Source organism: Schistocerca serialis, chromosome 6, assembly GCF_023864345.2.
Source record: "Schistocerca serialis cubense isolate TAMUIC-IGC-003099 chromosome 6, iqSchSeri2.2, whole genome shotgun sequence".
NCBI classification, from domain to species: domain Eukaryota; kingdom Metazoa; phylum Arthropoda; class Insecta; order Orthoptera; family Acrididae; genus Schistocerca; species Schistocerca serialis.
The window spans coordinates 212,143,579-212,287,757 of NC_064643.1; the positions used below are offsets into that span (position 1 = coordinate 212,143,579).

General features: G+C 40.9%; 1 protein-coding gene across 1 annotated transcript; it reads right to left on the reverse strand.

Annotated features, from left to right (window-relative positions):
• Positions 1-19,183: 19,183 nt before the first annotated feature.
• Positions 19,184-72,800, reverse strand: LOC126485151 (G2/mitotic-specific cyclin-B-like). Its single transcript, XM_050108819.1, has 8 exons — positions 72,646-72,800; positions 72,152-72,324; positions 55,125-55,347; positions 48,658-48,813; positions 47,425-47,664; positions 33,948-34,066; positions 20,358-20,496; positions 19,184-19,570 (listed from the first exon to the last, which is right to left on the reverse strand). The coding sequence occupies exons 1-8, from the start codon at positions 72,664-72,666 to the stop codon at positions 19,472-19,474; spliced, it is 1,170 nt and encodes a 389-aa protein (XP_049964776.1). The 5' UTR covers positions 72,667-72,800; the 3' UTR covers positions 19,184-19,471.
• Positions 72,801-144,179: the final 71,379 nt, after the last annotated feature.

The window sequence follows — 144,179 nt, forward strand, 5'->3', positions numbered from 1 at the left end:
ATAAAGGCTAAAATTTGGAAATAACTGGATATAGTTAGAATATACGGAATCCCAAATCAGTATTGCTATGGCTGGGGAAATGCCGACTAAGTATACAATAGCTTATAGCTGTTACAATAAATCTTGCCATGTAATAGTTGGAAGCAGGGATCAGTGGAAGAACGAACCACAACACCGTGCAGGAGACATAATATAGTGGTTTACTGACAGGTCGAAAACAGATGAAAGTACCAGGTCTGGTGTACTGCCTAGAATCTCTTTAGGGATGATGGCCACAGTACTACACGGTATTTTATATCAGCATGTGCACGGAGGAGAATTAGAGTAGACCCTACAAAAATCGTAACATCTACTTTTATTCAGGCAGCCAAGAAGCTCTGAAATATCTATCAGCCCCTGCAACTAGCTCGAAGATCGTTGCAAAATGCCATGAAGCATTTTCTTTCGGACATGTCCGAAAGAACAGACACCACACATATATATATCCATATACAGGGTGTTTCAGGAGGAACAGTAGATATTTTACCAGGTGGTAGTGCAGACGAATTGCATAAAAAATTCCATATAAATGCGTCCACTTTTTATTGAGTAAGCTGGCCGCGGTGGTCTCGCGGTTCTAGGCGTGCAGTCCGGAACCGTGCGACTGCTACGGTCGCAGATTCGAATCCTGCCTCGGGCATGGATGTGTGTGCTGTCCTTAGCTTGTTGTTGTGTTTTTGGCGCGCAATTCAATTGCGTTGGAGCAACACGCTACCTAGTATTACTAGGAGCGTGTTGCTGGAAAACTCACTTCCGGTGCGATTGCGTAAGCTGATAAGAGTCCACATCCGCTGCGTGCGCCAGGACTGATGCTATAAATAGCACACTGTTCTGTTCTGTCTAGCGCATTCACTTGGTTTGAGTGAATAGCCACTGAGGCACTGCTTCTTACAATGACGCGTAAACGTTTAAGTAGTTCTAAGTTCAACAGTTGAGTCCTATAGTGCTCAGAGCCATTTGAACCATTTCTTTATTGAGTACAGAGATACAGTTGTTAGTACGTAGCCATAACAAACTCAAAGCAAAGGCAAATGAGGACGTTCAAAGATGATTTTCAAAAACTCCCACACCAACTTCAATGCACATTTGAGTTCTCTTGATAACACCACGCGTAGCTCTTCTGAGGTCGTCTTTGCGTTCTTTTATGAGAGCTGCACTATTCATCATCCGAACGATGAAATCGGCTCTTGGGTTTACTTTTTCTTTGTAGACTTCGCCTTTAACCATCCCCGCAAGCAAAAAGCCAAAGAGATAAGGTCCGGAGACCTTGAAGGCCAAGAAAAGTGCCCATATCTACTGATCCATCTTCCGGGAAATGTTAGGTTTGGATACTGTGTCACCTGACGACTAGAATGTGCAGGAGCCCCGTCATGCTGGAGGAACATACGCATCCTTGTAGCCAAATGAAACCCTTCCAATAACGCTGGAAGCTCATTTTCTAGGAAGTGTAGACAACAGGGTGCCGTAAGGACCAACATACGAAACGAAAATGCAGTGAACCCAGCTACATGTACGCAATAAAAATTGGACACGTGTTATATGGTATTTTTTCTGCAATTTGTCTATACTACCTTCTCCTACAAGATTATCTATTCCTCCTGAAACATCCTGTATAATTACTCAGGTCTCGACGGGTCATCAAAAGTTTTCAGTGCTAACCACCCGTCATCGTCCGAAACCTCGTGGGAATACAGTGTGGCCTCGAGAGAGTGGAACAATGGACCGGGGGAATTTGCGTCTGACGAGGAGCGCGTGTAAATAGGTGCTGCAGTGAGGTTGCCTGCTGTGTCCCGGCAGTGTCCACCGTCGGGGGTTCGAGTCCTCCCTCTGGCATGGGTGTGTGTGTTGTTCATAGAGTAAGATAGTTTAAGTTAGATTAAGTAGTGAGTAGCAGCTTGGTCTCATAAGTTCTTACCACAAATTTGCAAAACTGTAAATCCAAAATACTGCATCTCGGTTCTTACAATATTGCATTAGGTGCACCCTGGTTAGATGTAACTGAAGAGAGACTCCAACTCGGATTGTGGTTAAAGGCGATTCCCAAGCGCATGGCCACGAACAATTGGGAGCGCAAACTTAATGTCATCGGAACCTTGTTGAAGGACAACGACATGCGATCGTTAGACCGACTGCAGAAAGTTCAGTTTAAAAATACATACATACTTAGCAAAATATATCATGTCGCAGCAGTCTTACCGATACCGCAGGTCACTGCACATAAATTATTAGCTGCAGCCTCTTGGTATGTGTGGAAACAAAATATCTTCAAAGTATCCTTCCACACGGCGACATTGCGGAGGCAATGACTTGCAGAGGCAGAGGACTTGGAATTGAAGAGGTGCTTTTAAACTAATACATGCTACTAAGACAGGCGTTACGAAACTTCTGTTCCTCTCGTTAGATCCTGGGGATAGGAACGCTCCTGTTAATGTAGCATGCCAGCCTAGATTACGTCCGAAAGTACTATGGCGACTGGAGCTGTATAAGACTTCCGCCAGCACAAACCAACACTAGAACCGTCTATGATTATTATATTACCAGACATCGTCTTCACAAACTAATTACGGTAAATTAACCTACAAAAGACTGGAGGAACGTCAGGAAAAATATCAACAATAAAATTCTACCAACTAGAGTCAATGCCGTATGGTGCGACGTTGTAAACGAAACCATACCCACAGCGGAACGATTATGGAAAATCAAATTGAGACCATCTCCATACTGCCACAAATGTCGGCTGGTAGAAACTGTAGCGCTCATGTTCTTATGTGCAAATAGAATCAGAATTTGGAACTGGACTGAGAAGAAATTAGCACAGAACAGCAAGAAGTCAGATACCGATAACTGAAGCTTTACAATCCGACTGGAAATGTTGCCCGTCCGCAAAGAATAACAGTTATTCGTGACATCTGGGATCGTTTGGGTTTTATGTCGTAACAACCAAAACTTAGAACTAAGAAGAGTACATGCTTTATATTGCAGAAGAACATTTTAAGCTGAAGAAGAATAATAAATATAAGGAATGCTATCAATTTTTTTATCTATTGCTTTATGTGAGCTACAAATAGGGGGACAGTTTTTTTATTAGAAGCAGAAAACTATTCTTTCACTTTTTTATTCCCGGAATATTCTTTTACGTTGGTCCTAAAATTAGAACTGCTCTAATTTGGCAAAACCCCTCCAGCTCCGAAACGTTGTTGATTTGTTGATAAATGTATGTCTTCATTACAGACCTCATATGCATCCAGTGCATAATAACCTAAATTGTGAATATATTTCAGAATGAATGTTTGTCATGTATTTTTCCGTCACCTTTTTCACTGTTATAAGTTATTTTCTACAAGGAATGCACGCCATTGGAGGCGGCAACTGTAATTTATTTTACCTTAATTACTACTTCAATTTTGTTCTACAATTTAAAGGAATATATGGGCGCAAACATGGAATACATGGGATTAACGCAGGTGCTCAGTGACAGGTGCGGGGGAAGCATTGCGGCGAGGCCTCGGATCTGCGACACCTGCCTTCTTTGCCTCCGCCTACCTGGTGCTGAAAGTCTTCTCAAACTATAAAAAAAAATTAATAATAGTGCAGTGATCAGCACGTCTGTCTAGTTACTAGGAGGTCCAGGTTCGAAGCCCAGTCGGTCACAAATTTTCATCTGCCATCGTTGCTGTATTTCAACGCGCTGTGACAGTGTGGACGTCGGCCCTTCGATACTTCAGATGCAATTGCTTTTTGTGGCAGCACAGGAGATTTGCGAACATTTGTCTTGCCATCAATGTAACGGGACTTCAACGGCATCCAACCCTTAGTCATTACTTTGTGCCGGCGGTAACCCATGTCATATATATGCGAATCAGATTGTAGTTCATATTTAGTCAAATAACGGATGGTCAGCATACAAGTATGCCGGCCGGGGTGGCCGAGTGTTTCTAGGCGCTACAGTCTGGAACCGCGTGACCGCTACGGTCGCAGGTTCGAATCCTGTCTCGGGCATGGGTGTGTCTGATGTCCTTATTTTAGTTAGGTTTAAGTAGTTCTAAGTTCTAGCGGACTGATAACCTCAGAAGTTAAGTCCCATAGTGCTCAGAGCCATTTGAACCATTTTTTAAGTATATAGTAGTATTTACGAACAGTAGAAGCAGGATTGCAGGGAACTGGTCACTTAACCAAATGCAACATAGAGTACCTGTGTAATGAGTCATTCCAGCTGCATAGCTGAGGGTAATATTTGCTAAGCAATTCATTGCAGAATTAATGTAATACCCGCACGATGACCTCTGTAGTCATACTGTATCATTAGCAGCTCGCGAATGGTGTAGTATGTTCGTGAAATTGTATTACTCAAGCTGAGGATAAATAAAGAGAAGCGACGACGCTACAATACTATCTTTACTTAAGTAGGTAGTTAGCGCTAAATTATGTGCGCCAACATTAACGTTACTGTAAGCAGTTTGACAGCATAACACCACCACAACTACTGACAACCTGAACCATTATCATCACGCAGTTGTAACTCGCAGTGATTACAAGTTGCTGATGTTTGTCAAGAATAGCGGAAAGCGCCTCTGAAGTTCCATTTGCATTACGGCTAGGACACAGAGAATCTTAAATAACAGTAATAGGTCACCCAGCGAAGAAAAGAGTCGACGTATTGCCTCAAGTTCTTGCAGTTTGCTATTAATGCAGTTCCCGATGGTTTCACACTAACGGGTTCTTTTGGCTGTCGGGATACTCATATTGGAATTATGAAAGTGTAATTGGTAGAACGCTCAACTACCTTAATAACACCTCATTCTGGATTGAGTACGACTCGGAAAGCGACGTTAATTTGACGTTTCCATCCATCTCCTGACGGCTTACTGAATGAAGTCTGAAGCGCACGCACAGTTGTGTTGCCTGCCGCATGGTTTCTGTGAAGTGTTGTGGCAGCTGGCAGTCATTGCTGAATACAGACATGTGCAAATACCCTCACTGCTTCAGGGGAACTCGTCTTTGTTGCATTTTTTTCCGTACCGTAATTAGCACAATAAGATAAGGCTTATTCTGCTGAAGAACTTGATGCCCACAAGTCCTTAAATAAGAATCTCCTAGCGAGAGTAAGGCATGAAAGGAAACAGCCTGTTGGACAAAAGGATGGACAGCTCCCTGTTTTTGCGTTTCCGATAGCGCCTACGATAAGAATCTGGTGTCATACTATGCTTCAGAACCCTAAACTATTTATTTTTTTACTTCATACTAAAACAAACGTGATATGAGAAGAGATAATGACTTAAATACTTCTCAGGAACTTTAGTTTTTCGTGTTTATTTTCTCACTTCATACTAAAACAAGGGCGTTAATATGAGAAGAGGAAATGAAATACACGCTTCCAAGACATAATATTTCCTTGTGTGCTGCTACTGCATACTTGAAAACCCTGCAGTTAATTTTTGTATGTTGGATAAATTTTAATACCACCTCACATTCCTTTCTGATAAGGTTCCTGTTTTCGTGGGATTCTAATAGAGTGGACATTTGATCACTGGTTAATATTCTGATGACTAATGACATGATACCCGTTGCAATTGCTCCATGGCACCTGTGAGTAGAGTCTCACGTTGGTTACTATAAGAACACGCAGGCAGTGATATCCGCTCACTGCTGTCAGAGCCCAGGTGATTTCCTTGTGTTTATGGCTAAGCGTCTGCTGCAGTGTCCACGCTCAGCCAGCATAAACAAAGCGCGGCGGCATTGGGCACTGCTAATCGCTGCACTTGTCGCGAGCCTCGACAACAAGAGCGCACTGTCTCTGCTAACGATACTATGGAGTTAATACATCTTACTTAACGTAATACGCAGGACGTGGGTTGGGTAAGAATTCAGTTTCATCGCATTAAAATACTTCACAGTCATATTTGATGCAATATTTATTGTTGGTTGTCTCTCTAAAGTTAGTAGTATTGATTCAGATTGTGCGTGAACACGAAAACACACACACACGCACAAACAGTCATTGATTCCAGTGAGGGTGACAACTACTGTGTGTTGAACAACATATGCACCAGTCAATTCCTCAGTTGGCGTCGAGTGGATGAGATTTTTCAATTACCTTGCATTGCAAGGATTGTAAGGAGGAGACTGAAAGTAAATGGACTTTTATGCTAAAGAGCTGCGACAAAGCAAAGCTTGACCGATTATCAGAAAATTGTCCACATGGGTTTTGTGGACTATACTTTTAGTAACCAACCGACCAACGGCCATTACGTAAGATTTCTCGCAGGCGTAGGGGCATTGATTTCATTAAGTTGTCGACAGTGTAGCGTGATGGATTACTTCCCACCATACGATTTCTATATTCGTCCAAAGGTCGCTTGCATTTGTAGGTCCACATGGCAATGACCTTGTTACTTCTACCCACATATTCTCTATCTGGCTGATGTTCGGCGATCGTGCAACAAACGGCAACAGCTTTATCCTCTCTTGGCCCTGAAACCAATCTCGCACTGCTCTGCTATGATGGATGGGGCTCTGCTCCTGTAAATAAACTGTTATCTCGTTAGTTCATATATTTATATTTAAATAACGTGTTTGTTATAAGCACATTGGATTATTATTTTCCACAGTGTTTAAGAATTCAGACCCTGTCATAGATAAGTGATCTAGATTCAACAGTCCGATTAAGAATGTGGTTTACCCAGCCTATCATATGATGAGGGTCGTAGTCGAATATCCACATTAAGACTGACTGACTGAATCCGATTAGAACGATCTGGTATCGAAATGAAACTACAGAAATCGTATAATTTGAACGACTGTATTGCAACAATGCTGCGCACATAAATTCCTATGATGGAGTAACAGGTAGCAACTGTCTAAGATAAAGTGAGAAATATGTCTACTAGCAGCAATGTAACGTAATTATAACCCGTATTTATGTGATGGAAATACTGAATCGAACAATACACATCTATTTCAGTGGTTCGAAGATACACCATATCGGATTTGCTGATTACATAATGACAATAATAATAATAATAATAATAATTCAGTGCGGCGGATAGGGGAAACCCTCCCCCATATAGGTGGTACCGAGGAAATCAAATACTTGGGGTGAACCAAATACTAACACAATCCTGAACGGCTACTCAATCCGTTGAACCCAAAATCCAGACACGTCTGAGTGAAAATCACCGCTACTCTGGTCACCGTCTGTCAGCTCAATGAGTTCAGCTGAAAATATTTGGTTGCAAAGGCTTCAACACCCTATGGTCCTGTCCGGTCCTGGAATCACCCAGGCCAAACCAATGAGACACAAAGAAACATGAACTATGCAAGCAAAGTCAACATTACCCCAGGTGGTACACAACCCGCCTGTCGACAGGCGGCAGTCGGATTTTCGGATTCTGGGGAGTCCAGGTTAGCACGGCAGAGAATATCGAAGATCTCTGGTAAATTTCCCTACTAGCAGAAAACATGCACTTGAAAACTAAACATCGACACATTGATCAAAACACGAAAACTAAATAATCTCACATAAGAAATCGACCGACAAAAAATTCTCACCCTTGCTCTTCATGAACCACGACTAACTGACAATGAATCCTTGCATTACGGAAACCATTGAATCTTCAAGAGCAAAATACAACAAAAGGTAGCGAAAGGCGTACCAATCTTTGGCATTGAATCTCTCGAACACAGATCTATCATCAACTCTGTCAAAGAAATCACACCCATCAACAATGAAATGGTTCAAATGGCTCTGAGCACTATGGGACTTAACAGTGGAGGTCATCAGTCCCCTAGAACTTAAACCTAACTAACCTAAGGACATCACACACATCCATGCCCGAAGCAGGATTCGAACCTGCGACCGTAGCAGTCGCGCGGTTCCGGACTGAAGCGCCTAGAACCGCTCGTCCACCGCGGCCTGCCCATCAACAACCGACTTATGACTATGCCCATTAAGAGCCCCAGTAAAAAATATAAACTCATCAATGCACATGTCCCCACCAACATCGAAAATAAGAAAAACACCGAAAATGTCGAAAAATTCTGGAACACACTCAAAATACTATGAGCAAAATTCACCAAGATGACGTGAAAATACTAATGGGAGACTTCAACTCTCTATTTGGGACAGAAAAAACCTGTAGAAAAATCATTGGTACAAATTCAACACACCGAAACGTTTAGACCAACGGCACATGTCTGACTGACATTTGCCAACAATTGAACCTCAAAAGGATGTCTTCCCACTTCAGGAAAAAACCAGTTCTGAGGTAACATGCTTGGCTACCAGGTGCAAGCTGCTTTCGTTCGCCTTTAGAGACTCGCTGAAAGCCAGATTTTTAATTCTTTTGTAGCGGAGCTACAAGCAGGCAGATACAAACTCAATAAGGGAATCGTAAGACAACGCTCGAGCAAAATTGGTCTTGCTACTTTCAGGAACCCTTACGTTAGTGTCAGAACGAAAACCTTACGGTACTGCCAAATTCATAATGCCACTTTTGTTTTCTACCTACATATTTTTTGTTGTTGTGAATACATAATTTTATCTATGAAATGACATTTTCATAATACTTGCGAATGATACACGAAATGAAGTAAATACAGATCTTTTCGATGTCAAAAGTCGGTAATATCCTACTAATTCGCGTTAAAATAGGATCAATCGTCTTATAGACACTTAATGTTTTATTAAGATAGACTGCCGTCGTGTTGTTACTGTAGTAAGCTGAATTTAATTTGTATAAGTACAGTGAATATTTTAATTAAATTTTCCATTAGTTTACTAAACGCATCAGTAACCGCCAAAGGGAAATTAATCAGGAACACAATTTTCTTTCACGATATCTAAAACAATCTGACAATGCTAATGTTGTTTACAAATTCTACGCCCGTAAAAACCCACTAGTTCTAACGATGTCATTAAACCAGTGTAGTTTTAAGAGTATTTTCGTCTAGAAAAGAATTGCCTTGACGGTTGATCGATCAAGAGCGGGAAAGGTAAATTTTTACGAATATATGACGAGAGGGACATGAGCTTGAGAGAGGACTTCCCTATCAATATAAACGCCTGAGAGACGACTTTACTATCAATCTCCTGGACAGTTTTGTTTCTCAAATCAACAGAGTGCGTCATCATGCAGTAGCACAGGTGATGTAGTTTTGTTGCTCGATTTCCTTACACTGCCACCAAAAGGTGTCTTAGTTGTTGGCAACAAATTCCAGCTGTGTTGCACACACCCCGTGGGGCAGAATTCGTAGCCCAAAACACACTTTTGGAGCTATCAGATGTAAAATATTATGTTCACACTACTCTTTGCTCGAGTTTACGTCTTTTGGTGGGGCTCAGCCTTTCATTTCTTCTCAGGAAGTTAACGATAAAGGCATCATAACACGTCACCAACAACAGTACTGCATACGAATGCTCAATGAGCGACCAGATGACGTTCAATAATAGTCACTCCATGATTTTTGTTGTTTCGAATTAGAGCATGCAGTACTCCTACGCCAGACTTCTGAACTTTGCCTGTTGATTGCAAATGTCGCATGATGGTGAAATGGTAATCTATCACATGTATCAGTAGTCGAGACTTCCTTAATGTGGAAAATCATTCATGCCAGAACGATCTTTGTTGAAACAAGAATATCTTTTTCTGGCGTATTTTTCCCAAAAGCACTCGCTCCACACACAGTTCAAATCTTTCTAGTTGCCTCCTCTGCATTCACCCCTCTGTTATACCAAAAGTAAACGTTGTGTTGCAGATGTTACACCTTCTTCCACTTGCGACTCAATTTTACAATGCATAACCGTAGTTCATGATTTTCAAGTATGCAAAATGCAATGCTTCACTGCAAGATGATAACTAGAACTTCAAATTCGAAAATGACAGTTAAAACATATACTGACAGCGTCGCGCCGCGTTCACATGGGCGGCGCCGGATTTCAGGCGGCGGGTGGCGTCTGGCCGGTGGCCGGTAGCCGGCTAGCCGCTGCAGCGCGAGGAAACGCTCGAGCGTAAGCTGTTATGATCGCGACGTAGCCACGAGCTGTCCTGCGGAATTGTTTCTGGAATACTTGTTATTGCTGGTGGGTAGAATGTCAAGCGAATTATCTTCGATGTCCAATCAGACTCATAACTTTATACGAGGGCCGAAATGTAGTAAAAAGAAAAAAATTCATATAGGTGGACGCGAACAGGCGACTATCAGTTTAGAATGCGCGACTGTTACCGCTAGACCACGGGCTCACACAGTGCGAGCACACATCGGAAGTAGACAACACTTCCTCCTAACACTTCCGCATCTTACGGTGTTGCCAGATTGTGCAGATGGCCGGACTTAGAGAGTTATCAGGGGCGGCCAGTTTTATTGGCCACCTTAAGTGAACGACTCGGACTTAGTCTCTGTGGCGGCCGGCCGGCGGCTAGTTTTTATGTCTAAGACTGTACATCTCATATTGGCAGTGAAGTATTTCATCAAAAAAAGGGTCAAAGGTTGGGTAGCCTGGCACGGAAGAAAGCCAACGCGCATACCTACTGAGTAGGATGTCGCGATGATATGACAGTTGTAATTCACTGCCTTGTGTGTACGGACTCTCAACTGGGCTAGTACGGAAGGCACCAGTGATGAGACAAATCCCAAAATGGTGGACTGTATTTAGATGGCATAAGACAGACAGACGGCAGTGCAGAGGAGAAGACAATGCATCCATAATCCAACTTGAGGCAGACAAGAGATCGGTAGAGATGGGGGAGAACAGTCCAGTCAGCTTCCCAAGAGGTACAACTCAATACACGAAGGACATTGAGGGACTGAGTGCAGTGTAGGACACGTGGGGAGACCAACTGAGTTTCCTATCGAACGTAAGCCCTAAGAACTTCGTTGCATTCATGAACAGGGGAGCATTTTGGTCCAGTCTTAAGGACAATGGAAGAAACATCTTTTACCACCAGAAGTTGACGCAAACTGATTTGGTAGCAGAAAAGCAGAAACCACTTACGACACTCCACGAATAGAGACGGTCCAGACGACGGTGAAGACTGTTGCAGGAAACACATCCGCTGGTAGTTGCAATAAATAGCAAAGTCATCAACGGAAAGAGAGGCGGAAATATTTGCTGGAAGGCAGTCCATAATTGGGTGGGTTGATGGCTATGGCAAAGTGCACGACACTCAATACGGAGTCCTGAGGCACCCTGTTCTCCTGCAAAAACGTGTGGGATAAGACATACCCAGAAAACTCTGTCTGTTAAAAATTCACGGATGAAAGTAGGAAGACGGCTGCGAAGGCCCCATGTGTGCACAGTACGTAGAATGCCTGTCTGCCAACAGGTATCATAGGCTTTCTCCAAACCAAAGGACACGGCCACCGTTTGACGCTTCTGCAGAAAATTATTCATGACGAACACCGACAGGGTGATGAGATGATCAACTGCTGAGCACCACTTTCGGAACCCACAATGAGCATTAGTGAGAAGGTGGTGTGACTCCAGCCACCATACTAATCGACCATTGATCATGCATTCCATCACCTTACAAACGCAGATGGTAAGGGAAATTGGATGATAGCTGGAAGGAAGATATTTATCTTTACCAGGTGTACTTCATGCACATAGTTGCTTGTAGTGGATGCAGTTCATTAAAGTAGAGTGACTGTGAAAGACACAAAGCACATGTCGTCGGGCATGACTCGCATTGCTGTACTCCACAGTCCACCAAGGGACCAGGACCCGATGTGGAGGAGTAGGAGTAGAAGTAGGAGGGACAGAGGATTCGACAGCCGAGAGAATAACGTCCACGAGGTGCTTGACCTGATCATCACAGCTGGGAAATGGCCATTCGTCAAAGACTACCAAGGAGGAATAGAGCCTCCGGTCAGCAAGAGAGAATTTCCAATGAGTGGGCTGCTGTGGCAGAGTACGACTGAACAGGCGAGTCACAGAAAGGAAGTGGTCATTCGAGTAAGTATCGGAAAGAGCACAAACGCCAAAAAGAGAATCTCTCGGGCAGGCAACAGGCGAGCCCCAAAGAGGATGATGGGCTTTGGCGTCACTGAGGAGCAGAAAGGGTGGAGAAAGATGAGCAACAAGCTGCATCAGGTCCACCCTAGTGACAGCAGAAGACGAAGGGATATAAAGGGTGCAGACAGAAAAGATAAATTCGGGAAGGAAAACACAGGCAGCAACTGCTTGCAGGCGGGTGTGCAAGGAGATAGGACGATGATAAACATCATCTCGTATAAGCAGCATGACCCCACCATGAGCAGGAATCCCCGCTGTAAGGGGAAGGTTCACCTGTAGCGAAGTAAAATGGAAAAGAGCAACATGGTCTTGAGGACATAGCTTGGTTTCTTGGGGACAGACTACAAGTGGGCATTGCGATCGCAGGAGCAGCTGGAGGTCCACCCTGTTAGACCAAAGGCAACAGATATTCCATTGTAAGAAGGCCATAAAAATTTAGGAACACTGGAGAAGGAATAAGAAACACTCACCTTGACGGTCACTTAAGGCGAGCAATCAAGGGAGGACGGCCACTGGAAACCACAGGTGGAGGATGTTCGTCCATTAACTCAGAGGGGTCAATGGAGCTTCCCCGGTGTCGGTCAGTTGAAATGGACCGATGGGTCTATGAGGGCCGCCGAGGCCAGAGGGCCGACGAGGCCAGAGGGCCGACGAGGCCAGAGGGCCGACGAGGCCACAGGGCCGACGAGGCCACAGGGCCGACGAGGCCACAGGGCCGACGAGGCCACAGGGCCGACGAGGCCACAGGGCCGACGAGGCCACAGGGCCGACGAGGCCAGAGGGCCGACGAGGCCAGAGGGCCGACGAGGCCAGAGGGCCGACGAGGCCAGAGGGCCGACGAGCCGAGAGGGGGAAGACTGTTTGCCTTTGGATGATTGTTTTGACTTTGCAGAAGAGCCAGACAGCTGTGAACTCGTGGTATGCAAGAAATCGTCTTGGGAATAATCCTTTTTGAACTGACGGTTTGCTGGCTGCATTTCAACAGTCTTCACTAGTGAGGGCGAAGAGCAGGTAGCAGAATCTACAGCCCAGGAAGCAGAAGGGAGTGTCAGCTTTAAGGCGAGGCGACTGTCACCATCACACTGAACTGTAAGTCACAAGTTAGCGTAGCCATGTTTTTTGTGGGACAGGAGAGGCTAACATGGTGCTGTAGCTTCCTGATGAAGGGACATTCGGTTTACAGTTCACCAACAGTTTCCAGGCTACAGAAAAAGGTACTTTTTCCTTCACCCTTATCTCCTGAACAGCCCGCTTGTCCTGACTGACGGGACAAGAATGAGAAGAAGCAGCAGCAGCAGTATGTTCTCCATTACAATTGATGCAGCAGGGGGAAGGAGGTGTGTTTTTACATGACGTACTGTTATGATTAAACTAGTGGCAGTTATAACACTGCAATGGATTGCAAATGTAAGAGATGACTTCATAGCCTGCCTTTATCATGGTAGGAAGTGTTAACTGATCAAAAGTTAGGAACAACGTATGAGTGGGCACCAAATTGGCAGCTCCCTTCTTCATAACTCAAACAGCAGAAATGCCCTGATCCAATAGATAATTAGTTACTTCGTCCTCCATTAAACCATCCAACAGCCGCGTGTAGACAACCCCGCAGGACGAGTTAATTGTCCTGTAAGCCTCTACTTTTATAGGATATTCGTGGAGGATTTAGGCCTTAAGTAGTTTCTGGGCCTGGAGAGCACTATCAATTTCCAAAAGCAGAGTTCCACTGCAGAGACAAGAGCATGACTTCACAGGGCCGGCGATGTAATCCACACCTTTCTGTATAACAAAGGGGTTAACAGTAGCAAAAGTCTGGTTTTCGTTTAAACGTGAGATGACTAGATATTGAGGCGCAACAGGAAGAGACATTGAGGCAGGAGCCTCATTCAACTTTCATTTATGTGAAACACTGAGAAAGAGAAGGAAAAATCAGTCATTGGGAAGAAGTCCTCCACAATTGCCAGTGTCTCCAACGGCACGCTCCTTCCAGCCGGGGGACCTCCAAAGGGGAGCCCCCTGCCTTAGGTGATTGTCCTCACCTTAGGTCACACCTCCCAAACGACAGACAGAGGGACCAATGGGCAGAGGAGAAAGGTAACAGCGCAGGCAATCACCCCTCCCTGTGCCTGGCCAGTACCAGGAGGTACGTGCGGGCCCTACATGCCATTCTGGGGCTGGGAATTACCCATTACTCAGTCTCCTGCTACGCATAAAACGCATGGGTGGCAGTCAGGTGCACACAGGGAGGTGAAGGAAAGGAAGAGACAGGGAGAGAGCGGCACAGGGAGAGAGCAGCAGAAACCAATGCAAATGAGCTTCAGGAGCCCATGGAGGCACGAGACATATCCTCAAGAGAGGGTCAAAGAATAGTAGAAGAGGAGACAAGCAGCACAGAAAGAGAAGCGGTGCTGCAAGGGCTGGGGCCCCGTGGTCGCTGAGCACATTCTCACTGAAGAGCGGTGAGCCCCATGGAGGAGGGGAGGGGAGGGGTGGTGGTGGAAATGGTGAGCTGAAAGATGACCACATGTTTAAAATGTTTGTCCAGTTTTTGAACAAAATACAACAGGAATTCTGCAATACATAGATTTGCCTGGATGACTGTATGCACTGCAATCTTAAGTGGGTGTCATTGAGTCTACATGGGAATACACAGGGGTCAGCTGCTGCATAGCCCCATGTTCAACGACATGCACTGACCAGTTTACTCAGGATCACTGGTGCCTGGACCAACAGTCTACTCTCATCATACCTGCCATAGATCACCAGCTATTCCATTTTGAGGAGCAGGCAAGCTTCTGAACCCCACATACTGTGATGAGAATTGGAAACCCATCATCATCTTGGCTTATTCTCACCATCCTTCAATCATTTACAGAAATATCACATAGATGATAACAACAGAACATCAACAACCAATCAGCTTCACAGTTCCCAAGATACTTGCTCCAGACACCAGCCTATAACAATCTGCCGTTCGTCAAAGTTGTTTATATTAGTGAATTTCCCCTTTTGATGCCCATACTGTCACTAGAATGATTCCCATTCATCTATGCTCCACCTATATAATTTCCTTACCATGCCACATGCCTACTACTACTATTGTTATTATTATTATTATTGTCTTTCCTTTCTCAGACCTTAGGTCTGGTTCGGAATGAAAGTGACGCGGACCTTGATCAAGCGTCACTTCCTTTTAACTCTACAGTATATGTTACATTGCGTTTAGGAACTTTCGGGTAATTGAACATGTATCAATAATTACGGATTTCTGTAGTTGTACGTACGCATTTGGATGTAGTTGTATTGCCTTGATGTACTGGTGGATACTGTGTGGTATGACTCCTGTAGTTGATAGTATAATTGGTATAATGTCAACTTTATCCTGATGCCACATGTCCTTGACTTCCTCAGCCATTTGGATGTATTTTTCAATTTTTTCTCCTGTTTTCTTCTGTATATTTGTTGTATTGGGTATGGATATTTCGATTAGTTGTGTTGATTTCTTCATTTTATTGGTGAGTATGATGTCAGTTTTGTTATGTGGTGGTGTTTTACCTGTTATAATGGTTCTGTTCCAGTATAATTTGTATTCATCATTCTCCAGTACATTTTTTGGTGCATACTTGTATGTGGGAAGGAGTTGTTTTATTAGTTTATGTTGTAAGGCAAGTTGTTGATGTATTATTTTTGCTACATTGTCATGTCTTCTGGGGTATTCTGTATTTGCTAGTATTGTACATCCGCTTGTGATGTGATCTACTGTTTCTATTTGTTGTTTGCAAAGTCTGCATTTACCTGTTGTGGTATTGGGATCTTTAACAATATGCTTGCTGTAATACCTGGTGTTTATTGTTTGATCCTGCATTGCAATCATGAATCCTTCCATCTCACTGTATATATTGCCTTTTCTTAGCCATGTGTTGGATGCGTCTTGATCGATGTGTGGCTGTGTTAGATGATACGGGTGCTTGCCATGTAGTGTTTTCTTTTTCCAATTTACTTTCTTCGTATCTGTTGATGTTGTGTGATCTAAAGGGTTGTAGAAGTGGTTATGAAATTGCAGTGGTGTAGCCGATGTATTTATATGAGTGATTGCTTTGTGTATTTTGCTAGTTTCTGCTCGTTCTAGAAAGAATTTTCTTAAATTGTCTACCTGTCCATAATGTAAGTTTTTTATGTCGATAAATCCCCTTCCTCCTTCCTTTCTGCTTAATGTGAATCTTTCTGTTGCTGAATGTATGTGATGTATTCTACATTTGTGGCATTGTGATCGTGTAAGTGTATTGAGTGCTTCTAGGTCTGTGTTACTCCATTTCACTACTCCAAATGAGTAGGTCAATATTGGTATAGCTTAAGTATTTACAGCTTTTGTCTTGCTTCTTGCTGTCAATTCTGTTTTCAGTATTTTTGTTAGTCTTTGTCTATATTTTTCTTTTAGTTCTTCTTTAATATTTGTATTATCTATTCCTATTTTATGTCTGTATCCTAGATATTTATAGGCATCTGTTTTTTCCATCGCTTCTATGCAGTCGCTGTGGTTATCCAATATGTAATCTTCTTGTTTAGTGTGTTTTCCCTTGCCTATGCTATTTTTCTTATATTTGTCTGTTCCAAAAGCCATATTTATATCATTGCTGAATAATTCTGTTATCTTTAGTAATTGGTTGAGTTGTTGCTGCCAGTTTTAGATCATGTATAGCAAATGTGTGATTTTGTGTGGGTATGTTCCAGTAATATTGTATCCATAATTTGTATTTAGCATGTTGGATAGTGTGTTCAGAGCAAGGCAGAACCAGAAAGGACTTAACGAGTCCCTTGGTATATTCCACGCTTAATCTGTATTGGCTGTGATGTGCTATTATTTGAATTTGTTTGGATATTAAGTGTGGTTTTCCAATTTTTCATTACTATGTTTAGGAACTATCAATTTAGGATCTACTTTTTATATTTCCAATATTTGTAGTAACCATGAGTGGGGTACACTATCAAAAGCTTTTTGGTAATCAATGTATGCACACTGTAGCGACCTTTGTTTAGTTTTAGCTTGATATGTCACCTCTGCATCTATTATCAGTTGCTCTTTACATCCTCTTGCTCCTTTGCAACAGCCTTTTTGTTCTTCATTTATAATTTTGTTCTGTGTTGTATGTGTCATTAATTTCTGTGTAATGACTGAAGTTAATATTTTGTATATTGTTGGTAGGCATGTTATGGGGCAATATTTAGCTGGGTTTGCTGTGTCTGCTTGATCTTTAGGTTTCAGATACGTTATTCCATGTGTAAGTATCAGGGAATGTGTATGGGTCTGCAATATAACTGTTAAATAATTTAGTTAGATGTGAATGTGTTGAGGAGAACTTCTTTAGCCAGAAATTTGCTATTTTATTTTTTCCAGGGGCTTTCCAATTGTGAGTAGAATTAATTGCTTGGGTGACTTCATGTTGCAAAATTATCACTTCAGGCATTTGTCGTATCATCTTTTATGTATCCACCGTGCATGCCTGTTATGTTGTACCGGGTTTGACCATATGTTGCTCCAGAAGTGTTTCATGTCTTATGTTTGGTGGGTTGTCTATTTTAATGTGTGCGTTATCTATTGTCTGGTAAAATTTCTTTTGGTTTGTGTTGAATGTTTGGTTTTGTTTCCTTCTATTTTCATTTTTTTGTATCTTCTAAGTCGTTTGGCCAATGCTTGTAATTTCTGCTTCTTTTCGTCTAATTGCTCTATCACTTCTTGTTGTGAGATTTTACCTAACCTTTTTCGTTTTTTGTCTGACATTTCATTTCTTATAAATTGTGTTAGCTGTCCGATGTCTTCTCAGTTTTTCTATTCTGATCTGTAGCCTGTGTTGCCATGCTGGTTTTGTGGGTTTCTTCTGTGTTGGTTGGTTCTGATCTCTGCCTAGTGTGTATATTTAGTGTAGTGAGTGCTCCTATATAAACCAGTAGGTGTAACTCTTTCATAGTTTTTTCATTTATTTTGTTGTGTATGATTGTGTTGATACTTTTTATTGTTGTTTCGACTTGTGGGTTATTTGGCGGTCTATGTGAGAATGGTTTAATATCTGTATTTGTGTCTTTGTATTCTATACATGTCAGCTGAAATTTTTCTTCTATATCTAACATGTGTGTCACCTCGTGTTCTATTTGTGCTTGTTCTGGTGGCTGTCTTAAGATTTCGTTTTCCTCTGATTGTTTAATTGATGCGTGTTCTTTGTTTGTTTGCTCTGGGATGTTTGAGCCCATTACTGTATTTTCTTCTTCTTCTGATTGCACATTATTTTGTTCCCGTATTTGTTGTACTTGTTTGATGTTTTCTAATTCTGACTGGGGTATCCTGTTATTTTTGGTTATTACACGGATCTGATCAGCTAGTCGTTCTGTTAAAAATTTTAATTCTGGGTATCTGGTAATAAATGTTGTGTATACTTGTGATCTGTATCCAGTTGTGTTGGTTCCTAGGTTTGTTGCTTGGTAATAACAGAACATGAGGTGTCAATTAACTTCATCTGACCATCTCATCCTCTGTCTGTTTTCCTTCTACGGTGGTTGCAGGAAGCATATCCTGCAAAACACCTCTATTTGGATTTGAATCATTTTCCAGTTGGCTAGCAGTGTCGTTACCATTGTGGGCGGGCATAGGGTTCAAGCGTCGTCCCCGACCATGACGGCGCTTGTCAGAGGCTTCTTTAGTTCTGTCCTGAACCAACTAATCACACTAAAAGGGGGGTTAGCCCTATTAGTGGTTTGTTCTTTTCGTCGCCATTTACGACTGGCAGAACATACCGGAGGCCTATTCTTTTCCCGGGCCTCCACGGGAATTATTATTAAATTTTAAGGAAGAGGTCTTCTGGCTACTAGGAATAATACTTAGATTTTAGATAATAGTATTTTTCAGTCTATGATCAAATAGCAAAAATAAATTACTTTTAATATCAAAGCTATATTTCCTCCGTTACTGACCAAAACACTGTCAATGAGCAGTGTTGGTGGGAGAAAAGTTTACAGTTAATAATGATCTATGAATATTTTCTGGAACTCCCACTGGTTTCATTGAACTTTCTCACTGGCCTTTGTTCAAATTTAAGATTTTTCTGTTCCTTTTGTCAGAGCTGGGATGAAAGTATTTAATACCAATTCTCTAGTTCCTACTTTATTTATTACAGACTGTACAGTAAAATAAGGTCACAAATACACTGGGATGAGAAAGTAGTTTTCTAAAATTATAAAACTACACCGTTAGAAAGGTCACATTACCACACACACGCTATTCCAAATATTACATTTACACATTTACACACAGTACAAAGTTGACAGAAATTTGTTTCATCATTTCAGAGTCGATCATATAAAATGTTCATTATGTTACTTCATACAAAATTACAAAAACTATGGATTAAAGCAGAGTAGTGCCTTAAAACTAAATCACAGAAGTTTAGTCATCCTCTTCAGGTTAACAGGTGATACTTCAGGAAGGGTGCTCACTTTCAGGTACTTGCTTCTGGAGTACTTTTGGTACAATGCCTGAAAATTAAGAGAAATATAGCAGTATTAATGGCAAACAGAAAGCATGATGCAGTAACTGAAGAGTACACAGAATTCTTCTAAAAGCTCCCAAGCTTTTATGCATCAGTGTGTCCTGTGTTCTGGTTCATTACAGAGTTGCTAGTTGCCCGTGCATGGTCACTTTGAGGCCACTAACTCCCTGAATTGTTCTAATGTTACTGCAGAGTGATTCAGTATGTTCTGCAAACACTAGCACCAGCAACACTATCACTTATTCCTAAGCATTTTAATTACAACAAAACCAAAACGTTGCTCAAAATTTTTTCAATACTTCCTACCAGTTCATGTATATCAAGTTCTGCAGGTATTGCTCAACTATTATTACTAACATTTTATTGAGCCCATCAATTTATAATGCCTTTTTTTCAACAGTCCTGACATTTAAGTGAAATTATATTCTCAGGAGACAAAGCTGTCAACCTCCCTTGAAAATGCTGCACACAGTTTTTTCTAATAACTACCACACTTAATCCTGGCACAATACGTCAACTTTATATTGTACTACACCGAATCACTATAGTTACAACTCCTTCCGGCCTTTGCATCTATTATTCTTGCAATGTGCTGATCCCCCTCTCTTTCCTTTTTCCAAAAAATGCTTTAAATTTAGCAATTGCTGTGTGGTTAAGTAACTTAATATACTACAATAAATTATAAAATATAACAACAACATTCTTTACCAGGGCTCAGATGACTACCAATGCTATGGGAACACTACATACCAAAATATGAAACAGTAACATACCTGATATTTAGAACTTTCAATGTTCATGACTGCAAATGCAATTTTTTTCGCAATATCTGCAATGTCTTTTAGTTTGTATTGTGAGTAGTAGATTAGCGTTTCTGACCACACACTGGAAGTATCAGTCTTGCTTCTCAACCTGGAAGAAAGGAGGGCAATGACTAACATTTTATTCATTCTATATACACTCATCTGAGCAACTGACAATAAATCATACATCTGCTTTACATGAACACTTAAATATTTATAAATGAAGTAATATATGAAATACACCAGCACTATATGTTCACAAAATGTTGTGCATTATTTTAATTAAGAGAGAAAAATGGCAATTTAATTGGGTTTATAAAATAATGAATGCATCAGTTCCACATTTCACAATGTAATTGACCAGTAATCAAGAATTTGAGTACAATTCTAACAGCAAAAGATCTCTTACAGTTTCACAAATACTGCACCTCCACAAAATTGGAAACCAGCCATTTACTGACAAAAAGCTTGTCCAAGTATGTGCTTGACAATGAGCACAGCACTATGTTGCATTGCATCACAGAGGGAATAGAACAATTACTAAAAGTTCTGGTCGCTAGTACCATATTAAGGAACTGTCAATACTCTGTATTAAATGCCTTAAAGGTAACTGGACTAGACTTTCCTTCCCCATTCCACTTCTACAGTAGAACATGTTATGGAATTAGTAGAGTCAGTATAAATTTGACTATGTAATTGGACAAGTTAAATATCGCCTAATACTGATTTTTGAAAGAGACTTTACATCCACTGAAATAAATATCGAGTACCTGAGACTATCCGAGTTTGAAAGACGTGTAGAATAAGAAATGAAAGAATCTTTATGCTATGGAACGGAATATGTGAACAAGATACTAATGAAATTCTTAGAGGACAAAGGAGTATAATATAAGATGACCATTCCCCATATTCCATAACAAAATGTGTAGTCTAGAGAATTTGGGACAACAATGACACGACATCGCAAAATTATGAAAAATTTGTCGGGACGTGGAGAAAGGGCTTCGAAAGACACCATACAGACACGGAGGTCCAAAACTAAAACTTAAATGGCCTTCACCATACTGCTTTGATGGATAAAAATTAGAAAACAGTCGCAGCCTGCACATCATTTGCTAAAACAACTGGGAACGTAAATGTTTAAAAAAAAAAAAAAAAAAAAAAATGGGCATTCCATCAAGAAGTGACGGACACTTAAAACTCAGCTTAATGTGTACAAAGTGGTGAGGAGTGCCACTTATCAAATTACAATGGCTAAAAAGGCAGTGCCCAATACGCAACCTAGTTAAAATGCCATCCCGGAGGGAGGGCTGAGAGCAGGCCATCCACGCTACTGGGAGAGGCTTAACAATCCTGAGTTTATTCCCATGAATGGAGGACCAATGGCGATGCCAAAGGGACACCACCACCTGACAGATGGCAACACAGATCATTGGAGCAAATACAGAAACTAGTGGGCTGAGGTACGAGGACTGCAGCCTTGGCAGCAGCCTCGTTTCCTGGCAGAGCAACATGACAAGGCACCCAAGAACATTACAGTGGCTCCATCAAGAGTGAGCACGTGACAGTTTTCCTGGGCTTGTTGCACTTTAAGAGTACTGAGAGTGTGAGCAGAGGGCAGAATTGAAAAATCTGTGTCGCTGGATGTACTAAGTGGCATGATACAGGGCAAAGAGCTCAGCTGTAAAAACTGAGCAGTGTGCTGGAAGCCAATTTCGGAAGACGTGGGCGCTAATGACGAAGGCACACCCAACACCATGGCCAGCCCGAGAACCATCAGTGTACCCAAACATGCTACTGTGAAGTACTATACAAACACTGTGAAACTTAAGGCGATAGAGCAAGGCTGGAGCAGTGTCCTTAGGAAGAAAATGAAAGCCAAGGTTAACAAGGTCTGTTTCGTGGAGCCAAGGTGGTGAAAGGTTCACACCCACCAGGAAAGTTGCAGGTAGTGTGAAGTTAAGCTCCTGGAGCAAGTGCCGAAAGTGGACTCCAGGGGGTAACAGAAGAGGGATGCGCCCCATACTGGTGAGCAAAGGAATCATCAAAGGAGGCATAGGATTGGTGGCCATGCATGGCAGACTAATGGCATGCATACCTGTTGAGGAGAAAGTCACAGCAGTAGGACAGTGATAGTTCAGTAGCTTCAGCATATAGACACTCAACCAGGCTAGTGTAAAATGCGCCAATGGCCAAAGGGATGCCATGATGGTGGATAAAATTGAGACGGCATAAGAGGGACAGATGTGCAGAGACAAACGAAGCACCCAAAGTCTAGTTTCGAACAGACAAGGGACCGGTACAAAGGGAGAAGAGTAGTTCGATCTGCACCCCAGGAAGTACCACTGAGGGCACACAGGACATCGATGGGTCGCATACAGTTGGTTGCCAGGTAAGACACTTGGGAGGACAAAGAGTGTTTCCTATCAAGCATGAGCCCCAGGAATTTTGTAATTTCAATGAACGGAAGAGCAACAGACCTAGGATATAAAATGGTGGGAGAAACCAACTGTGTCACCAGGAATTCATACAGACTGTTTTGTCAGTGGAAAAACTAAAGCCATTGTCAATGCTCCAGGAGTAAAGACAATCAAGACATGACTGAAGACATCGCTCAGTGAGACAGGTCCATGAAGAATTGCAATAGATTGCAAAATCGTCAACAAAAATGAAGCCGGAGATGCCAGGCAGAAGACAGGCCATTATAGGGTCAATGGTGATAGCAAAGAGAATAATGCTCAGGACGGAACCCTGAGGTACACCAGTTTCCTGGATGAAAGTGGTCGACAAGGCAGCACCCCAGCCAATAACTTGCAAGCAAATGAGTAAGGCACTTTTTCTTTTACCTGGATCTCCTGGACAGCCCACTCATGATACAAGGGACAATCTCGAGATGAGGTGGCATGGCTGCCATTGCAGTTGATACAATAGGGAGGCGGCGGCACACAATCGCCCTCATGTGCATCCCTACCACAGGTTACACATTTGGCTGGGTGTTGACAAGACATTCTAGTGTGCTTGAAACTATGACACTGGTAGCAGCGCATCGGATTCAGAATGTACAGTCTGACTGTGATAATTTCATAGCCTGCTTTGATCTTTGACAGCAGCACCACTATCAAAGGTGAGGAAAAGAGTGCGGGTGGGTACTAAGGAAGAATCTACCTTTTTCATTACACAATGGACGGCAACGACACCCTGATCGGAGAGGTAATATTGTATTTCAGCCTCTGTTGGACTGTCCAGCAAGCTGGTGTGAATTACACCACGGGACAAATTCAAAGTGCGATGGGCTTCCACACAAACAGGGTAGCCATGGAGACGTGAGGCAGCAAACAATTGTCGCATTATGAATCATAAGCCGTCTCCAAAAGCAAAGTCCCATTCTATAAATGAAAGCAGTATTTCACAGGGCCAGCAACTGAATCAACACCTTTCTGAATAATACGTGGATTTACTGCAGCGAAGGACTGAATCTTTAGTACATGAAACCATGACGAACCGTGGTGCAGTGAGAAGGGTCTTTGAATACTTAGCTTCATTCAGTTTATGTTTCGGACACTATGATGTGAAGGTGATTGGCTCATTGCAAGGAAGTCCCCCACAATTTCCAGCATCCCCAATGGCATGCTCCTTCCAACTGTGGGCCCCCTTCACAAGTGGCGCACCCACCTTAGGTGATTGTTCACACTTCAGGTCACACCTCCTTAACACCTGACAGAGGGACCAATCGGCAATTTGGTAAGGTGGCAGCTCAGGCAATCACTCCTCCCTGGGCCTGGCCTGTACCAGGGGTATGTGCGAACCATACCTGTCAATCCCGGGCTGGGGATTACGTGTTACCCAGTCACCTTTTACACATCAGACACGTGGGCCAGATGTCGAAGTGCACAGGGATTTGAGGGGGGAGGGGGGGGAGGAACCTTAAATGCCGAAGTGGAGGAATGAGAGGAAGGAAACAAAGAAAGGAAAGGGAAGGGAAGGGAAGGGAAGGGAACAAAAACAACTGGTGAGACTGTTCTGATGTCAGCGCCAGACAATACAGAACATTCCCATTAACACCCTAGACATGTTCTCCACGGAAAGGGAAAAGAATAGAGGATAGACATGCAGCACAGAAGGGGAAAGATGCTGCAAAGGCTGGGGCCCGTGGTAGCCAAGCACAAATTTGCCTAAGTGTTGCGAGCCTGCTGGGGGAGGTTGTGTATGCGACGCCAAACAAAAATTGCCCTACTTCCATTGAACTGCAGTTCAGTAGCAATTTTAACTGTTAACACCACACTTCCTGAACTCTTGTGCAATGAATCTTACCAAAAGTGACAGATTTGAGATATCTTTATTGCAGTGCAAAAATTAAACTATTTTTGTAACATGCAAGTGAAAGTATGGTAGTCTTTGCGAACACAAATTAACACTGGGGCTATTCAGTTTGCTTCTATCAGCCAATCCCTGCATAGGATGTGTATAGTGCACAAATATCATTCATGATAAAATTAATTTAAATTGTGCTGCAAGAGGTAGTTTGAAAGTTTCTTAAAAATACTGGAGTTCATTACTTTACAATCTATCTTTAACTGCAGGCTATGGACCACACTGTCACCACAAAATTCATTAAGGAAATGGTAAATAATAATAAAATAATAATAATAATAATAATAATAATAATAATAATAATAATAACAACAACAACTTGATATTGAAATAAACATTCTCAGTGTTATGTGTGATGGAAACAAACCAAGCATGCACAAGTTTATGTGCGTGTGAAGCTGTGGGGGCTATATTTGGTGGTTTTCATGTCGAAACCTGTGCACTACAAAAATGTGCACTGTAATTGATGCAGTGCATTAAATATGTCCTTGTTGGTAATACCAAGAAATGTGATTTAGCAGGATGAAACTGTTACTTATGTTCCAAGTTAAGATTTCCTCACTATTGTGGCAAAAAGGAATTTCCAATGAAACAGCTTTCGAGAAGGAGGGACAAATACTTCAGCGGACGTCAAGTAAACACAAACATTAGGTTGCACCTTAAAATTAGGCCAACAACTCTTATGGCCAGAGATCCATACAAGTCTGCGTTTAGCACGGACTTGTTTCAGCCATAGGGTGATATATAAGGTATGTTAATGCTGACATGGCAAAGAGCCCGTTTTGCTATGGCAGGATTCAACTGGGTAAATATTTTAAAGAGATAGTAATCCCTTTAGTATTTAATGGGAAACTTCCAAGGCAGAGGAAATTTGGCCATTGTTTTATTATACCACAGCAACAGACTTACCATCACAGAAGAGGCAAGATTTTTGTTATTTGATGAGAAACAGCCTACAAAATATTCAAGGGAAGGAATCTCCAGCATAACTTATGTTATTAAGAAATCACAGACAGTAAATTTGAACAACGAACAGCCAAAGCATGTTTTTACAAAAGAAATCAGGTCTCTCATATCAGATATTCTGTATTGTGTTCATATACCAAAACCCAGCCGGCATAAATGGAACTTTTTTTTTGCAAAGTGCATACTTACAAGGCAAAAAACAGCAAAGATTATCAGTTCTACTCCTTTCAACAAAAATTTATACAAGCCTGGAACATAATCAAATAATTCCATTCATAGACCAAAAGGAAAATAATAAAACAGAAGAAATTTAGTAAGAACTGGACCATTGGGGCATATGAAGGACAAACAGTAGGTCTGATAAGAGCACCTCAGAAGAATCACATTCAGTCAAAATCAAAGAAGACTAAAACCATGTCAATTTTTCATAATCAGATGTTTTCTTAAAATGAAGATCATAGAAATTGGGACATTGGGTGTCCTGTCATACTAAAGATTCATATGAATCAAAATCAACTCTGCAAAAAACGGCTTCCGCATATACATACATACTCTACAAACCACCATACGGTGTGCAGTGGAGGATACCCTGTGCCATTACTGGACATTACATGCTCCAGTCGCAAATAGATCAAGGGAAAAACAACTGTCTATATGCCTAAGTTCTAATTTCTCATATCTTATATAAGTGATCCTTATGCAAAATGTGTGTTGGTAGCAGTAGAATCTTTCTGCAGTCCACTTCAAATGCCAGTTCTTCAAATTTTCTGAACAGTGTTTACTTAAAAAGAATGTTGCCTACCCTCCAGGGACCCCCCCCCCCTCCCCATTTGAGTTCCTTGACCATCTCTGTAATACCTATATGTTGTTTGAACCTACCGGTGTCGAATTTAGCAATCCACCTATGAACTGCTGCCACGTTTGCCTTTAATCTGCTCTGGTGTGAATCCCAAACATTAGCAGTATCAAAGAATAGGTGGTAGTAGCATCATATATGCTGTCTTCTTTACAGATGAACCACACTTTCCCAATAAACTGAATTTGACTATTCACCTTATCTACCACAATCCTCACATGCTCATTGCAGTTCTTATAGCTTTGATGTGCTAATGTTTTTCCTATTCATCCACATTCATGTTTTTTCTATATTTAGGGCTACCTGTCATTCATCACACCAACTAGAAATTCTGTTTCAGTCATCTTGTATCCTCCTACAGTCACTCAGCTTCCTATACACCACAGCATCATCAGCAAACAACTGCTGACTGCTGTCTACCCTGTCCACCAGATCATTTATGCATACAGGACACAATATCAAGGAAAGTTCTGGTCAAGAATAGCAAATTATTTAGGAATATAAAGTAGGATCAACCTTTAGTTGAGTAGTCTTCTTTATTCCTAAATACTTCGATAATAATAGCATTCTTATCACAAATCCCTTGAGCACTCCTCGCAATACCCTTCTGCGATTACAGGACACGACCTAATATCATGTCTAATCTCTTTTTGCCCTGAATAGTGCAGCAACTCGACATGGCTATTCCTTGAAGAAATAATGAGTCATGTTGTCCATGCTGCCTCTATAGCTAACCATAATTCCGAAAGTTCTGCTGGTGTAAGATTTTGTGCACAAACTGACCTCTCTGTCATGTCCCATAAATGTTCGATGGGATACATGTTGGACAACTCGTGTGGCCAAATCATTCACTGCAACTGTTCAGAATATCCTTCAAATCAATCATGAACAATTGTCACCTGGTGACACTGTGCACTATCATCCATAAAAATTCCACTGTTGTTTGGGAACAATAGTCCATGAATGGTTGTAAATGGTCTCCAAGAAGCTGAACTTTTTCCACTCAACAATCACTTCAGTTGGATCTGAGGATCCTGTCCATTCCGTGTAAACATAGCTCACACCATTTGAAGTAACCACCAGCTTGCACACTGGTTTGTTGACGACTTGAGTTACGGTTTCATGGGCTCTGCACCATGCTCGAACCCTGCTATCAGTTCTTACCTGATGAAATCCAAACTCATCTAACCAGTATCTTCTGGTAAACCTTGCGGGATGTAAGGTCGTGATCCATGAAACTCTTCAGCTCCTAACGTTTCGTCCAGTGCTTCGCTGGACATCTTCAGAGGGGTGTTTCTCCTCCGGTGAGTCTTGCCGGCAAGACTCACCGGAGGAGAAACACCCCTCTGAAGATGTCCAGCGAAGCACTGGACGAAACGTTAGGAGCTGAAGAGTTTCATGGATCACGACCTTACATCCCGCAAGGTTTACCAGAAGATACGTCATCCGGTCGTGAAAGCCTTCATACTATGATCATCTAACCAGGCCACAATTTTCCAGCCATCTAGGATCCAATCAATGTTATCATGAGTGCAAGAGTGGCACTGCAGCTGATTTCGTGTTTTTGGCTGCCATAGCCCACTTACACCAAATTTTGCCATTTTGCCACATTGTGCAAATGTGGTACATTTGTCATACGTCCATCATTGATTTCTGTAGTTTGTTAGAATTCAGAACTCTATGCAAATGCTGCTGCTCTTTTTCATTAAGTGAAGACTGTCAGCCACTGTCTGAGGTGATAGGTAATGCCTGAAATTTGGTATTCTCAGCTTATTCTTCACACTGTGCACCTCCAAGGACTGAATTCCTGGAATGGAATGTTTCCTGCGCCTAGTTCCGACTACCATTCCATGTCCCAATCTGAACTCCTTGTGTGTGGCCACAATCATGCTGGAAATCTTTTCACATGAGTCAACCAGAGTACAAATGACTGCTCCACCAATACACTGCCTTTTTATACCTTGTGTATGCGATATTACCACCACCTGCAAATGTGTATGTAACTATCCAACAACCTGTTATCTCAGTGTATATCACGGGAGAAAGGCAAGCATAGTTTCACACAAATGAAGTTTTCTAAAACAGTATTTACTTATGGAAGTAAGCTTTTCCATCTCTAGGAAACTTATTTTAATAACTCTTGCAATTTAATAACTGAATAACATGCAGAAAATCAGATGTGGGTAATGGAAATCCTGCTTTCGCACAGGAAAGTTATTGATACCGAACAGTTTCTTTAAGATGAATAAGGACAAATACACTGCTCAAAAGAATTAGGGGAACATCACTTGGGCATCTGCCACTCGCCAATGAGCAATAATTGAGAACTGTGTATATCTACATTATACCATTATCGTTCACAGATTAACTACAGAACAAATCATCACATTCTCAATTGTTCATATAAAAAAAATTATAACATTTGACAGGCGTCAAAAACGAAGCGAAAATCATTCCTCCCGTCATCCTAGGCGCTTTTCATTGGTCAGAGCGTCAATAATGTGTATGCCTCCACGAGCATTTATTACTGCCCGACACCTATGAGGCATGCTCCACGTACATCTACAGGGGTCACCCTGTGGTATCCATTCCCATTATTCAATGACAACCCGGAGAGTTCTCAAAGAGTGTGATGGAACAGGACTGCCATGACAATATACATAATGGAGTTTAGGTTGTGATTCACCACTGGCAGTTCCTTTACTTCAATGTCTAGCCTAAGACATTCCTGCTGATGCTTGTCACATGGGCCCTGGCATCAGAAGGAACTTGGGGCCACCATTGTACACAGCAGCTACCACATAGTCCAACACAATCTGATGTTCTGCCTGGCAGTAAGGTAACCACAGAAAATGACAAGATCCATATGGTTGGAAACACTCAAGCCACTCTCAGCATCACGCAACCTTGGAAATCTGGCAGACATTTGGCAGGTATCTCTCACCATGGGTCGCTGCACACAATCACAGCCACCACCTTGTATCTGAGGAGATCTGGAGTCATCTGTGACTAACATGTTTTGCTGGTCACTAAGTTGTCAGAGTCATATGGTCCTTTCTATTAAAATGTTCATCATAGTTATCAGACAAGAGGCTCCACTGGCCCTTCTGAGATCTTGCAGGACTGGCAGTATTTGTACGACACCAAAATAAACATATGGCCAGATATCTGTCTTCACTTGGGGTTGTAATGCTTCAGCAACCTGGTCCAACTCTGTTTTTTCTGACCTGTCTCTCTCTAATTTGTGTACAACGTATGGAAGACACAATGAGAGGTATTGGCATCTGCAGCAACACAATTGGTAGTTCATCCTGGTAGATCAAATAGACCGAACTTGCAACTTGCACTGCATTAAGATATCACATTGCATGTGTTTAGCCGAATACAGGCTGTGATTCAAAAGTTTGAAAACTTAGAACTAGAAATTTATTGGACATTTAAGTACAACGGACTGAAATGCTTCAAAATATGATCCTTCAGCATCAACACAGCGCTGCCTTCCACCGTTTGTAGCCCTGCTGGAAGGCCTCGGGTGTCATGCTGTCAATGGCTCTCGTCACAGCCTCTTGGATGGCGGTTGATGGAGTCTAATTGCTTCCCTTTTAGGCCTGCCTTGAGTCAGGGGAAGAGGAAAAGGTCACTTGGAGCCAAGTCGGGGCTGTAGGGTGGCTGTGGTAGTGTTGTCACATTTAACTTTACCAAAACGTTGGCGGCGGCACGTGACTTGTGAGCGGGCGCATTGTTGTTGTAAAGAATCAAATCGCCCTTGATTGCCAGGCAGATGTGGCGAACTCCATCCCTTCCATCCCTCAACTGGCAAAGCACTCCAGCATAAAAGGCACCTGTGACTGTCCATGGGGGGAGCGGAGGGGGAGGGGGGGGGGGGGGGGGAAGAAGATGTGTGTTCATGCGATCTTTCTTGGGATTCAGCAAGGAAGCATTGCGCCATTACGAACTTTGACGCTTCGACTTAGGATCGGACTTTTAGACCCAGGTCTCATCACTAGTAACCACTTTCTCCAGAAAGTTCGAATCAACATTCAACTGTTGGAGCATTTCCTGGCAAACAGTCGTGTGCTGTTTCTTCTGATCCACCAACAACTTTTGGCACACACTTTTCGCATCATCAAATTCTCCATCACAATCCTCCACACCGTACTCTGCCGATGAGCTGGGACTCAGTCAATTAATCTAGTACTAAGACGGCGGTACTTGTTTGAAAGATCCCACACTCTCCCCACATTTTGATCTGGTTGGCTTGATTATGGCCTCCCAGAGTGGTCACTGTCTTCAATATTCCCGCAGCCATCTTTGAAACATTTGTGCCACATGAAATCCATTGCACTGGACATGGCTTCTTCCTTAAAGACCCCTTGAATCACACCGTGAATCTCCGTGGCGGTTTTGTTCAGTCGCACGCAAAACTTAATCGCATAACGCTGCTCCCAGTGCTCCTCCATTTTCGCCTCTCCCACTTTTCGACCGAGGTCAATGACTGACACACACACACACACACACACACACACACACACACACACTGCAAGTGATGCACACTCTCCAGGGTTCCGGAGGCAACTGCCGCAGCATCAGTTCATTCCCTGAGACACCACCCCCCCCCCCCCCCCTACTTCCCCCAACAGGCTGAACTGGTCCATGCTCGCTCCCCTACTCAGAAATGAATCATCCTTGAAACATCTGAATCACACTTTGTAGAATGTCACCAATAATTATTGCCAGCAGTGTAATTCACTAGAAACAGACTCTAGTACTCTTGTCCTGAGGGGTCACCTGACACTAATGCATAACACAACCAATAGATGGCTAATTATTTTAGTTCTTGCCTATACTGAAAGTGACTATCAATCCATGTGAAGACCACAGATACCACCTGCATCTAAACAGATTTAACATACTGGACATTGGTAGACTTTCTCCTAATTCTTTTGAGCTGTGTATTTTTCCATGAAGCCTACCTGGCAGTTAAGGTATCAGCACAATTTAAATGTGCACACCGAAGAAACGTATGCTCTCACCGTGTAACAATTCACTTAGATACTTGTTTTGTCTAGACACTAAATACAATTGGGATTTATCATTCGGTGTAGTTCTAGGTCTTTTCTAGGGTGATTAAGGAAGACATCTATGATAAAATCCCATGGTTAACCAAGAGACACCAGAAAAGACAAGAAAATATCAGGGAAAAAACAGTCTACAGTCTTATAAAAAGAAGTCTTGTTGGAACATCATATGGATAACAATCTAGAATGTTTAAGGTTCAGCATGTGAATGGGTAGTCCTCTAGTAAATTCAAGGAAGAGATATACTTAGCCTACCAGTTGATGTAGATATCATGCTGACTAAGTAAAATCTGCCTTTAAGGGGAGGTTTACTATCTTTGGCCCGAAAGAAGCATGTTCTTTGAGAATTTTTTTCTCGGGATCTGTTATGGGTATCTATGTCAAATTTAGTCAAAATGTTTACCGACATTTCCTCTACAAACTGGAATTTTTTCGACCAGAAATGTTGAAGAGCAAAGGTGGAAGTGCTGTCTGAACAAAACAAAATTTTGATGTAGACCTCCACGCGTGGTATGTCACAGGTCGGCCGGCTCGTCTCAAATCAAAATTGAGTTGACATTAGCGAAGTATATAAGATTATTTAGGAGTTGTACCTCGCTTGAGTTATCTGGACTATAGGAAACAAAATGGCGGCCATCTGAAAAAACTAGCGTTTTTTCATCTATTTCAAGAGGGGAAAAAAGGGTGTTTCAAGAAAAAAGGTGTTTGAAGTTTAGACTACATATAAATGTAATATTATGCAACTTATGTTCGATCTACTATTCCAGGTCCATAAACTAGGCCTTCCTCTTCCTCATATAGGGCGTTGTGCTCGATCTAGGCCATCTTGCACTGCTCCACAGCCACCCGTACAACCGGTGACAAGCGGTTTTGGCTGCTTGAATCCGGTGGTCATCCGAATGCTTGGTGAACTGTGTCGAATAGAGCCCCAGGGTGATTTCTATTGTTATGGTCTTCAGAATTGCTGAGTACCCTTCATTGAAGCTGCTCACTGCCAGGAAAGTCACACTCTCCACAGTCTTCACACCAGAACGCAAATGCTTGCGGGTTAACTTCCGAACACACGCGTTCAAACTTTCATTTGAATTTTATGCTTTTCCTTCAAAGCAACAGTACACTAACTCTTCCTCCGAAAGGGCTTTGTAGATAGGATGAATCACTTTTTGAACTTCTTTGGAGAGCGGCTGGTCGTGCTGATATTCTTCCAGAGGTCCAGTAGCCTCTGCAATGCGCCACTTGCACCAACTAGTTTCCCCATCACTTGTGGAAGTACGTTGCCCAAATTGCCGCCTCTGTTACACCGAATTGGAATGCCGTCTGATTGTCAAGCCATAGTACGTCATAAGCTTCTTGATCATTTTATCAGTTTTAGCCATGGGCAAGCACATTGAATAAGTTTTCAGGGCTACAAAGTCGAAATTCCCAGAAAAAACTGGTGCGTGAAAAAGGCCGATTTCAGGCAGGTATATTTTTTGTTCAAGTGCGAACAACAAACATTTCCGTTCCATATTCGGAAAAATGGATTCAGGGGTGGATTGTAAACACTTATGGATCCAGAACTGCAGTTAAAGGAAAAAAAAAAATTGATTTTTTGAAACAAAATATAGTAACTTTGAGAAGTATATAGTTGGTTGGTTGGTTTGTTTGGGGAAGGAGACCAGACAGCGTAGTCATCAGTCTCATCGGATTAGGGAAGGAAGTCGGCCGTGCCCTTTCACAGGAACCATCCCGGCATTTGCCGGGAGTAATTTAGGGAAATCACGGAAAACCTAAATCAGGATGGCCGGACGCGGGATTGAACCGTCGTCCTCCCGAATGCGAGTCCAGTGTCTAACCACTGCGCCACCTCGCTCGGTAAGTATATAGTTGCATACAGATTTGAGTAGAAAAGTTCATGATCAGATACTACGAAATCTAATGATCACTAGACATTTTGAACTAGTATCTCCTAAAGGTGATGAACTTCACAGCATACGGTTATGCTGAGTGGGCCGAGGGCATCAATAACGAAAACCAGTCATGTTTCTTTATGTCACAATGTGCAGCAAATTCATGAAACAGCTAAATACAGCCCACAGGAACATTCTGTAACACAATCAGGGTATATTTCATTAACTTCTGCCTGTCACAAAGCTCTCTTGATGCAATGACTAAGAAGGCTTGATTCAGCTATTTTAGGAGTACAAAGACAAACACATTTTGCACCCCAATAAGCAGATTTCATCTGGAAGAGGGAAACCATTATTAAAAGAATTCAAACTGACATTTCTGGACTATTTTATATCTTACCTCAGTGCGAGATACAGAGCTGCTGCTGCCAGGCGTGATGGAGCTAGGTAACACAGCTCATATTCCATTAAGCACATTTCTTGGAAATACTTTGCTAGAGTGTACGTTACTTCATCTGGCTGAAAGTTACAAAACCAAGTGAATACACAAAAAACAGCAGGAAGAAGGAAGGAAGCACAGAAGAACTAATTACTATAGTATCTCTAGGAACACGGAAAATTTGTGTAATCGTAAATTCCAGCAGTTCCTATTTTGTTTGAGAAGAAAGACACCAACAAGCTCTTTATAAGTAAGTTACTTAAATTTGTTATGGACAAGAAAACAACTGAATTAAAAATCTGAAGGAAAACTGAATGGACACAGATTTCAGAAGCATTTCTGAATGTAAAAGATTACCAGGTGTAGATGGAATTGAAAACTTATTGTCTTAGCAAGCACATTTCTTTAAAAATGCTGCAAAATTAAACAGCATTTCATTGTTAGTCTCCATTTGCACCCTCCCCCCTCCCCCTCCCCACTCCAGCACATTCTACATCTAAATACAACAGGATATTAACCAAGTCAATAGACAGATAAGCTACATAGGACTTCAAGTTTCTTCCTAGAGGTTGAACTCCCAACACAAGACAGAAATTAAAAATTATGTGTGTGTTAGACAATTATACAGCATAAGCATTAAAGGACGATTTGAGGACAATGACAAGTATCCTATTAAAAACAGATCTGAAACCCAACACATTCATCAATACAACATATGCAGAAGTGTGGTTGTGCCAATGTTACAAATACTTTAATGTCTGTGGCTACATTTATTTCATAACACTGCACGTGAAGCATAAATTATGAAGTGATAAATGAAATTCCAGATATTTAAGTACTGATAAATAGCATTTCAACAAGTGTATCAGTCACAGCTAACCAGTACCATGCCCTCCTACATTCCCCAACTTGAACCCATTTGACGCTTTGCGTGGGGACTTAAGAGATTTGGTGTAATGCAGTGCTGTTGCTAGTTTAACTCTGAAAACGCATTGTCGATACTTCTTAATAATTCAGAACACGCGTGACATTTTTGAACATGTCCAGACACCATTGAGAAGCCCTGTTTAAATCTGCCTTCAGATAAGTGGTGGTTATATTGATGTTGAACATTAGCAATCTTTATGTCCTCAAGTATACAATTGCAATTTGGATCCTTTGGGACTATTTTACAGTGTTTTTTGTACTCAGCCTTATGTTGTGTTTGTGAAACCACTGGTTTCCAGACTCAGGGCCATTTTCTCATTTCATTGTTCTCTACATCCATTTCATTTGTACTTACAGTAAACAACCTGTACAGGAAACATGACTAACTACAGGTTTTGTATCTGGCAGAGAACAGAGAAACAGTTTGGTGGTGGAGAGAGAGAGAGAGAGAGAGAGAGAGAGAGAGATGGTTAGAACAACATGGAAACTAAAAGGAAAGCAATGTCGAAAACTGTGTGTACCACATGGAAGCATGAAACATAATGCCCATTTTAATACAATGAAACTGGAGGATCAAGGGATCAAGGAGTTAGAACAATGTATCAGATGGACATGGCTGGCTGACCACAAGAATAAAGAAAGGACGACCCAGCCACTCGTGAACAAACTAGAACTGCCAGCCTAAAAGCTTAGACCAGAGTCCAGACATCATAAAACTTTAGTCACACTCATCATCAGCTCCACCCGAGGACAAATCCCCACCGTTATTTGCCTCCGCCCTTGCATCACGGTATAAAGTGCACCCTGTCAAAATACAGCATACTGTAATTTATATGCCACAAGCACCACAAAATGGGGGATCCTTTCACTATAGTAAGAAGCCACGTATAAGAGTATAGTGCTCGATGTTAAGACATGTAAGGGTCACTTCATCCTGCCTGAGCAACTGGCAGGAGAAATGCCACGGATGGAGTGTTAATTTCACAAACCACAGCTTATCGCCATTCACCGCCAGCCATTCTTCACCCCATACCTGCATGAGCTTCCTACATAATGCAGAAATGACAGCCTGCAAGGGAATAGGACAATTTGCTACATCTTGTCCTCTGCACGCCTCCTTGGCAGCCCAATTGGCCTGTTCATTTCCCAGTATCCCTAAATTCCCTGGCACCCAGCAGAATGACACCCGTTTTCCCTGCCAGAGCAACTATAGTTGATTATATATCAGCTGGGTCAACAACTCAACTGGTTACAGAATCTGGAAAGGTAAGGCACTGAGGGAATCTGAACAGATGAGAAACTGTTCGCCTTTAATATGATGCATCTGCTCCAGTGCCTTCAGGATCGTGGGGAGCTCCACTGTGAAAAACGGTATACATCAGGAAAGGGAATTCCCTTGTTTGGAGCCATCAGTGTACACGACTTTCAAACTGTGATGCATGTCTAAAATGCCAGGAAACAGATTGAAATGTAAAATCTGACTTCCTATCTTTCTTAAAATTGGTCAGGTCTAAAATAAGCCTAGGACTCTACAGAACTTGAGGTGCAAAACTGCTCCAACCATGATGTAAAACATCAAGACTGGTCACACCCTTCTCTAGAAGGCAATCCTATGCACAAATCTCAGAAGTTCTGTTGCCAGTTACATAAAAGCCTTTCCAGTGGAGGCTGAGCAATGGTATGGTAGGTGGGTGTGTATGGTGTGGACAGTGTTTTTATACGCCTGGCACACCATAAGCAGCCATCACCTGATGTGAAGGGGAGGTTCACCAGCCGCTGCACAGAGGCTTGGTATGGGGCTTGTTCCGAATGCCACAGTGGCCAACTGAATCCCTTCACAGTGCACCACATCCAACATCTTTAAATAAGAGGGTCTTGCAGACCCATACACCATGCACCCGTTATCTAGCTGAGATCGCACAAATTCCTGTAAAAATCACAGCAAAAGAAAGTCCTGTCTGCTTCCTATGTATTGTGGCTAAGACATTTTAAAATACATAGAGCCTTAGGAGGCCATTTTTCAGGTCTTTAAGATGTGGCAACCATGTAAGTTTAAAATACAATATAAGGTCCAGAAACCTCACTGTGTCTTTAAAAGTAAGAACAGTGTCCCTTGTCCTCAACTTAGGAAAGTTTAAAATGGAACAAGAATGGTTAAAAAGAACACATACTTCTCAGTTGAAAATTTAAACCACTCTTCTACGCTCATTCTTCTAAATGTTGAAGAGTTAGTTGCACCTGATGTGTTGCCATTGCAAGGCTTGAAGAAGAGCAAAACACACACAAATCACCCACAAAGAACACTGGAGAGGACTTATGGATATAATACTATTCACAGCTATGGCAAAGAGGCACACTTAAAACACTAACTTGAGGGGACACTGTTCTGCTCAGAGCAATCAGACAGAGCGTCACTGACTCTGCATTGAAAATGCCACGGCGAGAGAAAGGACCAGATTAAAACGGGAAGATATCTATGGAAACCCCATTCGTGAAGCTGCTAGAGGATAAGATGCCTTCAAGTACTATCTTATACCTTCTCAATGTCAAAAAATATATCTAAAAGGTGATGCTGGCATAGAAACACCTGTTGTATAGCTGCCTCCAGCAGGGCCAGGTCATCAAAGAGAGCAATACCTCCGGAGCCCACACTGACAGCGACTATGGAGTTGTCTGGATTCCAAGATCCAGACGAAGTGACAGTTCACCTCCACTCCGAGGTCTTCCCCATGCAGCTAGTGAGGGCACGTACGGTCTTTCCCAGGATTTAAAAGAAGAATTAAAATTGTCTCGCGCCACAAGTTGGGAAAGTGACCTTACGCCCAAATGGCATTAAACAGTCTGAGGAGGATATTTTTATTATGCCTTGTGAGCTGCCACAGCAAACTATAATGGATTCTGTCATAACCAGGGTACTTATAACAAGCTGCAGACACATTAGAAAATGAGGAGTTGTAATCTTCAGCGGTGGACCGGTAGTGCAAACTACACCTCTCAGCAACTGCTCTATGGCACTGGAAACTTTGACCCTGACTGGCTGTTGCAGTAACTGTGGCAAAATAGGGCGCCATAGTCTGGGCAATGTCTTGCCAAGTGGTTTGAAGAGTGTCATTCCCATTACAGCAGCCATGGAGCACCTCACTCCTCTTCCAGAAATCTTCCTCATGGTCTCCCATACAACTGAACTCTTGGTGGAACAATTAACGGTGTTCAGAAACTGTCGCTATCTCTTCTTGCTCTCTCAAACAATTCTACTACACTTTGCCCTCGCCACCTGAAAGACTTCCGAGATTCTCTGCAGTTGGCCGACACTTGAACCTGTGCAGAGCTGCATGCCTAGTCCCGATTGCAGACTGGCATTTGTCACTCCACCAAGGAACAGGTTGCCTCTTCTCATGTCCCATGGACTGTTGAATGGATGCTGCAGTGGTGAGGTGGATCATTCTGGTAATCGACACATGCCTCGACATTGGCACAATGATCGAACTGGGCCAACTGGCTATAAAGTTTCCAGTCGCCTCTACCGAGCACCCATCGGGGTGGTTTCCTTTCGGGTTCCACTCCATCTGCCAGGAGAATCCAGATTGGGAAGTGATCACTTCCATGGAAATCACCGAGCACTTCCCATTGACCAGTGTGAGCAAGAGCTGGAGGGCAAAGTGAGAGATCAATGGCAGATAACCCAGTTGCTGTGCAGAAATGTGTGCTCTGTCCTCTATTTAGCAAGCACGTGCGTGATGACATGAGAAGCCTCTCAACTGCTCTACCCCAGGGGTAGGTAGTTTCTGAGCCCCAAAGCACATTGTGTGCATTAAAATAATCAGAGGATGAAGGGGTGTGGGAGGGGGGAGCTGTGTAATAAGGCCAGTTAGGGCCTCTTCATTGAGCACATCATGTGGGGGCAAGTAAATGGAATGTACAGTCAATGGATGACGCACATACACAGATATGGCAACTGCTTATAAAATCTTAGTAAGGGGGAGAGGTTGTTTTTTTTTTTTTTTGTGGTTTTAGGGCGCACAACTTCAATGGTCATTAGCGCCCTGACTACTCTAAGAATGCACCGCGAGGCACAAGTTGACCACAACAACTAAAAGGGAAAACACGATAAAAGACAGACGGACAGGCATAGGATTAAAAAACAGCATCATCAAATGTCCTTAGCGAGGTGTGTCAAATTGATAAAACGAAGAACACGAGCAGCTGCTCGTGGGTCATCCGCTAAAATGGCATCGAAAGTATTTGGCAGGTTAAGATCGAGGCGCAGTGTGTTAAGATCTGGACAGGACATTAAAATGTGTCTAACCGTCAGCAAGTGCCCACATGGGCAGAACGGCGCCGGCGCAGCCGTCAGCAGATGGCGATGGCTGAACCGGCAGTGTCCAATTCTTAACCGGGCTAAAACGACCTCCTCCCGCCGAGAAGGGCGTGAGGAGGACGTCCAAGCCACGGGAAGAGGTTTTAAGGCCCGAAGCTTGTTGTCGGTAAGTGCAGCCCAATCGGCATGCCACAGAGATAAGATGCGCCGACAAATCACCCTGCTAAAATCGGACGAAGGGACGCAACAAGAAGCTGTTCGAGGCTGGAGGACCGCAGCCTTGGCCGCGGCATCTGCAGCTTCGTTCCCAGGGATACCGACATGGCCCGGAACCCACATAAAGCTAACTGGAGAACCGACGTCCACCAGCTGCTGAAGAGAGCGTTGGATCCGGTGTACGAAAGGGTGAACCGGGTACGGATCACTGAGGCTCTGGATGGCGCTCAGGGAATCTGAGCAGATGACATAAGCAGAATGTCGGTGGCGGCAGATGTAAAGAACAGCCTGGTAGAGGGCAAAGAGCTCAGCTGTGAAGACCGAACAATGGCCGTGGAGCCGGTATTTGAAACTTTGTGCCTCGACAATAAAGGAACACCCGACCCCGTCATTGGTCTTAGAGCCATCTGTATAAATGAAAGTCATGTCGATGAACTTCGAACGAAGTTCCAAAAAACGGGAGTGGTAGACCGAACCGGGGGTGACCTCTTTTGGGAGCGAGCTGAGGTCAAGGTGAATGCGGACCTGAGCCTGGAGCCAAGGTGGCGTGCGGCTCTCGCCCACTCGAAAGGTTGCAGGGAGGGAAAAAGTAAGGTGTTGAAGGAGGCGACGAAAGCGAATGCCAGGGGGTAGCAGGGCAGAGACATACAACCCGTATTGACGGTCAAGAGAGTCGTCAAAAAAGGAACGATAAGACGGATGGTCGGGCATTGACAGTAGCCGACAGGCATACCGACAAAGCAGTATATCGCGCCGGTAGGTGAGTGGCAATTCGCCAGCGTCAGCATGAAGACTCTCTACGGGACTGGTATAAAATGCTCCGATCGCAAGTCGTAAACCCCGATGTTGTATGGAGTTGAGGCGGCGTAAGATGGATGGCCGTGCAGAGGAGTATACGAAGCTCCCATAATCCAGCTTGGAGCGGACGATCGACCGATATAGACGAAGTATGACGGTTCGATCCGCTCCCCACGACAGACCACTGAGAACACGGAGGACATTTAAAGAACGGGTACAACGGGCGGCCAAATATGACACATGTGGAGACCAGCTAAGTTTCCTGTCAAATGTAAGGCCTAAAAATTTGGTTGTCTCCACGATTGGGAGAGCAACGGGACCGAGTCTTAAGGACGGTGGGAGAAACTCTTTGTATCGCCAGAAGTTAATACAGACCGTCTTCTCGGCAGAAAAACGGAAGCCATTGGCGACACTCCAGGAGTAAAGACGGTCAAGAGAACGCTGAAGACAGCGCTCCAGGACACGTGTACGCTGCGCGCTGCAATAGATGGTAAAATCGTCCACGAAAAGGGAGCCTGATACATCAGCTGGGAGGCAATCCATTATTGGATTGATCGCGATGGCGAAGAGAGCGAAGCTCAAAACTGAGCCCTGTGGCACCCCATTCTCCTGGCGAAAGGTGTCGGACAGGACAGAACCCACACGTACCCTGAACTGTCGATCCATTAAAAAGGAACGAATAAAAAGAGGGAGGCGACCGCGAAGGCCCCATGTATGCATGGTGCGGAGGATGCCCGCCTTCCAACAAGTGTCGTAAGCCTTCTCCAAATCAAAGAACACAGCCGCGGTCAGGCGCTTCCGCAAGAAGTTATTCATAATGAAGGTCGACAAGGTAACCAGATGGTCAACAGCAGAGCGGCGTCTACGAAATCCACATTGTACATTGGTAAGTAGGCGTCGAGACTCGAGCAGCCAAACCAATCGAGAGTTAACCATTCGCTCCATCACTTTACAGACACAGCTGGTAAGCGAGATAGGTCGATAACTGGAAGGCAAGTGCTTGTCCTTCCCCGGCTTAGGAATCGGGACAACAATAGACTCGCGCCAGCATGTGGGAACATGTCCCTCAATCCAGATGCGATTGTATGTACGAAGAAGAAAACCTTTACCCGCAGGAGAAAGGTTCTTCAGCATCTGAATATGAATAGAATCTGGCCCTGGAGCAGAGGACCGTGATCGGCCAAGTGCGTTTTCGAGTTCCCGCATGGTGAATGGGGCATTATAACTTTCACAATTCGAGGAGCGGAAGTTAAGTGGCCTAGCCTCCTCTGCCTGTTTGCGGGGGAGGAAGGCAGGGTGGTAATGAGCGGAGCTCGAAACCTCTGCGAAAAAGCGGCCGAAGGCATTGGAGACAGCCTCAGGGGCCACAAGGACGTCATTCGCGACCTTCAAGCCAGAAACTGGCGAGTGGACCTTAGTGCCAGATAGCCGGCGCAGGCTACCCCAGACAACAGAAGAAGGAGTAAAACTGTTGAAGGTGCTTGTGAAAGCAGCCCAGCTGGCTTTCTTGCTTTCTTTGATAATACGACGACACTGAGCACGTAATCGTTTATAATTGATACAATTCGCCACTGTAGGGTGGCGTTTAAAAGTGCGTAAAGCACGTCGACGAGCACGTAAAGCGTCTCTACATGCTGCGGTCCACCAGGGGACCGGTACGCGACGTGGAGAAGGAGGGTGAGGGATGGAATATTCAGCAGCAGCGAGAATGACTTCCGTGAGGTGTGCGACCTGACGATCGCAGCTTGTAAAGGTTTGATCCTGAAAGGTCGCCCTGGAAGAGAAGAGCCCCCAGTCTGCCTTGGAGATGGTCCAATTAGAGAAGCACGGAGAGGGGGTATGCTGCAGGAGATGGATAACACACGGGAAGTGGTCGCTCGAATATGTATCAGAAAGTGCATACCACTCAAACCGGCGTGCAAGTTGGGGAGTACATATAGAGAGGTCTAAATGGGAATAGGTGTGAGATGTGTCCGAAAGAAAAGTAGGGGGCGCCAGTATTGAGGCAGACAAGATCGAGCTGGTTGAAAAGGTCTGCTAACAAGGAGCCCCTCGGGCAGGATGCTGGAGAGCCCCAAAGGGGATGGTGGGCATTGAAGTCTCCAGTTAACAAAAATGGTGCAGGTAGCTGAGCAATAAGTTGCATCACGTCTGCCCTGGTAACGGCAGATGACGATGGAGTGTAAACGGTACAAAAGGAAAACGTAAAAGTGGGGAGAGTAATGCGGATGGCAACTGCCTGCAGGCCGGTGTGCAACGTGATGGGATCGTAGTAAATATCATCCCGGACCAGCAACATAACCCCTCCATGAGCTGGGATACCTACCACAGGGGGTAGGTCAAAACGCACAGAGGTGTAGTGTGCCAAGGCAATTTGATCGCATGGGCGTAGCTTCGTTTCCTGGAGGGCTACGACAAGCGGACGGTGCAAACGGAGAAGCAACTTCAAGTCCTCTCGGTTGGAGCGAATGCTGCGAATATTCCAGTGAATAAGTGCCATCGTAAGAAAAGAAAGGTGAGAGAAGTGGTCACCTCGAAGGCCGCTTAGGGCCTGGCTTCGAGCGAGCACTGCCGCCGCTATCAGTAGGCGGACAGTCATCGTCCATTGGGTCTATAGGGTCATCGGCCATCTCGGGAGGATGGCCGGGAGGGGGAGCTTCCTCCGCCAGTGAACGGCCAGATGTACGGCGACCAGCGGTGCGGCCAGGCGAAACGGATGACGGCCTGGGGCGGCAGCCGCTGGGTGGCGCAAGAGAAGAAATGCGCCGTGGCGGGGAAGGAGAACTGTGCTTCCTATGCGCCTTTTTGGAAGGACGTGTAGTGGAAGTACCGGTCGAAGGCTGTGAGGTCGAGGTACGGAGGAAGTCTGCACGGGATGGTTCCTTCTTGAAGGCCCGTGCATCTGACTTCGGTGTCTTCGTCTTAGCAGAAGCTGAAGAAGGTGCTCGTGTCTGTGGGGTGATGGGAGGAAGAGGAGACGTCGACCGCGCGATCTTAGCACTGGCCGAACGGACGACCGTGGTGCTGAAGGTCAGATCGCATGTCTGGGTTGCTACCTCCCGGGTAGTCCGAGGAGAGGGCGAGGACAGTACTGTATTTCCCCGCTGGGAGCAGCGCGGGCTTCCTACTAGCCAATAGCTTGCGAGCAGCCGAGGTGGACACTTTCTCTTTGACCCGAATTTCCTGGATACAGCGTTCTTCCTTATAGACAGGACAGTCGCGGGAGGATGCGGCATGGTCACCCTGACAGTTCACACAACGAGGAGACGGAGGTGGACAGTCACCCTCATGGGCATCCCTGCCACAGGTGACACATTTAGCCGCATTGGAACAAGACTGTCGAGTGTGATTGAAACGCTGACACTGGTAGCAGCGCGTAGGTGTCGGGATATAGGGGCGAACAGAAATAACCTCGTAGCCCGCCTTGATGCGCGATGGCAGCTTAACACTATCGAAGGTCAAGAAAATTGTCCGGGTCGGTACAAGGTCATTGTTGACCTTTTTCATGACCCTATGGACAGCCGTCACGCCCTGCTCAGCGAGGAATGATTGAAGCTCCTCGTCAGTCAATCCGTCGAGGGAGCCAGTATAGACCACACCACGAGACGAATTCAAAGTTCGGTGGGCCTCCACCCGGACAGGGAACGTGTACAGGAGGGTGGCCCGAAGCAGTTTTTGTGCCTGAAAGGCATTCTCAGTTTCTAGTAATAAGGTGCCATTACGCAACCTGGTACAGGATTTGACAGATCCGGCTATGGCATCTACGCCCTTCTGAATAACGAAAGGGTTGACAGAGGAAAAATCCTTTCCGTCCTCAGTTCGAGAAACTACGAGGAACTGTGGGGCAGGCGGTAGTACTTTTGTCACTGTTGGCTGGTCACGTTTCCGTTTTTGGGTCGAAGTCGAAAGAGATGGAGTAGAATCCATTGCGGAGGAATCCCCCATGATTGCCAGCGTCTCCGATGGCGCGCTCCTTCCTTGTGGGGACCCTCTCAGAGGGCACTCCCGCCTTAGGTGAATGTTTACACCTCAGGTCACACCTCCCGAGAAACAGACGGAGGGACCAATTGGCATGGTCAGAAGGTATCAGCTCAGGCAATCACCCCTCCCCGGGCCTGGCCTTTACCAGGGGGTACGCGCGTGCCTTACATGTCTACCCAGGGCGGGGACTTACGCGTTACCCCGTCACTGGCTACGCGTGCGAACGCGTGGGTCGGCCTTCAGGCACGCACAGGGAGGAAGGAAGAAGAGGACAGACTGTCTCAAACGCCGAGGCGGAGACCAGAGAAGGCAAGGAGAAGAAGGCAATGAGAAGGCAAGGAGAAAAAGGCAATGAGAAGGCAAGGAGAAAAAGGCAATGAGAAGGCAAGGAGAAAAAGGCAATGAGAAGGCAAGGAGAAAAAGGCAATGAGAAGGCAAGGAGAAAAAGGCAATGAGAAGGCAAGGAGAAAAAGGCAATGAGAAGGCAAGGAGAAAAAGGCAATGAGAAGGCAAGGAGAAAAAGGCAATGAGAAGGCAAGGAGAAAAAGGCAATGAGAAGGCAAGGAGAAAAAGGCAATGAGAAGGCAAGGAGAAAAAGGCAATGAGAAGGCAAGGAGAAAAAGGCAATGAGAAGGCAAGGAGAAAAAGGCAATGAGAAGGCAAGGAGAAAAAGGCAATGAGAAGGCAAGGAGAAAAAGGCAATGAGAAGGCAAGGAGAAAAAGGCAATGAGAAGGCAAGGAGAAAAAGGCAATGAGAAGGCAAGGAGAAAAAGGCAATGAGAAGGCAAGGAGAAAAAGGCAATGAGAAGGCAAGGAGAAAAAGGCAATGAGAAGGCAAGGAGAAAAAGGCAATGAGAAGGCAAGGAGAAAAAGGCAATGAGAAGGCAAGGAGAAAAAGGCAATGAGAAGGCAAGGAGAAAAAGGCAATGAGAAGGCAAGGGAAAGAGTAAGGAAGACAGTGAGGTGGAGAAGAGCAAAGAAAGGAACCAACAAAAGGAAGGAAGAAACGAGAAGTGAAAAAACCAAAAGGACCACAATGATAGGTCGTGGAACCGTCCGTCTCCGGACGCAGGCGCGAACTACCCCCGTGAGGGGGATGGACTCCTTTTAGTCGCCTCTTACGACAGGCAGGAATACCGCGGGCCTATTCTAATCCCCGGACCCGCAGGAGGAGGGGGGGGGGGAGGTGAGGAGTGCTACTTAGTATTGACAAAAATACCTATGCCTGCTCTAGCTTTCTCTCCACTCAGGTCGTCTTTTTTGTGTAGGACATAGCCTCGTAGCTCAGGGGTGTACAACAGAGAGATTAACCTCCTGGAGACAGACACAGTGGTCTACCCTGAGAGAAGATAGTTCCTCCACATGCGTCCTGAACCCCTGCAAGTTACACTGTAGGGTGGGAGCCATTTCATCAATGTGGTTTTAGTTTACCCCTACCTTTGCACTGCAGAGGTGAAGCACTTTTAGAGTGAGGAGGAATGGAGGGACTGCCTGGATCTGACGGATATAGCTCCATGATGTCCTCATCAGACATGAAAGAATGATGTCCGACTGCTCAGGACAGCTTCTGAACCAAAGGTCGTTAACCTTTCCCTGCACCCCATCCCTTTGAGGATGAGGGAACAGATGCAATGAGAGGTACTCTGCTTTTCATGTGCCTTCACTGAACTTGCTGTTGCTGGTTGTTTCTGTCGCAGCTGCTTGCATTGCTTCATAATTACTCACTTTGCCTTCACATGTACAGATGCAAGTACAGATGCTGGTGGTGGATGGTTGTACACTGGACAACGTATGCACCGAAGCATCGACCTTAAGAACAGGTTTCTGTGCCTTGGAAGCATAAGAAGTGGTAAAGGCGGGAGGGTTTTGTCACTTTATATTCCTTTTTGATTTCAGCATAGGTGATCCGGTTGGTGATCAAGTTCCTGAATTTTTCGGTCTTCTGCAAAAGTGGGGCAGGGCAGTCTCTGCTCCAGACTGGGTGGCTCCCAGGGCAGTCAACACAGACTGCTGGAAATGGACAGTCAATCCCAGCTTCATAGGCACGGCATGTGACCACACCCTTGCCAGAGTTGGGCAGTTCAACACTTACATCATATTAACACAATTTTTCAGACTTCTTAAGTAGTTCCACTTGCTTTACCCTGTTAGTCTACCAGGGAACTATTCCTCAGCTACTTTATAGAAGGCTTCTAGCAAGTCTTTCCAAGCCTTTATGGATATAGAAGGGAGTCACTTTTTCAAATGTCCTGTCCTTCCTCGTATCACCGAAAACTTATTCCGATTTACGACTCCTTGAGCCCTGTTACTCCTACATTCATTTGGAGGATTGGGTATGGATACTCTGTTCCTGCTGGGAGGAGAAGGAGATTGCAATATACTACTTACTACCTCCAGAGCACCACTTAATTCACTACCAGTTGCTCAGCTGTCCAGATTTAAGTTTTTCATAGTTTTCTGGATGAATTAAACTGAATTCTGACATGGTTCCTTGGAAACCATGAACTATTTCTTTCCTTATTTTTTAACAATTGAAACATGCAATCGGCACCAAATGATGTCTACAGACAACCCAGATTTCACATTGAGCAGAAGGCTAGACTCATTCAAAAGCAATAGTGCCAATGAAAAAAAAAAAAAAAAAAAAAATGATCTGACAGTATGATAAAAGATATTAAACACCAAAGTACCTTATGTGCATCTTCCAGCAATTTGAGCCCATGAAAGAAGATTTGTAACTTGGCATGCAGTGTAAATTACATAATATTTGCAATAATAAAAAACCACAAAAATAGTTATAATACTAATGGAAAGTTGGTTGATTCATTTGATGTAAGGGACCAAACAGCAAGGTCATCCAGCATTTGCCTGAAGCAATTTAAGAAAAATCACAGAAAATCTACATCAGGATAGTCGGATGCAGGTTTGAACTTTTGTCCACCCATATGCGAGTCCAGTGGACTAACCACTGCACCACCTCACTCTGTAATGGAAAATTGCGAAGGGAACAAATGGTGATTTATGCGTGTATTATGGAAGGAACCATGGAAAAGACTTTTTTTTAAAAAAACATTCTACAGTTTAAATTCCTAATAATTTGGAAATAGTTTAATGCAATGTCCTGGGGAAAGTGTCAAAGCACAGCACTCATTCAGACTAAGCTCTTGAAATTCAGAGCATAAAAGTAGCCATACTTACTGAACATGCTTTGCTGTACCGACGAAGGAAGTGGACACTCAATGGATAGCCAATAAAGAAGTCCAGGGTCCTCAAGATTTGGTTTTCCATTTTTAATATTTCATTTTTTGTATAAAGATTACTGCAAATATATACAAAATTGCTTATCTCTGGAGGGTATGTTTCTTCATATTTGCTGGCTGTTAACATTGATGCTGCACCAAGTAACTGTATCTTCTTTTTGTCTATTATATGTACTTTCTGAAAACAAGAAACTGGCTAAACACCTCATTTTGCAGAGACATGCACTAATTAATATTTGTCGACAAACATGTACACCACATCACGAGCATTGTGAGACTAACAATTGCATTATGTTAAGAAATGGAAGTTTAATTTGTGTTTCAGCTAATTTAAACTCCTGCAAGGGTGAGGTGGATACTTCCTTTGATAAAAGGGGTAATTGAGGGTCATTTCACCTACAATGTCACAGCAGCCGTGTGTTTTAAACAAGTTCCTTACAATTCTTTCTAATATCGTTGGACAGGGAATCAGTTTAAACACCTAAAAACAAACTGATTTTCAAGGCTCTGTGCACAACCTAAATTATCTCAAAGTTTTGGTGAATGGCGTGGCAAACAGGTATCCTTGGTACGAAATGAACAACTGCAGTTAAATAGAGTATTTCGGTTATTTGCAAGTTTTTCCAAAGGTCAAAACCAATTCTTGAACATATTTTACAAGATTTATCCATAATAAACAATGAACAATGTTACAAAAAACTTGCAACTTGTCATAGCTTTAGAGTAACAGCATAATCTGTAAGAATTAAGATATTTCTGCCAGTTGAATACTGAACTAAATTCATGACAACAGGGAATGGCAACAAGAAAATCCTGAGAACCCATTACCCGAGAAGCTCTAATGGGGGAGGGGAGGGGGAAAAAAAATACAGCAATTTTTTTCTTATTTCTTTTCGTTGCAACTGTTAATTGTATTCCCAAATCACATTATGCTCATGGAAGTTTAATATTTAGTTCTGCTCTAAAGAATTCAATGCCTCTAAATACTAATTGCTTCCAATTTGGTTATCAACTGTATGCAAGCAGTATTTCTATTAACTTAGAAATTACAGTTAATTAACAACCTATTAATTGTAAAAGTTCACATGTGAAGGAGACCACAAAATTTAGTGCCACATGTAAGTACCATTTTCAAAACTATAAATGTATAAGACACAAATATTTTTCTTACCTGTAAGTATCTATCTATGATAGCTACTGATAGAAACATTGTCTCTGAGAGCAAAGAAAATTGAAGCTGTACATCGAACAACCAGTCCACAAGGACTAATCGCATCCGTGGAGTGACTGTGCCACACAGGAAGTTTGGTCTCAAAGGATATTTTATCTGTAATAAGATTAATAAAAATAAAGGGAAAGTAATGTTTCTAATGTTCAAAGAATGTCAAATTCAATAAACTCAAAATTACCTTCTAAAACTCAGGTTGTTTCACAATTAATGTAAAATGAGAACAAACAGTGTACGCAGTAGTCAGGAACACCAAAGAAATTTATGTTTCCTGAATGGTTAAATTGTGCCCATATTCTCTGTGTGCCTATTTACGACTCAGCATTTTAACTATTTATTTTTAAATCAGTATGTAGTTGGTAACTGCTGACCTTAAGCTATAGATACCTAGACTAAACAAGCCCCATCTCTACCGTGCTGAGGCAGGGACAGGAAAATGGTACAGCCGATTGGGTAAGGACTGGTCCTTGGCAAAATGTGCTATAGAAAAGCTGACAGCCATAGCTGGTCATTTATAGCTGAAATCTAATGCAGGTATTAATATTATAATGGTACTATAATTTTGCTGCACAGTGCATCATATCTACTTCCCTGATCAAATAAAACTGGAAGACTACCTATCAGTCCCAAACGAAGAATTTCACCTTCGTTTGATTCTACATATATACATTTACAATATTTTTATTGCATTATCAGAAATCAGCTTTTATCACCTACCCTTTGTTCTTTACGTAATGGGCATTAACATTATTGAATATAGTACAGATCTGGCACAAAATTAGGACAAGCAAAACTGCCATTTAAGGTTGGATCTGAGGAGCAACATAAATCTCAGCTTTCTGCACCAAATCTTAACACAAATTAACTTTAGATTTAATGTCAAGTATATACACCACATTCTATTATTAAAATTCTCCTTCATTACTATTTATGCTTGGAGCAGCACCTCTTATTCAACAGCACTAATATTACTGTTTCTATGATTTTTTATATTAACTGAAGCACACTTCAACTAATCTCTTTTAGATCAAATTAAACTATACATATATGCAACCAAAGATTATGCATAAACTCCAGTCATACTGATGAAAGTACAGGCAAAATGCATCTCATTCCACTGTCCAATTAACACTTCTTGATCATTTCTCAAAAGCGTAGCTTTATTTTTTTTTATTTATTTATTCAGTTAAAAGTAGAGGAAGTAAAAATTAGTGGCATAAACTAGTTTTCTTCTAACACCAGAGCTATCAATATCTAAATATTCAGTAAGGGAGTATTTACAGATTAACTTTGTTTGGTTGAAAGCATCCTTTTGAAGGAAAGGATAAATAATTTTCAGCAGTGGCAAAATTTACCAGAATTTCTGATTAGATAACATTAGTTACCAAGTTCAAATTTTGAAACTTAATAGAACTTTATACTTAATAAATTTCAGCACATTTTTGTGAGACTACCTTTATATAATCTGTATACAAATTATTCTTTAACATAAGTGTAGTTGTATTTGCATAGTAATCATATCACTCCTTACCTTCAGCATTTATTTTAACAACTTTATCCCAAAACATGTTGGCAAAATTTTACTATTTTCAAAAATTTATTTGTGGAATGAAATATTGCTCCCTTTCTCACCTTTTTTTTATACACCCAAATGCTGCGGAAGACTAGCACAAAAGCAGGACTATATAAGAAAAAACTAATTCCACAAACTGCCTGCAACCGTCATCAGTCCTTTAGTTCAGGGGTAGTTTAGCTGCAGTCAGTGATGTCTGCCAGGAATGTATTCGGATTAAGAAGGTACATAGAAGCAGTAAAATCAAGGTACTGAAGATACTCATGCCCGAGATGAGAAATAAGTTACAAAGATGCTTATAGATTGGAATGGGACGTAGGTCAGATCACACGAGTGGCGTCTCGCAAGGCTCATTCACAGAGAGGAACTACACCAGCATCCAATCCCCACCAACATGATTAGGCAAAGAGTTACAGAGTGTAATGGACATCAGGTGGTCGCCAATAACAAAAAGATGAAAAACAGGTATGGCAGTAGATAAGTGAATCTGGAGCACTGCATATGACTAGAGCCCTCCCACCCCTGATCCATAATAGTTGAGGCATTAAATAGTGCACACTATTCAACAGTGCATTATCCCCAAAATGGAAAATAGGGTGCAACAGAATGAGACAAAACCACTTCTAGATGCAGTTAAAACAGTAAAAAAGGAATGAAAGAACCAATGGGCAATGTAGGTAGACTGAAGTAGTGAATGAAAATTTGTACGAAGGTCAAAAGACAAACCCAGATCGCCTGCTCACTTAATCAGATGCACTAACCAGTAAAACCCTGTCACAATGTCTTTGCACAACCACATTGACTACCCTAGCATATCACCCCCTCCCCCCCAATCACTGTTCCTGCCACTTTCAGTCTGCACATATACGCTATGTGATCGAAAGTATCCAGACACCTGGCTGAAAATGACATACAAGTTCATGGTGCCCTCCATCGGTAATGCTGGAATTCAATGTGGTGTTGGTTCACCTTTAGCTTTGATGACAGCTTTCACTCTCACAGACACACAGCCAACCAGGTGCTGGAAGCTTGCTCTCTCAAGGAGCACGGGACTTCTTCACCATCACCATCCTTCACGGAGTGCTGCACTGAGGAGAGGTATCTATGTCTATCGGTGAGGCCTGACATGATATCGGTGTTCCAAAACATCCCAAAGTAATACAGCAGGATTCCTGTCAGGATTGTGCAGGCCAGTCCGTTACAGGGACGTTATTGATGTGTAACCACTATGCCACAGGCTGTGCATTATGAACAGGTGCTCGATCGTGTTTAAAGATGCAATTGCCATTGCTCAATTGCTCTTCAACACTGGGAAGCAAGAAGGCGCTTAAAACATCAGTGTAGGCCTGTGCTGTGATAGTGCCAAGCAAAACAAGGGGTGCAAGCCCCCTCCACGAAAAACACAACCACACCATACCACCACTTCCGAATTTTACTGTTGACACTACACACGCTGGTAGATGATTTTCACCAGGCATTTGCCATACCCAAACCCTGTCATTAGATCACCATATTGTGTACCATGATTCGCCACTTTACACAACATTTTTCCACTCTTCAATCATTGTCCTTAGACTGAGCGAGGTGTCATTTGGCATTTACTGGCTTGATGTGTGGCTTATGAGCAGCCGCTCAACCACGAAATTCAAGTTCTCTCACTTCTCACCCAACTGCCATAGTACTTGCAGTCGCTCCTGATGCAGTTTGGAATTCCTGTGCAGCTGCCTGTACAGATGCCTGCCTATCACACACTATTATCGTGTTCAACTGTCGGCAGTCCCCGTCAGTCAATAGACGTCGGCCTGTATGTTTTCATGCTGTACGTGTCCCTCCACGTTTCCACTTTACTATCACATCAGAAACAGTGCACCTACAGATGTTTAGGAGTGTGGAAATCTCGTGTACAGACATATGACACAAGTGACAATCACCTGACCACACTCTAAGACTGAGTTCCACACAGCACCCCATTCTGCCCTCTCAAGATGTCTAATGACTGCTGAGGTGTGTATTTAAAATGGTCTGCCAGATTTCTGCTTCAAACCTAACCAGAGGTTCAGTTATGGATCGTGCATTAAGATTTGAGAATCCACCATAATCTGCGAGCAATCATCATTTAAAGCAGTTTGCAGAGCACATGGGCAAGGCATTCTGTCTGTAGCTGTCAACAGACACCTTTGAGCCAAATTCAGTTTTTGAGCCTGAGTAGACGTAGCCTTCAAGTAACGTTCATATGTTTGAGCATCTGAGGACATGTTTGTTAGATGCTCCATAGAGCATTGGAATAATTTTTTTTATCAGAATTATACAAAACAAATCAGCTTACAGGGTATGTATGCATGCATGCATGCATGCATGCATGCATGATTAGTGGTAATATTAATGTAGAAATTTTTAGTCCTACTCATGCAACTACACTTTACTGGCTGTTGGTTTTTAAGAAGAAATTTGTCAGAGTAGAAGGAGCTGTTCAGAAGAAATGATTTAAATTACATTTAAACCTTTCTTTGCTATCTGTAAGACATTTTACGTTGACGAGTAAATGATCAAAAATTTTTGTTGCTGCATAATTAACTCCTCAGCTCTAACAATGGGTAATTAAGGTCATTTCTCCCCTCTAGTGTTTTAGATATGTGCATCACTGTTTTCACAAATTGTAACAAACTGTTACTAACTGATTCATATGTATTACGAGACAAGAGCCTGAAGCAGTTCGCAGTCTGTGGGCGGTGTTGACAGAGTGATTTCTAACTTTTTTCTGTGTCGGAAATGTTGCCGGGTATGAAGAGGACCGTTACAAAGTGTGTTACAAGTTGTTTAGCAACAACCTATGCATCAACACAAAAACCGCCCTGAAGAATGAGCCCCTGAACAGTTAATCTTCAGTGATTGTAGACCACAAACCCTGGCTCACACCCAGGAGGGAAAGGTATATATTCCGAAGAAGGAAATGTAGCCATCATTCCATCTTGCTGCACATTATTAGGAAGCCTTAAGATGGAGAAGGAATGGGGATAATTTAGAGAAGAGCATCGTGCAGGGAAAAATCTAGGGCAGAAGACTACATGGGAGAGCAGCAAACAGATGGAGACATCTGTATGATGTTTCAACTACGTAAGAAAAAATAAGGAAATGAGGTCATGGCACTCAGCAATGAGTAAAACAACTAGTGAGAGGATGGAGTCACTTAAGTAACGAAGGTGGCCTGTAAAGGATGCCGCTTGAGATGTTGCGAGCCCCTATGACAATCCTCAATAGCTGCTGGTATGCCTGTGGCCCACCATGGGACTAGCTGGTGACAGAGTGTGTGTGTGTAGAAAGAGGAATAGTAGTTCCAGCAGCTCAGGTCTTGTGTGGGTCACATCTCCCACAATCTCATGGACGCAGCCCGACAGAGGGGGTCAAGGTAAGAGGTATATAACTGCCAGCTGGCTCTTCGAAGAGTCCAACATGGTAAGTTATCTATCAGACGGTGACAAGGAAGTGACTAGATTACCAGGACGTGGTCAGTCACAGAGATGACCACAGAGTGACCAATGTAGTGTAGGCACAAGACATGAGGGGGGGGAATCCTAATATCAATAGCTGAAAAGGTGTCATGAGCAGCTCTTAAATGGGTAGGAGGATTGTTCAACTGCATCACAATATTTACATTTTGAATCTTGTTGCAAATGTTTTATCTCTATTTGCACTTATGGCAAATTTTTTTTTTTTTGAGAACTTTATTTTCCTGTGGTACCCACTACCTTAATTTCCATATCCTTTTTTTGCTCTGGGAAATTACGGGTCCTTGTTTACAAGGACCCTTCTGGCCATCACAGAGTTTTATCGTGAATAAAACCAACATACTGATACTGTTCATTATACACATAATTGGAGCTCTATTCATTATTGGAAAAAATTTTAACTAAAATAAATACACAAATCAAGGCAGTAAACACTTTGCACTCAGATTCTTTCAGATTTAAAGACACGAAATGATGTCATTAACTGAAGAACCATGCACATCAATTTAAAACAATGTAGTATTTGGAATGATAACTTCCTCTTTACACAGTGCTTAATAATCCAAACACGTTCGCTAAAAATTTTTATTATTTGTCTACAATGTATGAGAAGAAGGGTTGCTACTTACCGTAAAGAAGACACGTAAGTTGCCAACAGTCACAATTTAGAGACACTAAATATCATTTTTGGCCACAACCTCTGTCAGCAAAAGAGATACAGGCACACACGTAAAAAAAAAAGAAGCAAGCACACCTCATTCACACACAACCACCAACTCCAGCATCTCTGACAGGAATCCTGGGGGGGGTGTGGGTGTATTACTGATAAAGGCTGTGGCCAAACACTAGAAGTGTCTTAATTGTGCTTTCTTTATGCTAAGTAGCAATCTGCCTTTTCCTACATTATCGATATTCTTATCTGGAGTTTCCATTGTCTGGTTTATTATTTGTCTTGCTTCTAAGTATAGAAATTTTATCCTTATTTTAGTTTCTTTACTTTATATGCTATCATCTTTCTTCAGTTGTTGAGGTTTGAGAAAAACTATTACTCACTATTAATTGCACTGGTTTCAATCACTTTAGGACATTAACAATATGTCCTGTGTTCAACGCCATACCACTATGTTAACATTTTATCTCCTCATTTCAAAACACGGAATGACAGGCTCATGATCTGTTGCTTAATAATTTAAACTGGATAAAAACTATTAACTATGTTCCTAAAATTTATAAAGATAAATACTAACATTAAATAACATCAATCTACCTAAGATATATTCCATGTCATATCACAAATTGTAATTTCACATCATTAAATATTTCTCAATTACCTCAAGTGCTCTGAGATATTCAAAAATATCTTTTGCATATTCCCCAATAAAAAGTACATCATTTGCAGATTCTTTGTCTATGTCCTGTATATTATACAGAGTTGACGAATATGAAGTCTGTTCTTTATTAACCACCTTTTTTTCTTCTACAGGAGGTGGATCTGCATCATTTATGGCAACACACTTTAATGTTTCTGTCAAGCGCACAACTTCATTTTCCACACTGAAAGCAAGCAATGATAAGCATCTTAATTCAATGCATGCCATGAAAAACTTTTCCTACAACTTAGAAATGCATGTACAGCCCACAGGAACACACAGTATGTGCACTGATTATTACAGAAAGTTTTTTCTTAACAGTTGTAGACTCAGAAGCAACACTAGGATAATTTTAGTAATTATATAAATACTTAATGACACACATTCAGAAAGCATTGGTTGGAATTCAGTTTCGAGTTAACTCTTGTTGAGACCACAACCTGTACCTTTTGAAACACAGACCACTTTCCACAGGACTTGGTAAAGAAATAAACATGGCAAAGAACTATAAGTATTTAGTCTATAGAAACACAGAAGGTCAGAATGCACCTAAAATCTATCAATTTTGGTTAATTTTTAAACAATGTCTCAGATTTCTGATTTTCTGTTTGACAGTACTTACTAACATGGCCACTTCTACCAACTTTTGAATGTGCCAGTTTGTTTTTCAGTTTCAAAATTGGAAATGTGGTTTCCCAAATGTGTTCCTTAAAACATCTGAATATAACAAGAACTACTGAAGCCATAGCACATTGTCTGGTACCAGTTCAAATATCTTTAACTGTGCTTTAATTTGATATTAACGTTACAGTAATATGAAGTCTTGCAAAAACCTATAAATTACAGGTTTTTTTAACACTCAAAAACATTTTCCTCAGACAGACATTTCTTAGATGTGTGATCTTCTGAGAAAATTTGAGAAAGGAGAGAGGATATTTTCCACTGATAAATTAGTTTGGCAAGTATCATAATGCACATGTTACCTAGCAGTTCATATTGCAAGTAATTGTCAACAACGAAAAAGTGTGGAATTTTGATGTAGCTTGAATTCTACTGATAGATAATAGTTTTATTTTCCATTTTAGTGTTTGAAGATATTGCATGAACCAATTATGAGAAGCACTATAATCTCATGTATGGGGCAACTTTCTTAGCACTTAGGTGCCGACGCCCGTAAAAATATGGGCGTGTACGGCCTGCCCAAAAGTCCGGCGCCTGTAATTTTACGGGCGCGGGTTCTCGTTCTTCCCCTTCCTTCCTTCCCTCCTTCCTTTGAGTGTTCTTATGGCTCCCGCTTGTCTGGGAGGTGCTGCATGGACTGTAGTTTGAGTATTGGTCACTAGATGGGGCGGGCATGCTGTGGAAGGGTGTGCTTCCCTTTTCATTTGTTGTGTTTTGTGAGCGGCGATTTTTTCCCGCGCGGTCTCAGTAGCGTCGACATGGCGAAGCGTGGCTTGACAGACGAAGAAATTGCTCGCGCGTTACATCGTGATTTAGAAGAAAGTGATGTTAATTTGTCAGAGGAAGATATTGCAGAGGACTGATGGTGTGGACTGTTCAAGAAGTAGTTTCTGGCAGTTCAGGTAAAGAATTCTGACAACAAAACATGTATAATTTTTGTTCAGATTTTCACTGAAAAACTTTCAGTACGTAATTATGATTTTATTTGCAAATACTACTCTTCTGATAGATTCAGAAGAGGAGAGCAGGTGTCCAAGCACTTCAGCAGCAAGTAATCCCATCTATATTGTACCTGAAGAACGAGCAAGGCTGACGGCGAGGGGGAAGCCGAGACCTGTGCGCCGCACCAATTCTGAGGAAGGTTGGACGACTACTGATCATGCACAAGATATCTATCTATTCTCAGGACAATCTGTAATATGCAATGTTGTCAGTTTAGACAAGAACAGTGCACCTCTAGAATTTCTCTCACATTTCCTGTGAGACAGTATGATGAAACATATAAAGGAACAAACTAATCTGTATGCTCAACAATGCATCAGGAAATTACAAAGCACAAATTCCCTTTCACCCACCAACTCATTATCAAAGTGGTAAGGAGTTACACTTATGGAAATAAGGAAGTTTGTGGCAATTGTAGTCCATATGAGTGTAAGTGTGAGGCCACGTATACGAGAGCACTGGTCCAAGAACCCTGTTGTGTCGTGTAATTTCTGTCCAAACCATCTTGAGCCATGAGATTTCTTTCTATTTTGAGAAACTTCCACATTAGTGATAATTCCTTAGCTAAGAGGAAAGGAGAAACTGGTTATGACCCACTGCACAAGGTGAGACCCCTCCTAGATAATGTGTGTGCTAATTTCCAGCGTGCGTATACACCTTCTCAAAAAATTACAACAGATGAAGGCATGTGTAAATTTCGAGGTTGTGTGTATTTCAAACAGTACATGCCACAAAAACTAACTAAATATGGTATCAAACTGTACATGTTATCCGAATCTGACACAGGTTACATCTGGAATTTCTCTGTTTACAGTGACTCTGGTAAAGACATTGCTTGCAAATCTTTCAGGAAAAGGCTACACTTTGTTTACAGACAGATTCTACACAAGTCCAATACTTGCTTCAGAACTGGAAGCTGCAAAAACTGCTCTTGTGGGAACAAGAAAATCTCGGCAGGGATTGCCTCGTGCTATAAAAGATACGAAACCTTCAGCGAAGTGAACTTATTTTCAGGTGTAAAGGAAATATGTTAGCACTGTGTTGGAAGGACAAGAGAAATGTGCATATGATAAGTACAAGGCACACTACTGAGATGGTCACTTTCACTGATCAGAGAGGAAGAGAGAAGTCAAAGCCAGCCTGTATAGCTGACTACAATAACAAGTTTGGTGTTGACTTATCAGATCAGCGATTGTCATATGGCGCATTTGAACATCGAACTTTGAAGTTGTGGAGAAAGTTGGCATTCCATGTTATACTAATGGTGATTGTAAATTCCTGCATATTATATAATAATGTTACTGGAAAACACCCCACATCATCTCATTTCATGACAGTTATCTGTGCAGATCTTGCACAAAGCAAAGATCTTGAACCCCGACCTGGTCCATCTGGACACTCAAGACTGTCAACTGGAAATAATTTCCTGGAAAATGATTGAGACAGAAGTAGGTAAGAAACAGAAACAAAAGCAGTGTGTAGTGTGTTCTCTGAGAGGAAAAAAACTGCCTGGAAAAGTGTGGCGAAAAGACACAAGCTACCAGTGTAGTGAATGTAAAGTAGCATTGTGCAAAATGCAGTGCTTCAAAATTTACCACACAAAGAGCAAAATTGCACCCTAAAATAGTTACAGGAAGTTACTGTAGATAAGACATACTGTATCCATCATAATTACAATTTTTGTGTCAAATATAAAAAAAAAATTCCTTCTAGAAAATACAGTGAATATACCTTTGACCAATTTTTCCTTTTTTCAAAAACAATGTTATAAAAATAACACTTGTCAAAAGTATGTATTAATTCAAGATAAAGGTATTATATATGGTTTTAAATAAGAAAGTCTAGGTCTTTCAATAAGAGTAATTTTACTGCTATAACTGAAACCTTTCACGAGTTGTAGTAGTTTAAAATACGTTAAAAATCAGCAGGCTTTATGGTAGACAACCGCGCGCAATGGCTCAGGACCCGAAGTGTTAGGTACGTACTGGCAACAGTCATCACTGGAGCTGCCACTGAAAATAACCAACTTCTTTTAGAAAATCTTTGGTATTCAAAGTGAGAAATGAGTTTTCTGGTCAACTAGATTAACTTAGACAAGTTCTCATAACCTATGATTTTGTTGGAAATGACATTTCTGCTTCAAGATGAAATTCCATATTACCAATGGACTATCAACCGAGGAACACAGCATCCTTTAGCTGTGTACTACAATGAGGATAGTAGTAAACTCTGTAGAGCTTCGCTTTCTGCGTAAATTCTAGAACCACTAGTCCTTCAACCGTCTCGACACACAATATTTTAAAAAGTAAGGGAGACAGAATGTACATATTGTGCGACACATTTGTGTGTGCAGGCTGGAAAGGAGTCACGAGCACAAGGTAGAAGCGACAGTCTAACGGTTCCCACAAGTGTTTGCTGCTCACACCACAGAAGTCTTATTGGAAGAACAATGAGTGTTTATTATCTTATGGTTGAAAAATTGTTAATTGTATTTCATGTGTTGTACTTTCTAGAAGCAAAAAATGTTATTAAATTACGAGTGGTTCTTAAACCAACTCGCTTATGAATGTTAATTTAATGCATTTCTAAAGCTCGAAATATGAGTGAAATATGAGAAGACGGAGATATATACATGTGAAATGCGAGAATGTTATTCTGCATAATACAATACATCACTGATTGGTGAAAACAAAGTTTGTATATTTACTCCATATGTTCTATCATCTAAGAAGTGTTAGAACGTGGCAACCAATGGAATTGGGGAGGGGGGGGGGGGGTGAATTTTGAGAGTAAATTGAAGCAGAAGATATGATGTGTTGCCATAGCAACCAGGTATAACAAGACAAGAGAACTGTTGCATGGAATTGGATTCGACTTAAAAGTTAGAATGGTGAAAATTAATAAATGCACTAAAAGAGATGACATAAGAAAGATATAATGTTAAAAGGGAAGATTCCGACGTTTTAGACTAAGAAGAAATATGACAAGAACAATTCATCGAAGAAGATCCGATGTGGGGAGGAAGCGGCTCTGATCCACATTGTGGGGACACAGATGTGGAAACCAGCCAAGTCAGTCGACGACGGCACAAGACGCTAATCACCGGTGCCAATTCCACATATGCTCGTCGACACCGAAACAGACATTCAACGCCACCAGCGCCAGTGCACTTCACCAGTGCTGATTACGCATCCTCTCACCAATGCGGCTAGAACTATGCCAAGTGAGTGCAAAACAATAATTGTCTGAATGTAAAGTTAAAGAAACTGTTGAATAATAGACTGTTAATATAGTTATTAAACTCGGTGTAGAATTTTTTTTATGATTACTAGATCTAAAAGTAAGAAGAAAATGGATAATACAAATACTTGGGGAAACTCCGGAACCAGCTATGGCAATGAATGTGAGTAAGGAGGTGCCAGACTGGTCTGAGGCAGCAAATTTAATCAAAGCCCAAAGTGCAGATTCAGTGGCTTTAAAAAATGAACTAAGTCTTAAATTAGACTCAATAAATACTCAAATGATAAAATAGATGACCAGGGCGCTTCTTTGAGAAATGAAGTGCAACTTTAAATGCCAAACTAAAAGCCCAGAGTTTGCAGTTAAACTAAACTATAAATTCTCGACTGGATGATCAAAATACAACTTTAAATGCTCAAAGTCTTAAATTAGATTCAGTGAATACTCAATAAGTTGGATGTTCAGAATGAAACTTTAGGACTGTTAAGTGCTAAGATAGATTCACAAATTTAGTAATTTATGTGAAGGTATGGGAAATCTGAAGACAGAATTTGATGCTTTAACTATTAAACCAGAAAATTTTGAAATAGGTTTGAAAGAGGAATTAACTAGTTCGTTAAGCAGTCATGTAAACCAACAGTTCACTGACTTTAGTCAGACACAGAGTTACCAATTTAAGGACTTCGCTAAAAAGTTAGAATGTGACATTGAAGGTAAACGTAATAATGTAGAATCTGAATTAGTGAGAAGTTAGGATCATTTCAAAATGTATGTAATGTTTGATGCTGTAAAGCAAAGATTACACAATTTAAGAGAGAATGTTGGAAGACAGTAAGTTATTACCAATGAACCACTCGCAGATTACAGGTGTCAGTACACGAGTAAATAATGTAGAACAGAATTTCAGAGAGAATATATCCAGCTTCTGATATTACAAGTGTATGTAGTTTAGAGGAACCATTTGAGGAAATGATAGATCGAGGAGTTGCCGGAAGAGTAACCTCCGGAAACATTTCGACTATCAAATCTATCCAGAATGCAGTAGAAAATAGAATACCTTTACTTGATGTTTTGTTACCTAGTAAAGTGGCGATTGTTTTGCCGTGGGGAGACTTTCACACAAAATTTAACGAGAAGTACTGGTCTGCACTTGCTCAACTGAAGTTAATGTCTGATCCACAGGATCCGGGCAGAGTCACACCTATCCCCCAGGGACAATAACATTCTGAGTTAACAGTCGGAGTGACGAACCTCTGATCCCGAGTTGTTTTCGGTGTTTCTTCCAAGATAGTTTTCCTGCACTAAATTCTCTTCAAATCTTTACCTATTCTATAATCGATTCCTAAAATCTTAAACTATCCTATAATTTTAGTACATAAGAAACTAGATATGACAGTTAAGTAGAAAACTTACGAGAATCACCAATGAACAGTGATCTCTGGACATGAAATGAAACGAATAGAATGTTATATTAGTGAAAAGTACAATACGATGGTGCTATTTAAACAGAGTGATGTTGAGACTACATAAACTGAATAGAGGATTTTATGTAAAAAGATTATATAAAGTGACTAACTAGATAACTGTTTTATAGTAGTGTATAATTTTCTATTTGGTATAGAATATTTTATACCTTTTATGAAATGTGATGTAAATGGGAGGGTTTGTATAATTTTTGGAAGGGGGTGGGTATTTTAGATTAAAACATGATTTACACCAACATATAAATCATGGCTAACACAGAATACACACCACACCTTTCAAACAACCCTCACAAACAAGTGCGATTTATTCTTCACTATTTGCCGTTCCATAGGGGTTGCTAAGATTTTCTTGAGGGACCTCAAGGGTGAAAGCGAGAATGTCTTCTGTAGGAGATGATTTAACACCATCCCTCCTCCAGCTTCTCACTCCAGTACCGGTGAGGTAGGGATCCTGGGGAAGAGGTGTGGGAAGGGTTTCCTGTCTTTGGGGCTATGTTCTCTCTTTCTCTTGTTCGATCTTAGTAACCATTTCTCTTTTTTCCTTCCCTACTTATCTTTTAAGTACCTATCTATTTTCCCCCCTCTTTTCATATTCATCTACTTCTATCACAGAAGTCCTTCCTGGTTTCTGTGGTTTCCAATAACCTAAAACTTATCTTCAGATAAGAAGGCCGAAGAATCAGACTGCACAAATACCAATCATCATACACACAAAGATATACAAGTATGCAAACAATGAAATGAGAACTATGACGATTTCTTATCGCATATATACGTAAGTATATACAAACTATGATAATTCTACATCAGGTATACATAAGAAGGAAATGTAATTGAGGAGAACAAAGGCTAGAGGAATTTATTGTGCTTAATAATAAGGAGTGTCAGTATAACAAATATTCTGATGGTTTGTAGGATAGTGGGACTCTTATAACCTAAGTAAACTTATATTGAATAGTTTATGGAGACATAGTATATACCAAGTATGTATAACTTGAAAAGTAGGGGAGGACTCTAGGGACCAAAGGAAGTATTAAGAAGGATATACAGAGTGTATAACAGATGTATACATTTACCAGGAAATATTCAATTATAGTGCACATAAAGATGTATACTAGGGCAATTAACCATGAGGCCTACTCAATGGCTAAGGGGAAAGTTCCGTATTCCACTAGCATCGTTATGATTTATGTGAGTTTACTAGGGTAGAAAAGAACACTCATTTGCCCAGAGTTCCTCCAGACTACAAACAGGCTAATTAATGAGACTTATGTACTAAAGACGCAGTACACAGAACCAGAATAAAGAGTAAAATACGCAAGTGTCAGGAACACCTGGGGCTTATGATTGGAAACCAAAGGTTTAGGCCTCATGACTCTTAGATATAAAAGAATTGACTCCAACATTGAGTTAAATACTCCTGTTTTATAATCAAAGTAAAATGAAAATGCAAAAGTTAAATAGTAAATAAAAGGGTTATAAGCGGATTACACTCTTCCTTCTACCATCTTGAACATACGATATTTTTTTTTTTTTTTTTTTTTTTTTTTTTAAATAAGCGCGAGAAAATGAACATACCACACAACACATATTTGTTGTTTGCAGGCAGGAAAGGAGTCACAAGGGCAAGGTAGATGCGATGGTCGAACGGCATTGAAAAAGTGTTTGCAGCTCATGCCACGGAAGTTGTATTGGAACATGGGGTGTTTATGTATCTTATGGTGTTATGTATCCATTATTGTAACGAGAAAAAAGAAGAACAGTTGAAAAATTGTTGATTATACTTCATGTGTTGGACTTGCTAGAAGGAAGACATGTTCATAAATTATGTGGTTCCAAAACTACACTATAGTAAATGTATTTAATAAGAGTTTAATGCTAGATGAATAGTTGACCTGCAAACATTCGAATATTTATGTGAGAAGTGCTGAATTTGCTCTTTGTGGAAGTTGAAATATACCAAGACTAAACTAAAAGTATTCTGTGAGTATCCACTAATTTCATGATGGGGGAGGGGGGAAAGAGAGAGAGAGAGAGAGAGAGAGAGAGAGAGAGAGAGAGAGAGACTGAAATTCCATTAACCAGCAGTATTCTTCAGAGATCTACTTAGCTGGCTATCCAGAGAAGAAAATCGACTGTGCATACCATGTAAGTAAACAAGTAAACTTATGTGAGAGAGGTGTGAATTTTGCATGCAATTTAATTTCACACCACACTCCAGGTCACCTAAAGCATTAGAACTCAAACATCTACATTACATTTCTGGCTGCTTAGAAAACGAAACAGCAGCGTAGGGTGGCAGTTAAAAATGCAGAGAGCTTGTGGATGTGCGAGAACTGCGTCGCAGCATGCTTCAGTCCACCAAGGAATAAAACGTGGTAAAGAGGAAGTGCGAGGAATGGAATTTCCTGCAGCAGTAAGGATAACGTTTTTATGAGATAGTCCACCTGGTCACCACAACTGGTGAATCTTGTTCTGCAAAGGTCACCAGGGAGGTGCAAAGCTGCCAGTTGGCCTTAGTAAGCTGCCATTTGGGCATGCACGTAGGTCGGGTAGGAGTCAACAAATGGATAGCACACGGGAAATGTTGTGCTAGTAGGTGTCAGACAGAACAAACCACTCCAGACAATGGGCAAGCTGGGCAGTACGAAAGGATAGGCCCAAATTGTAATAGGTGTGTCAGAAGTTGGAAAGGAATGTGGGCGCTCCAATGTAAAGGCATAAGTGGTTGAGTTGTTTAAGGTCAGCCAAGAGGACACCTCTCAGACAGGGCCTGGGAGAACCCCAAATGGGATTATGTGCATTAAAGTCACCGAGAAGCAAAAACAGTGGAGGTAGCTGCCCAATAAGCTGAGGGAAGTCTGCCCTGGTGACATTGAATGACTGAGGTACATAAATGGTACAGAAGGAAAAAGTCAGGCAGGGAAGGAAAAGGCGAACTGCAACAGCATGAAGACAGGTAGTCAGGGAAATGAGTTGACTATGTAGGTAATCCCATATGAGCAGCACAACACCCCCATGAGATGGAATGCTGACCTCAGATGGAAGGTGAAAACGAATCACTAAGTAATGTGAAAGCTCAAAGCCATCATGAAGGCGCAATTTTGTTTCCTGAAGGCATAGTAAAAGGGGATGCTGCGATGCTGAAAGCAACAAGACAGTCATGAGGAGGAAGAGATGTAGGGGTGTCCACTCGGCAGCCACCCCGAGTGACAGCCGGTGAGGAGTCACAACTACAGGGCACAGAGGCAGGAGGATATCCTGCTCCATGGGGTCCACAGAAGCTTGTGCGGTCGGTCCGTGGTGTATAACACTGAAATACGGTTAGTGGCATGCACCAGCGAAACGGGGGTCAGCTGGGCTAAGGTACCACACGGTGACACCGTCATACACGATCTTCGAGTTGGCGAAGGAGAAGACTGTTTGCCTTTAGTAGAGTTCTTCGAGGCTTTCTGGTTAGAGGAAGACTCAGGTGGTGTTTGGCTGGAGAGATGGAGGAAGTCTTCATGGGATTACTCTTCTGTCCTTTCCTGCCTACTGGTTGTGTAGTTGGTGGCTTTGCCCTTGAGGTGAGAGTTTGACGGTTTGTTGCACAGTGGGACGAGGGGATGGCAACACTACCTTAACATTGGGCAACTTCACAACCTCAGAGCTGAATTCCAGGTCGCATATCTGCTTGGTCATGTCCTTCATGGAGCAAGGGGTAACAAGAACAGAACTATAGGTGCCACACGGGAGAACACAGGGTTTCTGACTAGCCAGTAACTTTTAAGAGGAGGAGGAGGAGGAGGAGGAGGAGGAGGAGGCGGCGGCGGCGGCGGCGGCGGGCTATCGCCCTCATGTGCATCCCTACCAGAGGTTACACATTTGGCTGGGTGTTGACAATACATTCTAGTGTGCTTGAAACTATGACACTGGTAGCAACGCATCGGGTTCGGAAGGTACAGTCCGACTGATAATTTCATAGCCTGCTTTGATCTTTGATAGAAGCACCACACTATCAAAGGTGAGAAAAAACAGTGTGAATGGGCAGTAAGGATGAATCTACATTTTTCATTACCTGATGGATGGCAATGACACCCTGGCCAGAGAGGATTTCGGCCTCTGTTGGACTGTCAAGCAAGCTGGTGTAAATTACACCACGGGAAGAATTCAAAGTGCAATGGGCCTCCACACAAACAGGGTACCCACGGAGAAGTGAGGCAGCAAACAACTGTTGCATTATGACTCATAATGCCGTCTCCAAAAGCAAAGTCCCATTCCATAAACAAGAGCAGTATTTCACAGGGTCAGCAATTTGAATCAGTGCCTTTCTGAATAATAAACAGATTTACCGTGGCAAAGGATTGACCGTCTTCAGTATGTGAGACTACAAGAAGCCATGGTGCAGCAGGAAGGGTCTTTAAATCCATGGCCTCATCACATTTGTGTTTGGTAGACGTTGAATGGGGGAGACGATTGACTCATCGTGCGGAAATCCCCACGATTGCCAGCACCTCTGATGGGATGCTCCTTCCAACTGGGGGCTCCCTTCATAAGGGGGCGCACCCGCCATAGGTGACTGTTCACACCTAAGGTCACACCTCCCGGACATCTGACAGAGGGACCAATCAGCAATTTGGGAAGGTTGTAGCTCAGGCAACCACCCCTCCCTGGACCTGGCCTGTACCAGGGGTATGTGCGAACCCTATCTGTGTCTGGGGCTGGGAATTATGCATTACCCAGTCACCTGTCATGCGTCAGACACCAGGGTCGGTCTTCAGGAGTGCACAGGGAGGGGGGGGGGGGGGGGGGAAAGAGGATCCTGAAACACTTAAGTGGAGGAACAAGAGGAGAAGGGAAACAAAGGAAATGGGAGCCACAAACACAGGCAAGACTTGATACGTCAGCGACAGAATGCAGAACATTCCCAAAAATTCCCCAGACATGTTTCCCAAGAGAGGGGGAAAAAAAAAATAGCAAGAGGATAGACATTCAGCACGTAACGGAAAAATGCTGCAGAGGCTGGGGCCCCATGGTAGCCAAGCAGGAACCCGTCAAAGAGTGGCGAGCCCCCTGGTGGTGGCGGCGGTCGTGGTGGTGGGAGACTTCTATGGAGTAGAAACATGCTTGTTCCCCACTATGAAAGAATTTGAAGTGCTTCTGACAGTGTTCTGGGATATTCATGGCATGTTCTTGGTGAATTTACTGAACAATGGACCACTGTTAATGCTGCAGCCAACATTAAAACTTGTGTCATGCCTTTTGTGACAATCCACAACATTAAGGGTGATTGTGTCTAACTTTACAAAACTGTTTGCCCCTATGTTGCAGCCAAATCTGGGTAGGAGATGTTCCAGCATCTACCACTGTCTGGATCTCGTACATCAAACTTTCATTTGTTTTGTGCCATAAAGGCAGATTCCACACGAAGAATGATAGGAAGAGAAATAAGAGCAAATAAATTCAAAACAACGATAAAAAAATATGCCAAATTACTGGAAATAACATTACATTTACACCAATTAATTGAATAACAAATAAAGTCTTGATTGTATTTAGAAAAATTAAAATTTTGAAGTATTTTACGAGATTCAAACCTACGACCTTCCGTACATACTGTGACCACTGCACTATGACATTACATTGCTGAGAACTAGCTTGGTTGCAACTTCCTGTATTTGTGCCACAGGGTTAAGAAGTGTAGGGTCTCCCTAATTGGGTCAGGTGTGCACCTCATATCTGAGGCTGCTACTAACTGTGGGGTGCCCACAAGGATATATTTTAACAACAATCCAATACAGATAACAGCTGTAGTAAACACAGACTTATCAGTGTACGACAAAGCAATGCCTACCACAGGTAAGAGTATTAAAATCCTGATCAACTGCCGAGGCATTCACAACAAAGCGAGAGTTTGAAGCCCTCCTGAAAAGCAGTGAAGTTCACATAATATTAGGTACAGAAAGCTGGCTGAAACCTGAAAATGATAGTGAGATTTTTGGGGAAATTTTGAATTATATCTAAAGGACAGGCAAATGGGAAATGCAGGTGGTGTATTTTTCACAGTAGACAAGAAACTCAAATCCAGCGAGATAGAAAATGAAGCTGCATGTAAAACTGTTTTGGAAAGACTCTTGTATCATGGTGGGCATAAAACTATGACTGAATCTATCACCCACCAGACTTTTCTCCTAATGTAACCGAAATCTTTAGAGGAAATCTCAGTTCACTTGTACGCAAGTTCCCAATCATATTGGAGACTTCAATCATCCAACAGCTGTATCTCAATGAGGAACTTTAAACTTTCAGCAAAGGGCGAGAGCACATAGGGGAACTATGGCTCAAGTTTAAAAGAATAGTAACCAGTACAACAATTCATAATGGGAGGGAACCATTGTGGTATATGATCACTAAAAATACTTCCACAGAAACAAACATTACTGCATAATAAGTGGAAAGCTAAGCATAGGGCTGCACATAGAGAGAAGTTGCATGAAATGTGTTTGACTATCAAGACAGCAATGGCCAAAGCTTTCAATGACTATCATAGCAGAATATTGTCAAGTGACCTTTCACAGAACCCAAAGAAATTCCGGTTGTATGTAATGGCTGTTAACAGCACCAAAGTTATTGTCCAGCCCCTAATGAATGAGACAGGAATGGATATTGAGTGTAGCAAATCTAATGCCGAAATGCTTAGCTCTGTTCCAAATGTTCCTTTTGGAAGGAAAACTCAGCAGAATTGTCCTAATTTAATCCTCGTACCACTAAAGAGGAATGAAATAAGCAATGGTATCAGTGGTGTTGAGAAACAGTTTAAACTGTTAAAATCTGAGAGCTCCAGGGCCCGATAGAATCCCTGTCAGATTCTATACTGAATTTGTGGCCGAGTTGGCCCCTTTCCTAACTATAAAATACTGTAGATTCCTCAAACAAAAAAACAGTGCCCAGGTCAAATGTCTGCAAGGAGGACAGTAAAAATCCACAGAACTACCATAAAATACTTTGACATTTATTTGTTATAGGATCTTAGAAAATATTTTGAAATCAAACATGATGAGGTATCTAACAGAATGAGCTCCTCCATGCCAATCAGCATGGATGTCAAAAACACTGATCACGTAAAACCCAACTCCCACTCTCACATGACATACTGAAAGTTTTGGATCAAAGCAGTCAGGTAGAGGCAGTACTTCTTGATTTCTGGAAAGCATCCGACTCCGAACCACACCTACGCTTCTTGTCGAAAGTACAATCTTGTGGGTTATCAAGTGCAAATTGTGACTAGGTTGAGGCCTTTTTGGTAGGGAAGAGATAGCATGTTATCTTTGATGGACACTCATCACCAGACCTGTATATCAATAAATGTATTGTAATATATCTTTCTATTTAATCTTTATTTTCACTAATAATAAAATGTGTTGGGACTGTTCATGTTGTATATCAATGACCTTGAAGACAATAGTAACCTCAGCCTTTTTTCCTGCAGATGATGCAGTTATCTATGATTAAGTACCATCTGAAAGAAGCTGCATAAATTTTCAGTCAGACCTCAATAAGATTTTGAAGTCACGCAAAGATTGGCAACTTGCTTTAAATGTCCAGAAATTTAAAATTTTGCACTTCAAAATGAAAAAACGTAGTATCCTATGACTAATAGGAGTGAGTCACTGGTGGAATCTGTTAACTCATACAAAAATACCTGGGTCTAAGACTGTAGGAATATGAAATGGAATGACCACAGATTCAGTCAGGGGTAAAGCAGTTGGTAGACTTCTGTTTATTGGTACGACGATACTGGGGAAGAAGACTGCTCACATATCACTCATGTAACTGGTTCTAGGATATTGCTCAACTGAATGGGACCCGGACCAAATAGGGCTAACAGGGGATATCAAACAAATACAGATAAGGACACCATGAATGACCACAGGGTTGTTTGAACCAAGGCAGAGTGTCACAGAGATACTGAAGGAACTGAACTAGAAGACTTCTGAAAATAAAGAAAAGATCTCAAGATCTAAACAACAGGTATCATTTGTGTCAGATATGAGCCACAGCTCTAAGATGACTGCAGCCAGCACCCTCAATAACTGCAAGCAGTGCCACCTCCTGCTAGATTTGTAACTGCTGTTCAATCAATATTCAGCAATTATGGAAACTGCTCTAACTCAACTGGCAATCACTGGAGAGGTGACCCTTCCACGAAACACTCAATACTGCCACTTGCAGCTGACTACAGAACAATTCTACTACCACCAACAAATGCAATGTATGAGGACTGAAAGAGAACATAAACAGAATCTGAGCTCATAGAGGCACACAGAGTGATTTTTCCCTTGCTCCATTTGCGAGTGGAACAGGAAAGGGAATGAATAGTATTGGTACAAGGTACCCTCCTTCCTGCACCATATGGTGATTTGCACAGTATGTATTTAGACGTAGAAAAAGCTCACAAAAATCGATGTAGTGCCACAAACAATCAGTAGATATCAGTGTATCCAGTCACTAACACTTTAATCAACTGAAAATAATTTACAGAATATATTAAGACAAAGGAAATCTACAAGAAAGTGGTTAAAAAGATACACAATAAAATCAGTTATAGGAACAGCACACAAAAATAAAATGGAGTTAAAAAGAAAAAATGCTTAAAATAAAGACAATTTTAAAAATATCAGTATTATGCAGTAATCTAATTATAGCAGATTACATAAATTACTACTACATTTTTACTCCAGTCAACCTGACTGGCTACTGCTTTAAGGATTGTAGATCCTCAGTTTCAAGAGAGTGTTAATCCAATGCTATTAGCCCTACAACTAACTTAGAATTTCTTAAAATGAAGAATAATTACATAACTTACAGTAATACAGCTGGGTGATGTTGACAACTGATAATACTTCCAACAGATGCAGACCCTGCAATTTTCAAGGACAAACTGCAGCAAGTAAGTGTTGTAGAAGAAAATTTAACTAGCTTTTGAAAGCTGTTGCTGCTGTTTTGCATCATAAATGGCAGGGTATGCACCTGACAAAATACTGGCACTTGTCTGTCATCCAACTGCATTCCCCCCAAGTTATTTGAACACTATATACAGTAGATGAAACCAACCTTGATGAAGAATGAAATAACTTACAGCTCAACAGGGTAACTGATTCAGTCAAACATGTAAGGGTCACAAAATCATTCCCACATGTCACATTTCTCAGATTTTAGATGCATCTGGCACTGATCTAGACTATCAAAATTTCCTCAACTGTGCATCCCTAGAAGTAGTTGAATTGAATTTTACATGTCAATTCCATAGTCAATCATTAAGAACAGACAGGAAATTGGAAATGCCCAGACATTCAGAAACAAACTGAAAGAATACCTCATCCACTCCAACATGGAAGATTGGCAACTTGCTTTAAATGTCCAGAAATTTAAAATTTTGCACTTCAAAATGAAAAAACGTAGTATCCTATGACTAATATCAGTGAGTCACTGGTGGAATCTGTTAACTCATACACATGACATGTGGGAATGATTTTGTTGTGACCCTTACATGTTTGACTGAATCAGTTACCCTGTTGAGCTGACACATGACTAATGTTGGTTTTCAGAAGGACCTGACCAATACACAGCATAGGTAGTGTGTCTGTGTACAGTTACATGAATGCTTTGTTTTAAGTAAAACCAGCAGATTAACAGCTTAAATCAAGAGCACTAGTTGTTAGTATACCTCACATAAGTTTTTAGACAACATAGTTGTATGGAGATAAACAGCGATTAATTTACCTAAAATCAACTATTCAAAATGACAGTCACAATCGCATTTTTTATTTTACCACCAACCGGTTTCAACCCACGGAGGGGTAGTCTTCAGGGCAATTTACACCATTTGGTCACTTGCTGGAGTCGTCACCAACCATGCACAGACAGGGTGAAGACTCCAGCGAATGACCAAATAGTGTAAATTGCCCTGAAGATGACCCCATCGCAGGTTGAAACCGGTTGGCGGGAAAATAATGCGATTGTGACAGTCGTTTTGAATAATTGACTACCTCACATAAGTAGCCTTCGGTTGCTACTTCTGCCACTAAATTACAAATTTGGATATTCTACATGCCTGAAACCGCTTCAGGATGGGATTTACAGAATCTTATGTTCGACAATGAATCATTAGCTCTTTTTACAAGAGAATTTTCCAGACTAATGAACAGAAGGGGGGGGGGGGGGGGGGGTAGAAACGAAATTATATATATTCGGAATACTAAGAATCTGGAGACGTTACAAGATAATTTTAAACACCCAAAATCATTTCTGAAAATGAAGTGACATTACGATCACACTTTGTAATTAGTTAAGTTTTAATTTATAATAGTAATTTTGCGACACATCTAGAAGTCAAAATTTAAATTCTTAAGTATAGGAAGCTACAGAACCCTAAAAAATTTGGACTACACGAAACACTGAATACCTAACACGAATTTAACAAAGACAGTCGCAAAATATCCTTCCATTACACTTTACCCCAACTACACAAGCAATAGTACAATTCTCACTACCGCAAAATTTTGTTTCCTCAGAGATTCCTTACTTACAGTTACTTACCCTTTCAAAGGTTTCCTTATTACGTTGGAGACATTTGTTGGCTTCAGTGGACGCCTCGCATCTTCTTCCACATTATGTGAGCGTAATTTATTGCCAATTTCTGCTAGCACAGACGTCTTTTGCGTGCCATGTAATGGAGGCCTTGCTTTCACTTGGGCTCCTGCTACATTTAGCTAAAAATCAAGCATCACATACTGAAACTGAAAAACGTGCCGTAAAATCCTAGATTATTCAATTGCTGACTCCTCTGGTTAACACCAACTAGCTGATTACAGACAACGCTTTTGACAAGATATGATATCGTCCAAAAGCTGTTGAAAGTCACTACAAATATCTTGGGTATCCAACCCGAAATGTCAGAACCTGAACTTCTGAAACTTACTGAAGCAGTACAGGTATGAATAGGACAACCACTGACATATCCCGCCAATTAGGAAAATACTTCATAAAATTAATAAAACATCGCAAAAAATTACATCTCTATGTTTACTTACATGATGCGTACGGAATGCCATTCTCTATTACACACAAATACTGATTGCATGAACAACACCAATGCAAGCGAGCTGCACACAATTTTAAATAGTCCACATTATTTTGAACTCAGCCATAGACATTAGTCCGTTAGCCACCATAGCCAACACCGCATCGCGGCAGCCACTACCAACCTTACAAACGCACACACCGAAAAAAAGCTAGGTATTGCGTATCCGAGTATTTGGCTGTGGTATTCACAGGCAATGTAAATGAGCACATGGACCTGGGATAACAGTTTTACATTCACAAATACTAACGGAACGAATACAAGACGAGTTAACTAAACTGAAGAACACGATCGACACTGAATCCATAATAGAATACTTACAAGATTATAAACTAAGACGCCCTTTCGGGCCAACGGCATCTTGCACGAGATATGTTTCCATATCGTAAGGCGTTGTGAATACTGGGATGAAAAAGATACTTTAAATCTCATAACTTACCAAAAAAATTAAATCACCAAAAATGATACAAAATAGTGTAAGCTGAACGAGTGTATTTCTTTTTGTTACGTTACGACCTGATTTACTCTAATACTTTGAAAAATAATGGGGATTACAAAATAAAGTGTGCCGTGTTGGCATTATTACAACATTTAAAATCCATTGATTGGAACACTGATTATTTCTCATAGTAGTTTGTTTGTTGAGAAGCATTAATTATTGAGTTTGGAGGAGTGAGAAACTTAATCTTGTCTTTTGGGGCATGGTGAAGCAGTAAACCCTTATTTAAAGTGATATTACGTCTGTGGCTACATAAAGAATTATTCTGGTTCTGGCAATTAAGGTTTAAGATGAAACATGTGGAGCAGTACTTCGCAAAATTTGTCTAGAACACTGCATAATGCCAAGAATGCGCATATTCTGGCCACAGCTGCGAGTGTGATTTCACATGACACTACAGAAATTCTGAGGAATGAAAGGAAGGAATGTTTCACCTGGTGACACTGCCAGAATTGGAATGATACCACACAACTTCATTTTCGCCTGATGGTAACATCGTAACATCGACCATCATATCATCACCGGCTGCAAGCATCGAACGTCGGCTGTACATATTAAAAATCACAGTTAGATATATGCTACAGTTTATCACAACACAGTCCGAGCAATCTGGGTGCTGGTGGTTAGTTTTGTGCTTGTCTCAGCTGATTTTCTCGTTGGTGCTCCTGACTGCTGGAATCTGTGCGAATGGTTTATGATTTCGAAGAGATTTTTTTAAATAACTTATGGAGAGATTTTACGTATATCAGTTTCTTTAGACTTTGGGCGGGAGTGAAACAAGGGAAATAGCGGAATGCTAATTAAGTATTCAGAAAAAAGAAATGGAGGAACCAGAATAGAAGAAAGAAATTTTAGAACCATTTGGTTTCTGATGCTTCAGATACTGTGGCAGATTCCGGATAATATGCTGAATGTTTCGTGTAGCGTAAAATGGAAAAGTATAGGAGAACTAGACTATGTTTTCAATGAAACGGTGAACACAACCCAATCCACTCATATGATTCCATGTCCCCTGATTTCTTTTAACGTCGCAATATACGAGAAACAACACAGTAGGTAAATCATAAAACCAACAACTACATACATTAAGCATCCATTACTTAATGATTCAGCTTTACGCTATGTCATTACTTAACTTGCGTTTCTTGTTTGAATCCATTCACTGGAAGAAAAAGAGAAAGAAAAATGTACAGTGCGTAGAGTACACCCTTCTTGCGCACTCCGACTCACAAACTAAAACATTTTCATTAGACGCATAGCTGCCAATCAATCACAGTTTTTCACGGTACAGCCAGTGCACCTCCACTTACCCATGTGTCACCATATATGGCACAATGATCTATCGACATGGTGTGAACAGCCTCAAGGCCGTTACTGCTGCTCTGCCAGCAGTGTAGATCTCACTGATGCAGAGAATTAGGTCTAGCAATCCCACACTGGTTGCTGTGTTGGATGGACACACTCTCCCTACACCTGCACAGTGTCGATATTTGGACTGGATCCAGTTCAGTGCTCAGTGGGAGGGAGCAGTCCAATCCTCTCATCTGCACAATACTAACGTCTGTCCATGCAGATGCATTAAACATCCCCTGTGCTATAAACTGGAAGAAAAATAAATACCACCTAAGCACCCATTCACAGAAAACATTACAACATTGGGAAAATAACTTACACTCAAAAAGTTGGTGTTGAACACCTATGTGCCCTTGCTGTCACTATATAATAACGAGGCTTGCAGTCTGTCTTCTTTCTTCCTCTTTCTATTGTTCTATCTCATGCTGTAAAGTAAGTTCTTCTTCTGTGGTACGCACGGGACAGTACGAGTCACCTGTCTCATTAGGCTTTTTAGTCCCATCCATGCTTCCCTCTTGTTTCTTCGCTGCGAATTTTTCTTATTCAGTTTAATTTTCTGGTACTTTGGTCTGTCTTCATCCGTTTTGGTAACATTCTCTTCAATTTTCTGGGTAATTTTCCGTTCTTCAATGGTGTTTTCTTCCTCTTCTACTTGCTGTTTCAAAATACTATATTTTACATGTCGCATTTGTGCCCTCTTCCTACAGTCTTAATTTACCATAGTGCAATATACAGTACATTTACGTCCGAAGTCAAAGGATAGCGATACGCACATTTACAGATGGCGGTAGTGTACCTTATACAAGGTATAAAAGATTGTGTATTGGCAGAGCAAGCATTTGTACTCAGGTGGTTCATGTGAAAAAGTTTCCAACGTGATTATGGGCACACAATGAGAATTAACAGACTCAGAACGCGGAATAGCTGCTGGAGCTAGACATTCAATTTCGAAAATCGTTAGGGTATTCAATACACCGAGATTCAAATGCCAAGAGTGTGCTAAGACTGTCAAATTTCAGAAATTACCTCTCACCACAGACAACGCTGTGGCCAATGGTTTCCACTTAATAACCGAGAGTAGTAGCTTTTGCATAGTGCTCCCAGTGCTAAAGGACAAGCAAACACTGTATGAAATAACCAGAGAAATCAATGTGGGACATATGGCGAATATATCTGTTAGGACAGTGTGGTGAAATTTTGTGTTAATGGGCTATGGCAGTAGATGACCAACATGATTGTCTTTGCGCACAGCATGACATCAACTGCAGCACCTCTCCTGGTCTTGTGACCATATGCGTTGGACCGTAGATGACTGGAAAACCATGGCCTGGTCAGACGAGTTCCTATTTTAGTTCGTCAGAGCTGATGGTGGGTTTCGAGTGTGGAGCACTCCCCACGAAGTCATGGACACAAGTTGTCCACAAGGCACAATTCAAACTGGTGGTGGCTCCATAATGGTGTGGCATATTAACAAGGAATGGGCTGGGTCCTCTGGTCCATGTGAATAGATCATTGTCTGAGAATTGTTATGTTTGGCAACTTGGAAATCATCTGCAGCCATTCATGGACTTCATATTCCCAAAAAATCATGGTTTTTTTTCTATGGATGACAATTCCCCATGTCACCAAGCCACAAATGATCATGATTAGTTTGAAGAATATGCTGGACAATTCGAGTGAGTGGTTATGCCAGCCAGATTGCCTAATATGAATCCTATCGAACATTTATGGAACATAATCAGGAGGCCAGTTCATGCACAATACCCTGCAATGCAACACTTTCGCAATTACGGATGGCTATAGAGGCAGCATAGCTCAATATATCTGCTGAGGGGGTTCTAACAACTTGTTGAGCGCATGCTACTTCCAGTTCCTGAACTATGTCGGCAAAAGGTGGCCCAACACCATATTAAGAGGTATCCCATGGCTTCTGTCACCTCAGTGCACTCTTACAAATGCCTCTGTATTCTCTACAGTTTTCTTCCCTTTAGATGTAACCATTCGCTCTCTTTCCCTCTTCCAAATCTTCATTTTCGCCAAAATTAACCTCCACCTGTCATTCAATCGTTCAGTCTTCTTCTAAAGTACCGTCCACATACAAAGTTGGTACTACTAAAGTCTCCATGGCATAAATTTCTCCCTCTATTTCGGTTACATTGCTATCCACTAATAGTGTATCACTCGTTTCTTTTGAACTGTCTTCTTGATCTAAATATGCGTTCATTACTATTTTTTCTCATGTGTTTGTGGATGTTTCAGTTTGGCCATGGGTTTGTAAGTCGCGTCCATTTCAGAAATAGTAATTGATTTTTTTTCTACACCCTCATATCTGGCCATATCTTTTCCTAGCTAACTAGATGATGACAACAAAATTTCTTCAGATTATTTTGTTGTTTTTGTCCAAAATTCTTCTCATATCTTTCTCAATCGTTCTTCATATTCTTCCTCGCTTTTATTCACTCGTTCTTCATGTTTTCTCCATCACTCTTCCATATACGCCTTTAACATTTTCTCCTGTTTTTCCATTTGTGTCTCAAACACCTTTATTATTTCTGATTCACTAATAACTGTTTCCTCCAGTTGTCGCCCTTCACATATCCCTCAACAAGGTGTGTTATTGCTTATAAAAATGATTTTCACCTTCAGCCATTACGAAAAATTTTGTTGTATTTCATGCATAATAATTTGGCCAAACACATAAAGTGCAGACTTAATGCAGTTCACTTTTAATCATCATCAATTATTCACACTCCAAATGTATGACAGTTTCAATCAGTTGTCTACTACAGCACTTCTTGCAGCTGCAAACTTATTGTTTGCTATCTTGAACTGTTGTTTTCTGTTGGGTCCCCTTGAACGCTGAAAGCTACTCCATGATGTTTTAAAATTTCTTCTGCCATTTCAATTTTGTGAATATATCCCATTTACTTGAACAACTGTCTGAAAATTCCTCTTCATTGGCACAGTGTCATCCATTATGCTGTTCATCCACTCGATAATGGGTAGCATCCCATCTACTGTGAACATTTGCCTCTGATTCTTTTATGATCATGACTTAATTTTAATAGTTCACACAGCTTGTCCCCCCTGTGTAATTCTTGTACAAAGATTGTACAGTTAGTGCGCACCAAACATAATGCATTGGTGAAAAACGAACAGTTAATTACAATATGCCCCAGTATGTCAGTCATTTATGCTAATTAATTCTCCAAACACACAATTAATCTAGAGAACTGTTGATTGCACATAACTTCATCACTCACATATTTACAAACATATACTTTTTGCCTCTTAACTGCACTTAGGCTATTTTCATGTTCCTCTAACAATAACATTAATTGTCTGGCACTGCAGCCTCAACAACAAATCACTCTCCTTAATCTGAACAGATATTTATCTACAAATTGTAGCTTTTTTGATAGCTTGTAATATTAATAACTGTGCACTCAGCCTATTTCTATTGTTTCACTATCTGTGTGATTATGCTTATCAGACAGCCATGATAAACGGTCCACATCCCAGCCACTGCTCAACTGGCCCAAAGACAACTGCAAGGCAAAGATGCCTTACAGCAACTGCAACATTGTAAATACATGAGATGTAATTCCTGGCTGATAGCGATCGTGATGCACAGACCAAGTTATAGGAAGTCAAAATTCACATATATGCTGGATGAAACAATGATACTATACGATAAAGATGTGAAACCTATGTGAAGGCCTTCACCCTTCTGATCCACTTCCGCAATCGTACAGAGTGTTTGTTAAGTACACTGAATACACAGTTGTGACAGTAAAGCACAGACATTAAAGAGAGCTGTGTTTCTGTCAGTGACCAGTTTATCAATACACGTTTCAAAAAAGGGACATATATATGTTTGCTTAGTGAAAGATGCATGATCCAAAATACTGTATATATGGTTTTGTTGACCTGTTGATGGTCACACATTTATACTGATCATGTAGTTAATTAATGGTATTCCTAATGAGAAAAACCTTTCCTTCTGTTTAGCTCATACATTCATTTCTTTTACATGTGTTTACATTAGTAGCTCCTATTTGGACGAATATGTACATTTGGTTTTTAATTTTGTATGGATTAAAGACAGTATTTCAAAGAATTTTACATACTGGTTTCACTGATTCTGTATCAGGGGAAGAATCAAAACATTGTGCTCTTGTGATTTATAGTTCATTTTTTTTATGCTTGAGGAGATAATTATCTTGGTTTGAATGAGATTTTAAATCATTTTGATTCAGTTTGTTTGTTCCACATCTTTAAATGTTATCCTTTTTTTACGTCTTTGTGTTCATAATAATAGCTCTTTAGGGATTTAGAGAAGTAGTACAAATTTATTTTGTTTATTTCTGAGTACATCCTCAGGACTATACAAGGACTTCCCCATCACAGTCAGCATCCATCAAGGTTCTGCATTATCACCACTTCTCTTCATTCTCGTAATGGCCACCATAACTGCTGATCTGCACCAGCCATTACCATGGACCCTACTTTATGCTGACGACATGCTGCTGGTGGCAGAAAACAAGCTTGATCTGCAGAGCCAAACAAAAAAATGGAGTAACGAGTTGCTGCAACGCGGTTTTCTCCTTAATATGAAGAAAATCGAGTACATGATATCAGACGTACATGAAATATGAACCATCATGATTAATGGTGAAGATCTGACATGTGTGAATAAGTCTAAGCACCATGTTTCCACGATCACTGTTGATGGCTGACTCACCAAAGAGGTCAACACTAGAACTCAGGCAGCCTGAATGAAGTGGCGAACAACAACCAGAGTCACTTGCAACAGCAGTGCTGGCGAACTGCAGTTGAGACAGAACGCCACCTAAGTGTAATGGAAACGTAGATGCTAAGGTGGACAGCGCGCTTCACTAAGTTAGATTACGTTTCCAATGACAGCATTATGAAACAGTTTGGTGTTGCACCGATCCAAGACAAGATGCGTGAGAGTCGTCTTCGATAGTTTGGGCATGTTTTACAGGCCGGTGATGACTCTATTGCCAAGGCGGGTTACAGACATGAAGTCGTCAGCAGAAGGGCCAAAGGACGACCTAATCAACATTGGGCTGATATGATTCATATAGACGTTAAATGCATGAACATCCACCCAGATGCAGTCCGTGATAGAGCGAAATGGAGACAATGGATCTATGTAACGGACTCCGGGGGCATGTGGGACAAATGCTGAAGGAAAAAAGTAGGAAGATTTCTGAGTATTTAGATTCTTGTACATCATTGCCATTTTAGTTTCCAGTTTGGATGGATAGATATTTTAGAAAATACTCATTTTCCTTAATTCATTTGTAACATTTTGATCACTAAAGCAACAGCACTATAATGATCAGTTACCTTACAATGATTTGAGATTCATTTTCTTTTGCTTTTAGAGATGAGAATCTTTATATGTCATTTTAAATTATATATTTCAAGTGTCTCATCAGTTTTTAGTATTTGCTGTTTCTTAAGTTATGTAATGAGCCTGCAATATTAGAATTTACGATTTGTGTAATTTACATTTTTATTTGAAGTAACTATTTTCGAACAATAGAAACAGTTAGAAATGTATATATGTGGCTACTGTAGACACCAACCATCTAGCTATTGCTTCAACATGTTACACAAATTTCTGTAGCTCCATTTTCTCATTATCCTTATTAGGAATAATTTCATCTATCGCTGAAAAATGGTGTTGCATAGTACATCATTCTGGGACCATGCCTATTTATTCATTTCTATGGTTATTGTGTTTTCCAGGGAAAGATGTTTGCTACAGCTTGACGGTGATGACATAGACATTGCGTACTCTTCTTAAAAGGATTGTTGAGGAGACCTAAAAAGTTTACTCATGGAAAAGTGTTTTTTCCAGAATGGCAAGATTTTCCAAGCTCCTGCTGGTGGGGAACAAACGTCACTTAAGCCCTTGTGGCAGGAGTGTTTCGAAGGGGGGCGATTAGTGTTAGTGGCAATAACGAATGAAATTGGTGGCATTTGGCTACTGAGTGTAGGTGGCTGACAACAGTCATGGGTTTACAAGTCGTGTACCTGCTGTGGCAGACGTGGTGTTTCATAGTGACTTTCAGAAGTCGGAAGTAGGTGATACTTCATGATCAGCCGAGTTATTTCTTGTACTACTGAGTATTGTGAGAACCTGAAAATACTTTCCTGTAGGTTGGGTATGAATTTTGGGTTTAGTCATACTTGGTTTCCAAGCAAATGTTGCTGTTTAATGAGTGTGCAGACCCTCAATAGCCAGAAACACCAAATTAGGTTGTGGAACCAAGTAGCTAACTTGCAACCAAGTAGCTAACTTGATGGTGGCATTTAGTGAATGAGGCTATCTTGGCAAAGATTAACTGAAGCAAATGAATTCTATTTATTACCATGAAAATTTGAGTGTGTGTCTTAGAATTTCTTTTGAGCTATTGACGTTTAATTGTGTCCCTGTGGTGTTGTGGAGAGTACTGGTGAGAATTGCGAGGAGGCAGTTGGAAACTGAGTACGATCTTTTACCAGAGTATTTCGTTCGGTTCAGTCATCGGATTGCAGTGTATTTCTGCTAGTACAGCGTGTTTCATAATGCTCCGATGACCTCAAATTCTAATAACACACAAACTAATCGCGAAATAAATTTGAGCATTTTACACGATGTACAATATTTATTCAGGTTCACTTATGAAATATTGCAATGGACAAAAATGATGAGTATTCGCAGGTCACAATACTCGAGGCGTTTCAACCAGTTTTTGAACACATATTTCGTAAGTGCAGGAGGAATTCGGGAAATTTCATTATGAATTCGATCTTTTAACTGGTGCAAACTTCCCATCCGGTCGGAGTATACTCTTCTCGCCTTCATACAACCTCACAGGTAAACGTCTGGCACGGTTAAAGCGGGCGAGCGAGACGGCCATTCGACACAAGCACGTTTGGAAATTATACTGTTACCGAACACTTCACGGAGAATTTGCAAGGTCTTGCTGGATGTATGGCATGTCGCACCATCTTTTTGGAACGTTTCCGCACTGTTTTCGTAACGAACGACGAGGGCTTGAGTGTAAACTGCTACGCACACATTTAATGCTCTCGGGAGTTTGGATGGTTTTCCAAGAGTCGGCTGGCTTTCGATTCGATGCACTGGCAGTTGCATGGAAGTTCTTTACCTGATTCAATATTGTTCCACGAGCAGGATTTGGATAACGCGGCACAGTTCACACGCACGACAAATTCGCTGTAGCGAAAATGGCACTCACTGCGAACGTACGATGGTACTTCGACCAGTACGACATGAGTACCGACCTGTATATGAAATGTAACTTGACAACTTGACATTCCGCACTCTGCTAATGGACGGCGCCACTGTTGCTGTACCTTTTTTATATTAGCTTGCGCTATTCAGATTTCAACACTTCAAAACATTCTGAAACAGACTTAGATGGATTGCAACAAGACATTAATTATTGAATCTGAAGTAGTGGTAAGTTTAACCATGTCTCACAGCTCAAAGTGAGACTGTTGAAATTTATTTAAACTGATTTTATGTGTGTAGCAGTGCAGAAAATTAATTCAGGTCCCCAATAAATGTTTTTGTTAAATACTTGTATGTGGAAAAGTACATTGCATAATTTGTCTAGTGCATCACATACAGGGCGGCAGTTATTGAACTATATGTAAAATAGTTCAAAATGGTTCAAATGGCTCTGAGCACTATGGGACAACTGCTGTGGTCATCAGTCCCCTAGAACTTAGAACTACTTAAACCTAACTAACCTAAGGACATCACACACATCTATGCCCGAGGCAGGATCCGAACCTGCGACCATAGCGGCCATGCGGCTCCAGACTGTAGCGCCTAGAACCCCACAGCCACTCTGGTCCGCTGTAAAATAGTTACAAGGTACAGTGTGCACACTCTTTATTCAACATGTAAACGTCACTACATATATTCGGATTTAAGTTATGACATGTTCGATATGCCTGCCATCATTGGCTATGATATGGCGAAGACGAATAGCGAAATAGTGAATGACAAATTGAAGTGTCGGGACAAGGATGCTGTCAGTGACCTCCTGAATGGCTGTTTTTAGCTTGGCAAAGGTTTTGGGGTTACTGCTGTACACCTTGTCTTTAATATAACCCCACAAAAAAGAGTCGCATGTGTTCAGGTCCAGGGAATATGAGGCCAATGGACGCTCATGTCAATGGCCTCTGGGTACTGCAGATCCAGAATGCAGTCTCCAAAGTGCTCTTCCAGGACATCAAACACTCTCCTGCTATGATGGGATCGAGCTATGTCTTACACAAACCACATATTGTCGAAATCACAGTCACTTTGAATAATGGAAATGAAATCATCTTCCAAAACCTTCACATACCGTTCAGTAGCCAATGCGGCATCAAGGAATATCATACCGATTATTCTGTGACTGGATTTGCACACCACACAGTCACCTGCAGATGGCGAAGAGACTTCTTGACTGCGAATTATTAGTTCCCCAAATGTGCCAATTTTGCTTATTGATTAACTCGTCCTAATGAAAGTGGGCTTCATCGCTAAACCAAACCATGTTTATATCAAAGTCGTGTTTGTCAATTCTGTGGAAAATAGTGTTGGTGAAATGCAACCACTGTTCCATGGCCCTGGGGCATGGGTTTGAATTTTGTGTGGGAATAGATGCAGGTCTTCAACAACAATTTATTCCAGTGTCTTCCAGTTGATTCCTGTTGTGCAGCTTGTCTGATCCATTTCCTGGGGCTGGTTTGAGACACAGCGCATGTCTTCTCGAAGTTTTCAGACTTTTTCACTTTTTTTGAATGACCGACGTTGTCACGAACTCTACCCATTCTGTCAAACTTGCAATTTAAATTCTTGATTAATAGCACATTTGGATCCATTGTCTTCAGCTTGAACTCGGTCGCAAAGTTCCATTGAGCCGCAGTTGGGCTGTTATTGCTCACATAGTAGGTCTTCACAAGTGCTATGTGTTCAGGCACGCTGTACTGTGACAGTTTCACATGCAAATGCCGACAACAAAAAGGCATATATGCATGCACATACTAATTCCCATCACAGCCAACCGTGCAGTTTGAATGTCCTAACGCAAAAAGTTTAAAAGTTACAACGATTTTATTTCATGTAGTTCAATAATTGCCACCCTGTATCACCAAGGGTTCTGGCTGTGGCTGTTTATTAATGTGTGTATTGCTACAGAAGATCGAAGAAACAGACAAAACGAACGTTTCACTCTGATACTCTGAAAATATGGATTTAATTAAGGTACAGACATGAGGTCAAATGTTGGTTCTTCAAGTGGTAGATTTCTTTAAGTGGCAGATATTTTAAGAATATTTTAAACACCTTATTGTTACTAGGTGCCTCAAGGACGTTTGTATGGGAATACTTGATCTTTATATTTTATTTTTTGTCTTTGGGTTAATGATAAGACAAAAAAGAGATATCATCTTCAGTTCATATATTGAAAAACTATATAGTTACAGATTTCGCAGATATCATATAATTAACTAATTGTTACATTAAAAAATTATTTTATACTTAGTATTATTTTTTGCTGTCATGCATTTTACAAAAAGAAGAAACTTGTTGGAAATAAATTACTGTCATGGGAGAAACGACAATTTAATGCACTATTGTGAACAGGAATAAAAACTGTGCACTGCGAACATTCTTTTTTCGGTTTAGAATTGGCCATTGAGGAAATAGTTATAGGGCTTTTCCTTGATTGTGGGATACAATAAACTTTAGGGTCACATTTATTGTTTTGGAGATGCATAAAACAAGTTGTTTATTTCTCTTCAGGGGACAACTGGGTCGTTTTGTTTTAAAAAAGTCCTGGAAATTTTAGAAAAAATTATTTGTAGGCTTGTAATAATAATCATATCTGCCAGGAACCATGTGCTTTGGGAGATTGAGTGTCGTTGGACCTTGTTGGGATGGCAGTGCGAATTTCTTCCACTTTAGCATGCATGCACTTTGAAGTAGTTAGGAGTTGGGTGTAAGAAAGTGGGCCAATAGGTCATGTTGTGAAGAAAGGTAGGCAAAATCAAAATCAAACAAAGTTATACAGACAAGTAATATCTCTTTAAATTAGGCCTTCAATGTAGCAGAAAATCATATCAAATCTTAACATTAAATAATTATATTTATATTTGATGACAAACTGCAGTTTCAAATATTGAAATTTATTCCTGAAATTCAATTTAACTGTAATAGGTATAGATGCACTGCCTAAAGCAACATACGAAAATTTATGCCTGACCGGGTTACAAACCCGGATTTACTGCTTTGGCAAGCAGTCACTTCGGCTATCAGTGCATGCAACACAAACTGACTCAAATTTCTATAGCCCACACACCTATCTAATTCTTCTCTTAACTTATTAATTGATTTACACAAACACATGTGTTTTGTGCAATCATGACAACAAGAAGCCATAGACTATCATTGTCAATTTCGTCAAAGGCCTGTCTCTGATTTTTATATATATATATATATATATATATATATATATATATATATATTTGATGACTAATTACAGTTTCAAATATTGAAATTTGTTTCTGAAATTCAACTTAGCTGTAATTGGTTCAAATTTTCATATGTCACTTTAGGTAGAAAATCTATGTCTATTAGAGTTAAGTCGAATTTCAGGAATAAATTTCAGTATTTGAAACTGTAGTGCATCGTAAAACATAACTCTGTATAAGGTGAAGACGGGCCTGTGCCGAGATGATAATGCGAGTCTGTGACTTCTTGTTGTCTTGACTTAAACCTTCATGGGAAACTTGAAATGTGAGAGTTTGGGTAAATGCATCATTAATACATGAGAAGAAATAGATAGGTTTGTGATTTATGGAAATTTAGGTCTTTCAAGGAGCATTCTGAGATAGCTTAAGTATTAGGTCGACTGCTTGCGATAAGAGGGAAATATGGATTTGAGTCCCAGCCTGACAAAAATTTTCCTATATTGCTTTATGTAGTACATCTATACCTATAACACTTACGTTGAATTTCAGAAATAAATTTCATTAAATAATATTGCAGTGAATAAATACTGGTTTGATAAGGTAGTACAAAGGTTCATAGTATTCTCTACACATTATTTTGTCTCCTTCTTTCCAAAGACAACGCAGAGCCAGAGAAGTTAGTTCAGTTCATCATCGAAACCAATAAGACGCATTTTCCTCGCTTGTCAGTCGTTAGCAGATATCCATCTTTACAAGAAGGTATATGAAAGCAGCCATGTAGCCCTTTAAGGTATTCTTTAATTTTCTCGTTCTCCTTTTTTGCGATTTTAAGCCTTCCATTTTAACTGATGATAACATTTTTATTTAGTCTGTCCAATAAAAATTATACAGTTATATACCATGTCAATTATGCCTTGGGCCCTGGTATACCATAACAAAGAGATACTTCATTTGTTCTCTGTCTATATGATTCTGGGAACATTTAATTCTTTTGGACTAATAACACATACAAGACACAAAATAGGTTTTCACACTGTCTTAGCATTTAGACAGAAAGTATCTTATTGCCCCCAATGACAAACGAGAACAAACTTCTCTGTCATTATTTCCATCTTTGAGAAGAGGGAGACAATAAATGAACATAGAGTAAGGTGAAATTTTCACCTACATTGCTGTAGATGGTATTTATTAGCTGAATAGTATTTAGATATACATAAGATTTGTTGCTACATTGGAAACCGAAAATAAACGAATATTACAACTGCTAAATATTAAAAATTGGATAAATTCTGGCAGAAAGTAACAAGTGTAACTGTGGTAGAAGCAAGAATATTAACCAAAAAACACAAGAAAAAAATATTAATAAGTAGTTACATTCAGACACAAGTGATTCAAGTATTTGAGATGAACAATTATCTGTGTTTGATGAGAATCTATAGCTATCCTGTAAGAGGTCTCTATCCTTTATCAGAGCTCATGGGGAAATTGTTCCAGAATATCACTAACAAGGGTGAAGTTGTATTGTAATGTGAATGATGAAAGAGTGGACTGAACTGTCGTAGGGTTAAAATGCTTGACTAAAAACTAGTGAATGTAACTGCAAATGTCATTTTATCAGAATTATTGATATAAACCATGTGTTTCCTAGCATTTACGAAATTGGATGGAAGCTTGCAGAAGTTGAAAGCTATTCAACTTACTTTTCTCATGCACCTTTCACCCCTCCTCCCACCCCCCACAATCCAAGACCAACTCCTGCTACGTGAATCTGCTCTCATACTGCTTTCATTCATCTGATAGCACAAGTTTTGAGTAATTTGTTTGTGTATATGAATAGTTAGCAATATAGCGAAAAGGTAGGCTTTGTCTTCACCTATGCAAATAAACATTTTGTAAATTGATAAAATGTTCTGAAACCTTGTGATAGAAATCTCATTCTAGCCTTCAGAAATTTCTTCCAATAGCTTACTGGTATTATATTGTAAGGTGACTATAATTTCGCACCTTACAAGCACTCATCTTCATAGTTTTCTGTGATTTATAACTGGAATTAGGTATCATTTGATAGGTTGTACATCATATATATGAATATTCAAAGAAGACTGCCATTGTCAAGTACACCTTGTAAATAGTTGTTAATGCTTGTTGCCTCTAAGGTGATGGAGTGTCTGTATTATTAAAATGGCGTAATGAATGATTGCCTACGCTAGTAGAGGTTGGAACACCAGTGGAAATGAAAGGGCAGGCGTAACTCAGGCCTTGGATGCAAAAGCCTGCACAGGTGTGTTGGTCGTGCTTAATACAGGAAGTAGCCCAAGACAGACTGTGGGGCACCTGAGCGCTGAAGCACAATACGGTGGCAGCCGGCGGGTGTTGTAGAGGGACCAGAAGGATAACCAGATAATACTTCAGAAACTCTGAAAATTCTGGATGCAGCAGAGAGGAACGAGGAAGCGTTACCTCAGATATCAAGCAGGCTGGTTTAGTTCCAAAGATTTTTACTCTGAGAAGCGTACCATTGTATGAATTTCTAATTAACACAGACAGGTATTTCCTCACAAACTTTCCGTGCTGGACGACAAAAGACTAAAATACGGTTGGTCAACGTTAGGAAGAATCTGTAGAGAGGGGGAATATTCTGTAGTTTTGAGAATATGATTCGCCTTCTGCTTTTATGAGGGAGGGGAGCCGAGCTTTGCTGGGAAGCCAGCGGTGGAGAGAAAGAGCGCTCGTGTCTTATGGTCGCTCAGTATTAGCTTTGTTGCTACAATCGGACTTGCTGTCTTTGTCATTAGGAGATTTTATAGTTAGAACGGTTAGGCACTGTACTGTTGCGAACTTATACGATTCTGGACTTCGCTTCTGGGTAGGAAGTCGTCGTTGAGTACGCAGCGTTCAGTGATTGAGAGCACTTCTTCTGCCTAAATTCACGTTGAGACGTTATCTGAAATCCGTCCTTGTGGCCGGAGTTCGTGTTTCTCGTCTGTAAAACACAGAGAGAAGCAGACAGTATTAGATTACACTAGTCAGAGGACCGTCTTCTGACATCCTAGTGTCTGAATGAGTTTTTTTATATTTTGTGGCTGGAGTTCTACCGTCGTCGCAGACGTGTATGAGAACCATCACTCCAACCCACTGGACGCAGTACTTATGGTGATATTGCTAAATGCTTCGGTTTATTAGTTCTATAAAGCTAAACAGCTGTGATAACATAACTTTTACTTCCACTGAGGTTGCATACCACTGTCAGAGTTTTTCTGAGACACCCTGTCTTTACAGAACCTGTATGTTCTGGAATTCAGATTAAGTTTGAAATAATTATAAAGCAGAAACATTGGGATAAGGCCTTACTTTCCAATGTTTCTTCTGGATCTTCTAAGTAACAGACAGAAATGTACATAAAAACTTTGAAAATGTGGTTTTAAAAATGCAATAAGCATGCACTCTATGAAAAAAACTAAGCACCACTAAGAAATTATCAGAATGGGGCAGAAATCGGTAGATGTGATGTACATGTACAGACAAAGAAATTATTATAATTTCAGAAAAAATAGATTTATTCAACAAAAAGATCTTCACAAATTGTGCAAATCAATAATGCGTTGATCCACCTCTGGCCCTCATTTAAGCTGTTAATCAGCTTGGAATTGACTGGTAGAGTTGTTGGATAACCTTCTGAGGTATATGTTGACGAATTCTGCTCAGTCGGTGCGCCAGACCGACAAAATCCCGAGATTATTGGCGGGATCTTCCCATAGTGCTGCAAATGTTGCTACGAAGGGCAACTAAATGGGGCATAGAATATCGTCAACATACCGCTGTGATGTATGAGAGCAGCAGATGACAATAAAAGGGGTTCTGCTATACTAAGAAATGGCGACCTGGACCATCACTCCTGGTTGTTAGGCTGTATTGGTATCCCAACACTGTCCAGGGCATCTCCAGACATGCCTTAACTGCTCATTGGGGTTAAGTTAAAAGTGGGACTCATCACTGAAGACAACTCTACTCGATTCAATGAGATTACAGGCCGAAGATGTATCTTGAGATGCCCCCAACAGAGGTGGGATACCAACCTGAATGTCGCCTGCCATACAGTCCGACAACCAGGAGTGACGTTTTGGGGTGCCATTTCATTTCATAAATTTCTCTGTGATTGTCGTCTGTGGCATCCTTACAGCACAGCAGTACGTTGACGATATTCTAGACCCCGTTTTGTTGCCCTTCATGACAAGCCATCCTGGGCTTACATTTCAGCAATATAATGCCCGCCCCCACACGACTAGTGTTTCTCCTGCTTGTCTTCGTGCTTGCCAAACCCTACCTTTGTCAGCAAAGTCGCTGGAGCTCTCTCCAATTGAGAACGTTTGCAGTGTTATGGGCAAAGACCGAGCGAGGTGGCGCAGTGGTTAGACACTGGACTCGCATTCGGGAGGACGACGGTTCAATCCCACGTCCGGCCATCCTGATTTAGGTTTTCCGTGATTTCCCTAAATCACTCCAGGCAAATGCCGGGATGGTTCCTCTGAAAGAGCACGGCCGACTTCCTTCCCCATCCTTCCCTAATCCGATGAGACCGATGACCACGCTGTCTGGTCTCCTTCCCCAAACAACCAACCAACCAACCAACCATGGGCAAGGCTCTCCAATCATCTCAGGTCTTTGATGACCTAACGCGACAATTGGACAGAATTTGGCACAATATCCCTCAAAATGCTCCCAACGCCAAGCCGAATAACTGCTTGCATAAGGGCCAGGTGTGGACCAACTCGTTATTGACTCACTCAATTTGTGAAGCTGTTTCTCTTGACTTCATCATCCAGTTTTTCTGAAATTGTAATCATCTATTTGTCTGTACATGAACATCAGATCTACGCAGAACAGGAACTCAGCGATCATAAAGCGCTTACTGCATCGATGATTTCAGCCGTAAATAGAAATATTAAAAAAGGTAGGAAGATTTTTCTGTTTAACAAAAGTGACAAAAAGCAGATTTCAGAGTACCTGATGTCTCAACACAAAAGTTTTGTCTCAAGTACAGATAGTGTTGAAGATCAGTGGACAAAGTTCAAAACCATCATACAATATGTGTTAGATGAGTATGTGCCAAGCATGATCGTAAGAGATGAAAATAGCCACCGTGGTACAACAACCGATTTAGAAAACTGCTGCGGAAGCAAAGGGAACTACACAGCAAACATAAACATAGCCAAAGCCTTGCAGACAAACAAAAATTACGCGAAGCGAAATGTAGTATGAGGAGGGCTATGTGAGAGGCGTTCAATGAATTCGAAAGTAAAGTTCTATGTACTGACTTAGCAGAAAATCCTAATAAATTGTGGTCTTATGTCAAAGCGGTAGGTGGATCAAAACAAAATGTCCAGACACTCTGTGACCAAAATGGTACTCAAATAGAGGATGACAGACTAAAGGCCGAAATACTAAATATCTTTTTCCAAAGCTGTTTCACAGAGGAAGAATGCACTGTAGTTCCTTCTCTAGATTGTCGCACAGATGACAAAATGGTAGATATCGAAATAGACGACACAGGGATAGAGAAACAATTAAAATCGCTCAAAAGAGTAAAGGCCGCTGGACCTGATGGGATACCAGTTCGATTTTACACAGAGTACGCGAAGGAACTTGCCCCCCGTCTTGCAGCGGTGTACCGTAGGTCTCTAGAAGAGCGTAGCGTTCCAAAGGATTGGAAAAGGGCACAGGTCATCCCCGTTTTCAAGAAGGGACATCGAACAGATGTGCAGAACTATAGACCTATATCTCTAACGTCGATCAGTTGTAGAATTTTGGAACACGTATTATGTTCGAGTATAATGACTTTTCTGGAGACTAGAAATCTACTCTGTAGGAATCAGCATGGCTTTCGAAAACGACGATCGTGTGAAACCCAGCTCGCACTATTCGTCCACAAGACTCAGAGGTCCATAGACACGGGTTCCCAGGTAGATGCCGTGTTTCTTGACTTCCGCAAGGCATTCGATACAGTTCCCCACAGTCGTTTAATGAACAAAGTAAGAGCATATGGATTACCAGACCAATTGTGTGATTGGATTGAAGAGTTCCTAGATAACAGAACCCAGCATGTCATTCTCAATGGAGAGAAGTCTTCCAAAGTAATAGTGATTTCAGGTGTGCCGCAGGGGAGTGTCGTAGGACCGTTGCTATTCACAATATACATAAATGACCTTGTGGATGACATCGGAAGTTCACTGAGGCTTTTTGCGGTTGATGCTGTGGTATATCGAGAGATTGTAACAATGGAAAATTGTACTGAAATACAGGAGGATCTGCAGCGAATTGATGCATGGTGCAGGGAATGGCAATTGAATCTCAATGAAGACAAGTGTAATGTGCTGCGACTACATAGAAAGAAAGATCCCTTATCATTTAGCTACAATATAGCAGATCAGCAACTGGAAGCAGTTAATTCCATAAATTGTCTGGGAGTACGCATTACGAGTGATTTAAAATGGAATGACCATATAAAGTTGATCATCGGTAAAGCAGATGCGAGACTGAGATTCATTGGAAGAATCCTAAGGAAATGCAATCCGAAAACAAAGAAGTAGGTTACAGTACGCTTGTTCATCCACTGCTTGAATTCTGTTCAGCAGTGTGGGATCCATACCAGATAGGGTTGATAGAAGAGATAGAGAAGATCCAACGGAGAACAGCGCGTTTCGTTACAGAGATGATAGATAAACTCCAGTGGAAAACTCTGCGGGAGAGACGCTCAGTAGCTCGGTACGGGCTTTTGTTGAAATCTCAAGAACATACCTTCACCGAGGAGTCAATTAGTATATTGCTCCCTCCTACGTATTTCTCGCGAAGAGACCATGACGATAAAATCAGAGAGATTAGAGCCCACACAGAGGCATACCGACAATCCTTGTTTCCACTAACAATACGAGACTGGAATAGAAGGGAGAACCGATAGAGGTACTCAAGGTACCCTCCGCCACAGACCGTCAGGTGGCTTGAGGAGTATGGATGTAGATGTAGATGTAGATGTAGATTTCCGTCCTATCGGATGATTCCTTGATGGTGCACCTTTTATTTTTTTCTTAGAGTGTGTGAAAGTGCTAACAAAGAGTGTTTTCAGTTGCCAGAGATTTTGATGTTACTTGTAATTTAACGTTATCTGCCATACGATTTTGCGTAGGGCGTGTATCTCACTTCTGTGAAGACCAAAAAGCATAGCTCAAAAGTGATTTATATTTTAGTCATTCTTGACGACAACAACATTATTAACGTGCCTGATGCTCCTAAATAATTTCTGGGAGAAACGCAATTTCGTGCCCAATATTTGTGGTAAAGTTTTCTGTTAATGTTTCTCTGAGTTCTTGAACTAGAATTTGAACAACTACATTTCGTCCACATGAAATATTTCAGGTGACACCATCTTAAAAAATATAACAGTAGAAAATTTCATCGCATTAGTGGAAGCACTTACTATCTTCCAAGATCGATGGTATGGGAATGCAAGTTTTTGCTGTAAATGAAAATGTGGTTTTCCCTTTCGTTTCGTTCACGTCCAGTGTGAATCGACCTTCATTTTCCAGGAAGCGCCTACGTACAGTAAAGTCCTGTTTGCCAGATTGGATGAGATGTGACTTCACCATTTAGAACAACTTACGGCCATCCAGTCACAGTCTGTGCAGTCACTTCTTTGCCAAATTCAATATGCCTACTTCTTGGTGTGCTGTATGGGACAGTAAAGTCTTGTTTGCTGATTGGCTGAAAGACGCTATTTCCAAGCTTTTTCAATACCCTGCAGATACAACTGTTCTAAATGATGATGTGTTATATTTTGGCCAATCATACAGGGTGGGGCACGAAATGTGTTATCAATTGTTTCTTTGCCGGCCGGGGTGGCCGAGCAGTTCTAGGCGCTACAGTGTGGAACCGCGCTACCGCTACAGTCGCAGGTTCGAATCCTGTCTCGGGCATGGATATGTGTGATGTCCTTAGGTTAGTTAGGTTTAAGTAGTTCTAAGTTCTAGGGGACTGATGACCTCAGAAGTTAAGTCCCATAGGGCTCAGAGTCATTTGAACCAATTGTTTCTTTCACAATTTACGACGCACATTAGATATCCCGCTGGGATCTCTACAGCAGTACCAACAGAGCTTGGAAAAATAAATGAGTTGCGAAATGACGGGTAATTCACGATACTGCCGCTAGGAGACTAGTAAGCAGCAATGGCTGACAATGGAAGGCTGACGACACAGCAACGATCGGCAATTGTGTTACTTTTTCATGAAACGAAAAGCCTTGTTGTGACTCAGAGGCGTTTTCGACAACAGTGTAACACACGATGGGTCCCTTGCAAGAAGACCATCCACAGGCTGTACGATAAATTTGTACAGGAAGGAACAGAATTGGAAGCAAAGCGACCTCGGCCTATGCCTGTTTGTTCGCCGGAGAATATTGAAGCAGTACGAGTTGGCTGTACAGAGAAGTCTTGGGAAACAGTGTAGAAAGGCAGCAGTGCAACTGGGAATATCCAGACGCTCCATTCAATGCATTCTCAAAAGTGACTTCCATTTGTACCCATACAAGACGACCTGTGCACTGAAGCTCACTGAAGAACACAAGCAGCAGAGACTACTGTTTGCTCAGTGGGCAGAGGATAGGGAAGAAACACTCAACAACGTTTGGCTTTCAGACGAGGCGCATTTTCATTTAGACGGTGTGGTTAACAAACAAAATGTACGCTTTTGGGCCACCGAAAACCCGCAAGTGCTTCATGAACGACAACATTATGCTCTGAGGATTACAACATGGGCAGCCATTTCCAGTCACGGACTTAATGGACCTTTTTTCTTTGAAGAAACTGTGAACAGCGAGCGTTATTTTAGCATGCTTAGCAATAGCTTCATTCCACAGCTTCTTGCTTCTGTCTTGCCCTTCAACACGCAGTGGTTCATGCAAGATGGGGCAAGGCCACGTACTGCAAACACTGTGTTGGAGTTTTTACACGAGCACTTCGACATTCGGATCATTTCACTCAGGTTTCCAGGTCGCTTCAATGATGGGCAAAATTGGCCCCCCAATAGTCCAGACCTCAATCCATGTGGCTTTTTTCTTTGGGGGTACCTAAAGGAAAAAGAATTTCCCGAAACGTCCACGTGATTTAATGTAGCTCAGAAGACTTATTCTTCAAGCTAGCAATGAAATTACGGAAGACATGTGCCGTAGGGTAATCACTAACTTCAGTGTTCGTTTGAAGAAAGTTGGGAAACTAAATGATGGACATATTGAGCATGTGCTGAGTTAGAACAAATTTCCATGGAGGGCTCTTCATGGTAGTATATGTTCCTTTCAGATTGTACTGACAACAAAGTTTATATTCAAAAACAAAATGGTAACACATTTCGTGAGCCACCCCGTACATGCATGATATTATTGTACATAGACACTTCCAACTGTCCAAAGGTTTACAAAGAGATTACTTCGTAAAGGGTCCCAACACATGAGCGATGGGCTGCTGGCGATATTGCTGTACATGCCGCCGTTGTCCAAAGGTTTCCACAGCGATTACTTTGTAAAGAGCCTCCACACACGAACGACAGATCGCTGGCGATATCGCCTTTAATCGGTCGCTTCCTTCGACCCTGCCGTAAACGAGGGTTTTTCTGAGCAATTTCGAACAGTATTACCTACGCCACCATCTACCTACACCACAACAGCTACAGCTGTACTGTGGAAATCACTATGAAAACCCTGAAAGAGGGTACATTCCATTGTACCAGTTATTACGACTCTCTCCAGTACCATTCACATATGGATTATGAGAAGGGTGATGCTTAAATGGCTCTGTGCGTGCTGTAATTAGTCTTATCTTGTCTTCGCGATCGATAGACGAGCGATACATATGGGGTTGTAACATATTCCTTGATTTAGCTCTTAAAGTTGGTCTAGAAATTTCCCAGTAGGTTTTCATAAGATAGTTGGTATCTACCTTCAAGCGTCTGCCAGTTCCGTTCTTTCAGCATCTTTATCACACTCTTTCATGGGTCAAACAAAATTTAAACGTTTGTGCTGCCCTTCATTGTATTTGTTCCATATCCCCTGGTTAAGGTTCTGCAATAGCAGAGTGTCAGACGCTGGCTGTCACTGGTTGGGAGGCAGTTCAAGCATTGGTTAATGAAATGGTGCTATTGAGGGCAGATACTGCAGATGTGTAATAGGCTTGCGTCTAGAAGTGAAGAGTTGACATTAGCTGAGCCCTGTTTGGAATGGGTTCCAAACACTTGAGAAATATTCTAAGATGACCCACACTAATATTTAGTGTTGAGTCTCCCTTGAAAACTAACTGTATTTTCCCAATATTCTAATAATGATTACAGTCTGCCGGATGCTTTAATTGTTACAGAAATTTCATTTGATATCCCTGCAAACCGTTATACCCAAGTATTTCTATTCTAACTGTGATTCGCTGGTATTATAATTGTACGATACTACGTTTTTTCCTTTCCTAAAGTACACAATACTACATGTCTCAGAAGATAGAGCAAGTTGCCAATTTTGCCACAACTTTGAAATCGTATCAAGATTTGATTCAGTTGTAACTGCCGCTAAATTTGGGCATTACTGGTTGAGAAGTAGCTCAATTGCAGCCATATGAGAGGCAAGCAGCCAGTTGTGGAGGCGCTGATATGTAATTTCACAAGTGAGCTCGTTTGTACACCACAAGTCTGCTGGGATGAGTCACGAAATCTGTGGTGACATTGCAGAATGGCCATGCAACTACAGGCAGGCTTGTAGAGAATATCCTCACCATTGACACATGAAGAGTTGGTCTGTATATGTTTGGAAACATTGTATTGGCACAGCAACAGTGATATTAATCAGTACAAATTCCCTCCGATTCTAGGACAGTTGTGAGCACTCTGGCAGAAGCCTACATGGCATCGGGTCCACATTATGTTCGGCCAGCAGCTGATGCCCGGTTTGGGCAGCTGCCTCTACCACAGTAGCTGAAGGTCCTAAGTCTGCACCTGTGGAGTTGAAACGACATGAGAGACGAGCAGTTACCAGGCTCCTTAGTAACAACCAAACTCCTTCCTTGGTGGGTAGCAATTCTCGACCAGAACAGTACTGCTGCCATCCATCCACACCAGTGTGAGCTTCTGTCCTCATAGTGCTGGATAATGGACATTAGTTTCACAGGCACTTCTCACTCAGGGCACTTAGTGCTAACTCAGACATCCGCTGATGAGTGGAGTAAACAGTGTCAGCAAAGGAGGCCCTGGGTGTCAATGATAATACCACTGCTGAGATCTTCTGAATATCGATGGCGCTGCCACAAGACCATGGGCCAGCAGAGGGTGAATCTGGAGGTTTTGCAGTATTTCAAAATTGTTGCTCAAGACACTATAAAAGATGATGTATCTTGTAACATAGTTTTCATAGTCACATCCGGCCAGCACCGCCACGTCCAGAGCCCGCCGCTTCACCAGCTCTAGACCATATTGGCCCCACTCACCCCGACTTGCTATACAATATTTGCACAGCTTCTTTCACACCGTGCTTCCTTGTAGATAACTAGAGTGTCTGCAAAACGTCTGAGGTTGTCCACAAGTTCATTAATATCCAACAGAATAAGTGTGGGTCCCAACATGCTTCCCTGGGCCCCACCCATCTGTTGATGGCTCTCCTTCCAAGATCACACGCTGCATCCTCGCTACCAAAGACTTCACAACCCAATCACAAATTTTGCTTGATGCTCCATACGACCAATAGATTGTGGTTAAAAGAGGGGCTAACTCAGTCACAAATTCAATATAGAATCCGACTGGGATCCACTGCGTTCTGGAACGACGTACAGTTTTAACGATTTCAACTGTTTATCAGTGCCATTAATAGTAGCACCTATTTCACTCATCTTTCCAGTGCTAGGAGAATTAAACTGTGACGATACTCCAGGGTTTTCCTTAGTATACATCTGGAAACGGAGTTAAACATTCACTCTTTCGTTTTGCTACCTCAATTTCAATTCCTGTCTCATCCATGAATCGGTGGACACTAACTTTTGTGCCACTAGCAGCCTGCATATACAGCCAGAACTTCTTTACTTTTCCGCGACAGATCTTTCACTTATACTCAGTATCATTGAAGGCTTTATGAATTGCTATTTTGACAGGCATATATGTTCCATTCAGCAACTCTCTATCAATAACCCTTAGTTTTATACTTATTATACTATACTATCTGACTCTTTATGAGTTTCACTATAGTGACTGTATACCACGAAGGGTCCCTTCGATCACAAACTGTTCTACTGGGTACAGTAAACTATTCTACAGTTCTATTCTTTTAAACTTAAGGGGACCACACCCTGCCTATCTATCCCATTTTAGTTTAGGCACGTATTTGACCCATTTCTGAAAAAACTGTTTGATGCAGGACCTTAATATTTTTACTGTATGTTACACGATGCTAATAGAGTCAACTATACTATAATCTACTTTATCCATTTTATTGTTTTCAAGAAAGATTTCTTTAAATTTATTAACATAAAATTTAAGTTTTTTCTGCAGAAAATATTTTTTGGGAAATTCCTAGGGGAATATTAATGACTGTATTAGTGGAGGTGGCTTTTTATGTTATGCAGAGTCTCTGAAAATATCATTCATTTATCTATGATAGTTTCTGATATAATAGGGCATATGTACTGTTAATTTTAGTTTGTGATAAATTGACTTTAAAGAAAAAACTTTTGAAATTAGTTACAAACAGTTAATTAAAACTGTCCTGCCGCATATGATGGCCCTTCTTTGGCCTCTAGCAGGTGTTCGAGCTTCTTTTTCACCTTCCTGGACGTTTGTCTTGCTTTCTTGACCATATTAGATGCAGAACAGTCTGCATTGGCTATCCTCATTTTATCGCAATATTGCAGCGCAGTGATCATATTTTCACCAAGATTAATTCCCAGCTTCTTCAGTACCCAACACTTTCCAATATTACCACAGCTGAATGTAATAACAGCATCATGAACTCCTAGTTTCAGTGTATGCATGCCTACAAATACAGTTTTAGGAAGGCAGTTCCAAATTATGCTGTTGAAACATTCATTTCGGTTCTGTGTCTGCCCATGCAGACATTTCCTTAGAAGGTCAGAGTGAACAGAGTCATGAAACTAGGTTTAATTGCTGTAATAACAGCAGCAGAAATAGAATGCTGGTGAGAATAAGATTCTCCCGTTGCCTGAGCCCTATTGTATTTGCACCACAAATTTTCTCCTGATGGACACAATCCATGACATGACTGATCATCAGTAGAGGACTTATGGAAGAATATGGCCCAAACATCTCTCTTCATTGCCTCCAGATTTTCTTTATTTCTCTTAATTGCCTGCCCATAGTATACCTACAAGTTTTCTATAACAAGTACTCGCAATCACACTTGAACAATACTAACTACATGTTTGAAAGCGTGTTGTTTACAAACAGCAGAAACAAAAGAATACCGACCATTGCTTTCTAAGGATAGTCAACTTACTTGGGAGAAAGAAAAAAATCCCTAACATGCAATGTAGGGGATATAAAGATCTAAAATATATGCAGTAAATTGGGTGACAGAAAAGTGGGCGTGGCACATAAACACACATGGTAGGAAAATGCTCATTAAATGCTCAAAATAATTTGTTTCAGCAAAATCCTTTTCAGTACTTAAATAAAACCTTAATCTGTCGAAGTATGATGAAAACCGAAAATCGACTTTTTTCGACCTTAACCACAGTGTGGTCCCCTTAAGCCTCAGTTCCTCGGCATGATCCTGTCGTCAGGTAAAATCTTTGAGTTCCTCAATGAGATAAGACGCTACTGCTTCTTTATCTAGTTTACTGAATATCTTCCTAATTGTTTTAGTTGCCCTTTGTACGTTGGCAATCATTGTTTCTACAACTGCTTCTTGGTCACTGATACCATTTCTTTCATGTGGACATACTCGAAAGATCAGATCTATTTGTTGCCATTTGATCTAAGGTACTTCCATCATGAGAGTTAGTTTCGAGAGAAGGCATTTAGCAATGTTTGGCAGGATGTCTGTGACACCAACTGTTAGCAAAACTGTAACTATCCCAGACAATTGCTGGATGATTAAAGTTGTAAGGTTTTCATATGTTTTCTCCCATTGTAGATAATTCACCTGTAGTGTACTGGGACAAAGATCAATAGTGTGCTGCACAAGAAATCGATTAGATCCTTGACTTTGTGTTGAATATAATCTGTGTTGTGCTTTTTTGCAAGTCAGCTGGGCAGCGCTGTGGCACTCTTATTTGAGGTGTAGTAGGGGGCAGTTGAGATTTGAGAGAAGGAGATTTGATATCTGTGATTCTGAGAAAAGTTATCTGGAATACTCTATTATGGAGATGAAAATTTGTTTGCAAATATAAATATATTATCGATTTTTGGAGCAATTTTTCAAGGTAAATAATGCGTGGGCAAGAATGGAAAGTATGTTTGTCAGAACTATTTTTTTTAATCTTGTGGGACTTAACTGCTAAGGTCATCAGTCCCTAAGCTTACACACTACTTAACCTAAATTATCCTAAGGACAAACGCACACACACCCATGCCTGAGGGAGGACTCAAACCTCCGCAGGGATCAGCCACACAGTCCATGACTGCAGCGCCTTAGACTGCTCGGCTAAACCCACGTGGCGGTGTCAGAACTATTAACTAAAGGAAATCTTTGTCCCTCAAATAATTAAAATATTCATGATTAGTGCTAACTTGATCTCTTTGTTTTCATTATGTGTCAAATAATGCAATTAGAGTAAATGTAAGTAATTTTTCTATTGCGAGAATTTCATAAGTTCATAAGCGTTAGGGTCTTCTGATGTTATAGAGCCTTTTTCGTCAATAATTAGAGTTTACTTTTTAAAGAACCATTTTCTTTAAAGTAAAAGCCAAATCCAATATTCTTAGTCAAGTTTTGAACATTTTAGCGAAGCCACATATTGTCTCTGACAAGCATCAACAAATTTTGCAGTGAGTTGTTTATATTTCTTTAGTTGCTCCATCTGCTGATTTCTATTTGCTCTTGAGATCATCAGTACATCAGACACAAAACAGCATGCTGAGCAAGAAGTAAGTTACTTTTACTTCAGGGCAGACCTCACCCTGCATTCTCATGAGGAAACAGTATGTAGTCAGAATTTTCAGGTGTTGTGCTAAATAAGCAGAGTAATTTGCTGTGAACAGTGTAGGTAATCTCAAAACAGTTATTTTCTTATGAATAGAGTAGTGTTTTATTCTTGTGGATATTTCAACTCAAACTTTGCACTTCATGTTACTCAAATTCTATAATATACTGCAGTACTGAGTTTTACTTAAATAGTTTTCACTGTGCACACAGTTAGTGGCATTTAATTTGATTCGTTTTCATTATTTCAGATTCAGTATTTCACTAAGATTAAGGTTTTATTTCGTGAAACTGTTCACATGCACAACACAGGGCCAACCAACATTCAGTACTGCTCAGCAGTTGAACAAAGTATCTAAATTACATGTTATTTGAAAAAAAAAGAATATTTAGTATTTTCATGTGTAGACAAAGTCTGTATAGAAAACTTACATAATCTTATACAGTGATTCCAATGTGATTGGGGACCTTACATACTAGTGGACTGAAGTTTAAAGTTTCATCAGGAGGTGAGTCTGATGGCTGATAGAAGGATACAGTTATAATTTTATGTGCACCCCTGATACTGAGTCTTGGCCAAACGATCTCACATAAAGCTTCAAATTCTACCTTGATAGATCTAGTGCAACAAATGCATCATCTTCGTTTTCCCTTTAGCCTATGCTTTCGATACATGCTTGAACTTTCCTCCAAAATTTCACTGTTGTCAACTTCGCACTTTTATCAGCTTTCTGTACGTAGTATGCGCGATCTTCACTGCTTTTTAGGATCACTTCAAACTCTGGTACTCTGTTGTGAATGCTTCAGCAGTTAACCACTAGAATTTTAATACTCCCACCTGTGGTGGGTATCCATTTGAATATTACTCTGATACTTACAGGTCTTCTCCATCTATCGTTATTTGGACTGGGTTGAGAGTCCCCTAATCGAAACACGCACCCTGAGTAGGAGCTTCTGATGCATAGGACACACCTGATCCATTTAGGGGGATCCTACAGTTCTCAACCCTGTATCGCAAGTCCAGAAAGTCACAGTCTATATTGTACCAGAAATTTTGCAGTTTTGATTCAAGCCTTCCACGCAACTCAGGACCAGGGAGACACAATCTGTACTGGGGACAATGCCGCAGGTCGTGAGCTTCATTGAAACTCCATGAGCAAGTCTGGTTTTCTCAGCCATCTCTGCTGGTCGCTGGAATAACACATGCCCAGACGGCAGGCATTGTTTATCAAAATCTGCGCCTTTTGTATTTTCCTTACCTTGACATGGGACTCAGCATGTTTCCCAAGGGGTAAAGTGTGTACCAATGGCTCATTTTCGGTTTCAGTGAAAGACAGCACCACAAACAGATTTGGTTAGGGAGGTGGGTCTGAGGTTCTGTTAACATTTGTTCTATGGGTATAAACACGGGGTCCAAGGCATAGTTCTCTTCCCAATATTTCGTATTCCAATGCTGGCGACATAACCAGAGGCTATAATGACTCAGAAATCGGTTATAGTCTCACACATGCCCAGCAAGCCGAACGGTTTATATATATCACTGCAACAGTCGGTCCATGACGTTATCAGACTGCTAACTAAGACTGCACATTATGGAGCTTGTAGTGGGGAAGCGTTGTCGCTGTCTGTTCGATTTAGCACTAGTGCCCACAACTTACCTGAATTCAGTCCTTCCTCTTTTCTGTTAAAACTGTTTTGTGCTTTTGAATTTCTATGACCTGTCTGAGTTCTCCCTTGTCTTTGTCTACCCTGTGCACTACGATGGACCTTCCATTGATACACCACTCACAATCAAGTGGACTTCCTGGAGAAGAGACAGTATCCACAGTGGAGGATAGTGGTTGGTGCACCCCCCCAGCACACACATTTGCAGCAGTTTCCAATCGCTTGACATTAGTAAGAGTGATTTTCAGCTTTTGCTGAATAGCAACTAACTTAATCCATGACTGGGAGCAGCGTACACAGTGGGGTTGCATTACATTTGTGCAATATTTTACAGAACAGTAAAGAAGCAACTTTAAACTAAAATTGCTGATTATCTTTTAATTCTTGGGTCTAACATCCTATAAACATTACCCGTAGCATGTAGAACTGAAGTAATAAACAACCAAAATGACATATCTATTACAACAGAAAAAATAAGGTGCAGAATTCACTGCTTCTATAAAAGGTTTTTCGGTTGTAGTCGATAATAAATTCGATAATAGCGTTACTTTACGACAATTGCAGACAATATACTCTCCTATGCGTTTTTCGCAGCACTCTCAAATGGCCAAAAAAACACAATGTATCATGATGTACACACTTATTGACACAGTCGACGACAAATTTTTTGTTTAGCTGAATTTGTGATACTTTCATACTGGCATGCCGAAGATGAACACTGTAGCATTAGGTTTTCACAGTTAAAATTTCGAAATTTGTACAACATCAGCAAATCTGGGGTAATTCTTCGTTGAGTAGAAAAGTATTCATTGCTCAAAAACGTGTAATTAGAATAATTGCTGGAGCCCACCCACGGTCATCCTGCAGACATCTATTTAAGGATCTAGGGATCCTCACAGTAGCCTCACAGTATATATATTCACTTATGAAATTTGTTGTTAATAATCCAACCCAGTTCAAAAGTAATAGCAGTGTGCATAGCTATAACACCAGGAGAAAGGATGATCTTCACTATGCAGGGTTAAATCTGACTTTGGTACAGAAAGGGGTAAATTATGCTGCCACAAAAGTCTTTGGTCACCTACCAAACAGCATCAAAAGCCTGACAGATAGCCAACCAGCATTTAAAAATAAATTAAAAGAATTTCTAGATGACAACTCCCTCTACTCATTGGCTGAATTTTTAGAAATAAATTAAGGGAAAAAAACCAACTTAAACATTAGTGTCATTCAATATTTTGTGTAATGTAATATCTTGTACAGACATCTTTTATTAACCTGACATGTTCCACATCATTACGAAGTGTCGTATTCATAATCTATGGAACAAGTATTAATCTCATCTCTAATCTAACCTACTCATGTCTTCCACTTACGGTTGTGTCCAGACATTGTAGTATGGGAAATGAGCTGTTACTTTCAGCATCTCCACAGATAGCTGCAAAACAAATAAATCAATAGGAACTGAGATTTATTAAAATTGTTTTGAAATACTTTTCTGGGGACCTGTTGGTTACTTTACACAAATCCATAGTGAGATAGGCTGAATGGGGCCGCTATAGAGTAGAGGTGGTGCAGTAGCAGGTTGTGGAGGTGGTAGTGCTGACCAGGGTGACTAAGTAAATTCGGATGAAAGATACAACACATTTAATTTGGTCTTGAGTTACAACGTCAGAGTGCTGTGATTCCCCTCAATATGCCATCTGTAGGCATGTGGTCCACTGGCAGTGGCGAGGACATCAAAAGATTGTGATGCTGGAATGGCTGTCTGATATCTACAACCTGCTTTACTGACACTGTTTGCCCTACTCAGCAGCATGTGCCTGAGTTACCACTATGTGTTTGTCTGAAGAATTCTCATATGCTTCCACTGCTACCAGGTTAGAAGGTCAACCTGGTGTGAAAGAACGTGAACTGCTGTCTTCCAAGGCATAAGATCGGTGGCGCTGTGGAGACTGCGGGATAGCTCATTCATCTAGATCCACAGGTGTAGACATAGAACAATGGTGGAGCTGGCTACCCAGACTGGTGTCGACTTCTGGCTGGATCATAGCACAATGGAGACTTGCATGGACCCAATATGCGGAGGGTGCTGCCAGACTGTGCGTAACTAGAATCAGAGGGTATTAAGAGTGGTTAATAGTACACCTGTTGTGGCAGTACGTTACTTCCACACACACTCAGATCAACACTCCTGTGTCTCCATGGTGTAGAAATACTCTGCAGGGCACCTCTTAGTTGCATGGCCTTTTTGAAATGTCACCACGATTGCTCGGCTTGGCCCTGCTTCCATGCAGTGTACAAACAGATTCGGTTTTGAAATTATATATCAGTGTCCCTTCGCCTGCCTGCTTGAACCACACACAGCTGTAAGGGACCTGATTTTAATTCATTAATGCCCAAAATTTAGTGATAGTGTTACAATATATTACCTCTTCTTAATTATGTCAAGAGTGTAGGTACACCTTTCCAGTGTCCAAAAGCAATTCGTTTTTCATTTATTAGTGCTACATTCCTTCAGTCATCAGTCTGCAAATATTTTCATAAAAATGGTGCATTTCGCTACATGTAAATAAAAGTTGTCAATATCAGCACTGTTGATTTCAATGACTCTTGTTGTAGATTGTATGAAGGATGGTTATATTATATGAAATGATGGGGTACTTGAAAAAGCTGTAAAATATGTATAATTTAAATTAAAATGTCCACTTAATATTACGTCACATCATTATATGCAGATGTTTAAAACTTTAATAATGCCATTTTGGGTATAGAGATAACAAGGGCAAAAAAAACTCAAAACAGAATTTTGTATCAAGGACTATTGATTGTCAGTTGACGTGGTATGAGAACACAAGGACACTCGATTATCTGGACCTCAGTTATAAGGATTCACGATAACCTGGATTGTCAACCATGAACAAATATCATTAAAGTTGACATGCAGCAGGATTTTGGAACATATGTTGCGTTCGAATATTATGAATTACCTTGAAGAGAATGGTCTATTGACACACAGTCAACACGGATTTATAAAATGTCATTCTCTTGATACACAACCAGCTCCTTACCCACATGTAGAGTTGAGTGCTACTGACAAGGGATTTCAATTTGATTCCGTATTTCTAGATTTCCAGAAGGCTTTTTACATTGTACCTCACAAAAATGCTTTAGGAATATCGTCTCAGCTATGCGACTGGATTCGTAATTTCCTCTCACAGAGATCACAGTTCGTAGTAATTGAAAGAAAGTCATGGAGTAAAACACAAGTAATTTCCGGTGTTCACCAAGATGGTGCTATAGGCCATCTGCTGTTCCTTATGCATATAAACGATTTAGGAGACAATCTGAGCAACTGTCTTACGTTGTTTGCAGATGATGCTGTCGTTTACTGTCTAGTAAAGCCATTAGAAGATGAAAAGAAACTGCAAAGTGATATAGAAAAGATATGTTTATAGTGAGAAAATTAGCAGTTGACCCTAAATAACGAATAGTGTGAGCGCTAAAAGGAATCTGTTAAACTTCGGTTAAACGAAAAGTCAACCAAATCTAAATTCAACTGAATACCTAGAAATTACAGTTACGAACAGCTTAAATCGGAAAGAACACATAGAAAACGTTGTGGAGAAGGCGAACCAAAGACTACGTTTTGTGGCACAACACATAGAAGATGCAACAGATCTACTAAAGATAATGCCAACACAACACTTGTTCATCCTCTTTTGGAATACTTCTTCATGGTATGGGATCTTTACCAGACAGGATTAACAGAGTACATCCAGAAAGTTCAAAGAAGAGCAGCACGTTTGTGTTATCAAGAAATATGGGAGAGTGTCAGGACATGATATGGATTTGGGAAGGGCATCATTAAACAAAGGCTTTCTCATTGTGGCAGGATCTTCTCATGAAATTTCAATCCCCAACTTTCTCCTCTGAACGACAATGTTTTGATAACGCCGATCTAAAGTAAGGAGAAACGACCATCAAAATAAAATAAGGGAAATCAGAGCTCACATGGAAAGGTATAGGTGCTCGTTTCTCCTGCACTCTGTGCGAGAGAATTGATGTGAAGTTGGTTTGAAGAACCCCCTGCCAGGCGCTTAAGTATGATTTGCAGAATATCCAGTAGATGTAGATGTTTGCAGTGTAGTCCATGTGTGCACATACATGTCACACTAGCTCTACTCGCCAGCGCCCCGCGCGATCTCTGCCCCATACGTTTCATTGTTTGAGTTAGACAGCCTGTGTTTCACTATTGTTTGAGTTACACCATGAGTTCCCAAACTTTTGTTTGTCGCATCTCTCTACTGCCAAAAATGGAAACTTCGCGCCCCCTTCACAATAATAATACTGTGTTACTTGCAGCAAGCACCTGAAAATGTGGGCGATTAGATCATTGTCTTGGGTGGGAGGGGGGTAAAAGGGAAAATGGTACGAACTTTGCGAGAAGAGAGTGTCATCATGAAAAGGGCGTATGTAGCAGTTTCTCTCTCGGCACTGCCAAAATAAAGCCACTATGGTATAAATACTGTACAGATGTAACAGTATTCGTGAAGACTCATTATTAGAACATCAATTTCCATGCAGTATGATGTCTTAAACCTGGATGCATTCGTGAACTGCCACAAGACCAAAATTGCAAAATGAAGCGAGAGAACAATAAAAATATGCGGTATCAAATTCAGTTTTAGTTTACTTCACTTTGGCCAATGCTTTTATCTGAAACGTTGGCCTGTGGACACAAGTTCCATGCTGTAGCAAATGCATGTGTCTGTGGGTTAGCAGCACCAATGTGGAGCCATGTAAACATGCTGCCTCTCACGAACATGATGGCTAAACAAAATTCTCTCTGCTTCATACACGCTTTTGAGGTAAGCCACTAACTAAATTGCATGTATAACAGCCACAACAACGAAGTCTGTTCATTTTCGGACAAGGTCAAATCTCACAATACTGGTAAGTGCAAGGGGTACGCTTCATAGTTCTACACAAATTTATACTGATGTTAATGGATTCATTGGATTATGAGCTGTAGAGTATTTGTTACAGCACGAAGCAAGAGCGTACCATTGTCACTGCAGTGAGAGTGCCATGAGAGGGGAATGTTTATCTGTCTCCAGTTCAACCGGCAAATTCGCGCATTATGACAAAAAGCTGCAATTGTATAAATTTGACACTGAAGAAACATTCAAGATCGCAGTAGGTTGCAAAATACTAACACGAATTATTTACACATGAATGTAAAAAATGGTAGAAGCTGACGTCAGCCAAGAGCAGTTTGGATTCCATAGAATTGCAGGAGCAAGTGAGGCAACTAACCCTACGACTCCTCATGCAACATAGGTTAAGTAAGGGCAAACTAACGTTTATCATTTCTAGACTTAGAGAAAGCTTTTGACAATGTTGACTGGAATATTCTCATTCAAATTCTAAAGGTGACAGGGGTAAAATACAGGGAGCAAAAGGCTATTTACAATTTCTAAATAAACCAGATGGCAGTTATAAGAGTCAAAGGCCACAAAAAGGAAGTAATGGTTGAGAAGGGAGAGACAGGTGTGCAGTCTATCCCCAATGTTATTCAAACTGTTTATAGAGCATGCAGTAAACGAAACAAAAGAAAAATTTGGAGTAGCAATTAAAGTCCAGGAAGAAGAAATAAAAACTTTAAGTTTTGCCGATGACATTGTAATTCTGTCAAAGACAGCAAAAGACTTAGAAGAGCATTTGAATGGAGTGGACAGTGTTTGAAAGGAGGATATAAGATGAAAATTAATAAAAGCAAAACGACAGTAATGGAATGTAGTCGAATTAAATCAGGTGATGCTGAGGAAATTAGATTAGGAAATGAGACACTTAAAGTAGTAGATGAGTTTTGCTATTTGGGTAGCATAATAACTGATGATGGTCGAAGTAGAGAGGATATAAAATGTAGACTGGCGATGGTAAGAAAAGCGTTTCTGGAGAAGAGAAATTTGTTAACATTGAGTATAGATTGGTAGATAACTAACTAATGAGGAGGTACTGAATAGAACTGGTGAGAAGAAGAATTTGCGGCAAAACATGACTAAAAGAAAGAAAGGGATCAGTTGGTAGGACACATTCTTAGGCATCAAGGGATCACCGATTTAGTACTGCGGGGAAGCTTGGAGGGTAAAAATCGTAGAGAGAGACCAAGAGACGAACACAGTAAGCAGATTCAGAAGGATGTAGGTTGCAATAGTTACTTGGAGGTGAAGAGTCTTGCGCAGGATAGAGTGGCATGTAGAGCTGCATCAAACCAGTGTTTGGAGTGAAGATTATAACAACAATAACAGGTAATTTTATATAAATACAATTATTACTGTGAGTAATTAACCACCCATTTCTTTGTTATTTAAATTGACAACGTCGGACAATACACCATGATATGGCACCATTTCCTCTGCATCTTTAGTACCACAAAAGTTAGATTCTGACGATGATGCCAGTGGGAGAAAGAGGTTTATCTGTATGAAAAGTTCCACCCTTTTCTGACGTGCCATGGGAAGAACAACTAAAAATGTGCAACTGTACTTCCCTCGGCCATTTCCCTTTGTAGGTATCAAGGAAACAATTTTGCTTTATCGACTAACATCTTAATATAGACATGAGGAGGAAATGGTTTTGGCCTACTGTGTTGCATCTTACACACAATTCTATGAAACAAAGGGCTCCAAAAATTGCCAATGTTTTTCAAATCTAAAATAATAATTAGTTGATCCAAATAACCATAAATTTTACATAAGCGACAGTTTGGTCTTAATTCATATGAGAAAATAGAGTATCTATTATGCCTAAGCAAGTGGTTGTAACATTTCCATTGAAGCCCGGAAAATTACTTGTATCCCTTATAAATTTCTAATTACAAAATATCAAATAAAAAATTCTTTGACATAAGCAGTTATTCCCTAAAATGGTGAATACGTGCATTTGCAGGAAATTTAGGACTCCACTCATTACAGAGGTGACCAGTTTTAAATGCGGCGCTTATTTGCAGCAAATATTGTGAAAATAATTAAGTCTGTTTGAATACATCGCAATGAATAGAAGAAAAATAGCAACTGCTGATAGATAGGTGAGGCTGTGAGCAGTCTTAAACCAAAGACAGCTCACACAAAGTGCTTTGAATGGGGGCAACATTGGACAACCGAACACAACTATTTGTTCAGTTCAGGTTAATAAGAACAAAAAGAAGTTCATACACTTTGTGGTATAAATATTTTATTGTAGACATATACGATTTACGCACGTATTTGGTAATACAGAAGAAATAAATCAGTGTGATAGATAAGCTTGCACATTTAGAAATGATTTTCCGTTCTTGCTTGAATAGATAAAACGCATAATGGAAATCATTAACAAAAGTGACCTTTCTTCTATACTTTGTTTCATTGTTGCAGGTGGTGAAAACGAACCTGCACACAAATAAGTGTTTGAAAATGGTAAGTACAGCTGAAGTGCTTGCATTCCTATTGAAACATATATGTTCTGTAGCAGCGATGGCGAGGCATGACAGAATCTCTGACCAGAGAGTTATTTATCGTTGCTAGTCTGCGCTTGACCGCGCGAGAGTTCAGTTGCATGTAGGGAGTCGGCAGTTGCAGTTGCGGTCGAATTGCGAGAAAGTTCAGTTGTACGTAGCAAGTCGCGAGAGCATGTAGTAGAGCACGAGAGACAGTCGGAGTTGTGTGTGAGGAGTCGGCGGGCGTCGACATGGGCCTCAGGTCAAGATTCAGGACGAGGTATATTTTTTAAATAAGGTAATGAAGCAGCATTGCGATCACCTGATAATGTAATGCATCTTGAGTGTAATTAATTTGTTCAAGAATCGCCCCAATAATAATTTTGTTTTTCAAACCAAGCATTTTAACAAAACAAACATTTTATTGAAAGAAAATTTCCCATGCATTTCCTTAAAGAAAAAATTTACTTAAGTTCAAAGAATTTTTGCGATGCATTTGCTCCAAGCTATGGCCAAGAATAAGAGCAGAATTTAGACATGTAGTTTTACTGAGGTAAGAATTTGAGTTTAATTAGGGCCTAAGATCGACATTTCGGTCTATTTGCGTTTTCATTGTCACTGAGATTTCATTATCATTGAATTGTCTTTCATTTTTGTGGGCGGCTTACATTAGGCTCAGATTGATAGTTCACATTTATTGGCATTGTCATTAAATTTTGTTTTTGCTGGGAGGTTACATTTAGCACGATGAGTATTGACATTTAAGTATTGTCATTGCAAAATTCTCCGGTGAAATTACACTAATGTCCTTTCAAAAATTCTCTGGGGGGGGGGGTTACACTTAGCTCTATGTCCATTAGCATTTGAATAAGAATACTTTTACAATTTTTGTGAGGAGGCTACACTTGGCGACCCTGCCAGGATCGTATTTCTTTGGGAATCTTCTAAGAAACAGTCAGATATGTGCTCCTATTTGCTTAAATATAATTAGCTTTTGGCGCAACGCTTTTACCAATTTTGTGACTTTCTTTCCTCAGATCATCGACAATTCGTTGCTCTGTTGTATTTGTGTTTGTTGCTTTTTGCATTGTGCTTATTTAATTTGTGAATAATTGTGACTATTGTAAAAATGCCACGAAAGACTGTGAATAGTGTATCGCGAGGTATTATGAATGAAATTAGCGACTTAAACAACTTTACTGATAGTACTTGTAACACGCAGTGTAATGATGACAATCCTGCGTTCACTGACAATCAGTGCGTTCCAACCACTAATGATGATTTTTATCTTACTGATGAACAAACGAACTCAACTGTCTCCTCTGTTAATTTGACGACAATTGATGACGCGGGAAGCTCTATTGTAATGAGCGCTGCCCAGCTTAACACACCCGGTTTGGAAGATTCAAATAACGTACAGACAAATTTTTCTAATGAAAATGGACAGTGTACTGAAAGTACGACGGGTCCATTTAATTCCGAAATAGTGACCGACAGTGTACATTCGACTGGCAAACCTTTTTGTAAATCTCAGAATTACCAAATGGTTACAGAAAGCGAGACAATTCCAGATCCACCATTAAACAGCACAGAGAATAGAAATGCTAATTTTGTGTCGGATCCAATTATGGCATTGTTGCTACGAATTAATGAACGTATTGAAAAACTTGATAACAATTCCAAACAACAGAACGAAAAACAAGACAAGTTTAATGAAAAATTATACAACAATTCCAGACAATTAAATGAAAAATTAGACAACAATTCCAGACAATTAAATGAAAAATTAGACAACAATTCCAGGCAGCTTAGTGAACAAATTAGAGCCGTAGCCGCGCAGTGTCATGACACTAAGGAACAGTTACGCGAGGAAATTGAGGCTTGTTCAAGAAAAAGTAGCGAAGAAATTAGGGCTGTTGCTCAGGAATTAAGGGAAATGCAAACAGCTACAACAGATACACTTAGAAACGAAATTAGCAGAGTCGCTAAACAATGCTCTGAAAAAGCTATAACAATTACGCGACGAGTTTAAAGCAATGACAGCAGAACTTTAGCGCACAATGGACGCAAAGATGGACGCGAAATTCGAACAACAGAACACTCAAATTAACGAGCGCTTTAATCACCACATACAAAACAGTGATACGCGTTTCCGCAAATTTATTCAGGATCAAAATAAAGCAATATGTCAAGTCATGGAAACAATCACTGCACAGAGACAGGAAGACAAACGTAAATTGTTCGCGAAAGCAAAGACATACGTAGACAACAATATTGCTACAGTTAATACCATCAAACAGTTGAACACAGAATTACGTGATGAAATTTCCGATCTTAAATCAAAAACAGATACACACACCGCAGATATTCAGACAGTGACAGACAGATTTGAACAATTAGAACTAACACAGGATTGCGATGTCATCAAAGCTGACGTTAAAAAACTGAACGAAACTACACGTAAATTGCAAAAATAGATTAATGCCTCTGATACTAAAACCGATGATCAGGTAAAAATACTGACTGAAAAATGAGATGAATTGGCCAGTCGTATTGACGTTATTGAAAGTAATAATGACAGCAAATCAGACGATACCTCACCGGTTTCATTTAATCAAACACCTGAATTTCAAAATCTACAGCAGACAATTAATGAGATCGATTCGTCTAATAACACGTTGCGTAGAAAATTGTCAAGTTTACAGCAAGAAGTAACAGAGATGAAAGGTATTCCAATTAATAACACATCACAGCAGACGCCACTTTGCGAACATTTGTCAGACTCACGCAGCCCGTATAATATGGGTAATCTACAGAGAGTACGGGACTTAGATTCTGAACAACCACAGTTCAACAGATTCTCTTACAATCCTGAACCTGTTCCATCATACAGAGACGATAATTTTGATTACAAACATTTTCTGTCAGCGAGAAAATTTAAAGTGTTTAAAAATGACACAACACAGATTCACCCACTGGACTGGATACAACAATTTAGCTTTGCTTTTCCACCGACTTGGCCCGTAACACACAAACTTGAATTTATTTGCAGTTTTTTGGAAGGCGAACCGGCAACTCGTATGAGAGCGATCGCGAAGCAATGCTACTCGGTAGAAGAATTTCAGAATGCTTTTCCGTCAGCGTACTGGTCGAAGACGACACAGTGCGGAATTAAACATCAACTAATTAGTTTGCCAAATTATGAGAACTCAAATTTTCCCAGTGTCACGCAATTTTTTGAGCACATGGTCCAACAAAACCAGTACCTGAGTGAACCGTACAGTGAATCTGCACTGATACAATTATGTATATCTAAATTACCACGACATTAAGAATGTCACTTTTAACGGGTCAGCAAAAGGAAAATATTTCGGCATTCAGGGACCTGTTGCAGCTTTTAGAAGTGCAGCAATCAGATTATTCCTTCATAAACAAAAATTTTTCGTATAACAACCAAGGCCAGCAAACATACAGTAATTACGATCAACCACGTAATTTCAATAGTAAAAGTAATAGACGCTTTAGGAATGACAACCAACCGAACTTTAATAGCAGACAAAATTCTAATTATCAATATCGTCAAAATTTTAAGCAACAGGAACCACATTTTTGTAACAATAGACGTTTTCCACCACAACAGCATGAAAGTCAGTCGGTTGGCATACCTAACCAACAATGTAATACACAAGGTCAACCTAACTTAAATGTTTCGCCGCGTGAACGTATAGTCCCTGATACAACAAATAGTAACGCACGGCAGCAAAGGAGCAATTACATACAGAAAACACAGTATTTCAATTCCTATCGCAATGCACCATATAGGAATGACTATTACGACAGACGTAAAAATAATGAGCACAATTATCAGCGTACATATAATAACAGTCGGTCTTACCAGCAACAAAATGATCAACAACAACATATTCTTGTGAATGAACCCGACAGTAGGTATCATCCAGAGCGTAACACGTCTGGAAGAAATAATAGAACAGTTCAAATAGTCGAAATGCCACAGAATCATCCTGATAATAATAACACGTCAGATAGAATTTGACTAGATACAGTACAGATCGCATCTTGCAGTAACACAAGCACTACTTTAGACACGCAGAATATTCAGGCTCATCAGTGGTTATGTAGGATTTGCAGCAGAGATAGGAAGATAGTGGAACAGGAGGGGAAAATTGCTGCCCTTCAGGCTGAGCTAGATCAGGCTAGGGAAGATCTGGACAGGTTAAGGAGGGAGAAGGGCAAAGAGAGGTGGGAAGTGGCAACAGGTAGCAGAAGGAACAGGCCTAGAACTAAGTCTGACAGTTTTGTGGTGAATGTCAAAAATAGGTTTGACTTGTTGCTTCAGTTAGAAACTGATGAGCCTCAAGCAGAGGTAGGTGTAGACGGGACACAACAAACTTTCAACAGGAAATTGAAAAAGAATGTAGGAAAGTCATCAAAAAGGAAGAAAGTTTTGTTGTTAGGCAGTTATCATGCCAGAGGTGTAGGCCAACTTCTGCAGGAGGAATTAGGACCAGAATACCAGGTCACAAATTTTTTCAAACCAAGTGCTAGTCTGGATCAGGAGACAGAGGATTTAGGTTCACTCTGTAAAGGATTTACCAGGGAAGACACCATGGTTATTGTGGGAGGGCCAGGGAACAGCATCAACAGAGATCCTGGGTAGAGTATAGAGTGTGACCTAGTAAAGATTGCGTCGGCATCGAGACACACCAATGTTGAATTCGTATCTGTCCTGAGACGCCATGACCGGCCTCATTTGAACTCTTCTGTTGGGAGAGTTAATTTGGAGTTGGAACGGCTGCTTGGGTCGGGTGCGGGGGCTCATATTGGTGTGGTTCCTGTTGATTATCTCAGTAGGTGGGACTATACCAGGCACGGCCTACATCTCAACAGGAAAGGGAAGGGGAAACTGGCTGGGGTAATAGCAGGAAATTTAAGGGGGGGAGGCACTGCCATGAATGGTAAAATACCAGTGGTTACAGGTGTTGGAGCAGCACCTTTTTTAGGATAGGTAAGACAGAAAGATGTCAAGTTCTACGAGAGGTCAGGATTGAAACAAATCTTCAGTTTAGGAAAGAAATTAAACAGCACAATTCTAGCACATTTGATCACCAATCACAGCTATCAATTATAAATTTTCACCAATCACCAGAAATTTTATCTCCACCAAGTTGTATCTCAGTCCTAGGTAATTGCATTGATGAATTAAAGTCACCCAACCCAGTTGACATAATCTGCCTCTCTGAACACCATGTGACCACTGGTATAGGAACTAGGCCTAAGCACAACGAGAAACTCAGACAGGAGAGTACTGCAAATGTTAGAATATGGAAAGGTTCTCATAAAAGTATAATTAAAAATAATGTAAGTATATTTCATCAAAATATTGGGAGTTTAAAGAATAAAGTAGATGAGCTTCTGGTTTGCTTAGAAGATTTAGAAGCTGAGAATGAAATAGATATACTATGCCTGTCTGAGTATCACAATGTTACTGATATGGATAAGGTAAATGTAAGTGGATATAAGCTCTCTGCACATGTAATGAGAGAAAATATGGAGAAAGGAGGAGTTGCCATATATGTCAAAAGTTATCATGGTGCAAAAAGTATAGAAACAAAAAAGTTTTGTGTAGAGAAACATATAGAAGCATGTGCCTGTGAGCTTAAATTAAATAAAGGCACATTTATAATTGTAACTGTATATAGGTCCCCATCAGGAAATTTTCATCTATTTCTGAAAAATTTGGACTCCTTTTTGTGCTATCTGTCAGACAGGGGGAAGCAAATTATTATTTGTGGGGACTTCAATGTAGATTCTCTGAAAGAGGGTAATAGGAAAAATGACCTTGAAGTATTACTCGGTTCTTTCAATTTGACACCCGTTATTGATTTTCCTACTCGGGTGGTAAAGGATAGCAGCTCACTGATAGATAACTTCTTTATAGACCAAGATACATTTAACCAGATAAATGCTCAGCCTGTTGAGAATGGTCTTTCTGATCATGGTGCACAGCTAGTTACAATATATGACATAGCTCCATTCAGCAATACTAAACAGTCCTCCAAAGTAGTATGTTCAGTGAACGATTTAACAATTGCAAATTTCAGGGAAAGCCTACAGCAGTTAGACTGGGATGAGGTGTACCGTGAACCTGATGCCAATTTAAAATATAATTTATTTCATGACATTTTTGTAAATGCATTTGAAAACTGCTTCCCCAAGAAAATAGTTAAATATACTCGTAAGAAACCTTGTAACAAACCATGGCTTACTTAGGGTATAAAAATATCTTTTAACCGGAAAAGGGAAAAGTATCTGACAGCAAGAAAGAGTAGTGACCCAGAAACTATCAAAAATTATAAAAAATGGCTCTGAGAACTATGGGACTTAACTGCTGTGGTCATCAGTCTCAGAATTATAAAAACTATTGTGTTATATTAAGAAAAGTTATTAAAAAATCCAGGAGTATGTGTATCATGTCTGAAATCAGCAACTCTGATAATAAAATTAAAACAATTTGGAATATTATTAAAAGAGAAACAGGTCAACCAAGAGCAGAGGAAGACAGTATTACCATCAAATTGAATGAAAACTTTACGAACAAAAAGTAAGAAGTTGAAAATATTTTTAATAATCATTTTCTAAATGTTGTGGATATAGTAGGATCCAGGTGTTCATTAGAAGATGCTAGGCTGTTAATGGAAGAGGCCATACCTATGCAATTTGATACAATTGAAATCTCACCCACTTCTCCCTCTGAAATTAGGAAAATTATAAACTTGCTTAAAAGCAAAAACTCACATGGAATTGATGGCATTTCCAGCAAAATACTAAAAGCTTATTCTCAACAGATAAGTAAGATTCTCAGCCACCTGTGTAATAGCTCTCTGGAACAGGGCATTTTCCCTGATAGACTGAAATATGCTATTGTTATACCTTTGCATAAAAAGGGGGATAGATCTGATGTCAACAATTACCGTCCAATCTCCCTTCTAACAGCTTTATCCAAAATTTTTGAGAAAGTAATGTATTCAAGAGTAGCTTCACATATCTGTAAAAATGAAGTACTAACAAAATGTCAGTTTGGTTTCCAGAAAGGTTTTTCAACAGAAAATGCCATATATGCTTTCACCAGTCAAATTTTGAATGATCTGAATAACCGAACACCACCCATTGGGATTTTTTGTGATCTCTCAGAGGCTTTTGATTGTGTAAATCATGAAATTCTGCTAGACAAGCTCAAGTATTGTGGCATGAGTGGGACAGTGCACAAATGGTTTAATTCGTACCTAACTGGAAGAGTGCAGAAAGTTGAAATAAGTAGTTCTCGTAACATGCAAAGATCAGCACATTCCTCAAACTGGGGAACTATCAAGAATGGGGTTCCACAAGAGTCAGTCTTGGGTCCTTTGTTGTTCTTATTATATATTAATGACTTGCCATTCTATATTCATGAAGAGGCAAAGTTAGTTCTCTTTGCTGATGATACAAGTATAGTAATCACACCTGAGAAACAAGAATTAACTGATGAAATTGTCAATACTGTCTTTCAGAAAATTACTAAGTGGTTCCTTGTGAACGGACTCTCACTGAATTTTGATAAGACACAGTACATACAGTTCCGTACAGTGAATGGTATGACGCCATTAATAAATATAGACCTTAATCAGAAGCATATAGCTAAGGTAGAATATTCCAAATTTTTAGGTATGTCCATTGATGAGAGATTAAATTGGAAGAAACACATTGATGATCTGCTGAAACGTTTGAGTTCAGCTACTTATGCAATAAGGGTCATTGCAAATTTTGGTCATAAACATCTTAGTAAATTAGCTTACTACGCCTATTTTCACTCATTGCTTTCATATGGCATCATATTTTGGGGTAATTCATCACTGAGGAATAAAGTATTTATTGCACAAAAGCGTGTAATCAGAATAATAGCTGGAGTCCACCCAAGATCATCCTGCAGACATTTATTTAAGGATCTAGGGATATTCACAGTAGCTTCTCAGTATATATACTCTCTTATGAAATTTGTTATTAACAACCAAACCCAATTCAAAAGTAATAGCAGTGTGCATAACTACAATACTAGGAGAAAGGATGATCTTCACTATTCAAGATTAAATCTAACTTTGGCACAGAAAGGGGTGAATTATACTGGCACTAAAGTCTTTGATCACTTACCAAATAGTATCAAAAGTCTGACAGATAACCAACAAGTATTTAATAAGAAATTAAAAGAATTTCTGAATGACAACTCCTTCTACTCCATAGAGGAATTTTTAGAAATAAATTAAGAAAAAAAAGAAAAAAAAACAAAACAAAAATATTAAAAAAATAAAAAAATAAAAATAAAAAATAAAGAAAACAAAAAAACACAAAAATATAAAGTTGCTATATTAACTTAAGTATGTTGTTAAATTAACCTAATTATGTCATGTATTGGAAAATTCGACTCGTTCCACATCATTACGAAATATCGTATTCATGATCCAAGGAACTAGTATTAATCTAATCTACTTTAGACACGCAGAATATTGTTCACGAAAATGTTATTACTTTTGACGATATCAGAGACACTCTTTTACAGGAAAGACCAGTTGTTCAGAAAACCATTTCACATCCTGTCGTCGAAATTAAAATAGGTTCATCGAAATTTTCAGCAGTAATCGATTCCGGATCAGCTATGTCAGTAATAAATGAAGAAACTTTCAACGAGTGTAACAAAGAGAATACCTATCCTACATTACCATTAGGCAAAACGAAAGTGAAAGGAGCAGTATCGAGTAAAGGAGTAGACGTTAAATTACAGACGCATTTATCATTTTGTATTGCAGGTCACACATTTCACTCAAATTTTTGGATTGTTCCTTTATTGACAACAGACGTTATTTTAGGTACTAATTTTCTCGTACAACACGACGCAGTTATTGATTTTCAGAATTCCTATTTAATGTTGAAGGACGAAAATGTACAATTGGCTTTAGAATTTCAGCACTCATTATGTGCAGAAGAGCAAACAATTAACCACACAGAGGTCATTTCCGCAGCACGTAACATAGACTGTAATTCCACATTGTTCACGGATACGCACGTACATAACTATAATACTCCAGACGAAGCTGACTACGACGTAATGCAGATGATTTCTGATAAAGTTAAACAAAGCAGTGCAAATACAGACGACGAACGCACGCAACTACACAAAATTCTTTTACAGCATGCTCCAGTTTTCGACAACATTCCTGGTACTATGTCCGGATTTATGTATGAATTTCAAGTCAAACAGCACGACACATTTAAAGCAAAGCATTATTCCATTCCATATATCCACAGAGAACAAGTTAAGAAAGGGTTGCAAGATATGCTCGACCAAGGAATTATAGAACCGGCAGTTAGTCCGTTCATAAACCCGCTACATATTGTTAAGAAAAAAGATGGCTCTCTTCGCCTCGTACTTGATTCACGTCACATCAATGACATAATTATTAATGAAACAGATCGACCACAGACATTAGAAGAACTACTACAGAAATTTCACGGTACAGCTATTTATTCCACATTAGATTTGAAATCGGGATTTTGGCAAATTCAACTTCATCCGAATTGCAGAAAGTAGACAGCTTTTCTCTGTTTTGGTGACTGTTATCAATTTTGTAAATTACCATTCGGATTAACTATTTCTTCTGCAGCTTTTATTCGCGGCTTGAACACAATACTTCCGACAGAACTTAAGGACAGAATTACGACGTACGTAGACGACATTCTTATCGCAGAAGCTAACTGGTCTGAACACAATATGATTCTTGAACGACTGTTACAAACTTTTCATGCACAAGGACTTACAGTTAATCTTAGGAAATCGCACTTTGGCAAAACTTCTATAAAATTTCTTGGACACGTAATTTCAGCAGAAGGCACTGGGCCTGATCCAGAAAAACAGAGTGATGAATAAATTTACGAAAAAAGTTAATTAAGCCCAAAAAACTGCGTAATTGTTTCTTCGTCGTAGGAACAGTTATGTCACGTAAAGCTTGGCTTTAGACACACCTAGATTATGCCAATTAACAGGTAAAAATGCTATTTGGTCCTGGGATAAGCAAGCACATTCTGAATTCATGAACCTGAAAGAAGCCTTGTTGAATGGTCCACCTTTATCGCACCCAGATCTTACCAGAAATTTTTCCATTGACACCGACAGTTCCAACACCGTTTTAGGCGTACACATTTTTCAGGAAATTGAAGAAGATGGTTGTACAGTAATTAAAAACATCGCATTTGGAATTGGTAACATTTCCTACATCTCGTCGGCTACGACACCGTGAAATAATTGACATTGCGCTAAACAACATCAAACGTGCCGCAGAGCGCCGAAGAAGACAGCAAAAACAGGTTTGTACACGCCGTGACTTTCACATTGGACAGAAGATATTAGTACGTACACACTATTTATCCAGCAGAATAAAAGGTAAGTGCAGTAAATTTGAATTTCTATACGCAGGTCCATATCGGATTCGCAGCATTCCTCACCCCAATGTTGTACACGTCGAAACTTTGAGAACCAGGAAAAGTAAGGGCAACCACCATGTGTAGAACATTAAACCCTTTATTGAATGAAACCACTTTATGATTTAACGTGCTATGATGCCACTTATGACCACTGATACAATTATATACACGTGATTAATTATTGATGACTATCGTATTTTTTCTTGGCAAGTGCCCGGCAAGGTAAGGTTAGCAGGTCGCTCTTCCTGTTGTTACACATCAGACCGTGCATATTTTCCAGATGAACTTACACATTTTATGACCACTTATGCAATTATATTTATGTGACTAATTATTGATGACTATCGTATTTTTTCTTGGCAAGTGCCCAGCAAGGTAAGGTTAGCAGGTCGCTCTTCTTGTCGTTACATATCAGACCGTGCATATTTTCCCAAACAAACTTACGTATTTTATGAATAATTATGCAATCCTATGTAGTGACGTATTAATTTTATCAAATTCTCTCTCCATTAAAGTCTTTAATTCTCGCCTCTATTAACTACACTACATACAAGCTGAACACGACGAACGTCACATTTTGTCTTTCTTATGTATGTACGATTGTTTTCATGTTTTATTTGTATGCACTGTGAAATAGTTAAGGTATAACACACACCAGTTGACTTTGACATTTTTTGCCCTATTATATCTCAACAACGTGACTGTTTTACATTTTTTTTTTTTTTTTTTTTTTTTGCTGCTGCATTGTGATATTCTCTGTACATTTTTGCCTTTGAACACTGTCTATGCTTTTGACATATTATGTTTTCTGTCATGTTATGCTGTATGCTTAATTATGTCATTATAAACCAGTCATTATTTAGTGAGTATATGATGTAAATGCAAGACATTAATCTTTGTTCATCAATTTCAGAAAGAAATGATGCGTAAAGGAAATAAATTAAACAGAAATGGGAATTTCAACTACGGAATAGATGAAAGAAGATACAAAAATCTTATGAGGAAGAGTAAATGGATCAGAATTAACAAGCATTAACAAGAATATACTATACACATCGTAGAATAGCAGTCTTAACTAATTTTTTCTTTCAGAATACAAGGCGATTGATGCAGGCTGTCAGACAGAACTACACATCTTAGTTTTAGTGATGAAATATGCTAGAGATAAGGAATAGTTGTGTAATGAGTAATGAAGTGATTTCTTTTGCAGATGATAATGAATGCTGACGAATAATGATGAAGAATATGCCACTATGAATAATGAAGTTTTTCTTTACAGGTGATGATAATAATGAAGTTATGATAATATGGATAATGAAGTGATGGATAATGAAGTTTTTTCTTTACAGATGAGGATGATGTTGAAGTTTATGTATTTATGCTATGTAGATATTTAAGTATTTGTTGCAGTTTGTTTTGACAGTATGTTTTATATCGTATTGTATGATGACTGAAGGTTTTGGAAAGGACAGCTATGGAACACATTTTTTTATACACATTTCACTACCTGTTAATTCGAAGTTCACTACTTTTCAGCATAGTATGCGTTTCTTCTTTCAACTCAATAATCCATTTTGTATTTTTTCCAGGAAAAGCCTTTTATGATACTTACTAAACTTGTTACTTACTAAACCAATAGTAGTACTTGCATTTTTTACCCAGTTGTGTCTATCATTTATAAATGTGATCACATATACTTCCTTGTTTCATAACCTTGCTACAGCTGTCTCATGACGAATGACGTTACACATTTTTCATTTACAGGAACAACCCAGAAGCAATTTTTCTTTCTTTTTCTCTTCTTGCTTCCCCTTATAATTACCCAAAGCAATGCATTGCTAACAAAAAAAAATGTATCACCAGTTCCAAATAATGCTACCCATTTAAGAGAGTTCTGAATAATACTGAATGATGAACAATGTTTTGTACTATTCAATACTTGCTGGCCAATGAGTGTGAATAATTAGTGTAACTAAATGAATTATGTTAATACTATGCCATTCATTAGCTCCTGTTTTCAATGATGACTTTTGATGTTTTGTAACTGGCGAATGAGTGCCAATAATTAGTGTAACTAAATGAATTATGTTAATACTATACCATTCATTAGCTCCTGTTTTCAATGATGACTTTTGATGTTTTGTAACTGGCCACTGAGTGCCAATAATTAGTATAACTAAATGAATTATGTTAATACTATGCCATTCATTAGCTCCTGTTTTCAATGATGACTTCTGATGGTTTATAACTGGCCGATAAGTGCCAATATTGACTGTAATCAGATGATTTATGAACATTATTCTGTAATACTTCATACATGGTACAGAAATGTTCAGTAACTGGGCGATGAGTGCCACCAATTACTTAAATCAGCTGTTAGACTAATGTAATTCTCAATGAAGACTAGCATGTGACTTATTGTCCATCATATTCTGACCTAATTACCATAAATTACTGCAATATCCGTTTGTCCTGTGTATCCTCATGATCATGGAGCACTATATTTGGTTTTTGCACTAATTCTACGTTGGTGTGCCTTGTAAGAGCGTGGTGTTGACACGACATGCTGTCCACCACCGTGAGCGATGGAGACGTTATTATGGTCCCACTGTTTGGTGTACCTGATGTACTGTCAAAATGATAACGTGGAATATTACTACGACATTTCAGTGACTTGGCTACGCTGATAAATACTTCTGGGAAAAGAACTGCAAATTGTCTCACTTGGTGTTGTATTTCTGTGGAAAGATATGGACTTTCGGTGCAGCTGCGTGCAACCTAAGTGCTACAACCATGACGCAATCCTTCCTATTCCTTCCCTAATTCTTGTAAAATGAAAAGTCATATACAGTGCGTGTGCACTTCCTTTCATTTGTTAATAACATCAGTTGTCGTGAAATTACTAAAGACTTCTATAGTGCATGTGCACTTTATTACACTCCTTGATTTGTTTGTTTGTTGCAAAAAAAATACTAGAGAGTGTTACAGTGCGTGTGCACTCTATGCCATTTCTCAATATGATTTGTACTCGTTGCCTATACATTTGTGATTTCCTGATATGTTCACTACTACAGTGCGTGTGCACTTTTGTCATTTGTCAATATGATTTGTACTCATTATGTTTATTTGTCGTAAAAATATTAGAGAGTTTTACAGTGCATGTGCACTTTATGCCATTTGTACTCATTATGTATACATTTTGATTTGCTGATATGTTCTGAATTGCAGTGCATGTGCACTTATGTTACTTGTCAACATGATTTTTTGCCATTATGTTTATTTGTTGTGAAAATGCTAAAGAGTTTTTTTTTCAGTGCGTGTGCACTTATGTCTTTTGTTAATATGTTTTCTACTCATTGTATATATATTTTGTCATTACCTGAAATGTTCTGTACTACTGTGTGTGTGCACTTTTGCCAATTGTGAATATGTTTTGTACTCACATTTTGTCATTGTCTAATATGTTTTGTACTTGATGCATGTGCACCATATTCCTTCATGTTCTATATCTGTATATATGCTGTAATTGTAAAGTTAATTAATTGAGAAAAAATTTGTTGCTCATGGCAAGTCCAAATGACTCACTATCGCTGCCAAATTTTTGCCCCCCCAGTGGAGGGTTATGAAACATGTATGTTATGTAGCAGCGATGGCAAGGCATGACAGAATCTCTGACCAGAGAGTTATTAATCGTTGCTAGTCTGCGCTTGACCGCGCGAGAGTTCAGTTGCATGTAGGAAGTTGGCAGTTGCAGTTGCGGTCGAGTTGCGAGAAAGTTCAGTTGTACGTTGCAAGTCGCGAGAGCATGTAGTAGCGCGCGAGAGACAGTCGGAGTCGTGTGTGAGGAGTCGGCGGGCGTCGACATGGGCCTCAGGTCAACATTCAGGACGAGGTATATTTTTTAAATAAGGTAATGAAGCAGCATTGCGCTCATCTGATAATGTAATGCATCTTGAGTGTAATTAATTTGTTCAAGAATCGCCCCAATAATAATTTTGTTTTTCAAACCAAGCATTTTAACAAAACAAACATTTTATTGAAAGAAAATTTCCCATGCATTTCCTTAAAGAAAAAATTTACTTAAGTTCAAAGAATTTTTGCGATGCATTTGCTCCAAGCTATGGCCAAGAATAAGAGCAGAATTTAGACATGCAGTTTTACTGAGGTAAGAATTTGAGTTTAATTAGGGCCTAAGATCGACATTTCGGTCTATTTGCGTTTTCATTGTCACTGAGATTTCATTATCATTGAATTATCTTTCATTTTTGTGGGCAGCTTACATTAGGCTCAGATTGATAGTTTACATTTATTGGCATTGTCATTAAATTTTGTTTTTGCTGGGAGGTTACATTTAGCACGATGAGTATTCACATTTAAGTATTGTCATTGCAAAATTCTCCGGTGAAATTACACTAATGTCCTTTCAAAAATTCTCTGGAGGGGGGGGGGGGGGGGGTTACACTTAGCTCTATGTCCATTAGCATTTGAATAAGAATACTTTTACAATTTTTGTGGGGAGGTTACACTATGTTGGAATAAACTTTTTGATATTATACCAATATAATTATTTATCCATCTTCTTAGAGTCATACTTGGCTGCAGCAAAGCTTGTTCTTGCATTGTTTCCGACAGCATGTCTATATCAATGTGAATAGGATCTGTTGCCAGTCTGTAAATGTTATTATCACACAAGCTGGGAAACTAGCGTTTGAATTCGTTAGTTAGACTCTGCAAATGATTTAATAGTTTTTTCGTAGTATGAGTTTGCTTAAAGACCTCCATAAACAGTATTCCAAATAATTTGGGAAAACAGAAATAATTGTAGGCTACAATTTTACGTTTTCAAAGTTGCAACTTATCAGTATACGCTGTGATAGCATCCTGATGATAAATTAACTTGTAACTGGTTTGTTGGGTGTCAAATACCCGGCTAAGTCTTTGAAGCCACATTATTACCAGATTGTCATGAGTACATCATTGTTGGTTCCTATACCTTCAAGTCAGTTTGTTGCAAGTCGGCCTGAAGCGCGGTACTCAACAGAGCGGTGAGTTGTTTGAGTTTATGCGCGATTTTTGAAAGTTACTGGGTATTTTTAACCCAATCTCACCAGTTGCTGAACTTTTTTTGGAATATTATCATATTCTACTTTATAGGTAGTATGGCATCTAGCAGGTTTCCTGTGATAACTAATAACCCTGGATGCAGTTCTCATCAAAGCAGTGAGTTTATTTGATTCGTTATTACAAGAAACTCTGCTTATTGATAACCACGTTAGTTACCCTGAGATTTGTCGTTTTCCGATTTTCAGCTGACATACCATCTACAAGGTGGTCTATGAAACCTAGTTATCCTGGATTTGGTGACTGGCGAGATCTATAGTGGATGAGTCTGAGAGTGAATGTAGTGGAGATGAAAATGTTATAGAACGAGGTTTCGAGAGTGCCCATGAAACGGAATCAGAGCAAGAAGTATGTGAAGCTGAGAGTGAAGTGCATGGTATACCTAATGCTACAGTTCGTGGATCATCACCAAGTTCACTACAACCACCACATTCCTTAGAAACAGACACATCGTCATCAGATGAAAACGAACCCCTTTCAAAAAGGCAGAATCGTCAATACGAGCGAAAGAAGTATTATGGGAAGAACCGTTTCATATGGTCCAAAAAACCTCCAGTTCCAAACGTTCGCACAAGGAAACATAATATCGTTTCACATTTGCCGGGAATAATCTCGCGAGACACAAAGTCTCATATTGTACTCTGTCTAATATAAGTTAATTTTTATTTACGGTCTGGGGTACCAGGCGTTCCCCCTGCGGTCCGCGCCCGCTCACCACGACCTGTTGGAGCGTTGCCGCTCCGTTTTTCGTCCGCTGCGGCTCTGGATGTTCCCTCTGCGGTCCGCGCCCACCAGTCCCACTTCTGGGTGTTCCATCTTCGGTCTGGTGCTCCTGGCAGTCCGTCAGGGGCTCGTTTACCATCTCCATGTCTCTGGTTCTTCTGTTTGTGTAGTGTTGCAGCTGGCCCCGTTGCTCCTTTAACAATTCCAGAGCCGGATCCCAGGCTCTGCTTAGCTGGTACCCTGTGTCACGATTCATAAGATCGTCAGCCATTTTAATCTCAATCGATTCTCTTATAACACTGTCCCAAAATCTGGGTGTTTGTGCTAGAATCTTGGTATCCTCATACTTCATGGCATGATCTAGTTCTAGACAGTGTTCAGCAATGGCTGACTTAGTCATCTGTCTTAATCTAGTGTGCCTCTGATGTTCTTTGCACCTGATCTCCACAGTTCTTGTCGTCTGGCCAATGTAGGACATGCCACATTGACAAGGTATATTGTAAATCCCTGCGCGGACCGCAGGGGGAACGCCTGGTACCCCAGACCGTAGATGAAACCCCCAGGAGCGGGTTTGGTGGGCGCGGACCGCAGAGGGAACACCTAGAACCGCAGCGCACGGAAAACGGAGCAGCAACGCTCCAGCAGGTCACAGGGAATGGGCGCGGACCACAGAGGAAGCGCCTGCAGCCGTTGGTGGAGGGGGAAGGCCATAGGCATAAATACTGGACCAGGTCCACTCGAGAAGCAGTCTCAGGTCGCACCTGATGAAGGTCTCGAGCTACGTGACCGAAATATCGTGCAAGTACGACGCTGATATCCGGCAGAACACCCGACAACCCAAGATGTCATTAGATCGCCGGGAAAGCCTGAAGAGTTAATTTTTATTCTTTCTTTTCATTTTTTTTTACGTAAATATTGCTTCGTTATTTCTATAAGTACCATAAGTACTCTATTTAAAATCAGTCAATTATTTCACATAAATATTGCTTCTTTATTTGTGTATCATAAGTGCTCATGTATATTCATATTGTCAGTCAAACGGGAATTAACATTCTCCATTAACAGGAATCTCCTTAAAACCGCCTTTCTATATCTGTTATTTTCATCGTCGTCACTACCACTACTACTACTATTATCTTTTTCGTAACCACTACTGCCACTTTCCATCTTTCTTTTCGCTCCCTTCTCCGATACCTCCAGCTGTCTTTCACCTTTAGCCCACAGACGCTTGAGTCAGTCACGACCTTGGACACACCTGTAAATATGCCTTCCCCCGCGAAATCCAGCTTTTGTCCCTCTTCCACTCTTCCAGCCAGCAGGTAGACGGAGCGCGCTCGGTCCTACAGGCGGCCACAATGGGACGGACCGGTTCCGGCGGCGGGCTCTTTGTGGCCCACGCGAGCGCTCAGTCGCTAACGGCTCACTTCGACGAGTTCTGTGACCTGTTCTGCCAATCGCTGTTCCATATTATCCTCGTCTCTGAAACTTGGTTCAAACCAAACATTTCTTCCGACGCTATCCGAATCACTGGTTACTCTCTCCTAAGGGCAGATCGTGAAACACGACGCGGGGGTGGTTTGGGTGCCTATGTTCGCTCTGATCTGAGACCTACTATACTATGCACATCGGATGCAAAGGGCGAAGGAGAAGCAGAGTTCTTGTTTTTCGAAATAAATACATCAAATCAGAAACTGCTAATTGGAGTAATCTATAAACCTCCAAACGTCGGTGCTATGTCCTCCTTTCAGTCTGCCCTGTCCTTGCTCGTGACACTGTATGAACACATAATCATTATGGGCGACACAAACATCGGCTTACAGTTAAAATCTCCCTCTGCAGAAAAGCTAAGGAGACTGTTCCACTCCAATGATATGAGTTTAACACCGCTGGACCCAACTCATCACACGCCACACAGCCATATACTCATAGATATAATAGCAACAAAACGACCAGATAAAATAATCCGCGCCAATCAGACATCCGCTCCAGGACTCTCTGCTCATGACGTGATATTCTTAAATTGCTCAGTACATACTACCAAAGAAAAATCTCACCTGGTAACCTACAGAAACCTAAAAAATGTTAACCATGACGCTCTTCAAAAGGATTGCTCAGACATCCCTTGGCATGATATAAGCAATGAACCGACTTTAGACGGAAAAATTTGGGAATTATGTCGCTAAATTATTGCACTGTATGATAAATATGCTCCTCAACGCACTGTCAAGGTAAAGAGAGCTCCCGCTCCGTGGCTCACCACTGCATTACGCCAGTTAATGAATAAACGTGATGCTGCACATAGGGCTTTCAAGCGTAACCCAACTCCCGAGGCGTACGAAGCTTATAGGAAACTCCGAAATAGAACCAAGCAAAGCGTGAGGAATGCCAAAATCAGACATGCCCGCTCTGTCGTTTGCGGCATATCAAAACCTGCTGCACTGTGAAAAAAGCTGCGCAGTTTCGGTATAGGGAAGCGAAGATCTGACGCTGTTTATCAAGCGTCTGCAGAAGAATTAAACGACTTCTTCTCAACAGCTGTAAACTGCCACGCAGCGACAAATTACCAGCCCCAAGATATCAATCTCTCGAGAGACAAGTTTTTCCTAAAACATGTCACTACCGGCACAGTACACAAGGCAATTATGAGAATCTCTTCCGAGGCAGTAGGAAATGATGGAGTGAGCATTGGCATGATTAAGAACGTCGTAAACACTATTACTCCAGTTATCACAGACATCTTCAACCTGTCTCTTGTCAGTAGTACATATCCTACTGAGTGGAAGCAAAGTTTAATTCAACCTATACCCAAGACTGACAACCCTTAGTCGCCAGGTGACTACAGGCCGATCAGCATACTACCTGCAATATCTAAAGCCCTAGAATACATTGTCCATGAACAGCTGACGGATTACCTCAAAACTCATAACATCCACAACAAATATCAGTCAGGCTTTCGAAAGCACCATAGTACAGCAACTGCATTAATCAAAGTAACTGATGACATTAAACATGCTATGGACAGACGTGAAGCTACCATCCTAACACTGCTTGACTTTAGCAAGGCTTTTAATGCAGTTGACTTTGAAATATTACTAATTAAAATGAAGCAGCTGAATTTCTCAAACAGTGCAATACACTGGTTCGACAGCTACCTCAAAAACAGAAGTCAACAAGTCATCTGTGGGTCGGAAAAGTCATCATGGAAAAACGTGCGCTCTGGAGTTCCCCAAGGCTCCGTCCTTGGTCCATTATTCTTCTCACTGTACATTAATGATATTCTTCAGTGATTCAGTCCTGCAACTACCATCTATATGCCGACGACATCCAACTGTACATAAGTGCAAGCCCCAAGAACATTGCTGACACAGTAGCGAGTATGAACGCAGATCTTTGCTCTGTTTCTCGATGGGCACAGAACCTAGGTCTGAAACTAAACCCCAAGAAATCCCAGGTCATACTTATATCTCATCCAAAGTTAATCAGTCGGTACTTTCGCGAAACAGTCCCTCAAATACTCCTCAATTGTACCCAACTACCATACCAAAAAACAGTAAAAGACCTTGGAATAATCTTGGATGAACACCTAAACTGGGAAGAACAAACAGTCACAGCTTGCCGGAAATCGCTCTCCTCCCTACATGCGATTCAAAAATTTAGAAAAATATTTTCAACTCATGTTAAACAAAAATTAGTCCAAACACTAGTCTTGCCTAATCTTTACTACTGTGATGTAGTTCAACACGGCACAAATAGTGAAAATTCGAGATGCTTCGAGCTAGTGATGAATGCTTGCGTTAGATACGTATGCAATATACGGTTGTATGATCATATCAGTCCTTCATACTCCCAGCTAGGTTGGATACGCCCACATAAGGCACGCGATCTCCACACGATGTGCTTACTTCATCGATTTCTTAGCCACTGGTGCCCCCAGTACTTATCTTCTCACATTAAACACCTATCATCATTCCACAACCGCAATACCAGATCGGATACGGTTAGCATCTTGGCTGTACCTTTACATAACACAAAATCTTTCTCCGTGTCTCCATCTCAGCCATATGACTATGGAACGCGCTCCCCTGTGATCTGCGTCTTATCCAGAACCACTCAACATTCAAGAGGGAACTCAAGACTTACATATTAGGGACGGTATAGCCACCATTGTTGTGCCCCTCTCATCTTTTTCTTTCTCCTCTCCATCATAGCTTCGAATTTTACCATTCTATTTCTCTTCCTCAAACCTATCTACCTCTTCTATATCTCTTTCATCCCATTCTATCGTTTTATGTCTCTGCTTGATGAGAATAACTCAGAAGCTGCAAGAATATAACGAGAAAATTCCCAACTAGCATAAAAGAAAAATATGTTTACTTTCATATACATAGTCATTATTATTATTATTATTATTATTCTTGATTGTTATAATTATTTTTGATTGTTATAATCATCATTGTACTACTTTCATAATCTCTATTTTTTTTCTTTAACATTAATACTGTATAACATGTTATATGTCCTTAATGTTCTGTAGAAACTGAAATTTGTTGAATTTGAGTATGCCTGGTTAGGTGTAAGAGAGGGCCTGAAGGCCCTAATCTTGCCAGGTAAAATAAATGCAAAAATAAATAAATAAATACTCTCTTATGTACCAAAGAAAGGCAAGGCCATTCTACTTGTATCCTCAATGCACCATACCCAGTCAACTGATCCAGGAACCCAGAAACCAGAAATCATTGCCTATTATAACAACACAAAAGGTGGGGTCGACGCCTTAGATGAGAAATGCACAGTATACTCAACAAGTCGACGCACAAGGCAATGGCCATCACCCATATTTTTCACTCTAATGAACATAAGCCTAGTGGCTGCCTATATTCTCTACCGTGGATTCCCAGGGAATCCAGAGCTAACCAGATTGTAATACATAAAAAATCTTGCCAAGGAACTCGTAGACTCTCATCTCAATCGTCGACTTCAAAACGACCATTTTCCCCGCGAATTGCGGCTAAACATCAGCAGAATTCTCAAGATACCAGTTCCACGTGAAGCCAGACGAGACTTGGGCAAACAAGTGAGGTGTAAGAAGTGCCCACCAGGCTGTGACAGAAAAACGAAAAAGGTCTGTAACAGCTGCAACGTACCGATTTGTAGAGCCTGCACGATTCCTGCATGCCGAAATTGCGTAGAGTAATGGCTTGCCAATTCTTCTGTGTGTAATAACTTATCAAAAAATAATGTGCTTTTATAAAGGTTCATTGTTGCTTTATACTGTAATATTCAAATTTGGTTTATTTGTTTATAAAAATTTTGCAGATATATGTATTTCGTGAGATGTTGCAAAATTTGTTATGGACTTACATATATTTGAAAAATTGTCTATTCTGTTCACTGTAAATAATTTTCTGCAGCCAAAAGTTGTTCAGAGATGTCAATAAAAGTTACTTTTGCAACGTATGTAGAAACTTTTCATTTCTCCTTCACCATTGAAGTATGAGGGCCAAGGAAATTATTGGGTATCTATAATCCAATCTCACCATTTGTGTTACAAAAATATCACCTCACCAGTCACAGGTTAAGTTCGAATCTTCACCTTGAAGTTACAAGTTGTAGGAGTTCAATGAAACGAAAATATCTGACAGATAGGCCAACACAGCTTGAGCACTTGGGTTTCAGAGTTCCACACACAATTCAGTTAGGTTTCGAATTTCCAAAAACTGAATGACTTCATCTCTAAGTTCAAATAATCGAACATATTTCGTTTTTAGAGCTAGCCTACTTCCATATGAAATAGCAATTTTTTATGTTCTGTTCTCAAATCTTCACAAAGGGCCGTAAAAATACGAGTATTTAAGGCACTCTTTTTAACATGATTCAAAATTTTGGTGTATAATTTAAAGACGTCACTGAGATCGTTTAGAAATGTTTTAACTGCCAGGACTTGACGCTGTATAACACAGTGAACTGAAATAACATTGAGATTCTTTTCTCTAACCATTTGCACGACTACTGAGCGAGATCCAAGCATGGATGGGGCGCCATCTGCTTATACAAAAATCAGTTTTGCCATAACAGTTCAGATACCGCCATCATTATATGAAATGAATTTGAAGTAGTCGTTAGCTCTGCAGAAAATTACATTTCGTTTTTAATTGTTTCGGTTTGTACGTATCGAACGAAAAATAGCAGTTAACAACGAATTGCAAATTCTGTACTCTCGTCTAACTGTATTGAGACAAATTCACTGCCTGATTTGTTATATCTTCTACCGTATCATCAATCCGACGTTTCACAGTGTTGTCAGAAAGCGGTATCTGTCAAAGTTTTTGTTCACTTTGTGGTCCAAGAACAATATCAGCTGCTTTCAACAAGCAGGGATTCACAAATGTTTCTCCGACAATGAGACTTTTCTTAGCCTTTACGGTGAATAGCGATAACTCTTAGAAAGCTAGGATCCAGTACTGTCCATCTTCATACGTTCCAAATTCACACATTTTGCAGCAAAAAACCTCCATCGGCTTACCTTTCAAAGCGTTATGTTTAGTCGACAAATACCGCTAAAGATTACAAGATCTGATGGCATCATTGCTCAATATGTCAAAACAAATAACACAATGAAGCTGGTCGACACCATTGTTTTGAACAATAACAAAACCGTATTTAATGTAATCATAACTGTATCTGCGTTTCTTCGACAAGCTCATGAAGAAGTAAAGAAAAATATAGCTTTACAAACCGACAGTTTATTTTCACATCAAACGTTCACACGACTACACTGCTTGTTTGATCGATGCTGACCGAACAACTCAGTCCACCTAAGGTTCGAGCGCCAACACTGCTTAGAAACGAAGTCACTACCGGCAACAATTACCATATCGTTGAAGCTTTGAGAAATCCTATGCAGAAGACCGTTTTCGCACGCCTGCTGTGCTCGTACATTATGAATTCCAGTGAGTGGTTTGGCTACAGGCAGTTACTGCACTTACTTTCAGAATAATGATCTAAGATGAAAATGAATCAGAGAGCATACATGAAATACTTGGTACCCAGTAGACAGTTCGTCGTAAGTACTAAAACATTTGTCTTGACTAAATAGCAGCTTCTTTAATAGCGTATAAGCCGGAAGGCTATTCCTCCAAACTGACGGAGCGTGTGATGTGGCGTGACTTCGTGTTTGATGTCCTGTCAGTCTGCTGGGACGGTGTTCTGGACGTGCTGGCAACTCAGGGGTCGCGAAGCAGGTGGGGCCATCTGGTTGCGTTAAGACGCTGCACCCAGTGGTAATTTAAGATGGGGCCCCTCCACGCCCGCACCAACGTGGTGACCAAACCAAAAGTTCTACTGTCACCTCCGTAAACATGTTAGTTGTCTAGTAAGTGGATCACAGGATGCTGGGCTGTGATGTTGTCCGTGCGTCTGGGTAAGGCTACGCATTAACACGGTCCATCAGGTGATAGATAGTGGACGAAACGCGAGTGAGGGTAGCGATTTGAAGAGCAGAGGAAAAAAAGTGCCATGGCTCGTGCCGTGCGACAGTGGGATGGGTAGTAAAAGCAGTAGTGGCTTACTAGTTGCGGTAGTTCATGCAAGGTTGGATTTGTTAGTATAGGTATCATGCATCATTACCATGACAAGCGATGGCGATGTGTCCCAGTTGCTGCTGCTGCTGCATTCCTGGAACAATCAAGATCGTTATACAGTAGTGGAAGATCGGCCATAGATCATCTCACTGTGTGGGGGATGTGTGGAGCTTGTTTGCATGCAATGTACGGTACGGCTTCCCTGTGTGCCAGTTATTCGGCAGTGTATTCCAGCTGGATATCCAGTAATGGCGTCTGATTAACAGGGGCTCGCCTGTGCCGTTATGTTTGCGTATGCTTGGCCATAGATGTTATGTCCTTACAAGTATGTCTTTTGGCCTTTTATGTTTCCATCTATGGTTGTGGTCGTAGTTCCCCAGATTCAGAATAAACGGGTTCTGCGAATGTCTGGAGTTTCTGTATAGTCTTGTGGTGAGTTTGTGGATTACCTCCGTGAGAGTCTCAAGTCGGTATTCCCGGTGAAGGTCCGCGATGCGTGTGTATCGTGGAGCATTGCTTATGATTTTGAGTACTTTGTTTTGTATGAGCTGCAGACGGCGCAGGCGTGTAGGCGCAGCGTATCCCCAGACAGGAGCTGCGTACGTCATCAGGGGTCGGATAAGTGTCATGTACATGGACCTCGACACCCTTCTGTTCAGTGTGCTACGCCTGTTGAGCATAGGATAGAGCTGTTTGAGCCTCGCGCTAGCTCGGTTGGTCATGTGTTGTATGTGGTCCTCCCAGAGTAATTTCCGGTCCAGCCAGACACCGAGGTATTTCACTTTCTCGCGGAAACGTATTGGACGTGCATGTAGAGTTATTGGTCTGCAGTAGCGGTGTTTGCGCAGTTGCTTCGGTCTTCTAGTGAACAGAACGGCTTCGCACTTGTCGGCGTTTACTCTAACACGCCATTTCTCCAACCAAGGCTCGGCCACTCTGAGTGCAGTCTGTAGGCGTGACGTAATGTTTGATGGTTTCCAATCTTGCGCAAGGATGGCTGTGTCATCCGCGTAGATTGCCATCATTGTGTTGTGTGTGGTTGGGAGATCGTTTATGTAGAGGTTAAACAGTAGGGGCCCTGGGATGCTTCCCTGGGGTACTCCCGCGTGTATACCGTGTTGTGTTGATTGTTTTCCCTGCGCGTCAGTGTTGAAACTCCTGTCTGTGAGGTATGAGTGTATTAGACGCAGCAGCCCGTCAGGGAATCCCGCGTCGCTGAGTTTGCGGATGAGGCCGTTGTGCCATAGACGGTCGAAAGCTTTTTCGATGTCCAGGAACACTGCACCTGTAGCTTTGTTTATGTTGAAGCCATGTGTTATATGTTCAACGACCCATAGGAGTTGTTGTGTTGTGGAGTGGTGATTCCTGAAGCCGAATTGCTCCGGTCTCAGGATGTCATTTGTTATGCAGTGCCTAGTGATGCGTTTGAGAATTACCTTCTCAACAATATTACTGAGCGAACTCAGAAGGCTGATGGGTCGGTAATTTTGTGGGAGGCTGTGGTCTTTCCCCGGCTTCCTGAACATCAGGACCTTGGCCGTCTTCCAAAAGGCGGGGAAGTGTTGGTGTTTTAGTATGGCATTCGTTATGTGTGTTAGGTACTCAGTTGCTTTATCCGTGAACTCCTGGAGGACACGGTTTTGAATGCCATCATGACCAGGGGCTTTCCTAGCAGCGGAATGCATTATAGCCCAGGAGACTTCGGCTGTGCTAGCATGTCGAATGTCGTCGCGCGATGGTTGGGCTAGAATGCGTGTAACCTCTTGGTCAGTAGCAAGTGTGAACACTGGATCTGATGGTACCAGGTTCGGTGTGAATGACGCTGCGAGTGTTCGAGCCATTAGTTCTGCTTTCTCTTCCGCTGAGTATGCAGGTCCGTCAGGCCCTTGAAGCGTTGGGGTGTATATTTTCTCCCTGGTGAAGTGTCGGGCTAGCTGCCACACGCCAGGTCGTGCGGTGTCCAGCCCTTCGAGTTTTTGATTCCACTGTTGTGTTCTGTGTGTTTGTATTTTATCGTGTATGATGCCCTGTAGTCTGTTAATGTGCCGTTTGAAGTACGGACGCCTGGTGCGCTGCCATTGTCTCCTGAGGCGATTCCTCATTGAGATTAGGCCCAGGATTTCCTGAGGCAGGGCCGCATTGCGTTGTTGTGAGGTGCGATCAGGTATGGTGCCTGCCATTGCGTCCCAGACGGCGTTAGTGAGGGTGGGTATCGCTCGCGCCCCCTTTTATATATCTCCACGACGCCCTTGAGGGGGGGGGGGGGGGGGGCGGAGACTCCTCACAGTCTGAAAACCAGTGGGATGCACGCTTGCCAGTCGCTAACCTGCTGCGCCGTTTGTAGTCTATGTTTAAAAACGTCAAACCGCAAGTGAATGATGTTATCGGTTAAAGATAAAATAAATATTATTGAGTCATTAAAAAAGAAGAAACCGATCGTAAGTTAGACGATAAGTGTCGTGTAGGTACTTCCCTGATAAGGAATATTAAGTATAGGGATTCAGTTTTGCATTATGCCTGCAAATTTCATAATGAAGATGGGAGTACACATCGAAAAGTGACGAAGAAACGAAAAATGAGCTTTTGGAAGAAGCTTTATGTTGTTGGTTTTTACGAAAACGATCACCTAACATTATGCAGTAACTATAGAAAGATAACCATATGATAACATACCTAAAGGATAACCATATGCTGCAATATAGGTCTTTCTCGTAAAGGCCCTCGCGGAAAATATAACTCCTCAAATTCAAACAATAATTTCTCCATTTCCGACCTATCTATACCTCTACGATGCTCCAAATTCCGAAGCAATGCGGTTTTATGAGATGGTATGCACACTACCCTTGTACACACTGACTCCTTAGCCACATCGTTCAGGACTTCCAAATTAGCTACCGGCATTTATTTGGTGAACTGTAATCCATCAGCACCATAATTATCTCAAGTCACAGGCACTACTTTCATGTTTAATTCTCACGTACAAGCATAATGTTCTTACAAAGCAATGTGATGTCTCTAATACATCATTTTCTGCCAATGGTTCTATCAAGCATAAGGCATTAACAGGCCAGTCTGGTCCCACATTTACCAAAACCAACTTCCTGGAGCCTTGTAGCAGAATAACATGCGAGTTAATCTTTAGCATTTTTGAGTGTGGTTCACCCCTTAAGACTGATGCACCTTGCATCCGTTCTTCCCTGGTGACTGTCTCTCTCATCTGGAATGTTGTCCCTCTAAGTTCTGCTACACGATGCCTAAGGTCAATTTTTGTACACTGAGTTATAAGTAAGTGAAATCCTAAGACCGTGCTATAACTACAGCTTACCAAGGAGACGACTTCAAAAGCTGCTCCTCAAACCCGAAAATCTACCATTGCTGAAGCTAAGGACTCCACACCGCCATATCCAACTCCAAGTAGAGGCGTTAATTTCCTCTGATCTACAAGGTCCATGCTTGCTACAACACATGCACCACTGTGTCCAATAAAAACTTGTGCTTCTTACCTTTAACCATTCCTACTGCACTACATTCTGCCTCTGCATCTGTATTAGCTGCTTTCAATTTATTGGGAACTCTGTGCGGCAGACTCGTGGTTCGCTTTTGTGTTTGACACCTGTTTATGCGTTCCGTTTCGCCTTACCATTTCTACAATCACGTTGACGCTGGCCAAAAACACCATATTTGTCACAATGAGATTGGCGACATTGCCTGTGGATATGTCCCATCCTCCCACATCTATAACACTTCCTTTTATGGAGAATACTTGTCTCTTATCCCACGTTCCTACCACTACATCAGTCCCTTCAAAGTCCATGTATAGTCTGACAGCAGAGTAAAATCTTTGCGGCATCCATTTTCACCCTTCTTCACATATCAGACGGCAAGTACCTTAAAAAATTCACCCTCTGCTCCACTTCACGGAGTTTAACGCTATTTGCCTCATCACTTCCCACTAAGTCATATCTGCACATTCATTTATCATATTTTCTCCGCAATACTTTCTACCAAATGATCATGCTTCTTTGGCTGAACCACCCAATTCTTACGAAAAAAAATCTTACTCTTTTTGCTTCTTGTACCTTTGTAACAAGCCTTTCTTTCAGCTCATCAAATGTCTGTGCGCCTCTTAGTCCCTTTGTACATTCGTAACACGATTTGGCTTCCCCTACTAACCATAACTGTGTCAACTGTGATAACTCATCCCTTGACCACCCTCCAATATTTACTGCTAACCGCTGATTATCCAAAAACACGATATGTCGCCAGTCGACTTTCCAGAGGAAGGCGAGATCAAACTGGCAGTAGCTAGATCTAATACAGAAGCAGCTCGTTCAACTTTTCATATTATTCTTCCTCTCAGCTGTAAACCTATCACGCAAGTCTGCATTGTCTGCTATCAGTGCCATTTCATTATCAATGCTTGAACTGCAACCCGCCTAGTGACACCCAGTGTTTGAGTTTCTTCCATTGAGGAACCTTCATCTACAGTACACTTTAAGGAACACAAAATATAATCATAACAGGCGGTATGACGCGATACACATTTACACTGTAGCATCATCCGTCATGACTCTGACCTCTGAGTAGCCATATGCCTGTATCGATAACAGTTAACACAGATTTCTTGTACTGTCTCTATACAAGCTTCAGAGTGGCCTGGCAAATTACATTGATCAAATTTTACAGGTCGTGAATAATACTCCCTCGTATTATCATGTAATGTTCCCTTGACAGTGCAAATGCAACCTTCAAATCCATGTGCATCACTCGCTGAGATTCTACGCCATCTACACTAGAAACGGGAAAAACAATCACAAAGGCAATGGTCTACTCGTTGACGCCACTGTCTGACCAAACTGCATGCCGTGGTTGCGAAGCCATGCTGCCTCGAAGTCAACTATGCTGGCACCAGTTGTCAGACGACGTCAACAAGTACTTTTGACACCACTCTTTAGTGACCAAGGTTGAGTGGCCACATTATGGCGCAGAGGTAGTCGAGTGGCAGGTTGTGGAGGTGGTGGTGCTGGCCAAGGTAACTAAGGAAACTCCGCCACAGGATACAACATATTTTATTTCTTCTTGAGTTCCAATATCAGACTGATGCGACGCCGCTACATGTAACTTCTACGGGCGCTTCATCGATTGGCAGTGCCGATAGCCCTGGAAGACGAAGGCGACAGGATGGCTGTTTGAGGTCTGGATCCTGCTCTCCTGACACTTTTTTACCCCATTCAACAGCATGTGCCTCAGTTAGCACTATATGGTCCTGGGTGAGCAGTGCAAACGATCGGTATGTCTACTGAATTCTTGTAAGCATCCACTGCTACTTGGTTTGAAGATCACCTTGGTGTATATGGATGGCATCAGTACCAACCTGACTGTGAATCACTGTCGTCCAAGGTAGAAGGTCAGTGTTGCTATGGAACCTAGCGGATGGTTCACCCTTTGCATCATTCTAAGGCCATGGGTCCAGACATAGAACAGTGAGCTAGTCTGATGGAGCTAGCTACCCTGATTGGTGTCAGCTGCCGGCCGAAGTGGCCGTGCGGTTAAAGGCGCTGCAGTCTGGAACCGCAAGACCGCTACGGTCGCAGGTTCGAATCCTGCCTCGGGCATGGATGTTTGTGATGTCCTTAGGTTAGTTAGGTTTAACTAGTTCTAAGTTCTAGGGGACTAATGACCTCAGCAGTTGAGTCCCATAGTGCTCAGAGCCATTTGAACCATTTTTTTGGTGTCAGCTGTTGGCTGGCCCATAGCCTGACGGAAACTTCCATGAATTTCATGTTATGGAGAGTGCTGTCAGACTGTGCATAGCTGCGCAAAAATCAGAGGGTAATTATAGTGGTTAAAAGCCCACTTGTTGTGATGATGTACTGCTTCCAAACATGTTCAAATCAACAGCCCTGTGTCTCCATGACGTGGATGTATTCGACATGCTGGCTCTTAGTTGCATGGCCTTTCTGAAATGTTACGACGATTCCTTGGCTTGGCCCAGCGACCTTGCTGTGTACAAACAGGCTCGCTTGTGAAGTTAAATATCAGCACCTCTGTGCCTACCTGCTTGCTGAACACATGGCTATAATGGAGCTGCTATTAATTCAGTGACACCTAAAAATTAAGCGACATCCACACATTACCATTTTTTAAATGATGCCAAGTGGGATATGTACTTTTTTCCAATGTTCTAATAAAATTTGTTTTTCGTTTGTTAGTATTAAGTTCCTTTAGTCAGTAGTCTTCAAGTATTTACACAGTGGTTTTGCAGTTTCGGTGTGTTCATAGAAATGTTGTCAATAGCAGCACTGCTGATTTTCATGATTCTTATTTTATGAAGGATGGTTAGATTAGATGGGAAGTACTTGAATACAGCTGTAAAATATGTTTGACCTAAACATTTAGATTAAAATGCCCATTAATATTATTGTGTCTTATTCTATATAGAAGTTAAGAACTTTAATAATGTCCCTTTGGATATACAATAACCAAAGGAAAACAACAATAAACTCAAAACAGTATTTTATATCAGGAAATATCTATCGTTAGTTAAGATGGAAGGAACACACTAAGATACTGATAAAAGGGCTGTCATTAGAGTTATATCATTAGTCTGTAACAACCAATGTCTTGTAGACAGATACTATTCCTTTGTGCACTCAAGTCTTAGCTATGGAATATTTTGTGGGGATTCAAGTTACGAAACGTGGACACAGTTTTTAAACTGCAGAAAAGGGTCATATGAGTAATATCTATAAGTAGCAATTAGTCTCATTGTAAACAACTGTTTAAAAATGGATATCATTACTGCTTTGAATGAGTACATTACCAGTCTGTGATGCATATAGGGAAAACGTTACTAAATATTTCGCAAATAGGTCTGTAATTGATTGTGGAACAAAAGATAGTTTGGACTTAACATGTACAAAGGAAAAGCGAACTAAAAACTGAAAACAGAATTTTCTATCAGGGGATAAAACTTTGGAACAAATTGTCAAAGTATGTGATAAAGATTACTGAAAAAAGCGGTTGAAAAGGAGTCCTAAAACATTACTCATAAATAACGAATACTCCACATGTAAAGATTACTTAGAGATCTCAGGGCAGATACTCTTAACAATGAAAGTTGACAACTACAACAATATGCCACAGTACAACACAGTATATAATCACAGTGTAATGCTGTTACAAGAAAATCATGTACCAAAATCTATAGTGCATGATAGTGATGTCTTGCCACTCTCCTTAACTCAACATCTCGATTAGCATGGGGGAGGGGTGGGGGAAGGGGTATGGAATACTGACTCTTTTCAGGCAGACTGAGATCTAGCAGCATGTTTATGATACAGGAGTCACCAGCGGATGTCCTTAAAGGGGCGGGCAATGAAGTGCCGATCATTTTTTATATTATAAGTCATCTGGAACGAATTGTGCATAAGTCAAAGAACATTATAAAATATGGATCAATTGAATGAGGAAGCGTAGTTGTTAACACATTATCTCATAAGTAGAAAGATGTAGTTTATTCCTTCTATCCATCCTGATTTAGCTTTTCTGTGGTTTTCTTCAAGCATTTCAGGCAATTCTAGGGTGGTTCTTACACCTGCCCTACCATCACAAAAGTATACAGGGTGTACATGAAGTCTGGTAACACTTTCAATTATTTATTGCACAAGAAGCAAACATTGTAGGGATATCATATGTATGTCATTTTGAAGAGAAACCCTGAAAGTTTTTTTCATGTAGACCGCCACAGCGTAGCTTGGTAATTTGCCGATAGTCAGCGCTAGTGGCCAACATGACGAGCTCAGGTGCAGAGCAAGCTGTTTCATAAAATGGCCTTCCCGATCACCAGATCTCACTCCGAGTGACTTTTTTCTGTGGAGCACATTAAAGATCTGGTGTACATACTGCCTCTACCGCGTGATGTAGCAGAGCTCCAGGAGAGAATATGAGAAGCAACTGCCACAGTGCCACAGTCGACAATGCTATGCTGGGATGGGTATGGCAAGAATTCGATTACTGTATTGACGTCTGCCAGGTGACTCATGGTTCGCATATAGAATGTTTGTAAAAAAACTTTCAGAGTTTCTCTTCTAAATGCAATATGTATGACATCTGTACAATATTTAGTTCTTGTGCAATAAATCATTGAAAGTCTTCCTAGACTTCATATACACCCTGTACTTATATATATATATATATATATATATATATATATATATATATATATATATATATATATACTGTGCATGTAGTATATCTATGGGCATTCCAGCACACTTTGTACATAATTGCAGTACTAGTATTGAAGTACACAATACCACTGATGTCACAATCCAAGGTGGTGGTCTTGTGACATTGAAAAGTATAAGTGTCAGTTGTACAAATGCAGGAGTTATCTTATCAGTAATGTCATATCAGTATCAATTACATTACCAAGCCATTCCTCATTTCCCCATCCTCCTCTCCTCTGCACTCAATCTAAACCATGATTGCAGAACTAATCCAATTGTGGTTGTGGTGAAAATATCCAAGATGGTTGAGTGAGACCAGTTGCTCATTCTACCTCCTACCCTTGCCTCTCTCTCCACTAATCTCAGTGAAGTATTAAAATAAGACTGTCAGCTGAGAAAAAATGGCGCCAAGTTCAAAGATATACAGTAAAAAATTACGCAACATTCAGCTGAATATGTACCAAGGTCAAAGATACGATATTTGTGCACACAAACACACCCCTGTACTTAATCAGTGCAATATTAAACTGGTGAGTACAAATGGAGTCAAGTTGCATTATTTCTGCAATCTTCACTTGAAAGTCAAAGATATTTACATATATATGTGGCCAGAAAATATTTGTACATTTTCCTCATCATTAAATACAAAGAAAAAACAATAGACATAAATATTACAAAAAGTGTTCAACTGAATTTTTACATTTCACTCACTCATGGAGAGTGGAAACATACAAATTTAATCTTTGTCTTCAACACTGTTCAGTATCTATTGTAAACAGTAGGTTGTTAAATTTAAGTAAATATTTGAGACAATTCCATTAGACAATCCACTTTTGACTGATGTATTTGCCTTTGTATTTTGTGATCTAACTGTATATAATATAAATAATATATCCTTAATGTAGAAATCAAATAGCTTGTTGCACTGATACAGTAACAGTCCTTTGTAATAAATACAATCACACATGTTATACACTCAAAAACAAGAGAGTGTTCAGAGTTTACCAAGTACTCCCAATGTAGTGAGAGTATTACCTTTCAACTCACACATGAAAAATCATTTAGATAGCCATTGATTCTACATGTGAGAACTAAACACTACTGCAAATTAAACAGGTAACCAGGACAATCTAGATCTAATATTAGTATTTTTTATTCTTCCACTGTATGATCTTTGTGAGTAGAAACTTACATTTTTTTCGTACTAGGCACAATAAATTATGTATCTATATTTGGAAATCAACTGTGTCCATGTTATTTACTCTTCCATTATAGATAATGTGCACAGCACTGCTGTTGGTATAAACAAATCCAGGAAGAATTTGTAATATATTAAAAAATATAAATGAATTAATAATTGATTGATTGAATATGAGTAACTGAATATGAATTGAATTTGTTTAAAAATGTCTGCTTTTGCATCGAGCTTCCCAACAATTTTGGTGAAGATACAGGCATCTAAAGGACTCCGTGGGCACTGGCCACTGGCGCTTGTCGTAATTACACAAAAATTCACTTCACACAATTCCATAAATAAAAATGCTTCATATTGGTCTTCTATATTGTATTATTCATGCACATTAAATACACTTAGACTGCAGTAGTTTTGCTCTACAAATGCACTTCCTTCTCTTACGAGAAAAGAGCTTGGCTGTGTTCTACTACTAAAAACAAAAAACAGTACATCAAAAGATGAATGTGAAAAAACTAATTTGTTGTTTTGCACTTTCGTAATTAATATCTTTGCCGACTTTTTACTTTCAATCCGTATTTTATCCTTGTTTGTTCTTAAATAAATATTAAGTTAGCAGTATCTTCGGGGTCTTTCATCATGTTCCTGTACAAATTATGGCCGAGAATTTTGGCAGCAGATATATCTCGCATTCTTTCAGATGAACCAACACTGGTGATGTGTTTCATGCTCAGAACTGGATGGTACTGCTCTTTCTCCAAGGTCAATAGTCTTACAGTGTATGCTGCACTCCCACCCTCAGTCTCATACTTCTCCCGTCTCCGGCCATCCTGATTTAGGTTTTCCGTGATTTCCCTAAATTGTTTCAGGCAAATGCCGGGATGGTTCCTCTGAAAGGGCACGGCCGATTTCCTTCCCGATCCTTCCCTAACCCGAGCTTGCGCTCCGTCTCTAATGACCTCGTTGTCGACGGGACGTTAAACACTACCCACCACCATCTCATACTTCAAGTTCTGTATCTTGGAACCCTGCTCCATATATTACAACAAGTAACTGATGAGCCAGATATACACTCCTGGAAATGGAAAAAAAAAACACATTGACACCGGTGTGTCAGACCCACCATACTTGCTCCGGACACTGCGAGAGGGGTGTACAAGCAATGATCACACGCACGGCACAGCGGACACACCAGGAACCGCGGTGTTGGCCGTCGAATGGCGCTAGCTGCGCAGCATTTGTGCACCGCCGCCGTCAGTGTCAGCCAGTTTGCCGTGGCATACGGAGCTCCATCGCAGTCTTTAACACTGGTAGCATGCCGCGACAGCGTGGACGTGAACCGTATGTGCAGTTGACGGACTTTGAGCGAGGGCGTATAGTGGGCATGCGGGAGGTCGGGTGGACGTACCGCCGAATTGCTCAACACGTGGTG

What these genes read in the sequence shown, in the direction of transcription:
- LOC126485151 (XM_050108819.1), bottom strand. Translation starts at nt 72,666, where the DNA reads ATGGCATTCCGTACGCATCAT. An exon ending in GCTCTGTATCTCGCACTGAG is followed by an intron (nt 20,497 to 33,947) that starts GTAAGATATAAA and finishes CCTTTCTTCCAG; the next exon opens with GTTGAGAAGCAAGACTGATA. An exon ending in TTGAAAGTTCTAAATATCAG is followed by an intron (nt 19,571 to 20,357) that starts GTATGTTACTGT and finishes CTTAATTTTCAG; the next exon opens with GCATTGTACCAAAAGTACTC.